General features: G+C 53.9%; 5 protein-coding genes across 19 annotated transcripts; 3 read left to right on the top strand and 2 right to left on the bottom strand.

Annotated features, from left to right (window-relative positions):
- The first annotated feature begins 13,444 nt into the window (after positions 1–13,444).
- PLXNB3 (plexin B3) lies at positions 13,445–28,388 on the top strand. 4 transcript variants are annotated; one of them, XM_007993082.3, is made up of 36 exons: positions 13,445–13,547; positions 14,722–14,830; positions 16,121–17,161; positions 17,503–17,682; positions 18,163–18,291; positions 18,377–18,477; positions 19,021–19,153; positions 19,318–19,474; positions 19,564–19,672; positions 19,754–19,868; positions 19,984–20,109; positions 20,191–20,307; positions 20,536–20,629; positions 20,712–20,881; positions 21,117–21,268; positions 21,462–21,567; positions 22,176–22,306; positions 22,561–22,737; positions 22,849–23,044; positions 23,181–23,420; positions 23,508–23,666; positions 23,745–23,890; positions 24,000–24,100; positions 24,174–24,397; positions 24,519–24,697; positions 24,888–24,954; positions 25,179–25,506; positions 25,648–25,751; positions 25,935–26,028; positions 26,264–26,436; positions 26,585–26,745; positions 27,005–27,152; positions 27,315–27,379; positions 27,451–27,526; positions 27,646–27,720; positions 27,981–28,388. In XM_007993082.3, exons 2-36 carry the CDS (start codon positions 14,786–14,788, stop codon positions 28,083–28,085), a joined length of 5,724 nt encoding a protein of 1,907 aa, XP_007991273.2. In that variant the 5' UTR covers positions 13,445–13,547; positions 14,722–14,785; the 3' UTR covers positions 28,086–28,388. The 4 variants fall into 4 exon arrangements, 3 of the variants coding, with proteins under 3 accessions (XP_007991273.2, XP_007991274.2, XP_007991272.2); XM_007993083.3 differs by having other exon boundaries at positions 23,739–23,890; positions 27,646–27,707; XM_007993081.3 differs by having other exon boundaries at positions 23,739–23,890.
- Positions 28,389–30,037: 1,649 nt separating this feature from the next.
- On the top strand, positions 30,038–34,727 carry SRPK3 (SRSF protein kinase 3). 3 transcript variants are annotated; one of them, XM_073013333.1, is made up of 15 exons: positions 30,038–30,153; positions 30,225–30,355; positions 30,516–30,624; positions 30,754–30,841; positions 31,131–31,218; positions 31,769–31,875; positions 31,950–32,115; positions 32,217–32,242; positions 32,745–32,874; positions 32,964–33,203; positions 33,284–33,384; positions 33,742–33,849; positions 33,926–33,995; positions 34,077–34,169; positions 34,332–34,727. In XM_073013333.1, exons 1-15 carry the CDS (start codon positions 30,092–30,094, stop codon positions 34,514–34,516), a joined length of 1,704 nt encoding a protein of 567 aa, XP_072869434.1. In that variant the 5' UTR covers positions 30,038–30,091; the 3' UTR covers positions 34,517–34,727. The 3 variants fall into 3 exon arrangements, with proteins under 3 accessions (XP_072869434.1, XP_007991270.1, XP_037844738.1); XM_007993079.3 differs by having other exon boundaries at positions 32,742–32,874; XM_037988810.2 differs by having other exon boundaries at positions 30,050–30,153; positions 32,742–32,874; positions 33,012–33,203; positions 34,332–34,516.
- Positions 34,728–34,757: 30 nt separating this feature from the next.
- Positions 34,758–43,612, bottom strand: IDH3G (isocitrate dehydrogenase (NAD(+)) 3 non-catalytic subunit gamma). Of its 3 annotated transcripts, XM_007993090.3 has the most exons (13): positions 43,469–43,612; positions 40,072–40,113; positions 39,825–39,836; positions 39,456–39,553; positions 38,972–39,084; positions 37,083–37,143; positions 36,831–36,963; positions 36,473–36,606; positions 36,057–36,159; positions 35,805–35,951; positions 35,366–35,460; positions 35,223–35,283; positions 34,758–34,958 (listed from the first exon to the last, which is right to left on the bottom strand). In XM_007993090.3, the coding sequence occupies exons 1-13, from the start codon at positions 43,547–43,549 to the stop codon at positions 34,857–34,859; spliced, it is 1,182 nt and encodes a 393-aa protein (XP_007991281.1). In that variant the 5' UTR covers positions 43,550–43,612; the 3' UTR covers positions 34,758–34,856. The 3 variants fall into 3 exon arrangements, with proteins under 3 accessions (XP_007991281.1, XP_072869436.1, XP_072869435.1); XM_073013335.1 differs by lacking the exon at positions 39,825–39,836; XM_073013334.1 differs by lacking the exons at positions 39,825–39,836; positions 43,469–43,612 and adding an exon at positions 42,915–43,130.
- An 84-nt stretch (positions 43,613–43,696) lies between these two features.
- On the top strand, positions 43,697–47,732 carry SSR4 (signal sequence receptor subunit 4). The gene is made up of 6 exons (XM_007993086.3): positions 43,697–43,978; positions 45,622–45,740; positions 46,705–46,779; positions 46,974–47,063; positions 47,313–47,378; positions 47,574–47,732. The coding sequence occupies exons 1-6, from the start codon at positions 43,912–43,914 to the stop codon at positions 47,676–47,678; spliced, it is 522 nt and encodes a 173-aa protein (XP_007991277.1). The 5' UTR covers positions 43,697–43,911; the 3' UTR covers positions 47,679–47,732.
- A 3,867-nt stretch (positions 47,733–51,599) lies between these two features.
- On the bottom strand, positions 51,600–77,722 carry PDZD4 (PDZ domain containing 4). Of its 8 annotated transcripts, XM_073013331.1 has the most exons (9): positions 77,214–77,718; positions 57,729–57,982; positions 57,284–57,526; positions 56,669–56,759; positions 56,148–56,246; positions 55,476–55,538; positions 54,909–55,010; positions 54,496–54,606; positions 51,600–54,303 (listed from the first exon to the last, which is right to left on the bottom strand). In XM_073013331.1, the coding sequence occupies exons 3-9, from the start codon at positions 57,289–57,291 to the stop codon at positions 52,756–52,758; spliced, it is 2,022 nt and encodes a 673-aa protein (XP_072869432.1). In that variant the 5' UTR covers positions 57,292–57,526; positions 57,729–57,982; positions 77,214–77,718; the 3' UTR covers positions 51,600–52,755. The 8 variants fall into 8 exon arrangements, with proteins under 8 accessions (XP_072869432.1, XP_072869431.1, XP_037844734.1 ...); XM_073013330.1 differs by lacking the exon at positions 57,284–57,526 and having other exon boundaries at positions 57,747–57,982; positions 77,214–77,719; XM_037988806.2 differs by lacking the exon at positions 57,284–57,526.
- Positions 77,723–108,506: the final 30,784 nt, after the last annotated feature.

The following is a 108,506-nucleotide window of genomic DNA, read 5'->3' as shown; positions in this document are numbered from 1 at the left end:
TGATTGGCAGAAATGTAAAGTCTGACAATACCAAGTGTTGGCAGTACTACAGAGCAGCAGGAACTCACACTTCCCTGGGGCAGGCAAACTGGGACAACTGCTTTGGAAAACAATGAGCATTATTTAGTATAGTTGAAGATGTGTGCATTTAGAACCTAACAATTTCACTCCTACACACCAGATTGCATGTACAAAATCGCTCACAGCAGCATTGTTTATAATGCTTAAAATAATGTTTAAATGTTTTTTAATAGGCAAAAGCCAGAAGCAACCCAAGTGTCCATTAGCAGAAGAACAGATGAAAGATCTATGTTAGAGTCATACAATGAAACTGTCCCAGTGTCCCAATAGAAATGTCCTGGAGTCAGACCATAGAGGTCTAAAAAAATAAAAAATTAAAAAATGAATAAACTACAGTTATGTGCATCAACTTGGATGTCTATCACAAATGTCATCTGGAGTGAAAACAGCAGGTTATAGAAAAATATATCCAGTATGATTCCATTTATAAGGAAGTTAAAAAAATAATAATGCTGCAGGACTTGAACAACACTCTAGACCAGGGGTCCCCAACCCCAGGCCACTGACCAGTACTGGTCTGTGGCCCATTAGGAACTGGGCTGCAGAGCAGGAGGTGACTGGTGGGCAAGCGAGCATTCCCACCTAAGCTCCATCTCCTGGCAGATCAGCAGCGGCATGAGATTCTCATAGGAGCATGAGCCGTATCATGAACTGAGAATGTGAGGGATCAAGGTTGTGCCTGATGATCTGAGGTGGAACAGTTTCATCCTGAAACCATACCCCCCAACCCTTCATCCATGGAAAAATTGTCTTCCATGAAACTGGTCCTTGGTGCCAAAAAGATTGGGGACCACTGCTCTAGAGCAAATGGACCTAGCAGACATACACAGAACATTCCATCCAGCAGCAGCAGAATTCACTTTCTTCTCAGCTGCGCATGGGGCAGTCTCCAGGATAGACCATATGTTAGGCCACAAAACAAGTCTTAACAAATTCAAGAAGATCAAATCACATTAAGCATCTTTCCCAACCACAAAAGAGAAATCACTAACAGAAAGCAAACTGGAAAACTCACAGATACATGGAAATATACAACACCCTCCTGAACAACCGATGGGTCAAAGAAGAAATCAAAAGGGAAACCAAAAAAAAAAATCTCTTGAGACAAATGAACGTGGAAACACAACACACAAAATGTAGTGTGCAGCAAAGCAATTCGAAGAGGGAAGTTTAGAGTCTTAAATGCCTCCATTAAGAAATAAGAAAGAAGCTGGGCATAGTGGCTCACACCTATAATCCCAGCACTTTGGAAGGCCAAGGTTGGTGGGTCACTTGAGGCCAGAAGTTCAAGACCAGCCTGAGCAACATGGTGAAAACCCGCTACTAAAAATACAAAAATTAGTGGGCTTGGTGGCACATGCCTGTAGTCTCAGCTACTTGGGAGGCTGAGGCACAAGAGTCACTGGAAAAAAAAAAAAAAAAAGAAAAGAAAATAGAAGTAAGAAAGATTTCAAACAACCTAACTTTACACATCAAGGAACTAGAAAAGGAAGAACAAAATAAGCCCAAAGTCAGCAGAAAGAAGGAAATAACAAAGATCAAAGCAGAAATACATGAAATAGAGACTAAAAAATAACAGAAAAGATCAATGAAACTAAGAGTTGGGATTTTTTTTTAAAGATAAAATCAATAAACCTCTAGCTAGACCAAGTAAGAAGAGATAAGACTCGAATAAATCAATCAGAAATGAGACATTATAACCGATACCACAGAAATACAAAGGATCATAAGAAACTATTATGAATAGGCCGGGCGCAGTGGTTCACGCCTGTAATCCCAGCACTTTGGGAGGCCAAGGTGGGTGGATCATGAGGTCAGGAGATCAAGACCAGCCTGGCTAACACGGTGAAACCCTGTCTCCACTAAAAATACAAAAAATTAGGTGGGCATGGTGGCACATGCCTGTAATCCCAGCTACTCGGGAGGCTGAGGCAGGAGAATGGAGTGAACCCAGGAGGCAGAGCTTGCAGTGAGCCGAGATTGTGCCACTGCACTCCAGCCTGGGCAACAGAGTGAGACTCCATCTCCAAAAAAAAAAAAAAAAAAAAGGAGAGAGAGAGAAAAGAAACTACTATGAATAATTATACACCAACAAATTGGGTATCCTAGAAGAAATGGATACACTCCTAGACACATCCAACCTACCAAGACTGACTTAAGAAGAAATAGAAAATCTGAACAGACCAATAATGAGTAAGGAGATTGGACAAGTAATAAAGAGTCTCTCATCAAAGAAAAGCCCAGGACCTGATGGCTTCATTGATAAATTCTACCAAACATCTAAAGAACTAATACCAATCCTTCGCAAACTTCCAAAAAACTAGAGGAGGGAACACTTCCAAACTCATTTTATGAGGTCAGAAAATTCCCTGATATCAAAGCCAGACAAGAACACCAACAGAAAAAAAGCTACAGGCCAATATCCCTGATTAACACAGGTGCAAAAATCTTCAACAAAATACTAGCAAACCAAATTCAATAGCACATTAAAAGGATCATTCACCGTGAGCAAGTAGAATTTATCCCTGGGATGCAAGGGTGGTTCAATATATGCAAACCAATAAATGTAATGCCCCACATTAACAGAATGGAGAATAAAATCATTTCTTGATTGATGCAGAAAAAGCATTTGACAAAATCCAACATTCTTTCGTGATTTAAAAAAACAAAATTAGCTCTTGGCCTGGTGCAGTGGCTCACACCTGTAATCTCAGCACTTTGGGATGCCGAGGCAGGAGGATCTCTTGAGCCCAGGAGTTCAGACCAGCCTGGGCAACATAGCAAGACACGTCTACAAAAAAAAAAAAAAATTAAAAATTAACCAGGCATGGTGATATGTGCCTGTAGTCCCAGCTACTCTGGAGCCTTGAGCCCTGGAGTTCGAGGCTGCTGTGAGCCAGGATCATATCAGTGCACTCCAGTTTGGGTGACAGAGCAAGACCCTGTCTCAAAAAACAAACAAATACAAATTAGCCAGCTACAATGGTGCATGCCTGTAGTTCTAGCACTCTGGGAGGCCAAGGCGGAGGATCACTTGGGCCCAGGAGTTTAAGACCAGCCTGGGCAACATAGAGAGGCCCTGTCTCTACAAAAAGAAAAAACAAAATTAAAAAGAAACTCTCAACAAATTAGGTATAGAAGGAATATACCTCAACATCATAAAGGCCATATATGACAAGGCCACAGCTAACATCATACTCAATGGTGAAAAGCTGAAAACTTTTCCTTTAAGATCAGGAGTAAGACAAGGATGCCCACTCTCACCACTTCTACTCAGCATAGTCCTGGAAGGCCTAGCCAGAGCAATGAGGCAAGAAAAAAAAAAAAAATTCAAATTAGGCCAGGCTCAGTGGCTCACACTTGTAATCCCAGCACTTTGGGAGGCCAAGGTGGGCAGATCACCTGAGGTCAGGAGTTCGAGACCAGCCTGGCTAACATAGTGAAACCCTATCTCTACTAAAAATACAATAATTAGCCGGGTGTGGTGGCGCATGCCTGTAATCCCAGCTACTCGAGAGGTTGAGGCAGGAGAATCACTTGAACTTGAGAGGCAGAGGTTGCAGTGAGCTGAGATCACGCTACTGCACTCCAGCCTGGACGACAGAGTGACGCTTCATCTAAAAAAAAAAAAGAGAGAGAGAGAAAGATTAAGTTGTCTCTGTTTGCAGATCACATAATCCTGTATGTAGAAAACCCTAAAGACTCCACCAAAAAACTATTAGAATTCAGTCAAGGTGCAGGATACAAAATCAGCATACAAAAATTAATAGCATTTCTTTCTTTCTTTTCTTTTTCTTTTTCTTTTTTCTTTTTTTTTTTTTTTTTTCTTGAGACACAATCTTGCTCTGTCACTCCACCTGGAGTACAGTGGCTAGATCACAGTTCACTGCAGGCTTGACCTCCTGGGCTCCTCCCACCTCAGCTTCCTGAGTAGCTGGGACTACAAATGTGCACCATCACGCCTGGCTAATTACTATTCTTCTTTTTATTATTATTATTACTATTATTGAGACAGGGTCTGGTTTGGTTGCCCGGGCTGGTCTTGAATTTCTGGGCTCAAGTGATCCTCCTGCCTTGGCCTCCCAAAGTGCTGGGATTACAGGTGTGAGCCATCATGCCCTACCTAGTAGCATTTCTACATGCTAACAATGCACTTTCTAAAAAAGAAATCATCAAAGAAGATTTATTTTGTTATCCAAAAAGGAAATCAACACAACAATCTCATTTATAATAGCTATAAAAAATAAAATACTTAGGAATAAGCTTAACCAAGGAGGTGAAAGACCTATACACTGAAAACTGTAAACCACTGATGAAAGAAACTGAAGAAAACACAAATAAATGGAAAGATATCCTGTGTTCATGGATTGGGATAATTAACATTGTTAAAATGTCTATACTACCCAAAGTGATCTACACATTCAATGTAATCCCTATCAACATTCCCATGAGATTTTTCACAAAAATAGAAAAAGCAATTCTAAAATGTATATGAAACCACAAGTGACCCCAAACAGCCAAAGCAATCTTGAACAAAAAGAACAAAACTGGAAGACTCATGCTATCTGATCTCAAAATATACTGCAAAGCTATAATAACCAAAACAGCATGGTGCTGGCATGAAAACAGACACATATACCAATGTAACAGAATAGAGAACCCAGAAATAAATCTATGCATTTACAATTGATTGATCTTTGACAAAGGTGCCAATAACACATGATAGACAAAAGACAGTCTTGTCAACAAATGGTATTGGGAAAACTGGATATTCACTTGCAGAATAATGAAATTGGACCCTTATCTCACACAATGCACAAAGATCAACTCAAAATGGACTAAAGATTCAAATGTGAGACCCGAAACTAGAAAACTACTAGAAGAAACTTAGGGGAAAAACTTCTTTTCACTGGTCTGGGCAATAAGTTTTTCAATATGACACCAAAAGCACAGGCAACAAAACAAAAACAGACAAATGAGTTTGCATCAAACTAAAAAGCTTCTGCACAGCAGAGGAAGCAATCAACAGAGTGAAGAGACAACCTACGGAATGGAAGAACATAGTTGTAAACCATCCATCTGATACAAGGTTAATACACAGAACACATAAGGAACTCAAACAACTCAATAGCAAGCAAACATATTTTCTAACCAAGTTAAAATAACCCAGTTACACCTACTATGTACTCCTAAAAATTAAAAATTGAAAATTGAAAAAATAAACACCAGAAATAAATAACCCAATTTAAAATGGGCAAAGGACCTGAACAGGCATTTCTCAAAAGAAGACATACAAATGGTGAATAGGTCTATTTTTAAAAATGCTCAACATCAGCTGGGTGCAGTGGCTCACGCCTATAATCCTAGCCCTTTGGGAGGCCAAGGTGGGTAGATCACCTGAGGTCAAGAGTTTGGGACCAGCCTGGCCAACATGGTGAAACCCTGTCTCTACTAAAAATACAAAAATTAGCCAGGTGTGGTGGCATGTGCCTGTAATCCCAGCTATTCCAGAGGCTGAGGCAGGAGAATTGCTTGAATCCAGGGGGCAGAGGTTGAGGTGAGCCGAGATCGCACCACTGCACTCCAGCCTGGGTGAAAGAGCAAAACTCCATCTCAAAAAAAAAAAAAAAAAAGAAAGAAAGAAAAAAAATGCTCGACATCACCAATCATCAGGGAAATGCAACTCAAAACCACAATGAGACACCACCTCGCTCAAATTAGAATGACCGTTTTAAAAAACACAAAAGAAGACAAACTTTGGCGAGGGTGTGGAGAAAAGGGAACATTTCCACACTGTTGGTGGGATTGGAAACTAGTACAGCCAGTATGGAAAATAGTATGCATAGTAGTTCCTCAAAATATTTAAAATGAGAATGACCATACAATCCAGCAATCCCATTTCTGGGTATGTATCCAAAGGAAATGAAATTGGTATGTTGAAGCAATATCTACACTTGCATGTCCATTGCAGCACTACTCACAATCGCCAAGATATGGAATCAAATGAAGTGCCCACCAACAGATGAATGGATAAAGAAAATGTGGTACAGATACACAATGGATCACTATTCAGCCCTTAAAAAGAAGGCAATCCTGGCTGGGCGTGGTGGCTCACGCCTGTAATCCCAGCACTTTGGGAGGCCAAGGTGGGTGGATCATGAGGTCAGGAGATCAAGACCATCTTGGCTAACACGGTGAAACCCCATCTCTACTAAAAATACAAAACATTAGTCGGGCGTGGTAGCAGGCACCTGTAGTCCCAGATACTCGGGAGGCTGAGGCAGGAGAAGGGTGTGAACTCGGGAGGCGGAGGTTACAGTGAGCCACTGCACTCCAGCCTGAGCAACAGAGCAAGACTCTGTCTCAAAAATAAATAAATAAATAATAAAAAGAAGGCAATCCTGCCATTTGCAACATGGAGGAACCCGGAGGACATTACATTAAGTGAAATAAGCCAGGCATAGAAAGACAAATACTGTATGACCTCGCTCATGCAGAATGTAAAAATGTCAGCCTCATGGAAACAGAGCGGAACAGTGGCCACCAGGACTGGGGTAGGGGAAATGGGGAAATGCTGGCCAAAGGGTACCAAGTTTCAGTTATGCGGGATGGAGACGTTCCAGAGATCTGATGTACAGCATGGTGATTCTAGTTAACACTTTTAAAAAAATAAAACAAAAAAAAAATTGCTGCAAAAGTAAATACTTTTGTTTAAGGCTAATTCATATTTGGGACAAATATAAAGAAAACCAAGGAAAGGCTAGGACTAACTGTGAAGGGAAAAAGAAGGGTCCATGATGGCTGTCAGTGGGGACAGATGTGCAATAGTTGATCATCATTCTTTATGATTCATCTAAGCAGCATATTCTCTTTCGTGTGTATTAGGTTCAACAAGATGAAGCTGCAATTTTTGTAGGTTAAAAATAAATGAACATTAAGCAACGTCATCTGGTTTTGACCCAAGAAGTTTCTTTTTTTTTTTTTTTTTTTTTTTTTTTGAGACGGAGTCTCGCTCTGTCGCCCAGGCTGGAGTGCAGTGGCACAATCTCAGCTCACTGCAAACTCTGCCTCCCGGGTTCACACCATTCTCCTGCCTCAGCCTCCCGAGTAGCTGGGACTACAGGCGCCCGCCACCACGCCCGGTTAATTTTTTGTATTTTTAGTAGAGACGGGGTTTCACCATGTTAGCCAGGATGGTCTCAATCTCCTGACCTTGTGATCCGCCCTCCTCGGCCTCCCAAAGTGCTGGGATTACAGGTGTGAGCCACCGTGCCTGGCCAACCCAAGAAGTTTCTTAATAATAAATCAACGAAAAAATAAAACCAAAACACTTTATGCTAATCAACTTGAAAACTTCAACAAAATGGGCATGTTCCGGCCGGGCGCGGTGGCTCACGCTTGTAATCCCAGCACTTTGGAAGGCCGAGGTGAGTGGATCACCTGAGGTCAGGAGTTCGAGACCAGCCTGGCCAACACAGTGAAACTCTGTCTCTACTAAAAGTACAAAAATTAGCTGGGCTTGGCAGCGGGTGCCTGTAATCCCAGGTACTCGAGAGGCTGAGGCAGGAGAATTGCTTGAACCCATAAGGCAGAGGTTGCAGTGAGCCAAGATCATGCCACTGCACTCCAGCCTGGGCAACAGAGCTAGACTCTTTTTTTTAAAAAAAAAAAAAAAAAAAAAAAGGCATGTTCCTAGAAAACTATTGTTTATCAAAACTTGACTCAAAATAGAATGATTCATCCTAAATTCAGGTAGAATCACAAGGGACTCCAAATAACCAAAACAATTCTGAAAAAGAAGAACAAAGTTCAAGGACTCACACTTCCTGATTTCCAAAATATATTACAAAATAAAACATATTTCAGTGTGGTCCTGGCAAAAAGGGACAGAATATAATCCAGAGCCCAGAAAGAAACTCTCAAGTATATGGTCAGATGATTTTTGGCAAGGGTATCAAGGCTACAAATTGGGAAAAGGGCAGTCTTTTTAACAAATGGTATAGGGGAAACTTGATATCCACATGCAAAAGAATAAAGCTGGAGGCTGGGCATGGTGGCTCACACCTGTGATCCCAGCGCTTTGGGAAGCCAAGGTAGGAGGACTGATTGAGGCTGGGAATTGGAGACCAGCCTGGGCAAAGTAACAAGATCCCATCTCTACCAAAAACATTAAAAATTTGAGGCTGAGGCACAAAAATTGCTTGAACCCGGGAGGCAGAGGTTGCAGTGAGCTGAGATCACACCACTGTACTCCAACCTGGGTGACAAAGTGAGATCTGTCTCAAAAAAAAAAAAAAAAATTAAAAATTAGCTGGGCATGGTGGTGAATACCTGTAGTCCCAGCTACTCAGGAGGCTGAGGCAGGAGAATTCCTTGAGACCAGGAGTTTGAGGTTACAATGATCATGCCACTGCACCCCAGCCTGGGGAATAGCGCAAGACCCTGTCTCACCCTGTCTCCAAAAAAAAAAAAAAAAAAATGGCAAATTTTGTGTTATGTATTTTTTCCCCACAATAAAAAAATTACTCAAGAAGAAACAGAAAACCTAAATGGTCCCATAATTATTACAGAAGTTGGATCCATTGTTTAAAATCTATAGAGGGACAGGCAGGAAGCTAAAAAAACAAGGAAGGCCAGGCCAGATGCTACAGGTGTGGCTCACACCTGTAATCCCAGCACTTTGTGGGGCCAAGGCAGGCACATCACCTGAGGTCGGGAGTTCAAGACCAGCCTGGCCAACATGGCGAAACACCGTCTCTACTAAAAATACAAAAATTAGCTGGACGTGGTGGTGCACGCTTGCAGTCCCAGCTACTCGGGAGGTTGAGGCAGGAGAATCGCTTGCACCCGGGAGGCAGAGGTTGCAGTGAGCCAAGACTGCACCACTGCACTTCAGCCTGGGCAACAGAGTGAGTCTCTGTCTCAAAACAACAACAACAAAAACAAAACAAAACAAAACAAAAAACAGAAAACAAAAACCAAAAAACAAAAACCAAAAAAACAAGGAAGGCCTAGCTGGTTTTACAGATGATCTCCAGCAAACATGGAAGTAACTGATCATCTCTATCTTAGACTAACTGTTCCAGTGAACAGCTGAAAAAGGAAATACTGCCTCAACTCACCTTACGATGTCTTGATACCAAAACCAGACGAGGATAATACAAGGCTAAAAAAAAAACAAAACAAAAAACCCCCCAATCCAGAATTGTATATGAAAATAATACATCATGCAAAGTTGAGTTTAGATCAGAAAATACAAGAGTGGTTTAACATTTAAAAATGAATTAAAGTAATTTGCCACATTAACAGATTAGAGGAGGAAAACCCTGTGATTATATTAATGCACTCAGAAAATGCATTTTATAAAAATTCAACATATGGCACACTAGGAATGGAAGGGAGCTTTCTAAATCTGATAAACATATCTACCAAACGCTCCTGCAAACATACTTAACAATGGAACATTGAGAATGCCCCCTATGCTTTCATGTAAAGGAAGTAAAAGCAAGATAAAGCAAGTCCAGGGAAGTAAAGCAGGAAAAAGAAATCAGCCGGGCACAGTGGCTCATGCCTGTAATCCTAACACTTTGGGAGGCCAAAGCAGGTGGATCAGGAGTTCCAGATCAGCCTGGCCAACATGGTGAAACCCTGTGTCTGGTGAAGATACGAAAATCAGGCCGGGCGTGGTGGCTCATGCCTGTAATCCCAGCACTTTGGGAGGCTGAGGCGGGCGGATCACGAGGTCAGGAGATCGAGACCATCCTGGCTAACACGGTGAAACTTCGTCTCTACTAAAAATGCAAAAAATTAGCCGGGCGTGGCGGCGGGTGCCTGTAGTCCCAGCTACTTGGGAGGCTCAGGCAGGAGAATGGCGTGAACCTGGGAGGTGGAGCTTGCAGTGAGCTGAGATCGTGCCACTGCACTCCAGCCTGGGCAACTGAGCGAGACTCCGTCTCAAAAAAAAAAAACAAAAAAAAAAACCCCACAAAACAAACAACAACAAAAAAGATACAAAAATTAGCCAGGTGTGGTGGTGGGCGCCTGTAGTCCCAGCTTCTTGGGAGGCTGAGGCAGGACAGTTGCTTGAACCAGGGAGGCAGAGGTTGCAGTGAGCCAAGATTGTGCCACTGCACTCCAGCCTGGGGGACAGAGCCACACTCCGCCTCAAAAAAAGAAATCAAAGCTAAAAGGACTGGAGTAGAAGAAACAAAACAATCATTACTTGCAGATGATAGGATTGTGTACGCAGAAAATCAAAAAGAATCCACAAAGAGAATCCAAAGATAATTATTAGACTCAAAAAGAATCCACAAAGAGAACCCAAAGATAGTTATTAGACTTAATATGAGAGTTTACAAGGTTATTTGATACAAGAATCAGTACATAGAAATTCATTGTTTTTCTATATACCAGCAACACACAGTCTGAATAGGAATTCGAAAGAAGGTAGCCAGGCGCGGTGGCTCACAGGCTCATGGGCCAGTACTTTGGGAGGCTGGGGCGGGAGGACCACTTGAGTCCAGGAGTTTGAGACCAGCCTGGGCAACATAGCGAAACCCTGTCTCTACAAAAAATTACAAAATTAGCCGGGCACTGCAGCGCCTGCCTTTCGTCCCGGGTGTTTGGGAGGCTAAGGTGGGAAGATCGCTTGAACCCAGGAAGCTTCAGTGAGCTGAGATCCAGCCACTGCACTCCAACCTGCACAACAGAGTGAGACCCCGTCTCAAAAAAAAAAAAAAATCAGATTGGTAAATGCTATGATATTAAAATTAAGACTTTCTGTTTATCACATGACATACAGCAAACTGAGAAGACAAGTAACAGGTAGGCCGAAGACATACACCCCAAGGATTGGTATGGAAAATACAGAACGCCTGCAAAATGTAAGGCCAAGACATGCAAGGGCATTTCACAGAAGAAATGAAAAGCGCTGCAATATGGCTGGTGGCCAGGGAATGCCGACTCAAAGCCCAGCAGGGCACCATTTCGCACCCACGGTATGCGCACAAACTATCAAATCTGCTCACTGGTGTACATGAAGACGTGGAGCAGCAGTGGCAGTGGGGGTGTCCGCTGGGATGCTAGCATGGAGAGCTATGTCTTCAGCCCAGCAAACGCGAAGCCCACGTCCCACTGACCCAACGAGTCCCCTTCCAGCATTGAGAAGCCTGGCACATGGAAAGGAGACGATGCTCCTTCCCATCCCTTGGTGAGGGGACCCAGCCATTGCAGGATACATCCAGCACAACTCCCCTGACGTAAGATGTTCCAGTTCCCCAAACCAGCCTCGATCCTTTCTGGTTACACCAGCTTCAGACCAAGGGCTGCCATAGCCACGCCTCTTATCTGCTCAGAAAGCTTAGAAGGTGCATTTGCCATCTACACACATATTTATGAAAATGGTGCTACCTGTGGATGGATTTATTTTCTCTTTCTTTCTTTCTCTTTCTTTCCCTTTCCCTTTCTTTCCCTTTCTTTCTTTCTTTTTCTTTCTTTTTCTTTCTTTCCCTTTCTTTCTTTTCCTTTCTTTCCCTCTCTCTCTCTCTCTTTCTCTCTTTCTCTTTTTCTTTCTTTCTTGACGGAGTCTTGCACTGTCACCCAGGCTGGAGTGCAATGGCACCATCATGGCTCACTGCAGCCTGCACCTCCCAGGCTCAGGCAATCCTCCCAACTCAGCCTCCCAAGTAGCTGGGACTACAGGCTCACACCACCATGCCTGGCTAATTTTTAAATTTGTGTGTAGAGATGGGGGTCTCACTATGTTGCCCATGCTGGTCTAGAACTTCTGGGCCCAAGCGATCCTCCTGCCTTGGGCTCCCAAAGTGCTGGGATTACAGGCGGGAGCCACGGTGCCCAGCCTGATTTATTTTCTTCTGTGGAAAGGAAGGAAAAACCCATCCCTCATGCCAGATTGCAGGCATCGCTGTTGTGCAGGGCCAGCAAGGACATGTGTGTGTGTTGGGGTAGGCATGGGGGGAAGGACAGGGAGAGGGAGAGAGGGCAGGTGGCTCCCCCAAGCCTGCCCTCCTGGAGGTTCTAGATCCCTCCGTGGCCCCGTCAAGGCCGCCCGGCCTTCCTGTTGGGGAGAGACCCCTTGCCAGCTGCTCACTCAATTTTTGGTGGTCCCTTCCCACGGGCCTGCCTGGTTTGCCTCCATGTCCTCAGCGGCCACAGGTGAGAGGCTGTGGATCTTGGGCCCAGTGGTCCAGAGTGTGGCCCATGCCAGAATGCCCGGTTCAAATCCCATCTCCGTGGAGTGCACTCTGAAGAAATGACGTCAGGCCATGGCAAGCCACCCGCCTCTGCGCCCCATTTCTCTCCATGCAGGTTGGAAAGAATGACACAGCTGCTCAGGGAAGCACCCATACACTGAGTCTGCTGGGCCTTTGAGCTCCAGGGCGAACACCTGGCCCCATACCCCAGCTGCCCCCAGGGCTCCAGTCACCTGAGCCAAGCTTCTCACCCCGCGGCCTCCCCAGCCCCATTGCCATTTCCTCCTCCCTCATGGGCCCCTCAATCTTACCATCCTCCCACTTCTGCCGGCACCTCCATGGACGGCCCTGACACAGGGGGAACAGTGCCCCAGCAGAAAAGCCCCAGGGTCGCCTGGATTCTCCTGCCTTCACCTCCTGCCCTGGGTCCAACACACAGTCTTCAGAATGCTGCCTCCTCAGAGCGCCTCTGGAATGCACCCGCCCCTCCCCATGCCCACAGCCACCACTGGACCAGGCCTCCCCACACTCTCTGCCCCAGCACCAGCAACTTGCAGTTGCCCATGGCGAGGCAAGTCCAAGTTCTCAAGCCTGACTACAGAGACCCTGCCTGACTTGCTGGCCTCTGCCACACCCTGGAAGCCAGCCATCGACCAACCTTGTGTTCCAGCTGGTGGGAAACACTGGTTTTTTCTCAACGCCACGTGGGCATGTCACGTGCAGGCCTGGCCTGGGGTAGGCCTCAGCTCTATCTCCTGCCAATGCCGGCCAATCTTCATGGTTCAAGGTCATGTAGCCTGATGGTGAAGAGAAGGGGCCCTGTTGTTGACTCAGTCTTGCTACATACTGTGTGACTTTATTCAAGTTTCCTAACCTCCTGTGCCTCAGTTTCCCAACCTGTGTTTGTTTCTGAATGGTGCCAGTGCCAAGCCCAAGCCTGGCATCCAGTAGGTGCTTCGTGCCAGGTTATGGAATGCCCGCCCGATAGGAGGGCGCTGCCTTCTCTCACCTGCTCCAGCCAAGTGCCCACAGTCAGTCCTCCATCATGCCCACTGCGGCCAGCAGAGGGCAGCAGCGCCCTGCCCTGCGCCACTGGGCAAAGGGGCGGGCAGAGAGAGGTTGGGCTGCCTGGCCAGGCTTGTTGGGATGAGTCGGGCTGGGCACGATTGCATTGTGAGGAGGGAGGCTGGGGCTCCGTGAGACGTGCTCCTGGCACTGCCAGCTACTACTTGGCCCTCGCTGGTGGCCCGCCAGGTAGGCAAGAGCTGGGGCAGGCTTGGGCTTGGGGTGCCGGGGCTACCAGGCTTCAGGCCAAGGCAACAGGGTGTGCTTAGGCCAGGGGGAAGCAAGGGTCTCAGGGCCAACTGGCTGGGGTCAGGCAAGAGTTCTCGGGCGCCGGCCCAGCCTGACGACCGCACTAGGTGCCTGAGAGCACAATGTCCCCCAAGGGGTAGCCCTGGGGTTAGGAGGTGGGGAACCGTGTTTCTTCTCCGAAATGGGAAAGCCAGCACCAGCCCCGGGCAGAGTACAGGGTAGAGAGGCTGCCTGCCTGGCTCCCCACCCCCACAGCCACCCAACTGGCCCAGCCAGGTGGCAGCAACCCGCTGCCACCTTGCCCTGGAGCCTACTGCTGCCGTGCTGTGAGGAAGAGACCCCATCCCCAGTGCACCTGCTCCTGTGCCACTGGCCAGGGTGGCCTGTGAGGGTGACGGGGGGCTAGCTGCTAGGTGCCCCTCCCTTCCCCACCCCCTGCACGGATGGCGTCTAGGCCAGCAGGATGGTGCTTCAGGGGGTGGGGTGGACAGCCCTGGCCTGTGGACCCTCTGCCTCAGCCCATCTCAACCAGCCTCCTCCTGTGGTCCTGCTTGCTGCCACCATGCTGTACCTGGCACCACTTCACCAGTCCCCAGGGGCAGGGCTGGGCCGGGGGTGTGGGGGAAGATCTTTTGGACAAAGGCAGGCATTGAGGGCCAGGACTGGCACTTCACCCAGGCCCCAAGGCTATCAGCCTTGGCTCTGAAGCCCACCCCGTGCCCTTCACAGGGACCCAGGGGAGTCAGGGAGGGGCATGCTTAGTGACATAGGGGTTGCAGGGCCAGAGGGGGAGGGCTGGCTGGAGGAAACCCCGGCCCTTTGTCCCCAGATCCCGGGGGTGGCTCCCTGAGGGTGGGAAGTGGCAAGGAGCCCCCTGTCCAGAACAGCCCAGTGGGGGTGGCAGCACCAGCGAGTGGGGCCCCGGCCTGGCCTCTGGACAGAGGGAACATTGTTGTGGTGGAGGCAGGGCTGCCTTGGCCTGGCCACTATTGACAAAGCTGCCAGCTGTGAGGGAGCCCGGTCGCCAGGCCCTGGGCGCCACCCCCACCACCGCCCCTCCTTCCCCAGGCCAGCTCGAATGGGGCTGAGCCTCAACTGTCTCCCTCCCACTCAGGACAATGCCCCCCACAGCCATCTCATGCCCATCACCACTGCCCTGGGGCAGCTGAACTGAGCGGATGTGCCACGCCACCCGGGAGACCCCTCTGCTGCACCACTTCATGGTAAGTGCCCAGGCCCAGTGTCCCCAAAAATGTTCCTGGGAGGGGCAGGGTAGGGCAGGATGGCTCTGGCCAGGGCCCAGGACATACAGGCTGCAGTCTTCCTCAAGGCAGACACTGCCACAGATAGCCCGGGGTCTGCAGGAAATGTCCCTGCTCTTCCTGCCTGTGTTCCTGAGATAAGGGGCCTCTGGGCCTTCCTCCAGGCGCTGCTCTGCCCTGAGTCCCAGCGGCCCCACTCTTGGTTGGCATGTGACCACACACCCAGGGCAACATCTCTCTGTGGGGGACAGCAGGGACCACAGCAGGGGCTGCTCTCACCTCTCACCCTCAGTGGCTCAGCCCCGGGGTCCCACCAGGCACACCCAGGAGCCATCTCCAGTCCGGCACCCCTCCCTGCCCCTCCCTGACCCCTCCCCCGGCCGAATCTCCTGGTCTGCTCTTCTCCCGGGACACTGCCACACTGAGCCCCCCTGTGCCAGGCCCTGAGAGACCCAAACTGCTGGGGCCCATGGGGCAGGAGCAGGCCTCCCCGCACCTCTGCAGCCTATGTTGTCTCTTGGCACCCCTGGCTTCTCCCAGCACCCCTACTGGCTTGCCCCAGTGCTTCCTCACCCCGGAGCCGGGCGCCAGCATGGAGCAGGCCAGCATGGAACTGACCCCTGCTCCTCGCTGACTTGCTCCTTGCTCAGCCCGCGGCTGCCTGGCTCTTTCCCCTAGCTGGGGAGGGTTCCTCCTTGCAGCCGGCCCTGGCTGTCCAGGGCAGATTTTCTCTCCCTGTCCAGTCCCTTGGGGCGCACGGTGGCCTCACTCCTCTCACTCCACTTCCATCTCTCTTGTCTGGGTGGTGGGCGCAGGGGCGCGTTGTGACACAGCTTCCGCCAGCCTTCCAGCTCCCGTGGCCTCCCTCCCTCCCCTGCCCGCTCTGTGACTCAGAGTCCCTCTGTTAGCGCTCTTGCGGCTTTCCAGGACCTGCCCCCCTTCAACAATCTACATGCATATAAAGTAGGAGATAAAAGAATTCTCCCCTTGTGTGCTTGTGCGTGCGTGCGTGCACCCCTCCCTGCCTCTTGCTCCAGCTCTTGGACGCTGTCTTTGTCCCTCCTTCTGTCCTCCTCTCTCTGTGCCCCCTCTGTCTCTTTGTCTCTGCCCACTCTCCCTCGCCCTCCATTTCTCTGCCTCCCCCGCTCCCTGGCCCTGAGCACCCTGGCCTCTCTCCACCCCGCCTTCCACCTTCCTCTGGTCTTCTATCTGCCTTGCGCTCCCACTGCCCTGACCTGTGCCCTCTCACAGGCCCCCGTGATGGCTCGCTGGCCTCCTTTCGGCCTCTGCCTCCTCCTGCTGCTGCTGTCCCCACCGCCACTGCCCTTGACAGGGGCCCATCGCTTCTCCGCACCTAACACCACTCTCAACCACTTGGCACTGGCGCCTGGCCGAGGCACACTCTATGTCGGCGCCGTGAACCGCCTCTTCCAGCTCAGCCCTGAGCTGCAGCTCGAGGCCATGGCTGTCACTGGCCCTGTCATCGACAGCCCCGACTGTGTGCCCTTCCGTGACCCGGCTGAGTGCCCACAGGCTCAGCTCACTGACAATGCCAACCAGCTGCTGCTGGTGAGCAGCCGTGCCCAGGAACTGGTGGCCTGTGGGCAGGTGCGGCAGGGTGTGTGTGAGACACGGCGCCTTGGGGATGTGGCCGAGGTGCTGTACCAGGCTGAGGACCCTGGTGACGGGCAGTTTGTGGCTGCCAATACCCCGGGAGTGGCCACGGTGGGGCTGGTTGTGCCCTTGCCCGGCCAGGACCTCCTGCTTGTGGCCAGAGGCCTGGCGGGCAAGCTGTCGGCAGGGGTACCACCCCTGGCCATCCGCCAGCTGGCAGGGCCTCAGCCCTTCTCCAGCGAGGGCCTGGGCCGCCTGGTGGTAGGCGACTTCTCCGACTACAACAACAGCTACGTGGGGGCCTTTGCCGACGCCCGCTCCGCCTACTTTGTGTTCCGCCGCCGTGGGGCCCGGGCCCAGGCTGAGTACCGCTCCTATGTGGCCCGCGTCTGCCTGGGGGACACCAACCTGTACTCCTATGTGGAGGTCCCCCTCAACTGCCAGGGCCAGGGCCTCATCCAGGCCGCCTTCCTTGCCCCGGGCACCTTGCTAGGGGCGTTTGCCGCGGGCCCAGGGGGCACCCAGGCGGCGCTCTGCGCCTTCCCCATGGCGGAGCTGGGTGCCAGCATGGAGCAGGCCCGGAGACTTTGCTACACAGCAGGCGGCCGGGGCCCCAGCGGCGCAGAAGAAGCCACCGTGGAGTACGGCGTCACGTCGCGCTGTGTCACGCTGCCCCTTGTGAGTGGCATGCCCTTCCACCCCCACTCCCTCTGTGATGGCTAGCATCTTTCAGCACTGGGCGGGGGTGCCTGCCCATGGGAAGTGCCAGCCAACCTCTCAGCCAGGGGTCGGCTGAGTCTCCAGGTCTCCTGCCTGCTCTCCACCCGTTTCTTTCCACCCTTCTCCCTCTGGATGCTATGAGCTTGCCAGGTGCCCTGGCCCTTCAGCCCTGATTGCTGGGCCTTGGGATCCTCCCAAGCCAGGGTGCCTGGCTGTCCTCCCACTGGCACCCTGGGCATGCCCCCTGACTGCCTCTTTGCCCTCTTCCGGGGGCTGATTCTCCACTCCCTGTCATGTAGGACTCCCCCGAGTCGTACCCCTGCGGCGACGAACACACCCCCAGCCCCATTGCCGGCCGCCAGCCCCTGGAGGCCCAGCCTCTGCTGAAGCTCGGGCAGCCAGTCAGCGCCGTGGCAGCCCTCCAGGCAGACGGGCACATGATAGCCTTCCTAGGGGACACCCAGGGCCAGCTGCACAAGGTGAGGGCCTGGCTTTGCTGTCTGGCTGGGTGTGCCCCTGGCCACAGAGGCTCAGGGAAGCCCCCAGAAACCTCCACCTCTTAGCCCACATCCCACAGTTGGGTTGGGGGGCTTTGCCACACAGTGACGGCTGGTGGTGGCTCACGGTGAAGGTAGCTGGGGTGGCTGGGTGAGGTGGGCAGGGTGTGGTGCCTCCTGGCGACCTTCCTGTCTCCCCATAGGTGCCCTCCCACCTGGCAGAACTGTCCCTGGTACGCAGGGCCTCACCCAGGGTGCCGCTGCTGCCCTGGTATCATGGTTCCCTGGAGAGTGTCCCAGACCTGAGGGTGCTGAGTGGGGGAAGCGATGTGTCCTCCCTCGATGGCCCAGCAGGAAGGGGAGCTGGCTCTAAAAAGGAGCCCCCACTGGGAGGAGGGCGTGTCCCTTGAACGGGCAACCTTTGGCCATCTGGCCCAGCCTTGTCCTTGTCCCCCCACTCAGGTCTTTCTCCACGGCTCCCAGGGCCAGGTTTACCACTCCCAGCAAGTGGGGCCTCCAGGCTCAGCCATCAGCCCAGACCTGCTGCTGGACAGCAGTGACAGTCACCTCTATGTCCTGACTGCTCACCAGGTGAGGGCCGTCCTTGGGCTGAAGGGGCCAGCACACGAGGCCCGAGTCTTGTGTCCATTGCCTCTCTGCTCTGCTGCCCCTCCAGGTGGATCGGATACCTGTGGCGGCCTGTCCCCAGTTCCCTGACTGTGCCAGCTGCCTCCAGGCCCAGGACCCGCTGTGTGGCTGGTGTGTCCTCCAGGGCAGGTGAGCACGGGGCCTGTGCCTAGGCTTGGGCCAATGGGTGGTGTGTGCCGGGAGGCTGCCCCTGGAAGCAGCCCTAGGTGTTTCGGGAGGCCAACCCTGCCTGTTGGAGAGACTTGGGACCACCACAGAGGTCACCCATCCTGCCCCATTTCACTGAGCCGTGAATCTGGTTGGCACCCCCCTTTTCCAGCACCACCCAGCCTGTGGGCTCCTCATCCCAGCAGCCCCAGCCAGGGTCCAGGACCCCCACACAGCTGCCCTCCAGCCCGTGCTGCACCCGGCATTCCCAGGAATCCTTTAAGGCAGCCCTGAGTCACTTTGCGTCCCTCAGCCCAGTCACAGCTCCTTTTTGGGGCTGGAGCCCATGCCTCGGCCATGAGGCCTGGCCTGCTTGGCCCCTTTCTCTCCGGGCACAATCCCCTTCACGCCTCCTGCTCATTGCACCCCACTGCACTCCAGCTGGGCCGGCCTCCCCAGCCCCGCTGTCGGTCATACTTGGAGTCTAGGACCCCCATGGTGACCTGATAGGCCCCTGCCTGGCAGGTGTACCCGGAAGGGCCAGTGCAGGCGGGCGGGCCAGCCGAACCAGTGGCTGTGGAGCTATGAGGAGGACAGCCACTGCCTGCACATCCAGAGCCTGCTGCCGAGCCACCACCCCCGCCAGGAGCAGGGCCAGGTAAGCTGCCCACCACCACTGGGCCCTCTGGGCAGCATGACCACTGCCTGGAGCATGAACCTGCCTCCCTTCGCCTCTCTCCCATGGTCTCTGCTGCCGCCCCCAGCAGTGGCCACCCCCTCTGCTCTGGCTCCATCTCCCTGTTTCTCCCCGCTGCGTCCCAGGTCACTTTGTCTGTCCCCCGGCTGCCCATCCTGGATGCAGATGAATACTTCCATTGTGCTTTCGGGGACTATGACAGCTTGGCTCATGTGGAAGGGCCCTACGTGGCCTGTGTCACCCCTCCCCAAGACCAGGTGCCACTTAACCCTCCAGGCACAGGTGAGTGGCTCATGGGGTAGGGGGCTGGGGTGGAAGCTGGAGGGGGAATGAACCACCTGACCTGTCCTGCCCCCACTGTCCCCTCCCAGAACATATCACTGTGCCCCTGGCCCTGATGTTCGAAGACGTAGCTGTGGCTGCCACCAACTTCTCCTTTTATGACTGCAGTGCCATCCAGGCCTTGGAGGCAGCTGCCCCGTGAGTCCCTGGGCCTGCCTCTTGGGGTAGAGGTGGCGACCCCAGAGGGCACTCAGCTGAGCAGCTGCCCTTCCCCTCCAGGTGTCGTGCTTGCGTGGGCAGCATCTGGCGGTGTCACTGGTGCCCCCAGAGTAGCCACTGTGTGTATGGAGAGCACTGCCCAGAGGGCGAGAGGACCGTCTACAGCACCCAGGAGGTGGGTGGGCCCGACCTTCGGGCAGAGACGGGGCTGTCCCTTCTCCACCTTTCCCAGGCCCGCCCGGTAGTAGGCCCTTTGAGTTCTAAAGGGTTGAAGGCTCTCGTTTTCCCAGGTGGACGTCCAGGTGCGTGGCCCAGGGGCTTGCCCACAGGTTGAAGGCCTGGCAGGTCCCCACCTGGTGCCTGTGGGCTGGGAGAGCCATTTGGCCCTACGCGTGCGGAACCTTCAGCATTTCCGAGTGAGCCGTCAGGAGGGAGGTGGGCAGGGCAGTGGGGTCTGCCAACAGCATGTCCACACTCCTGACAGCATCCTTCCCCAGGGCTTGCCTGCCTCCTTCCACTGCTGGCTGGAGCTGCCTGGAGAACTTCGGGGGCTGCCGGCCACCCTGGAGGAGACAGCAGGGGACTCGGGCCTCATCCACTGCCAGGCCCACCAGGTGAGAGGCTGCCCTCCAAACCCTCTTGCCCCCAAGCTTCCATAGACCCTCAGGAGTCTGCCATCTTTGTGGAGAGCCTGCTTGGGGCCCACTGCCTCTGTCCCTGGGCCCCAGTGTTGGAGGAGAGGCAGGGAACAATCACATTAATTCTAGGGGGTGGCCCAGAGAAGACAAGAGTCAGAGGTGCCCTGAGTGGGCACCCAGCCTGACCCCACATTCTGCCCACAGTTCTACCCCTCCATGTCCCAGCGGGAGCTCCCAGTGCCCATCTACGTCACCCAGGGCGAGGCCCAGAGGCTGGACAACGCCCATGCTCTTTATGGTGAGCCTGAGGGCAGCCAGGCAGGCGGGGCAGTGTGGGTGGCAGATAGGAGGCACTCAGCACACTGCCTGACCTTCCCTAGTGATCCTGTACGACTGTGCCATGGGCCACCCGGACTGCAGCCACTGCCAAGCGGCCAACAGGAGCCTGGGCTGCCTGTGGTGTGCTGATGGCCAGCCTGCCTGTCGCTATGGGCCCTTGTGCCCGCCGGGGGCTGTGGAGCTGCTGTGTCCTGCACCCAGCATTGATGTGGTGAGCCCCCGCCTCTAGGGTTGAGTGCGGGTCTCCTGCTGGGGCCCCTACAGCCCAGTGGCCCACTTCTCCTGCCCTGCACTGTCCTATCCTCCGTGGTCAGACCAGCCCTACCCCAGGCCCCCAAACCCCAGCAGCTCGGTCTGGCTGGGTTGGTTGGCCAGCTGGGCACCCGGCACTGTAGAGTGGGGTGTGGGTGCGGGGGATCCCATCTGCCATAATTTGCCTGCTGCAGGTGGAGCCCCTGACTGGTCCCCCTGAGGGAGGCTTGGCCCTCACCATCCTGGGCTCCAACCTGGGCCGGGCCTTCGCTGATGTGCAATATGCCGTGAGCGTGGCCAGCCGGCCCTGCAGCCCTGAGCCCTCTCTCTACCGCACCTCAGCCCGGTGAGGCATTTGGAGGGTGAGGATGGGTGGGGAGGCCCTCAGAGATGGCCACCCAGAGATAAGGCAGGCCTGTGGCCAAGAAACCTGGGGCACTGGGTCACGGGAGGGGTGGAGAAGGTGTACTCGGTAGCAGCTGGTGGGCTGTCCCCTGCGTCCCTGGGCCCTGAGCAGCTCCCAGGCCTCGGCTTTCCAGGATTGTGTGTGTGACATCTCCTGCCCCCAATGGCACCACTGGGCCCGTCCAGGTGGCCATTAAGAGCCAGCCACCAGGCATCTCAAGCCAGCACTTCACCTACCAGGTCAGTGGCCTCCCAGGTGCGCAGGGGAGGGTGGGAGGGAGGGCCAGGAAAGGCAGGCGCCTAATGAGGATGTCAAGCTGGGTCTGCGGGGAGCAGGAAGCGCCGCTGCAATGTCTAGGAGGGAAGCCACAGCATGTGAATGGAGGCGGGCAACCAGGCCAGTCTGGGGCACGAAGCTCTCGGGAAGTGTTGCCCTGGGCATTTGGTGGCACCGTTTCCCAGGCGGGAAGGCTGGGACAGGAGCGGTGGGGGCAGGGGCAGGTTCTGCTTGACCCATGCAGTGCCCCAAGGAGGCAACTGGATTTCAGAGTTCAGAGCTCCAGGTCTGGGGCTGCAAGCTGTGGTGTGGAGGAGGCTGTCCCAAGGGAGAGAGACTGGCAGTGAGGATAAAAGAGCCCCACTCCTACTCCCCATGTGGCAGGGGTGGGTGGGAGGAAGCTGCCCAGCGTGCAGTGGCCTCTGGAAGGAGGGTGTGGTCCACTTTGGCCCCAGGAGGTGAAGCCCAGAGATGACCTGCGCTTCAGAACCGGAGGACCTTGGGCATGGCCCAAGGGGGTGAAAGGGCCAAGCTGGGCTGCCTTGCCTACCCAGCCCACGCTGTTCCCCAGGACCCTGTCCTGCTGAGCCTGAGTCCTCGCTGGGGTCCCCAGGCAGGGGGCACCCAGCTCACCATCCGAGGTCAGCACCTCCAGACAGGTGGCAACACCAGTGCCTTCGTGGGTGGCCAACCCTGTCCCATGTGAGTCCCAGCCTGCTGCCTGCCGTCGAGTGGTGGGCACTCCCATAGGCCTCAGTGTCCTTTCTACATGGCGGGGGTGGGAGGTGGTTCATTCAGAGAAGTGCTTGCTGTGGCCAACCCCAGTGGTCCCTGCCCTTGTCAAGACAGGCTAAGTAGGGCTTCTCCTATGGGGGCTGGGCCAGGGCTGGGCCAGGGCTAGGGTAGAGGGGCGGTAGTTAGAGCCAAGATGAGAGATCCCGCTACCCATCCTGCAGCCTGGAGCCAGTGTGTCCGGAGGCCATTGTGTGCCGCACCAGGCCCCAGGCTGTCCCAGGAGAAGCAGCGGTCCTTGTAGTCTTTGGCCATGCCCAGCGCACACTGCTCGCCAGCCCCTTCCGCTACACTGACAACCCCCGGCTTGTAGCAGCGGAACCCAGTGCCAGCTTCCGGGGGTGAGGGTCAGCCCACAGGCCAGCCTGTGCACCAGGCAGGAGGGAAGGTGGGATGGGGGCTGGGCTGTGCTGCCCACCACTCGCCCACACCCAACTGCCATCCTGGCACAGGGGTGGGCGGCTGATCCGTGTCAGCGGCACCGGCCTGGATGTGGTGCAGCGGCCCCTACTGTCTGTGTGGCTGGAGGCTGACACAGAGGCGCAGGCTTCCAGGGCCCAGCCCCAGGACCCAGAGCCAAGGAGGAGCTGTGGAGCCCCTGCTGCGGATCCCCAGGCTTGTATCCAGCTTGGTGGGGGACTGCTGCAGGTGAGCCCCTCACCAGCAGGCAACAGGGCTGTCCCCGACCATACCCATGCCCGGTGGGGAGGGGGAGGGCAAGCTGCCATGCCCCTGGCAGTGCATAGCGGAGCCCAGCTCACTCCACCTGCGGCCGGCCCCACAGTGCTCCACCGTCTGCTCTGTCAACTCGTCCAGCCTCCTCCTGTGCTGGAGCCCTGCCGTGCCAGACAGGGCCCGCCCGCAGCGGGTCTTCTTCACCCTAGACAACATGCAAGTAGACTTCGCCAGCGCCAGCGGGGGCCAGGGCTTCCTGTACCAGCCCAACCCCCGCCTGGCACCCCTCAGCCGCGAGGGGTCTGCCCGCCCCTACCGCCTCAAGCCAGGCCACATCCTGGATGTGGAGGTGAGGGCCATCGCCAACCCCGCCCCGCCAGGCTGCTCAGGCCGCCTCTGTGGGGGCCAGTGGCTTAGGCTCCCATGTGTGTCCCAGGGTGAGGGCCTCAACCTGGGCATCAGCAAGGAAGAGGTGCGCGTGCACATCGGCCGCAGCGAGTGCCTGGTGAAGACGCTCACGCGCACCCACCTGTACTGCGAGCCGCCTGCGCACGCCCCGCAGCCTGCCAATGGCTCTGGCCTGCCGCAGTTCGTGGTGAGTCCGCACCCTGGGTGGGCAGGTGGGCCAGGTGCCGCCGGCATGCACTCAGGAGCCTTGCCCACCCAGGTGCAGATGGGCAATGTGCGGCTGGCCCTGGGCCCTGTGCAGTACGAGGCTGAGCCCCCGCTGTCTGCCTTTCCCGTGGAGGCCCAGGCAGGCCTGGGCATGGGTGCTGCCGTGCTGATCGCCGCCGTGCTCCTCCTCACCCTCATGTACAGGTGAGACCCGCCCACCCCCAGCACACTTCCCTCCTCGCCATTGGCAAGGGTACCCCAGCAGGCGGCCAGCCTGGCCCTGGCCCTGGCTGATGCTGGCCCTGGGCTGCAGGCACAAGAGCAAGCAGGCCCTGCGGGACTACCAGAAGGTGCTACTGCAGCTGGAGAGCCTGGAGACCGGCGTGGGGGACCAGTGCCGCAAGGAGTTCACAGGTGGGTGCGGAGGCAGCGGGGACAGGGTGCCCACAGGGCCTGAACTCACACCTCAGCTGCTCCTGGCCTGCAGACCTCATGACGGAGATGACCGACCTCAGCAGCGACCTGGAGGCCAGCGGGATCCCCTTCCTGGACTACCGCACCTACGCCGAGCGCGCCTTCTTCCCTGGCCATGGCGGTTGCCCACTGCAGCCCAAGCCCGAGGGGCCAGGGGAGGACGGCCACTGCACCACTGTGCACCAGGGCCTCACGCAGCTCTCCAACCTGCTCAACAGCAAGCTCTTCCTCCTCACGGTGAGGGCCTCGTGGCAGGAGTCCCCGGTGGGCAAGGAGGTGGGGCTGGGGAACTGCTGGCCTGAGACAAACGTGGGGGAAGAGTGGGGCTTCCCAGGATGAGCCTCCAACCCTTGCCCAGCTCATCCACACCCTGGAGGAGCAGCCCAGCTTTTCCCAGAGGGATCGCTGCCATGTGGCTTCGCTGCTGTCACTAGCACTACACGGCAAGCTGGAGTACCTGACTGACATCATGAGGACCCTGCTGGGTGACCTGGCAGCCCATTACGTGCACAGGAACCCCAAGCTCATGCTACGCAGGTTGGCCTTGACCTGGACCCAGTGGCGGGGGTGAGGGCTCACCACAGACCTGCCCCCATCGCACCCTGGGCGGGCTCTGTCCAGGGGTGCGGGGGGCCAGGAAGCCCCAGAAGGTTGCGGGAAAGAAAGTGAGATGTCCTCAGCAGGGACACAGGCACAAACGCCTGACCCTGTGGCCGGCTCTCTGCAGGACAGAGACCATGGTGGAAAAACTGCTCACCAACTGGCTGTCCATCTGCCTGTACGCCTTCCTGAGGGTGAGGGGCACTGTCCCGCTGCCCCCAGCCCTAAGTGGCAGACTCCTCCCCTCCCGCCATGTGGGGACTGCTGCCTGCGCCCTACCTGACCAAGGCCCAGCAAGGGGGGGCTTTGGAAAGGGAAGGACTTTGAACCCTCTCCCGGGCTGGAGGCGAGGCAGAGGCAAGAAGGGCTGCCATCGATCCCCTCACGTGGCTGATGCTGGCTCATCTTGGCAGTGCAGGAGGTGGCCGGTGAGCCACTGTACATGCTCTTCCGGGCCATCCAGTACCAAGTGGACAAAGGCCCCGTGGACGCCGTGACAGGCAAGGCCAAACGGACCCTGAATGATAGCCGCCTGCTGCGGGAGGACGTGGAGTTCCAGCCCCTGACACTGATGGTGCTGGTGGGGCCTGGGGCTGGCGGGGCCTCATGCAGCAGTGAGGTGCAGCGCGTGCCGGCCCGGGTGCTCGACACAGACACCATCACCCAGGTCAAGGAGAAGGTGTTGGACCAAGTCTACAAGGGCACCCCCTTCTCCCAGAGGCCCTCAGTGCATGCCCTAGACCTTGGTGAGAGAGCCAGCCCTGCCCACCCACCCCAGGGACCCTTCCCTACCCCTCCGGCACCTGGAGACCCTCATCTGTGCCTTACTATGAGCGTGGGGCATGGAGAGCAGGCTGTAGACTATCTGCATCCCTGACTCCCTCCAGAGTGGCGCTCGGGCCTGGCTGGTCACCTCACCCTGTCGGATGAAGACTTGACCTCCGTGACCCAAAACCATTGGAAGAGACTCAACACTTTGCAGCACTACAAGGTGTGAGCAGTGGCAGGGCAAGGCAGGGCAGGGCGGGGCTGGGGCGGGGAGGTCAAGGCAGGGCAGGGCGGGGCTGGGGGCAGGGCGGGGCTGGGGGCAGGGCAGGATGAGGCAGGGCAGGGTGGGAGCAGTGTAGGCGCCTCACTAGGGGTCAGCACAGCCTCTGCTCCCCATCTCTGCCAGGTCCCAGATGGAGCAACAGTGGGGCTCGTCCCTCAGCTGCACAGCGGCAGCAGCATCTCCCAGAGCCTGGCCCAGAGGTGCCCCTTGGGAGAGAGTGAGTCCCTCAGGGTCGGCCCCGACCTGGGGCCACTGGAGTCCAGGCTGGACAGGCAGAACTCCTGGCCACACATCTGCCTCAGCTTCATCCCCTACCCCACCGAGATCTTCTGCCCATCTCTCCTTCCTTTCTTCCAGTCCCCACCCTGCCCCACCTTGTCAGGGAAGTGGACTGGGCATCCCAGGCCAGGGGCAGGGGGCATAGTCCTGAAGCCAGGCTCCTGTGCCCTCAGACATCCCCACGCTGGAGGATGGCGAGGAGGGTGGGGTGTGCCTCTGGCACCTGGTGAAAGCCACCGAGGAGCCAGAAGGGGCCAAGGTGCGGTGCAGCAGCCTGCGAGAGCGGGAACCAGCGAGGGCCAAGGCCATTCCGGAAATCTACCTCACCCGTCTGCTGTCCATGAAGGTTGGTGCGGCCCGGGCGGCTAGGCCTGAGAGGAGGCTCAGCCACGGGTCCCCGACCGAACCAGGGAGTGGGAGGGGCAGAGGCAGCCTGGGCCGTGGATGGCCTCCACACCCTGCCCTCCACATGGCCCTTATCCCCTGCCTCGCAGGGCACGCTGCAGAAGTTTGTGGACGACACCTTCCAGGCCATTCTCAGTGTGAACCGGCCCATCCCCATTGCTGTCAAGTACCTGTTTGACCTTCTGGATGAACTCGCAGAGAAGCACGGCATCGAGGACCCAGGGACCCTGCACATCTGGAAGACTAACAGGTGCCTTTCCTGCTGCCCCACCCCTGCTGTGCACATGGTCCACTGAGTCCCAGAGGGACCAGGACATTCCCAGGGTGGATGCACCCACCTGCAGTTTCTGGAACTTACAGGAAGATCTGGGGCCCAGGTCACCTGGGCCACCAGGCCAGCTTCCAGTGGCCCCTGGCCCCAAGTGTGTTGCCAGTAGGCTGGAGCGCATGGGGCGGAGATCACGATGGCGGGCCAGGGCCTCACGCCCACGCCCACCCTGCGCCCCCAGTCTGCTGCTGCGGTTCTGGGTGAATGCCTTGAAGAACCCACAGCTCATCTTTGATGTGCGGGTGTCGGACAACGTGGACGCCATCCTTGCTGTCATCGCCCAGACCTTTATTGACTCCTGTACCACCTCGGAGCATAAAGTGGGCCGGGTAAGAGCAGTGCCAGCAGCAGCTGGCAGGGGCTTGAGGAGGAAAGTATTCTGGGGGAAGCCTGGAGGGCTCTGCGCAGAGCTCTGGGTGGGCAGTGGCAGCGTAATAGCGGCACCTTCACCTCCTAGCTCATGCCTAGCGCCTTCCCTCCCTCTGGAGCAGGATTCCCCAGTGAACAAACTGCTCTACGCCCGGGAGATCCCACGCTACAAGCAAATGGTGGAAAGGTGGGTATCAGAGGCATCGGGGCTGCGGGGAATGGGGGCTGCCCCACCCCTAAGTAAGTCTGTTCCTCCAGATACTATGCAGACATTCGCCAGAGCTCTCCGGCGAGCTTCCAGGAGATGAACTCTGCCCTGGCTGAGCTCTCCGGGGTGAGGCATGGCCCAGGGGGTGCGCCTGTCCACATGTGGGTGGAAAGACTAGCAGAGGGGGGACTGGGCTTGAGGACCAAGCTGGGACCTCACTGTCCCCCTCCACATGGTGCCCCCAGAGCTACACTTCTGCTCCCCACTGTCTGGAGGCTCTGCAAGAACTCTACAACCACATCCACAGGTACTACGATCAGGTGAGGCCCAGGGCACTCCAGAGGGGAGGCGCAGCGGAGCGGGAGGCCCGTGGACCCTCCCAGGGGAGCAACGGTGCCAGCCCATGCTGGCGGGGCCCAGGCTGGGGAAGGGACTCGGCTTTCATTCAGATTTCCCAGGAAGACCCCAGGCAGCCCCCACTGGATCCCCAGGCTCCTGCAGAGATGGAAGCAGGGTGGGTGGCCCTGGGCCAGCAGGCAGAGGGGCAGGCTCAGACAGGCACCCTCCTCTGCCTGGGCAGATTATCAGTGCCCTGGAGGAGGACCCTGTGGGCCAGAAGCTGCAGCTGGCCTGCCGCCTGCAGCAGGTTGCCGCCCTGGTGGAGAACAAAGTGACTGACCTGTGAGCTCTGGCTCAGACAGCAGCAAGCCGGATCCACCACCACCGCAGTGCCTTATGACCCCGGAACCGAGCCAGCCACTGAGGGGAGCTGGCAGAGCCTGGGGGCGCAGGGTGCACAGCCAGGCGCTGTGCCCAGCAGTGGGCTCCCTGCCTGCCACCTCCCCTGCCAGCCCACCCACCTTCCCCCCACCTGGGATTGTTTCTAATTTATAAGGACCCCCCCCTTCTTCCCCCTCTCCCCACTATATTTATTTGCCTGCTGGAAAATCACATCTGAAAATAAAATAGAAATATGTCTTTATTTTGAGATGGAGTCTTGCTCTCTCAGGCTGGAGTGCAGTGGCGTGATCTCGGCTTACTGCAACCTCTGTTTCCCGGGTTCAAGCAATTCTCCTGCCTCAGCCTCCCGAGTAGCTGAGATTACAGGCGTGTGCCACCACACCTGACTAATTTTGGTATTTTTAGTAGAGACGGGATTTCCCCATGTTGGTCAGGCTGGTCTCAAAACTCCTGACCTCAGGTGATCTGCCCGCCTCAGCCTCCCAAAATGCTGGGATCACAGGCATTAGCCACCACACCTGGACAGAAATGTCTTTTTACAAAGGGCCCAATTCCCAGCCCCTGCTTTTCCCTGCAGGAGCCGGCTCAATGCTCTCCTGACTGAGAGCCCCTCAGCCCCATGGCTATGACTCGCTACTCACAGACAAAGAGAGGCCATCAGGTACCCGGGCTTCACGTTCCCTCCACTCCCTGACCTCGCTGGCCCCTCCATCAATGCGTGGCCCACCCCTACCACTTCACGGACACTGGTACAGGAACACTGCACCAATATCTTACGGCAAGCACCCTCTCTGCCAAGCCCCCTCCCCTTCACTGGGACTCCTCTGTCGGGCCCCAGCTGGCCTCTCAGCTCCACTCTCACCCCTCCATTCCCTTGTCCTTGAAGTGGCCAGAGTAACCTTTTGCTGAGCAGAAGCTCAGTGACCACTCCCCAACCCCATATCACCCAAGCTCCACATTGAGCCAACAGACCCCAGGCCTCCAGTCCTTGCCCCCAAACCATGCAGCAGTCATGGCCAGCACGTGACGGGCTGGAACGCGTCTTGGCTGCAGGCCTTGCCCCACTGTGCCCTGGGTTGCCGTGGATGCTTCTGGGGACCCAATTTCTCCTGGTCTCTCAGTCACCACCACACTTATGGAGAAGTGGCTATGGGCTTGCTTGTCCCCAGCAACGAGCAGCTTCCTGCTGCCTCCCCCATGTCTGGCTATGGAGCAGCCCATGGCAGGCACCTTGCAAATGGTGGAGAGGAAGAGCAGGTGCTGGGAGCCAGAGTGCCAGGCAGGGTCGCAGGAGCAGGTTCTGGGATCGCAAGCTCCCAGGCCTTCCATCAGCAGGCCTGGTGCCTCTGGTAGGGGAAATGAGGGGTCCCCAGCGACGCCACATTCAGAGGGCACTGGAATCCTACTTGTCCTAGGGGCTGATGAAACGTAGAAGCAGGAAGCGGCTGGGAGCAGCCAGGGATGGGGTTCCCACGGGAGAGGAGCACCTCAAGGAGGATGCCCACGGGGGCACAGGTAGTCAGGGCTCGGCCTAAGGACCAGGTTGCCAAGCGGAGAACATCACCACAGTCGGCACTGGAGAACGGGAACCCAACCTAGGGTACGGGTTGCTTCACCCCCTCGTGGACCTCCCCCTCAGCTGGGGTGCGGAGGCTAAGCCTGGGGACCCAGTTGTCCCTGGTCCCCAAGCAGTAGCCCCCTCTGCCTCCAGGGTGGGCCTGGAGCAGGAGGGGGGCTCTGCCTGGGGGCCAGGCTCTCTGGGGCCGCCGCCGCGCCGCCCCCTCCTCGCACCGCATACCTTGCCCACAGCTGAGCAGCTGGGAGGCTATTTATAAAGGCGGGTGAGATCAGCGGCCGGCCGAGGCTATAAATTCACAGGCCTCGGCCAGGCCCCACAGGAGCAGCCGCCCGGGGCACGGGAGCACCGGAGCTGCGGGCTGCGCAGCCGGGATGAGCGCGAGCACGGGCGGTGTTGGGGACAGCGGCGGCGGCAGCAGCAGCAGCAGCAGCAGGTAGGGCTCGGCTCAGGCACCCGGGGCCCCTGGCGTCTCTCACGCTCACTACCCACCCACCCCACCCACAGCTCACAGGCCTCCTGCGGGCCCGAGTCCTCAGGCTCCGAACTAGCCCTGGCCATGCCGGCGCCTCAGATGCTGCAGGGGCTTCTGGGCTCTGACGATGAGGAACAGGAAGACCCCAAGGATTACTGCAAGGGTGAGGCTTGGCCTTGGGCACATGCGGCCTGACGGCCACTACAAGGGACCCAGGGCAGCCCTGGGCCCACATGGGCCAGATGGCCAATAGGGTCGAGGTGTTTGGGGGCCCAGGGGAGTGAGAACCCCCACCACCCCAATCTATCATCTCCCCTTGGCAGGCGGCTACTACCCTGTGAAGATTGGCGACCTGTTCAATGGGCGGTACCACGTGGTGCGCAAACTGGGCTGGGGCCACTTCTCCACTGTCTGGCTCTGCTGGGACATCCAGTGAGTGCCTCCTTCGCCTTCTGGGCCCAGCACTGGCTGGGATCCTGTCCCTGGGTTTGGTTGGGGCCACCCTGATCCCTGCCGTGGGTCCTGCCAGGGCCACAGCCTACAAGGGTCTCGGTATTACAGGCGCAAGCGCTTTGTGGCCCTGAAAGTGGTGAAGAGTGCAGGGCATTACACGGAGACAGCTGTGGATGAGATCAAGCTCCTGAAATGTGTGAGGCACCTCCCTACCCACTCCCAGCTCCCCTGGAGCTGCCTGGGGCCTGGCAATGCCGGTGCAGGGCCTGCTGGGGCTCTGTGGGGCAGGGCGGGGCTCCCCGAGGGGCAGCCTGCAGCTGGCTGTGCCAGAGGGGGAGGATCTGGAGGAACGGGTGAGGGACAGGAGGGGTTGGCGACCTTTCTTCCAGCAGGGCCAAGCTGGAGCAGAAGAGGAATATACTGAAGGGAGCTGTGGGCTTCAGGGCAGGGTGGAACCGTCTGTGGTCCCTTGGCTTTTACTCCAGGTCCGAGACAGCGACCCCAGTGACCCCAAAAGAGAGACCATTGTCCAGCTCATTGATGACTTCAGGATCTCAGGAGTCAATGGAGTCCGTATCCTTTGCAGGAAAAGCAAAGCAGTGTGGCAGCCAAGGGCCGGCAAACGGGGGCCCTCACTGCTAGAGCCTGTCTGCAGATCCACACAATGGGCTTGCATCCCTCCCAGTAACGCAAGCCTCTGGCATGACCCCACCCCCAGGTAATTGTGTTTATGTGGAAGCAGTAATAAGTTAGCGTTGATTGTCCATGGACGTTGCTGTCACCCCCAAACGGCAGGTGCTGCCTCTGTGGTGCTGCCTTCCCTTTGGGGGACTGCCAAGAGGCCCTATGGCATAACTGGCGTGGGAGTGGGCTGGCCTCTGTGCCTGCTTCTCCAGCGCCACCTCTAGGATAACCACAAAATGCACCATCCCAACCTGGTATACCTGTTGAGAGCGACAGGGACACTATCGACGACACCAGCATACTGGTGACCAGGACTGCCCCGGGGAGGCCCTGCCTCCCCACCTCCGCATGGCCCAAGCCTGGCTGCTCCCCCAGCTGAGGGTGGGTGGGGCCTGAGCCGCAGCTGGTGTCTACTGTCCGCCCTTCACTCCCGGCCTAGACGTGTGTATGGTGCTGGAGGTGCTGGGCCACCAGCTCCTCAAATGGATCATCAAGTCCAACTACCAGGGCCTGCCCGTGCCCTGCGTGAAGAGCATCGTGAGGCAGGTGAGTGCCACCCACTAGGCTGCCCAGCCTGGCCTGAGGGGGAGTTCGTGGAGGTCAGGTGCAACCCTCCGCAGGTGCTGCACGGCCTGGACTACCTCCATACTAAGTGCAAGATCATCCACACGGACATTAAGCCCGAGAACATCCTGCTATGTGTGGGGGACGCTTACATCAGGCGCCTGGCTGCCGAGGCCACGGAGTGGCAACAGGCAGGGGCACCGCCCCCTTCCCGCTCCATAGGTACCAAGGGTCCACATGGGGCTGGGTCAGGACCTCTGGGCCTGAACCCTTGCCTGAGTCTCTGTTCCTCCCTGTCTCCTGCTCCCCACCTACACTCCCAGTCAGTACTGCCCCCCAGGAGGTCTTGGTAAGTTGGGGGGCCCCTCTCTCCCATGCCTCCTCTCCCATCCGAGCCAACTGGAGGCCATCTCTGGAGCCACACTGGCTTCACTCCCCCCTTCATGCACTCCCACGGTGGTCATCCCGAAAGCCCGGGTGGCTGGGCGGAGGATGACTCCCGGGACGGCTCAAATGCCCCAAACGGCTCTTGGTGAAAGGATGCTGTCTTCCCCGAGTGGCCATTTCCGGCTGCCTTAGCTTGGGCTGAGAGGGAACAGAGAGCACCCAGAGGCGGGCCAGTCAGGTCCTCCCACTCCTAATGGAGCTGTGGGGAGTGGGGCCACAGGCGGGGAGGCAGGGACAGTGGTGAGGAGCTGGTGCCAAGGGGTGCTGGTGCCACATTCTGGAGTCCATGGGAGCCCTGGGGCCCGGAGAGGCCTCTTCCCTGGTGGCCATGCAGGGAAACCTCCACTTCATGCTGACTGGGGCGGGCGACAGGAACCCTGGGGTGACCCTGGCTCTGACAGCAGACCGGTAAGCTATCCAAAAACAAGAGGAAGAAGATGAGGCGCAAACGGAAACAGCAGAAGCGGCTGCTGGAGGAGCGGCTGCGGGACCTGCAGAGACTGGAGGCCATGGAGGCCACGACCCAGGCTGAGGGTGAGGGGCCACAGGGGGTGCTGGGTCGTGGAGCGCAGCAAAGGCTGCAGGGCATCTGCTCAGCAGCTGCCTCCACACCGTCTCCCTAGACTCTGGCTTGAGACTAGACGGGGGCAGCGGCTCCACCTCCTCTTCAGGTTGCCACCCCGAGGGCGCCAGAGCAGGTCCCTCCCCAGACTCTTCCTCCCCCGCCCTGGGGGATGGCCGTAGCCTCAGCCCCGGCTCACAGACCTCAGGTTTCTCTGGCTCCCTCTTCTCTCCTGCCTCCTGCTCCATCCTCTCCGGCTCATCCAATCAGCGAGAGACCGGGGGCCTCTTGTCACCTAGCAGTAAGTTGGGCGGCGGGCGGCGGGCAGGCAGGGCTGGCAGGAATCAGACCACTTCAGTCTCCCCGCTCTGCCTTCTCCAGCACCATTCGGTGCCTCGAACCTCCTGGTGAACCCCCTGGAGCCCCAAAATGCAGATAAGATCAAGATCAAGATCGCAGACCTGGGCAACGCCTGCTGGGTGGTACGCGCAAGCCTGGGAGAGCACAGTGGGGGGCCCTGGTCCAAGGGTGGAGGCACAGGGCCACTCTTGGGGAGCCCTGCCCCAGCCTGCAGTGCACATGAACCATCGGCTGGGTGGGAATCGGTCCTGCCCAGTCAACAGCACCGGGGCTGTGGCCAAGGGCAGGGGTCATTAGGAAAGGGTCAGCCTCAGCCTCAGATCACTGGGCCTGTCCCTCTTGGAAGATCTGGGGACCCCGAGGCTCAGAGCAAGCCCCACCGAGCTCCTCGGGTAGGTGGATCAGGGTGGGGTAGGAGTCCGTGGGGGCGGGCCAGCCTTGGCCCTGGCCCCTGTCCCCAGGGCTCCCCTTGCCTCCAGCACAAGCACTTCACAGAGGACATCCAGACTCGGCAGTACCGGGCCGTCGAGGTGCTGATTGGCGCCGAATATGGCCCCCCAGCAGACATCTGGAGCACAGCCTGCATGGTACGCCCACCCGGGCTGCCCTGTGCCCAGGGCCACCAGCCCATTGGCCAGCAGCCTCACTTCCTCCCCCTTCCAGGCCTTCGAGCTGGCCACTGGTGACTACCTGTTCGAGCCACATTCTGGAGAAGACTACAGTCGTGATGAGGGTAAGGGATGAGGGCCCTGGGGGATGCTCAGCCTCCCGGCAGCCCGGCCTGCCCGCCCCCAACCTCCTCTTTCTGCCACAGACCACATAGCTCACATCGTGGAGCTTCTGGGGGACATCCCCCCAGCCTTCGCCCTCTCAGGCCGCTATTCCCGGGAGTTCTTCAACCGGAGAGGTGAGGGCCCGGGCAGGCTCAGGCCATGTGGCTGCAGGGAGGGTGGGACAGGGACCTTGGACTCTGCAACAGAGGGAACACTGGGTCCCAGTAGCCAGGGCCAAAGCAGAAGGCAGGCCTGGAGACAGGGACAGAGCCTGACGCCCGCTGGCCTGCCCACAGGAGAGCTGCGGCACATTCACAATCTCAAGCACTGGGGCCTGTACGAGGTGCTCATGGAAAAGTACGAGTGGCCCCTAGAGCAGGCCACGCAGTTCAGTGCCTTCCTGCTGCCCATGATGGAGTACATCCCCGAAAAGCGGGCCAGTGCCGCTGACTGCCTCCAGCACCCCTGGCTCAACCCCTAGGCCCGGCCACGGCTCCGCCTCCAGCTCTCCGTGCCTTGAGGGAAAAGCGGCACAGGTCTCACCACCCTTCTGGGCGCCAGCTCCCCACAACCGCAGGGCAGAAGAGACGCTGGAGCCAGGCCCGGCTCTCAGAGCGTGTTCTGCCTGAGACCCCCAGGAGGGCCCTTGGAGAAAGTGTGTGTGTTCCTTTCTTAATAAAGCGTGGACTGAACATCGGTGCCTGGAGTGAGGGAGGCCCACGTCAAGTCTAGGCAGAAGCTGCTTTATTCTGGGCTCTGCCTACCAGGCTGGCTGGGGTGCTGGGGTGGGAAGGGGAATCCAAGGAGGTCCCAGGGCCAGCCTAGGCCTCCACGGCCCGGCCGTTGATGACGCGGATGTGGCGGATAATGTCCTGGATGGCTTCAGATGTTGTGCCCTGGCCCCCGATGTCAGGAGTGTGCATCTGTAGGACACAGGCAGGCTCGGCACACGCCAGGCCCTGCCACTCCCTGCTGTACAGGTGGCCCGGGGCTACCCACTGTCTCCCGTGGCGTGCAGGGCTGGGACTGCCACAGGAGGGACGTGGCACCAGCTAAGGGCCAGAAGCTGGTGCCGGATCCATTACCACCCTCCCCTGGGGACCGTGGTCAGCGCATGAGGTGGGCTACAGGAGGCTGCAGGGGGAGACTGCGTGGGGCAGCAGGGTAGGGTGCAAGGGGAACCTCACATTCTCATTGTCCATGGACGCCAAGACAGCCTTACGGATGGAAGTGGCATAGGAGTGCAGCCTAGAGGACGGGACAGCCAGGCTTCAGTCCCTGGGGCCCGCAGGGCTGGCCAGGGGCTCGCGGGGCACCGGGAGTCACTCACTTGAGGTGGTCCAGCATCATGCAGCCGGCCAGCAGCGTGGCCGTGGGGTTGGCAATGTTCTTATTGGCGATACTCTTGCCGGTGTTCCTCGTAGCCTGGGGAGGCAAGATGAAGGACAGTGGGTGGAGGGCAGAAGGATGGTGACTCTGCTCCTGTGACGTGTCCAGAAGAGACCACTCCACAGGGACAAAAGCCCACCAGTGGGTGCCAGGGGCTGGGGGAGGGTGTGGGAACAGACAGCTTATGGGGACAGGCTTTCCTCGTGGGGTGGTGAAAACGTTCTGGAATGACACGGTGGTGATGGCAGTACAACCCTGGATATCCAAAAAACTACTAAATCATGCACTTTGAACGGGTGGACCTGATGGGATGAGTGTGCCCCAGTAAGTCTGTGAACTGGAAAAAGGCAGCAGGCTACGGCCCTGCCCCCAGTACTCACCGTTTCAAACACTGCGTACACATGGCCATAGTTGGCCCCAGCCACAAGGCCTGGGCCCCCAACCAGTCCTGCGCAGACGTTGTTGACAATGTTGCCATAGAGATTGGGCATCACCATGACATCAAACTGCTGGGGTCGGGACACCAGCTGTGGGACAAAGAGGGGGCTGGCTGAGGGGCAGATTCGGGAGCATGGGTGACAGAAGCCCAGGGCACCCAGGGCAGGGGGGGATAGCACTGGGCAGGCTAATACCTGCATGGTAGTGTTGTCCACAATCATGTTCTCGAAGGTGATCTGGGGGTAGCGGGCTGCCACCTCCCTGCAGCACTGGAGGAAAAGCCCATCGCCCAGTTTCCTGGTGAGGGGTTAGGAACAGGACACCAGCTTGGCCATCGCAAGTCAGCCGGAGGGATGGGGCATGCAGAGGCCCCAGGAGGTTGGGGTCTGAATTCTAACCTGTCCCTCACCAGCAAAATGGACAGAATCCCACCCCACCTCCCCTAAGTGTGGGCTCTGGCAATGCCTCGAGGGCAACAGGGCACTCGCCTGGGGTGGCCCCTCGGTGGGTAGCTGGGCTTTTGGACCACAAATCCCTGAGAACAGGCCCAAGCAGGCCACTGCAGCTGCTTCTGGACTACTCTCAGAGGGGTCAGGGGACAGGGGCATACATGATGTTGGCCTTGTGCACAGCCGTCACTTTCTTGCGCCCGCTCTCCTGCGCCAGCTTGAAGGCGTACTCGGCAATGCGCAGAGACTTGGCCTTGGTGATGATCTTCAGGCTCTCCACCACTCCCGCCACGCTCTGAGGAGGGGATGGGGAGAAGAGACCCATGTGCTACTGAAGAGCGGCACTGGCCAAACGAGCTGGTGTGACGGGGCCACAGTGGGAAGCACCCCATCTGCGTATTTCTGACTTCTCCCTCGGGCACAGCCCCTGCCCTCTGAGGGTACGCCTGTCCCTGGTTCCTTAAGCTCTCCCCTTAATCTTGACCCTAGGGGGGCTCATCCCGGGCCGCCCATGCACACCTCATGCTCCAGGCTGCTATACTCGCCCTCTGTGTTCTCCCGGACAATGAGAATGTCTATGTCCTTGTGCCGGGTCACCACGCCTGGCAGGCTCTTACAGTGAATGACATTGGCATAGAGGTCCAGGCTGGTGCTGGGAGGGGACAGAGAAAGAGGCTGCTAGGCCTGACAGGTTGCTGACTGGAGCCAGACTCCGCTGGCTCACCCCACCTTAGCCCCACCGAGCCCCCAGCCCGCACACCCGGATCTCACCGAAGGATGTTGTTTCGAGATTTGTGTGACGGTGGCAGGTTATGGTTGGTTTCAATGTTGCCTGCAAAACACAACACAGGCTTAGCGGCACTGCCCATCCCCACCCCACCTCAGCAGGGCAGCTGAAGTCTGCCAGGGTCAGGAGAAGACTTGGGGAGCAAAAATGTTTCATGGAACACTAGAATGCAACTTCCAGCCTAAGCCCCACAAGGCCATGTGCTCAGGGATCTCCAAGGGTGCCTGGTGGAGCAGACGCTCCATGAATAGCCACTGGGCGGTGGAAGGAACAAGTCAATAAATGAATAAAGGCTGGCAACCGGCCAGGCGGCCATGCCATTCCCTGCCCAGGCTCTGGAGCAACAGAAAGTGACGACTCTTTATTAAACAGGCTGGCCGGCCAGGCTGGAGTCAGCAAGGTGGCCTTGGCGGTGTTACTGCCAGGACCCCGCATCAAGGCACCACACTCAGGGGCAGGCAGGGGCTGCCTGGAGAAGGCCACGGATTGGCCGGGCCCTGCCCTACGACCCGGGGCACCTGGAGTAAGGGAAGCAGAGGCTGGTGGCCGCTGGAGACAGCAGTCAGAGGGTGCCAAACAGAGGCCGCCTGCTGGTGAGCGCCACCCCGCCCAGATCACTCCACTCTGAGTGCAGGGGTCCCTTGTGGCTGGCACAAAGGCCCCTCCACTTGACTGCCAGGGCCTGGGGCTCCTCCTGGGTTCATTTTTGCTCACACGCTCCTCACACAGTGCAGGTAATGGGCTAAGTGTGCAAAATGAGCGATGGAAGCAGTTTAGGAACCTCAAGCGAAGCCCCGAGAATCCCTGCCTGGGCTGTGCCATCCACCCCCAGGCTGGCTGCAGCCGAAGAGCCAGGCAGAGGGTCAGAACTACATCTCTGTGATATCTGGTTTGTGAAGAAAGATGCTGAGGGTCAAAGCTGACCCCAGCAGAGATGACTGTCCCAAGAGGGAAGGAGGAGTGGGAGGGAGCCTGTCACTGGACAGGCACACACACAGCTGCTCCCACTCGAATCCCAGCATCGTAGCACAAACAGGCCCGAGGAGGCGTCCACCCAGTCTCCAAGCACAAGGGTCCTCTCTAGTCAGACAAGCCCTGAAATCAGAGCCATGGGACCCCACAAGAGTCAGTTCAGAGGGAGGTAAAAGAAATCATGCGGGCTGGGCATGATGGCTCACGCCTGTAATCCCAGCACTTTGGGAGGCTGAGGTGGGCGGATCACGAGGTCAGGAGTTCGAGACCAGCCTGGCCAATGTGGTGAAACCCTGTCTCTACTGAAAATACAAAAATCAGCTGGGCGTGGTGGCACACGCCTGTAATCTCAGCTACTCGGGAGGCTGAGGCAGGAGAATTGCTTGAAACTGGAAGGCAGAGGCTGCACTGAGCCAAGATCGCACCACTGCACTACATCCTGGGTGACAGAGCGAGACTCCATCTCAGAAAGAAAGCAAGAAAGAAAACAAGTAAGCGGCCGGGTGCAGTGGCTCACGCCTGTAATCCTAGCACTTTGGGAGGCTGAGGCGGGTGGATCACAAGGTCAGGAGATCGAGACCATCCTGGCTAACACAGTGAACCCGTCTCTACTGAAAACACACAAAAAATTAACCGGGTGTGGTGGCGGGCGCCTGTAGTCCCAGCCACTCGGGAGGCTGAGGCAGGAGAATGGTGCCAACCCAAGAGGTGGAGCTTACAGTGAGCCGAGATCGCGCCACTGCACTCCAGCCTGGGAGACAGAGCAAGACTCCGTCTCAAAAAAAAAAAAAAAAAGAAAAAAAAGAAAAGAAAACGAAGGAAGGAAGGGAGGGAGGGAGGAAGGAAGGAAGAAAGGAATCACACCTAGGGCCCCATCCTGGCCCCTGGCCCTGGAGCTCACCCTTCAGGGCCACACGGTTCCGGCGGATGGCCATGATGGCATTGCGAATGTCCTCTTCATCAGCGTTGGAACTCACATGCACCTCTTCAAAGTCCACTGGTACACATGCGTGCCTGAGGCAGAGCAGGGTCAGGGAGGCTGGCCCAGGCCCTCCCCGCACCTCCTCCAGGAAGCCTGCCCAGGCTACCACTCTCCTGTTGCTATCTGCCCTGACCTGGCTCTAACTGAGAAGGGACTGGGCCCACTTTCACCAACTGATGGGGACATGCTTGAACTCCACAATGCACACTGTGGCAGGACTGGTGCCACCTTCCCTAAGCCCAGGCCAGCCTGGAGGCATCACAGGCCATGCAACGCAAGGCCTGGGCTTACAGGTAGTCCTGCCATGGCCTCACCGAGTGCTTCTGGGCGCAATGCCCCTCTTGGCACAAAGTCCTCAGGGGCCCCTGGCTGAGGACAAGGCGGGGACCCAGGAGCTCCATACCTGAAGACGGACTTGACATGCAGCATGAGCTCCGGCCCAATGCCATCCCCTGGGATCATGGTCACTGTGTGCCGCCCGCCATACTTAGCCGACGGAGGCTGTGGGAGGCAGAGGGTGAAGGTGGGCCTTCTGGGATCCCACATGCCTCCAGCTCGGCCCCCATGGGCTCCAGCCAGTTCCCTTCTTCCCACTGGCGCTGACCCCACAGGCCACCCCGTCACAAGGTGCCAACTTGGGGCAGCCCCGTCCCAGACAGGGCTGCTCATCCAGGGCTCCTGGGTCAGCAGCAGCCCACCCCCACCTGGAATTTAGTCAACCCCAAAGCAACTAAGAGCCCCCTAAACCTAACAGGCAAAGAAGAATACTCACAATTGTTTGTTGCTAGAAAGGAGGAGAAAAGAAGAAGACATAATCAGCCAAGGTTCCAAGAGCAAAGCTGTGACCAGGAAAGTGGGGCCTTTTCCCGGGGGGATGCTGGCCAGTACAACTCCCAGAAGAGGGGTGGGTAACCCGTGGAGACTGCATCTCAGAGGACAGGACACAGGCCGTGCGCACACGCGTACAACTGCGGCCACGTGGAGACAAGACACATGCATGGGCACGGGCAGGTACTTACTGAAGAGATGCTCCTTGAGGGGACCTCGTGGGCGCCTAGAACCTGGCAGAGAGACCAAATGCCAGAGGTTGGTTTGATGTCCAGCCCAGAAAGCCAAGTTAGAAGGAAAAACAGACCGTCCCCACGGTGCCCTGGCAGGTCCCCTGTCTGTGCAGCATGGCCCACTGCCAGGGGCACAACAGACAATTAGCTCCGAAGCCTCTGTCCCCAGGGCCGACCCGCTAGAGCACCCAGAAAGCAGAAGGCACTCCAGCCTCCTGCCTCCTTCGGCTCTTCGGAAAATTTCTTAAAAGGCGTGTCCCTGCCCTCCCTCCTCTTTTTTGCTTCTGATTATTTTCTTGGCCAGTTATTCCTGCTCCGCGATGTTTGTAACTAACCCTGGTACAGCAGAGAAACCATTACAAAAAAGCACAGATCCATGACAACAGTCATGTTATCACTTCGCTGAGCACTTTTCCTTATTACAAAAGCAGCATGTGGTCGCTACAGAAAACGCAGAATAGGGAGATAAGAAGGTAGTACCCAGCCTCCAGCCTCTCTGAGACAAGTACTGTTGGCCCCCTGGGGAATGGCCCTTCGGCGTTAGAAATTGAAAACAAATGTGCAGGGACATCCAGCCATTTCCAGAAGGTTGATAACAGAAACCTAACTCTAGGAAGGCCTTCGGAAAAGACGGCTGGATGCCAAATGTCCCCAACGCCCCGCCTGGAAATGCCTAACAGCTTCAGAGCCAAAGCTGCCTAAGCCAAATGTGCCAGGCGCCAAGTGACCTGCTGTCCTGGAAGAAGCCCCACCTAGGAACACACCTGAGATGGTGGCAGAGCCAAGGTCTTCCCTGTCACTTGGGGATGTCCTACCACTTGACCACTAGACAGGAGCAAACTGTTCCAGCCAATGGCAGAAGCATCACAGCCATTGGCCAAAGAGCCATGCCTTCCTGCTAGAAGTCCAGAAGGCTCGGGTGGAGTCTGACCTCTCACTGTCTGTGTGTATCTGACCGGCATTCGCAAGGGGCCCACTTGCCCAAGCGTTGGCAGTGCAGATGTACCACTCATCAGTCCAAGCCAGGGGCTAGGAGAGTGTGACCACAAGGACCAGAGCCCTGAGTGGAGCTCAGCTGATCTGTGTGGCACCTAGATCTGCAACCACAGGCACAGCCGGGACTTTTCTGTCTTCTCTCTAGCGCTCGTCAGCATCTGAAATTACCTTATTTGGGGGCTCTTGTAAGCACGCAGAAGGTGGCTTCAATGGACCTTCCTCCAGGGAGCTCTCCCTGATGCCCTAAGGCTACTGAGCTGGGATCCTAAGGCCCTACTTACCCCCTTCCCTAGGTTGTCACTGCATTGTTCCCTCCTCAACCCCTGAGCCCGAGAGGAGGGGCCAAGTCAGTCTGGTCCAATACTGTCACCCTAGGACTCAGCACAGTACCTGGCCCAGAGTTAGGACATAAGGAACATTTCCTGAGTGAACAAGCACATCAGAAAATGAAGAAAGAACTGGAGACTAGGGAGGCCTCGGTCCAAATCCACCATCCACTCCTCTCGAGATGGCTTCACGGCCTCATTTGAAATTCACAGAATGGAGGTACCTACTTTCCGTGACTGCTGGAAAGATTAGGCGAGAGGAGGTGTGTGAGTTGCTCACAGTAGCTAGTGCTACATAGCACACCTGCCCCTTTACCCCACTGGCACCTCAAGTCAGAGTTCAAGGCTGGTGTCCCTGGGGGGTCACAGGTGGACCCCTGCAGCTCCCAGCAGTAGTTCCTCCTGGGCTTCAGCTGTGGCAGCGAGCCAATCTCCTGAGGGCATGGACCTCCCTCACAGATGGCAACATTACCACCAGGGCTGAACCTCTCCGCCACCCGGTCCCTGTGCCAGGTGTTCCTTTGGACTTTGGCAAAAGACCCAGAGAGCACTCCAGATGGACTTCCCTGACCGTACTGTACAGATGCAGGCACCTTCCTTCAGGAGGTCGCAAAGGCTCTGCCTTGTGCCCCAACTTCCCTGTGAAGCCACCAATCAAAGGAGCCAGGTGTGAGGCAGGATGCAATATACACACGCCTCCCGCTCTCCCATCAACCTTTCATAGCTCCACAGAAAGAAAGAACATCCACATCCCACATCTTATGCCTGCTGAGGCTTCTCTCTTTGACACATTTCTGTCGGACCATGTGCCAATGGTGGCTGCATGTTCTCCCATGGCATCCAAATCAGTGGGATCCAAGACCTGGGGTTCCTCTGTAAGGGTTCCCATACCCAGGACAATCAGTCTCAGGGCAAGGCACTGCCCAGCTACCCACCGTTCACTGTCCCCTACTCCCACCCCAACGCACACACAAGCACACACACAGGGGAGGTCAAGGAGGAGGCACATGTCTTCACCGAGAGCCTACAGGAGCCCAGTTGCTAGAGCCATCAGAGCCTCTGGAAAGCCACTATATGCTGCCATCCTTTCAGCAGCAAGGTGGAAGAAGTCGGCATCGTCAAGAGAATTTCATTAGGCACAAGCATCTCCCCCAGAGGCCAGAAGGAGAAAACACAGCAAGTAGAGGTGTCCCTGGAGAGTGGCAACAAAATCACGGAGTTCTGGAAGGTCAGAGTTGACAGGATCCTTTGAAAACATGAAGTCTCCCCTCTGGGTTCCAAAGGGGAAACTGTAATCCAGAGAGAGGAGAAACTGGCCTAAGGCCACGCACTGGGTCAGTGGGGGAGCATGGCCTAGAGGTCAAACCTCTTACCCATCAGGGCCAGGTGCTGGCTCACAGCTGCTTCAGATGGTTTCCAGCCCACCTAGGACCTAAATTAACCTCTTCTTAAATAAGTGTAAGGGAAAAGGACTCAGACCTGAATATGCAAGACCGCAGACCAAGAAAAGCAGAAGCAAAACCCCCGCAGCCTGAGAAACCCTAGCTCCTTCCCATTCCAGGTGCCTCGGGGGGAAGGCATCTGGGGCTCTAAGACTGTGGGAGGATGGGGTATGACTGGCAAAGTCCGGTTCTTTGCCACCGGGACAAGTGGCAAAGCGGTCAACGAGACGGGAACCCATGGAGAAATCTGAGTCCCGGAACTGGATTCCCGAAGCGGTTTGAGAAAGGCAGGCCGGGATACGTGAGTGATTGCGTCAGAAGGGCTCCTTCAAGGACAGTAAGGAGGTGACAGCCGCCGTGGCCCACTCTCCCGGCCCGTCCGGAACCCCCCCAGCCACCCGATGCAGACGCCCTGGGGGAGCCGGCCCAGGGCCAACTTCGGCCAATCCCCTCAGTGACAGCGGAGGCGGCCAATCAACCCCGGCGCGCAGCCCTCTCCTAGCCAATCGGACTCCAGACTGCTTCGGGAGCGGCTACCCCACCGCTCCCCTGCGAGCGCTGCCGCGGCCCTGTGGCCCTTTCCCTGCTCACCTCCCAGGGACGGCAGAGAAGGGGTGGCCTGAGCACTGCCTTCGCAGCGCCGCCGGCGACCGTCGCTACCTTCAGCGCCATGACGGAAAGTAAGAGCCTCCGCACGTCCCGACACGCAGACACCGCTCTCGCGAGAGTTCGACGGGGTGCGAAGTTTCGGGGACCGCCGCGGACCCGGTACTGCGCACGCGCGCGGTCTCACCGATTTCCACGCCCCCTTCCGGCGCCTAGAGCGCCGCTGCCGCCATGTTGAGGGGGGATCGCGACCAGCTGGGCCCCTGGCTCGGGGAGGGGCCACGTCAGTCGTGCCAGAGACGTCACAATGCCGGCTCGGCCCTTTGGTGCACGATTGGCTGCCGCTGTCACTTACGCGTCGCTCTTACTCGTTTGCCCCTCGTGTTCATGGGAGCTCGTTTTCTTTTCCTCTAGGCAGAGAAGAGGCGATGGCGGCGATGGCATATCTCGGCGCCCTGGCGCTGCTCCTGTTGTCCAGCCTCTCCCGCTGCTCAGGTAGCGGCCCAGTCGGGGCTTCTTTCTGGCGAGCCTCTGACCCACCCCACGTGGTGTTGAGGGGAGGAGGGATGCGGGTGTCTGGCCTTTCGGGGTCCGTCGCTGAGGGCCGGGCCTTCCTCCGAGAGGCAGGCGGCCTTGGGACGCGGGGACTAAAGCACCTCGGGCACGTTTACCGGCAACCAGGCTTCTCCTTGTCTGCCCATACGAAGAGGAGTCCCGGAGCCTCCACCGTGCGCCTGGCCCCCAGCTCCAGCACGGAACGTGACACATGTCCCCGCTCCCGCTCCCTGCGGGGTCGGACCAGAACGAAGCTCTGTAGTGCTGAGCGATCGCGGTCAAAAACGGGGCTGGAGGGGCCACATAAGCTAGGAAGGGACCTCAGTGAGGAGAGGGAGCAAGAACGGGGCGAGTTAGATGGGGAGCCAAAGGTGCGCAGGACCTTGAGTGCCAGGCCGAAGACTGGCTTTTCCGGAGGGCCCTGCCTTACCCTTACCAGAGTTTTCGGCAGAGCCGACCAGGGGTCCCGTCGATTTGCGTTCATGAGGGTCTGAGGCTCCAGAGTGTGTTTAGGAGGTGGCTGCGCAGCCAGTCCCTGGCCCGGGGTCCAGGACTGGACAGGAGTGGCTTTCTGCGCATTCCCTTTTCTGCCGTCCTTCAGGCTTAACTGGCCTCCCTGCCCGCACCCTCTTGTCTGCCCCTCAGGAATTCCCTGAGTTATAGCCAGGGACTTATCCAGAGGACAAGCCTGGCCATAAAACCCTTTCGGGGGCTCCCCTGCGCCACAGGAAGCAGGCCCAACTTAGGCAGGACACAGAAGGGCTGGTAGGATCTGGCCCCTGAGAATGTCCTCCACGCTGTTCCTAGGGATCTGCCTCCTCTGGTCCAGACCCAGAGCCTTCTCTGACGTGCTCTGCTGAAGCCGTCATTCTGCCGGGGCATCACATTTGGACAGCTGGTGACTGAGAACGTTCCCATTTTGGGGAGCCTTTGTTTCACACCCTCTGATGTAGGCGGCAGCCTATCTTTCCTGTGGGCCTCTGTGGTTACGGAGAAGGCTAAGGCAGAGTCCTTTCTCTCACAGCTAACAAGTTGTGCTTCTGGAACCAGAGCCTCTCCCGTTTACTTCCTCAGGAAACGCTGGGGCCAGTCTTGGCCTTCTGTCAACTGGCCGGGAGCAGAGACCCTTTCTCATCTTGAAAGCCCCAGTGCATTGCCTGCCTGCAGCCCCTACCCCGGATGTCTCTGCTGAGGATGCCTTCAGTAACTCGTCCAGGCCATTTGTGGTTCTGAATTGAGGCTGGCCTGGCCCCCTGGCCTCCGTGTCATAGGTCCAAGCGTTGGCATGTGTTGTCCAGTGAATCCAGTGCCCACCTGTCCCCAGCACACGCGTTCGCTCTTCCTGCACACCTCCAGAAAGCCGGCCTTGCCCCTCTCTAGTCTGCTTTCACAGCCATCCCACCTACTTTGCCACTGCATTTGTGACCGAGCACTTGGATCTGTCTGGATCCCACCTGGAAGGGACAGGAGGATCCCGTGCGTCCCCAGCTGATCCGTGCTGTGAGGCAGGGCCCGGCCACCCTGCCCTCAGACTGGGATACTTGAGCTGGCCTTACCCAAGCATCTCTCCCTCTTCCCTGCAGCTGAGGCCTGCCTAGAGCCCCAGATCACCCCTTCCTACTACACCACTTCTGACGCTGTCATTTCCACCGAGACTGTCTTTATTGTGGAGATCTCCCTGACATGCAAGAACAGGGTCCAGGTGAGACAGTGGGGTTTCAGACAGGAGGGCGGGTGGGGGTGCTCCTCACTGCCAGTTGATGGGGGACCCGTGTCGACAGAGATTCCAACTCTTGGGGTGCTGGAGAGATCAGGGCACGGCGATGCCAGATCCTAGCCAGTGTTGACAGGTCACCTTCCTCACCTGCTTTGTGTGCTGTGCCTACACGAGGTAACACTGGGCTCACAAGCTGTGTCCCGAATGAGTATCTGAACCGGGAGAAAGGGCAGCCCACCCTCGTTGCCATTGGCCAGTTTGTCTGTGTGGGTGTTTTGTCTTTGTTTTTGTTTTTTGTTTGTTTTGAGACAGGGTCTCACTCTGTTGCCCCGGCTGGAGTGCATTGGCACGATCTTGGCTCATTGCAGCCTCCGTCTCCCGGGTTCAAGAGATTCTCCCCTCAGTCTCCCGAGTAGCTGGGATGACAGGTGCTCACCACCATGCCCAGCTAAGTTTTGTATTTTTTGGTAGAGACAGGGTTTCGGGTGTTTTAACTTCAAGATTGAGGAGCTTTGGCCTTGGCCCCTGACCTATGTTCCCAAAAGTCCAAAGAAGGAAATGGGGCCTTTTTTTTGGGTATGGCCATCTTAGGGTAAAGCACCCCTTGGGCAGCCCACTGGGCATCCCTGACCCCAGCACCTCCCTTGTAGACTCAGGAAAATCACTCGGCCCTTTTGATCATCCCGCCCCTGCTCACAGTCAACAGGGTTCCTATGCGTCCAGTTAGGTCCGACCATGGGGATCTAGCCCTGTGCCTCCGTAGGGAAGACCGATGCAGAGGGCCAGTCACAGGATTGGTGAGTGTTACCTGGAACCTCCTGCCAGGGACACTGCAGCCCCCAACTGGGCCTAGCCTACCCATCTGCAGGCCGTGTGAGCAGTGCACAGGGTTCCTCTGCCCACACCCAGAGAGGGCAGAAGGTGACCCTGCCTTTGTCTCCTCACCCAGAACATGGCTCTCTATGCTGACGTCGGTGGAAAACAATTCCCTGTCACCCGAGGCCAGGACGTGGGGCGTTATCAGGTGAGGGGCCAAGGGTTCCCTTGCTAGGGGGCTCCCTGCTCCCGGGTGTGACCTGAAGCCCCAGGGGTGGCCGGTCAACCAGGGCCAGGGGCTGTGGGCTCTGGCTGCTGGAGTGCTGCGGTGTGGGCACTGGTGGGCAGGGTGGCCCTTCCATGTCCACTCTGCCCACACCCTGCTCAACACACCCAACCCAGGTGTCCTGGAGCCTAGACCACAAGAGCGCCCATGCAGGCACCTATGAAGTCAGATTCTTCGACGAGGAGTCCTACAGCCTCCTCAGGAAGGTGAGGGCTCCCGCAGCCCACTGGGCTCCCCTGTCCCTGGGGAGCAGGATGGGCCGGGTTGGGAGGCGCTGGCAGTGAGTCCTGAGCTGGGTGGCCTTTCTGTAATCCTGTCCCCTTCTACTGAGAAGAGTCTCTCGCCCATTTCTCTCCTTTCCTTTTCTGGGGCTCTGGCCAGCGTTCCTATCTCTTTCCTCTCCCCTTCCCACCCCCGCACGCTGGGCACCCCTGACCCTGACACCTCCCTTGCAGGCTCAGAGGAATAATGAGGACATTTCCATCATCCCGCCCCTGTTCACAGTCAGCGTGGACCATCGGGTGAGTGGCCTGGTCCGTCCTCCTTTTTGGGGTTGTCGGGCTGAGTGAAGGTTCTCATCCTCTCCACAGCCCCAGCTCCGCTGCTGGGCCGTGATTGGCCAGCATGTCTTGGTTCCCCTGGTGGAGGGTGACCAGCGCTGGCTGGTCTGCTTGCCTATACCCACCTGAGCTGGCTTGTGATCTCCTTTCTTTCAGGGCACTTGGAACGGGCCCTGGGTGTCCACTGAGGTGCTGGCTGCGGCGATTGGTCTTGTGATCTACTACCTGGCCTTCAGCGCAAAGAGCCACATCCAGGCCTGAGGGCGGCACCCCAGCCCTGCCCTTGCTTCCTTCAATAAACATCACAGGACCTGAGGCTGTTGACTTGCGTTATTGTGCCTTCCCCTGACTGGGAGAGCTGGGGGCCCAGCGTCCCCTTGTCTGCCTGGCCAGCAGAGGCACCAGGCGGGAAAGGGGTAGGCTTTGGTCCAGAACTCCCTTCCCTCCTCCCAGTGAAGCCGTCTGTCTGGTCCCCACAGAGCCCTGTGTCCACCTTCCCATGTCTCTCTCCTGGTTCTGGTGAGGGCAGCGGGCTCGGCCGCCTCATCCCCAGGTGGCCCCACAGGCTCCATGGGGAGACAGCCAGCCTGGTCTCCATCACGGCTCCTGTGTTGGAAGCCCCGGGCCCAATCTGCACGCAGAGGGGTTTCCCTGCACTGCTCTCAGGCACAGCAAGTTCCCCCACTCTGCCCATGTGGTGTGCAACTGTCTGGGCTCAGCCCCTCCACACTCCACACCCTGACCACACCACCTTGCTTCCAGTGTGCTGTGCCTTCATGGGATATTGGAAAAATACATACCCATGGCCAGGTGTGGTGGCACATACCTGTAATCCCCACACTTTGTGAGGCCGAGGTGGGAGGATCACCTGATGTCAGGAGTCTGAGACCGACCTGGGCAACGTGGTGAGACCCTGTCTCTACAGAAAAATTAGCTGCGTGTGGTGGCATGTGCCTGTAGTGCCAGCTACTCGACCTGGAGAGGTCAAGGATGCAGTGAGCCATGATCGCACCACTGTGCTCCAGCCCAGGTGACAGAATGAGACCTTGTCTCAACAAAACAACAAAAAACCCCACCTGTGAGGGGCACATCAACTTCCTCCTGGAGACCCCTCGCCCAAGAGCACCCGTGCCCTCAGGATACCAGGCAGGCATCCCGGTCTGACACCACACCTGCAGTTCATCCTGCACCTCTCCCATCAGCCTGTTTTTCAGCTTGGCACATGCTGGCTCCTGACTAGCTAATGGCATTCCTTAGTGGCACTGAGGGCCCGTGAGGTAGTGGGGGTCTTGGGGACCAAAGGGACTGGGTGCAAATCCCAGGTGAGCCCTTCCCAGCTATGGGACCCAAGTCAGTTTGCTCAGCTGCGAGGCAGTGACAGTGCCTACTCCAAGGTGTCAGGGAGTCCACTGGTACCAGCCACCAAACTCCTGATGTCTGGGTCACCCATTGGCTGTTACTGGAGAGAAATGGAAACCCGCCTCCCGGGTTCACGCCATTCTCCTGCCTCAGCCTCCGGAGTAGCTGGGACTACGGGCGCCCGCCACCTTGCCCGGCTAGTTTTTTGTATTTTTTAGTAGAGACGGGGTTTCACCATGTTAGCCAGGATGGTCTCGATCTCCGGACCTCGTGATCCACCCGTCTCGGCCTCCCAAAGTGCTGGGATTACAGGCTTGAGCCACCGCGCCCGGCCTGTTTTTTTTTCTTTTTGAGACAGTTTCGCTCTTGTTGCCCAGGCTGGAGTGCAGTGGCGCAATCTCAGCTCACTGCAACCTCCACCTCCCGGGTTCAAGTGATTCTCCTGCCCCAGCCTCCTGAGTAGCTGGGAGTACAGGCGCCGCCACCGCGCCCAGCTAATGTTTTGTATTGTTGGTAGAGATGGGGTTTCACCATGTTGGCCAGGCTGGTCTCGAACTCCTGGCCTCAGGTGATCCATCCATCTCGGCCTCCCAAAGTTCTGGGGTTACAGTCATGAGCCACCGTGCCCAGCCAAGGCTGCTCTGGAAAAGGAGGGAAGGCCCAAAACCTGCCTGGGAGGTAGGGGCTCCTCAGTACTTCAGCTCAGTTGCCAGAGAGAGCGGCACTGTGAGGGGCCGGGGGTGTCAGGAGCAGGTGTAGGCTGCCTGTGACCTGGGTCTGTCTGCCAAGCAGAGTCTCGGGTAGGGGGGTCATCTGTACAAGCAGGGAACCCTCTTCCCACCCCCAGGCCTTGGGAAGGCGGTTGGGTGGGGCCAGCTGCCAAGAATGGGCAGGCTCCTAGGAAGAGCTGGGCGCTCACCCCAGGACAATGCAGCAGGAGCGCTGGGGCTGAGGGGCCACACCAACTTTGCCAGCAGATGCAGTTTCCAGATTCCAGAGGAGGCCCAGCAGCCTGTGCAGGGCAGGTGGCTGGGGCAGGCCGGGTGCGGCAGGCACTGGTGCGGCTGTTGGGCACCCAGTTGCTCTTTTTAGTTTTGGCTCTGCCACGAAGCCTGATGGCAGTGGGACCCGGATGTGAAGTTGCTATTCCAGGGCATCGGTAGCCAAGTGCTGCCAGCCTTTCTGGCGCCACCTCTCCCTGAACCAGCCAAGGGACTCCAGCCTCCAGGCCCATCTGGGCCCACATCCCGTGAACACTGGAGGGCACCCCACCAGAGGAAGAAGGAAGATGCCTTTAGGACCATCCAAGTGAGGCCCCCAGCAGCTAGAGGGAGGCCAAGGGAACAGTTTGACTTCCATCTCCAATCAACTCCGGCCAATGCTCTGTGGCAGTGGCTGGGCCCTTGGAGCCTTATTCCCCCCGAGGGGCAGGGTTAGGGAGTTGGTCAAGGGTTGGATGTGCCAAGCCCTCATGGGGGTGAGGCCCTGAGGGGTGGGGGAAGCCATTATCTCTAGCCCCTGCCCTCTGCTCCCCTTCCTGCCACCTAGCCAGCAAGCCTCTTCCCCTCTTCCCTGCTGGCGGGGTGTGATATGCCAGGCCTTCCCTCCCAGCGCTGCTATGCAGCAGAGAGGCAGCCGGCACCCTTGTGATCCAGCCTTCCCTGCAGCGGGACTCCAGGCTTCTGGGAACAGGCACTGGGACTTTTCCTTCACAACCTTCTTAGCATCTAATCTGTCACTGACTTGCTGCCCAGATCTCAGTACTTAGAAAAGTTTAAACGACAAAAAAATTTTTTGAGACAGGGGTCTCACTCTGTCGCCCAGGCTGGAGTGCAGTGGCACGATCTCGGCTCACTGCAGCCTGCACCTCTCGGGTTCAAGCGATTCTCCTGCCTCAGCCTCCTGAGTAGCTGGGATTACAGGCACCTGCCACCATGCCCGGCTAATTTTTGTATTTTTAGTAGAGACAGGGTTTCTCCATGTTGGCCTGGCTGGTCTTGAACGCCTGACCTCATGTGATCCACCCACCTTGGCCTCCCAAAGTGCTGGGATTACAGGCGTGAGCCACCGCACCTGGCCTATATTGCCTTCTTTCTGGAGAATCTGAATGCCTCCTTGACCACTTCCGCTCCTTCACAGCAGCACTGCCCACTCCAGGGGGTACCACTCCCATGGCAGGCTGTGCCCATGTTGTCTGCGGAGTTGTCTTTGAGGCCCTGACCCTGCCCAGCATTGAGCATGGCTCCTGGCACTTGACAGAGCCCAAAGGTTTGCTGAGAGCTCCCAGGATGGAAGGGCCCTGGCAACAACGTGGGTATTCATCTATCTGGCCAAGACATCAACTGAGTGCCTTCTGCAAACTGAGCACCTTGCTAGGCACTGTGGGATCACCAAATGGGGAGGGCAGCTTCCGCCTTCCAGAGTGGATGGCACCAGGCCCTGCTGGGCAGGATAGGACTGGAACCCACTTCTCTGTGGCATGTGCCAGCAGTGGGCCCCACCTACGGTTTGGTCCATGGAGATGACCATGGCCCTTACCTGGAGGCTAGTCTGAAGTCAGGCTTCTGCCAGCCTTCTGCATCTGGTCACCACCCTGTGACTGTGACACCTCTGAAATGACTCAGGTGACTCTGGTATATCTCCTCCTGGGGTGCCACACAATTGCCCATGGGAGGTCACAGTCACTGCTCCTGACATCCGAGATAAACCGAGGGCTGCAGCATGGCTTTCAGTTGACTCTAACCCTGCCCCCTCTTCCTTCTCCCACCCCAAACTGACAACTCTTTCCCCAGCCCAATAAGAATGAACACAGGGAGGCCACGATTCAACCAAGTACAAAGGCAGCTTGCTTTATTCTCGAGATGCAGGGGGAAGGGGTGGTGCAGCCTGTCTGCCTCCAATCTGGGGCTCTCCAAGCCTGAGGGGCACCCCCAGGCAGCCTAGTTCACACGTGCAAATCCTGAGGAGGCTGGGGGCCTCTCCTTCCCAGTCAGCCCACCACCTCACTGGGGTCCAGGTTGCGGATCGCCACCAAGTCCTCTCCAGGCCGCATGGCCCAAGGTCTTCCACTGCTGCTCACGGGGCTTGGTTTCTAGACCCCTTCTAAGCACCTTCTTCAGTTCATTCAGAAGAGAAGCCCCTGCTCCAGATGGTGTGGGGTGCAGAACGGGCGCTGTGACTTCTTGGTGGACACCCTGCAAGACCCCTCCGTTCCTGCAGTCTTGCTCTCTCTCTCAGTCACTGGGGAAACAGGTGCCCCCCAAAAGCTCCCCGTTCCCACACCTCAGAGTGGAAGCCACCAGAACAGCGGCTTCCCATTCCTCCCACCTTTCCCTCCCCTTCCCTCCCATCCATCCCCAGCCCTCCCTCCTGATCTTCCTCCCCAACTCCCTTCCCAGCCATCAGTGGAGGGGGGAGTTCCACCTCTGCCAGGCTGCCTGAAGGAGCTGCCAGCCCCCAGGTCAGGTCCACAAAACAAAACAACTATTGGCAAGCACAGAAAGGGAGAAAAACCACAAAAATCGGGGTGCCTTTGTCTACAAATAACTGCAGCGGGGAGAGGCCGAGCTCAGCAGCGAAGCCAGACACTCTCTTGTGCTCCTTTCAGCTCAACTTCCCTGTCTGCAAGTACACGGGTCGGGTGGAGAGATCACTGGGGGTGTGTGCGTGCACGTGCGAGCACACGCAAGAGCATGGGGAATGGGAAATGCACACGCACAGCCGAAGGGGTGCCCATTACAGGTGTGCCCCCAATACTGGCCACTAGCATGGTCACTTTACTTGGGCAGAAAGAAGAAAAGCGTCCCTTCTCCTCAGGGGCTTCTCTCTGCTAACAAAGCCCTGTGCGCACACCTAGACGGGGAGGTGTGTGCATGCGCACAGCGAGCACGTGCGCACACACACACAATCTCTATAGGAGAGTGAGGGCCGGGGCCCCAGGGGGCTCCTTGGGCCTGGGCCGTGCACCCGCCCGGGCAGCTCACACAGTAGTGACCGAGAGGAGAGGGTTGTAGACCCGCTTGCCATCAGCCGAGCGTGCGCCATGGGCCAGCATCTCCTGGATGGTGATCCAGTTGTCCAGGATCTTCTTGTTCCGCTTCTTCATGGTTTTGCGGTGGCTCAGGGCAATGATGTTGAGCTCGGGCTTGCTGTCGCCATTCTGCTGCTCCCGCAGGCACTCCAGCCGGCTCTGCATCATGAACTCGCGCCGCTTCCGCTGTTCGCGGGCTCGGATCAGGTGCTGCTTCCGCTCCTCCTTGCTCCAGTAGCGGCCCATCTTCATCTCGCTCACTGCGTCGTCGTCGGTAGTCATACCGCTGCGCTCCTCCCGGATCTTCAGGGCACGGGCTTTCAGCAGCCGATCTCGCACGGGCCGCTTGGCCACGTAGCGGGTTCCATCGCTGCGCACCTTCACCTTCCACTCCATGCGCGGTGCTTCAGTGGCCGCGGTCGCCACCCCACCCACCCGAGGGCCACCGGCCAAGCTCAGGGGACCCTGGCCCAGCTCCTCCAGGCCTCGCGTCGGGGCCAGCTGCACGCAGCTGTGGTAGTGCTCGCCCTCCTGGCCCTGGCCGCGGTGGCGCCGCGAGAGGTAAGGGCTGCCTTCGGGGCCCACGCGCTCCAGGGTCAACCCGGTCTTGGGATTGCGGCGGCCGCGCTCCTCCGCATGCTGCCTCCGGCCGGCCTCAGAATCCCGGGAGAGGGACCGGAACTTCGTGGGGCTCCCTGGTGGAGGAGCTGCCTTGGCGGGGGTGGCAACAGGGGGGCCGGGAGGGGTCCGGTTCAAGTTGGAGTTGCCAGCCGCAGCCCGCCGCAGGGGACTCTCGGGCAGGGGTTCCACGAGCAGCGGGGTGCTACGGCAGCTCTCCCCAGTGTTGTAGGCGCTCGTGCTGTCCTTGTCCGACTTCTCAGGCAGCTCGGAGATGTCAGACAGCTCGTGCTTCTTGGGCTCGCTGGCCGCCAGGTCGTAGAGGCTCTCCTCCTCCAGCAGCCAGGCCTTCATGCAGCGCTCACGCAGCTGCTGCATCTTTTGCGCCCGCAGGATGTTGCGGCACTTGAATTCCAGGTGCCGTAGCTCCTCCTCCAGCATGGCCATCTCGTGGCCCAGGCTCTCGTTGCGGTTGACGTCCAGGGCACTGTTGCCTCCGGAGGCCCGGGGGAAGAGGAGGCCCAGCTGGTTGCCGTTCTCTAGGTGGCACTTGATCTCCAGGAGCTCGCGGTAGCGCTCATACTCCTCATCCGTGAGGCCCGGGACGTCGCCAGCTCCCAGCCCCGCCCCCTCGGCCAGCAGAGAGTCCATGCTGAAATGGAAGTCCCGGCTCTGCAAGGCGTCCCCTTGCAAGCCAAACTTGCGCAGGCTTCCCGGGGTGTTGGTGGAGCTCGGGGGTTCGTCCCCCAGCAGGTCGTGCTCAGAGCTCTCTTCGTTCCGGGTGCTCTCGTCAGTCCGGCCCACCCCGCTGTCCAGCTCCTGGCTGTTGCTCAGACCTGGGCCTGCGTCGGGAGCCCCCTTCTCCTCTTCGTTTCGGAGCTACAGCAGAAAGGTAAGTACCGCTCAGTTAGGTCCCATGGACAGGGATGTCACGGGATGTCACAGGATTGCAAGGGCTTCAGACCTGGTTCATTTTCCTGCCAAGCATTGGGAGACCCTGCACAGCCTCAGCGCCTTCCACCCAGTTCTTTCCTTCTTGCCCTCCCCACCAGCGCCCTTCTCCTTCCTCACCTGCTGGGCAGGGGGTGATTTCAGTTTATGAGCACGCAGCTCCCCCTCATTCTCAGAGCCAAAGTCATCCAGGAAGTCATCCCGGTCGCTGTCCTTCCACCGTTTCGCCAGCTGTGGAGACAGGCCCTGGTGTCCCCACAGCTTCAAGGACCTCCCCATATACCCTTCTTGTCTGCTCTGGGCCCCACACTTGGTTTCTTTGTTTCAGTGAAGTTCAACAACCTGGGGGGCAGGGTCCCAGGCAACTCAGCCTTCAGAGGCCAGGAGGGGAAATGGGCCCTGAGAGACCCCTGCCCACCCGCCCTCCATCAACTCCAGGTTGTTGGCACATCTGTGCCCTAGTCATGGCCAGCAGCTTCCAAGACAGAAAGCCTGATGTCGTGGCCCTGGGTCGCCCTGCCAGGCACACACACCTGGCTCTCAGGTCGGGCCACCAGCAGGGAGATGTTGGTGTTCTCTTCCTGGCTCAGGATGGCCACCGCCTCTTCCCGGTTCTGGACGTCCACACCGTTAATCTGAGGCAGGCCAGGGTACAATCAACAAGGATGCTAGGGCTGGCCCTAGGGCGGACCCTGGGCGAGTGCAGGGAGCCCAAGCACTCTGGGCTCCGCTGGGCTAGGCTGGGGCTTGAACTCCGGGAGGATGTAACTAAGTGGAGGGTACTAGGGAGAGGGTGGCCTGGCTCTTGCAAGAACCAATGTGTGCTCAGGACAGCATGGAGTGGAGCAGAGGGAGAGGGGTCTGGAGGTTTCAGAGCAGCAGGGGCCCTGGATGCCAGCAAATCCCATAGGCACACGGGAGCCACTGGGGTGAGTGGGCAGGAGAGAGATGAGACTCAGCTTGGGTTTGGGACATGGCAGGCTGCTGGGCCTCAGGCTTGGCTCTTAGTGGGAGAGAGCTAGGGACTGGCTAAAGAGAGGTGGCTGGGCCGACAGGTGCAGCGGGGCCTTGGGCCAGGCCTGCAGCCTGCAGGTGCTCACCTGGATGATGCGGTCTCCCTCACGGATCCGGCCGTCTTTGGCTGCAATGCTGTTGGGATTTACCTGCAGGACACACACATCTTGGGGACTTGGTGCCTAACATGCCCTTTCAGTAGAAGGGAGCAGGCTCACCTCAGGGGCCTCCAAAGCAAGCTGAAGACTCTCTGGCTCCCGTTCCAGCCCCAAGTCCCAGAAAGCAGGGGCAGAGGCTGTGGAGTAGTCGCCTCTCCCTGCCCCTGCCCCTGGCACTCCTAGGTTCCTCTGCATGGAAGCCTGTGCTTTTGGTCAGCCCTGGGCATTGGTGGGAAGTAGGACATTGTCCATCTGGAAGGGTGGCTTTAGTGGGCAGCTGCTAGTAGGGAGGGGAGCGAGGGGCCATCCCCCTCCTGGGGATACACAGACATCTGCCCAAGATGGGTTCAGGAGAAGACTAGAAAGCAACCCTGTTGCTCGTTCTCAGGCCCATCTGCTGTCCCACCCGGACACAGGCCTCTTTCTGCAGATGACTGCCTCGGTGGACAGTGGCTGAAGCCGTCGACCATCCTCACCTCACCACGCAGTACCCTAGCTGTGATGCCCTGTCTCTGCTAGCTGGGACCTCACGGGCAGCCTCTGAGCCATGGGCAGGCCACATGGAGGGGCCTCGGGGCTGGGGCATACCCGTCTGCATACCTCTCCGACATAAATGCCCAGGTCCTCCTCGTCGTCCGTGCGGTAGCAAACCATCAGGCCCAGCTTGTCCCGGTGGCTACTTTTATACAGCTCCACTTCCTGCCACGAGGGGTCCGGGAGGAAGCAGAGGTAGAAAGCCCCAGAAATGCGTGAGTGAGGGAGCAGGCAGCACAGCGCAGCCCCTCAACCCGCAGCCCCTCAGCTTCCTCTGGGACCCCTGAGCTATTTCCAGTCCCCGCTTTGAGGGTCTCTCTTACCATCCCACGTGGCGCATGTACTCAGTGGTCTCCCTCCCAGGAAATGCGCGAGGCACACACACAGGCACAGGACACAGAAGACAGACGTGCATGGGACGTGGACTCACCAACATGGACGGAACATGTAACCTCACCCGCACCCTCCCTGACTCAGCCAGACACGTGCCAGGAGGGCCACAGGGTCAGGCCTGGGCAGGAAGGCACGCAGGCGTCGGGGCGGCTGCCACAGCTGGCTGCGGGCCCTAGCCTGGCCACCCGGCTCACCTCATACTCCAGCTCGTCCAAGCGGTCTGCCTCCTGCGGGCCGCCCTCCATAAATTCCGCCGGGTCATAATACTCATGGCTGATGGGGGGGCTGCCCAGGAGAAGGTGGGGGTCAGACCAGCTGGCTGTCCTCTCACACCTCAGCCCCAGCTCCCAGGCAGGCCAATCCCAGCGTGCCTGGCACGGAGACCTGCTCTGCTTGTGCTCTCAAGGGTGGGTGGCCCAGCTGCCTCCTGCAGAGCTCCTTCCTGGGCAACATGCAGCCATGCAAAGACCGGGGACACTTCTCGCACCTGAGTGTGCGGCATCCACACGGAGGACCTGCACATGCCTAGCTCGCCCGTCCCGCAGACCAGACTCCTCCAACCACACCAGCTGGCAGGGACCGACTTCTCCAATCTCTAGGTGCCCACCCACCCGCCCAGTACTGGCCCCACTCATGCAACGCCCCCAGGAGTTATCCAGGCCCTGGAGGACTTCTGCAGAGCAGAGGGAGGCCCACCCTACCTCCAGGGGCTGCCTTCCTGGCCCCAAAACTCAGATTGGCTGCTCATGGCCCTGTGGCCTACCTCCCCACAGCCCGAGCTAAGATTAGCAGAATGAGGCAGCGCTCACGCGGTCATGAGCCACCAGGCCTGGATGAAAGGCCCTTCTTCCAGTCAGGCCAAAGAAAGAAGCCGAAGAGATGGAGGAAATTCAGAGCAGGTAGAGGAATGAGACAGACAAGGGATGCAAGAAGATTCAGGGAGTGATGCTTGTGAGGCAGCAGAGGAGAGAGGATGGAGGAGTAGGAGCTGAGGCCCTCAACCCTGGCACTTCCGGCAGCGTCGTCCCGGACAGGAGGGTCCTCCCTCGGCCCTGGGGGTAGATACAACGGGGCACCTTCTGGAGCCCGGCCCAAGGCTAGAGGCCTGGAGGTTTTGGAGCCCTCGGATACCACGGTCAGCTCTGGAGGCCAAGGGGCCTGCTTCCTGCCCAAGAGGGTGGTGTGCAGATGGCCACCCCAGGTGGCCTGCCCTCTCTGGAGGCAGGGCCCGGGGCCCTCCTGAGGGCGACTCACAGCTCAGAGAGGACGTACGGCTCCAGGATGACCATGGGCGGGGTGGGCGGACGCAGCTTGCCCAGCGCCATGATATGCTCGAAGGTGATGTCGGTCTGAGTGCCACTGTCCACCAGCTGCAGGTCGTGACAGGAGCTGTCCCCCCGGAGGCGGGGGCTGCGTCTCAGCACCTGGATCACCAGGGGCTCCTTGGAGGAGCGCAGGGCCTGCAGAGTTTGCTCCTGAGACAGCTTGGAGAGCTCCTTCCCGTTCACCTACGGCAGAGACACGCCTCTGTAAGAACCCTCAAGGGCCCACTCCTCCCCTGTGAGGTCAAGGCAGAGGCCCTAGCTGGCAGGACCTGGGCTGACAACCAGCACCCTAATCCACTCAAGCAAGGAATCTGCTCTCTGTCTGCAGCCCTGGCTACCTTTGGTACCCCCGTTCCCAGGCAAGCCCCACTGCTCAGCCTTCATCCCACTGAAGGCCAGCTGGGGATCGCCAAGTCACACCAAGGGCTGGGGAACCCAGCCTCTGTGCACTGGGTCTGGAGGCTGTGATGCCACCCTACAACGTCCTCCAGACTCTGCTTGAGCTCTCCTGGTCTCTCCCCATCCGGACCCGCTTCTTTCTAGGGCAGCACTAAGGCCAGAGCTAGCATGAAGAAGATCCCATTGAGTTCCTTAGCACTGACTGGACCATAACAGCCAACACTCAGTGAGCATCTGTGTTGTGCTCATTCAACATCAAGCAAGAGGATGACCTTGACTCTTCAGATGAGCTGAGTCTCTCAACAAATGTCTACTCACTAGGGAGGGCCAGGGTCAGGTTGGGGGACAAGTAGGAAGATGCCTAAAGATATGGTGTTGTATCCTCACAGTGGCAACTGACTTGCCCAAGAGAAAAGGCTTTGACATACAAGAAACCCCCTGGAACTGCAAAGTAGCCTAAAATAGGTGCCAGGAAAGTGGTCCTTATAAAGCCACCACTGGGCCGGGCACGATGGCTCACACCTGTAATCCCAGCACTTTGGGAGGCTGATCACAAGGTCAGGAGATTGAGATCATCCTGACTAAAACGGTGAAACCCCGTCTCTGCTAAAAATACAAAAAAATTAGCCGGGCGTGGTGGTGGACGCCTGTAGTCCCAGCTACTCGGGAGGCTGAGGCAGGAGAATGGCATGAACCCAGGAGGCGGAGCTTGCAGTGAGCGGAGATTGTACCACTGCACCCCAGCTTTCGTGACAGAGTGAGACTCTGTCGCAAAAAAAAAAAAAAAAAAAAAAAGCCACCACTGTTTTTTGGGCACGTGCCATGTGCTACATTCTGGGAAAGACCCCTGATGTGGGTCCCCACAAAATCCTAACCCCCAACAACCTTGAGGGAGATGCCATTATTGCAGATGAGGAAACCGCGTCAGCAAGCTCAGCAAGGTGGTGGCACTGAGTCAAGGTCATGAGCCAGGACAGGCTGCCCGGTGGCCAGAAGGAGGGGTCAGGGAGGAGGCGGCCATCGAGGGCCAGGGCCCAAGGTGGAAGCGGGACCTGAGCAGCTATGTGGGATGCTATGGGGGTGAAGGAAGGACGATGGAGGGGAGCAGAAGGAAGCCCATTATGTACAGCGCAGCTGGTGAGGCAAGGAGTGCCCACAAGGTTTAAGGCTGCTTTCGCAGCACCCTGGGACAGTATGCTGCAACCTTCAAGTCCTCCTTGGGGAAGGGAGGCAAGTAGAGAAGGGATGAATGACTAAGGACCAAGAAGGACTGAACAGACTCCACCAGAATTCAGGGCACAGGGCCAGCAAGGGTCAGCAGGAAGCACTTCCAGGAGGAGGCAGCTCTCGAGGCAGGTGTGCAGGGTCTCCTCATGGGCCCAGTGGCTTGTGGAAGGGTTGTTCTGGGCCCGGGGAGGCTACACAGTAGCATTGTGCCCAAATGGCTATGCCCCGCAGGTGAGTGTGGGGACAGGTAAGGGAGCACACACGGCTGGCCATGTACGCCTCGGCGGGAGGCAGAGAAGGCTTCTGGAGCGGGGCAGCTGGCCTCCATCAGGCAAAGGGAGCAGGGCCAAGAAAAGACACGGGGAGGTTGGTTGCAGTTGGAAGCGAAGCCCCCAGTCAGCACGGAGAGGACCCAGAGTCCACCCAGGGATGGAGCAGGCTGGGAGCTTGTGCCAGATGAGAGGGCAGAAGGGCCCTGGGCGTGGGCGCAGGTGGCTGCGGCTGCACAGAGTCCTCTGCTTTTCCGAGTTGTGCGAATCTTAGCAAGTTTACAAGAACTCTCTGTCCTGCATTCTCAGGGCAGCACCTCCCTCCCCGGGTTTCTCACAGAGATATCAATTCCGACGGCAAAATCTTGTCTTAGTGCCTGCAACACAGTAGAACCACCACTGTAGGAGTCTTTTCGGGAAGACAGATATCACAGGAGAGCCCAGCTTGTCCTCGGAACCCCTGTGGCCTCAGCAGTGGCTCCTGCGTTACCTTTTTTCGACTTATGTCCTTGTAGATAATCATTGAAGTTTTCTTTTTTTTTTTTTTTTTTTGAGACGAAGTCTCGCTCTGTCGCCCGGGCTGGAGTGCAGTGGCCGGATCTCAGCTCACTGCAAGCTCCGCCTCCCGGGTTCACGCCATTCTCCTGCCTCAGCCTCCCGAGTAGCTGGGACTACAGGCGCCGCCACCTCGCCCGGCTAGTTTTTGTATTTTTTAGTAGAGACGGGGTTTCACTGTGTTAGCCAGGATGGTCTCGATCTCCTGACCTCATGATCCACCCGTCTTGGCCTCCCAAAGTGCTGGGATTACAGGCTTGAGCCACCGCGCCCGGCCTGAAGTTTTCTATGTCTCCCTTCTCCCCCAAATTTTTCATATTCTGAAAAGAGCTTGTTGTCAAAATCAGTTTTGTCTGATTGTAAAAGAAACACATGTTCATTTTTTGTTTTGGGGGGCTTTTTTGAGATGGAGTCTTGCTGTGTTGCCCAGGCTGAGGTGCAGTGGCACGATCTTGGCTCACTGCAACCTCCACCTCCTGGGCTCAAGCAATTATCCTGTCTCAGCCTCCCAAGTAGCTGGGACTACAGGTGTGTGCCACCACGCCCAGCTATTTTTTTTTTTTTTTTAGACAGTCTTGCTCTGTCATCCAGGCTGCAGTGCAGTGGCACAATCTTGACTCACTGCAACCTGTCTCCTGGGTTCAGGCGATTCTCCTGCCTCAGCCTCCCCAGTAGCTAGGATTACAGGCACCCACCACCACACCTGGATAATTTTTGTATTTTTAGTAGAGATGGGGTTTCACTATGTTGGCCAGGATGGTCTCGAACTCCTGACCTCAAGTAATCCTCCTGCCTCAGCCTCCCAAAGTGCTGGGATTACAGGCATGAGCCACCGCACCCGGCCATGCGGCCTATTTCCTTCCAGTCTGTTTTCTATGTGTGCCGTTTTGCAGCTGCAGGCCCCTTAAGGTCCATCCACACCAGTGGACCATCATGTTCATCATCACATCACTAAGGCTGGCTTTGATTTTTTATTATAAAGAATGTGGCGGCCGGGCGCGGTGGCTCAAGCCTGTAATCCCAGCACTTTGGGAGGCCCAGACGGGCGGATCACAAGGTCAGGAGATCGAGACCATCCTGGCTAACCCGGTGAAACCCCATCTCTACTGAAAAATACAAAAAACTAGCCGGGCGAGGTGGCGGCGCCTGTAGTCCCAGCTACTCCGGAGGCTGAGGCAGGAGAATGGCGCGAACCCAGGAGGCAGAGCTTGCAGTGAGCTGAGATCCGGCCACTGCACTCCAGCCTGGGCGGCAGAGCAAGACTCCGTCTCAAAAAAAAAAAAAAAAAAAGAATGTGGCAAAGACACATTTCGGGGTGGATTTTGCACATTTTTCATACTTAAATCTTTGTGTAACCAGTGGTTGTCAAAGTGGATAAAGTATCTTGAGGTGCAATTTCTGGATCAAAGACTATAAAGGAAACAGCTTTCAGCTAAGAAGGTATTTGTTGGAAGACCATAAGAATGTCAGTCGGGACAGGGTGCGCTGTGCTTGGTGGAGAGGCTGCAGTGAGAAAGGCAGGATGGAAGAGGGTGGGTGGCAGCAGAGTGTGGGTTCAGGAAGGCTGTAGACAAAGGGACACGACGGAATGGCCTCAACACTCTCAGCAGCAGTGACTAGAGCCAACTGAAGCTGGGAAATTTGGGAGCCAGTTGTCAAACACAGTCATTATTGCTATTGTAACTGTAGAAATGTACAGGTAACTGAATGATATTAACAACAAAGTCAATAAATCCTCGGAACACATCACTGTCTAATTATCTTACTACACTTTTCTGTCATCTGTGCTCTTGGGGTTATTCACATCTGGTGTGGGAGGTGGGAATACTCTGATGGTGTGTGCATTCCCCCCAACTCCAAGCTCAGTGACATCGCAGTGGTGGCTTGAAATCGGCTATAGTGGCAGCATTTACACCAAGGATCTCGGAAAAATGCTCCAAATCAGGGCTTTTTGTCTGGGAACATTTACCAGCTTACCACTGCCCTTGAGGAGAAGCCAAAACACAAGCAGAAGGGCTCCGAGCTGTCCTCAGGGTTTCTTCCTGAACTCCCGGGGCAGGACAGCAAGCAGGCAGTGGGATGCTCAGGTGACAGAGATGACATAGAACGCAGGAATGCCTTTCTCCCTGGAATCATTACCCAGCAGCAGTGTTGCTATGGAAACTGAGGAGAGCTTGCTGGGCGGGGTGGTGGAGGCTGGGATGTCAAGAGGGGGATGGGCGCATGCACAGCCTCAGCACCTCAGATCAACAGCAATCAGAGTGATCGCCTGTGACAGCCAGGCAAGTCTTTGGGGGGAAGCCACTGGCTCTTGAAGCCTTCTCTCTCTCTCTCTCTTCCTCATCAGGTCATGCTGGACCCCCAAGGAAGAAATGAGCTCCTCTCTGGGGAGGGGCTAAGGGCTGCCAACAAGGTGGGACAATATGGGGCCATGAGCATAGAGGTACAGGGCCAGGCACATGGTAAGGAGCCACATTGTGGCCCTTCTGATGACAGCAGCTCTTCCAGTTCTGCTCAGAGCCCTGCCCCCACCACCCCCAACCATCCTGACGTAGCACACTGGTAAAGCCACCCCTGTAATGCCCCAACTTTCAGATTGCCTACTCCACCACTCCAGTCTCTAAAAGGCACAAACATTCAACATGGCCAACCCCAGGCTTGCTTCCCGCCAGACTCTCCCTCCTGCCCCACCTGCAAACATTTGCATACCCTGGGAGCTCGCCCCACCAAGACAGAAGACCTAGTCCAAGCCCTGGTCAAGCAATTCCAATTGGATCAAAGACCTACAGGGACAAAGCAAAACAAGAGAACAATATCTTTACGGTGTGGGATAGAGACGAAATTCTCAATATTTCAAATGGGCAAGCAATAATGGAAGAGATGTAAAACTTCTAGATGACAAAAGACACCCTAAATGTAGTATAAAGGCGGGCTCAGAGAGCCTTACAATGCACGGACCTCATAATGGGTTTTCCAGAATATGCAAAGAATTCCTACAAAACAAGAAGAAAACACAGACACAAACAACTCAAGAAGAACATGGGCAAAGGATATCAACAGGTGCTCAGGGCAAAGGGGACCCACCAGCAAGCACCTGGAGCCATGAGATAGGAGGAGACGCCCTTCAGAACCGCCACCAGGAGGACGTGGGCATGAAGGCCACAGCGGTCAAACACTGGGGACAGCCCAAAGGTCTGACAGCGGTCAAACAAACAATTCCTGGCATTCTGTATGTGCGGTTAATGGAGGCGCACATGCTTATTCATAGTATGTACTTGGAAAACACGGCAGAGAGGCAAGCAGAGGAAGGGCGTCGGGGACGAGTGGGCACAGTCGGCTTCAATCTGCCTTTAACACCTTCTTCAAGGAAAAACGCTCAGGCCAACAGGGCCCACATCAAGGCTGGGTGCCAGTGCTGGTGGTAACGCGAGATGATGCCCCATACTTCTCCAGATGCTACGGCAAGTCCAGGAGGCCTCAAGGTACCCAGGCCGGAGCTCAGCCTTTTATGTGTGATTGCCTAATTACCTCCCTTTCGTTAGACTACAAACCCCAAGAGGGCTTCACCCTGAGTTCTACTTCCATCCCAACTCCTGGCAGTTTGCTAAAGACAAAAGGTTAATGTTTCTTGGCTGAATTAAAATTTTATATATTTCCATAATTTGTTGAATATATATTAATGACCTATAATTTATCTGATCTATCTTTTAAAAAACAATAATAAGAAATGGGAGGCCGGGCGCGGTGGCTCAAGCCGGTAATCCCAGCACTTTGGGAGGCCGAGACGGTCAGATCACGAGGTCAGGAGATCGAGACCATCCTGGCTAACATGGTGAAACCTCGTCTCTACTAAAAAATACAAAAAACAAAAAACAAAAAAAAAACTAGCTGGGCGAGGTGGCGGGCGCCTGTAGTCCCAGCTACTTGGGAGGCTGAGGCAGGAGAATGGCGTAAACCCAGGAGGCGGAGCTTGCAGTGAGCTGAGATCTGGCCACTGCACTCCAGCCTGGGCGACACAGCAAGACTCGGTCTCAAAAAAAAAAAAAAAAAAAAGAAGAAACAAGGTTTCACCATGTTGCCCAGGCTAGTCTCTAACTCCTAGGCTCAAGCCATCTGCTTAGTCCTCCCAAAGTGTTGGGATTATAGGCATGACCCAGCCCCTGGGTCTGATGTACCCAGACTCTACTAAAAATACAAAAATTGCCCGGTGCGGAGGCTCACACATGTAATCCCAGCACTTTGGGAGGCCAAGGCAGGCAGATCACCTGAGGTCAGGAGTTCGAGACCAGTCTGGCCAACAGAGTGAAACCCCGTCTCAACTGAAAATACAAAAATTAGCCAGGCATGGTGGTGCACGCCTGTAACCTCAGCTACTTGAGAGACTGACGCAGGAGAATCACTTGAACCTGGGAGGTGGAGGCTGCAGTGAGCTGAGATTGCACCACTGAACTCCAGCCTGGGCAACAGAGTGAGACTCCATCCACCCCCCATCCCCCCCCCCAAAAAAGTCTCCTTCATCAAGTGCAAGCCTCCCTCCTTTGGAACAATCCAGAAGAAATCCACTTTGCTTCTAGTATGTGGAGAGTGGGGATTGTTGACTGAGCTCATTATCACAAAACTCTCACTATTGAATGTTTCCTTCATTGAGAGCAACCTCCCTCCTTTGGAACAATCCAGAAGAAACCCACTTTATCTTGCAACACTTCGCGTACCTGAAGCCCACTCAAATGCCCCTTGTCCCCCCTCGTCCGGGTTCCCAGTGCCTCTCATTTTCTCCAGTGCTCCTGTGCCATCCTGACCACATGCTGGGCATCATGCTTCCCCTAAGCGAGGCCACCCTGTGGCAGTCAACCCTGTTGATTGGGTAGTGAGCTGGCAGCCAAGCAAACCCTCAACGCCTGTTCACAAAGACCCCTCCTCCATCCCATGCTAGCGCCATAGATTTTGTCGCATTTCCTTTCAAATAACACTGAGGAGGCAGAGGAGCACAAAGATGAAAATACAAGTCCCTGGTACTCCGCTGCCCCAGGGAGTGCAGCAGCCTGTGAGCACAACACGGCTCAGCCAGGAGCTTGATGTGCCCTATGGCGACCCTTCAGCATACAGATCTATTTCCTTCCTGATTTGCTGGAGGAGCTCACCTGGGGAGTGAATGTAGACAAGAACAGGAGAGGCCCAAGGAGAGTCCTGGGGCACCCTGACATTGAGCTGGCTGGGGAGAGAGACTAGGAAGTCCCGGGAGGGAAGCTGAGGAGCAGCTCAACGCACTGGGTCGGAGCCCGGGAGAGGAGGGCGAAAGTGTGACCTCTGGATTTGCTAAAAGGTGGGAGGGGGCCGGGTGGGGAAGCTCGACCTGCATCGACACAGCCTTCTGGAGCTTTTTGCAGAGAAGGAGCAGGGGCAGCTCGGGTAGAGGAGCTCTCGTTTGGGTTTTCAGGGACATCAGAGCGGCGGCTGAGTACCAATGAAAGAGCAATTGGCAAGGCCAGGGAAAGTGCTGGCACCACTTTCCCCGCATGAGGGGGACATGCGGGCAGGGGAGGGGGACACAGGGACAGGGGAGGGGGCAACACGGGGCAGGCGAGGCAGGCATGACGCGAAGTCGGCCCCACGGGCAGTCGCTGTGGGGTGACGATCTCCCGCAAGGCAAGGGACTGGCGGGCCTTAGGGGAGGCGCGAAGCGGGGCGCCCAGGGTGGAGAGGGCGGGGCCCCAGGCGCGCTCGCCCCACCCCCTGAGCCCGGAGCCGCAGACAAAGAGCGCGCTGCAACGGCGGGGTGGCTGCGGCCGCGGGAGCAGGGCGGACCACACTCGTCCCTGCGCCGCCACGCTGGTGGCTGGACTAGCAGGACTCCTGCCCGCCAGCCCCGCCACCTCCGTCGGAGGCTGAGCTCTGTTTCCGGGCCCTGCCCCAGGCACCCTGCCGCATCCAGCGGTGGCAGGCCCACAGCCGGGTGGGGCGCGACGCCGTCTTGCTGATCAGGAATCTCTGGGAAGCGGAGAAGAGAGACCAGAGAGACTAAGAAAACAGTTGTGGCCTGGGAGACTCGCAATCGCGAGTGCTTGTCTGTCACACAGCGCCTGAGACCCCTTTCACTCTCACTGGTAACGCGCGGGATGGGAGGTGAAGCCACATCACTTCCAGGGGCCCCCGTGGCTGCCACGTTCGGACTCCCCTTACCCTACAGATGTAGAGTAGGAAACAGGCTGGGGAAGGACAGAGACAGGAAGTTATCCTCTGCCCCGGGCTGAGCTCTGACCTACCTGCTGGCTCTCAGCTCTGCCGTCTGGACTATCCAGGACACCTTGGAAGCAGTTGTGACTGTAGCTTCCAGGCCAAGTCAGGCATCAGGGGGCTCTTCCAACGGGGAGAGCATCGGAGGAGAAAGGAGGAGCCTCAAGCTCACTACATTCACCCACTCAGTGGCCCAGCAAAGTCCCCATTCATGTTTCCCCAGCTCGGGATTTTGAAAATTGCCCGCCCACAAGCATGTGGGAACATCTGCAGATTCCCCACACCTGCTCTCCGGGTTTCTACACACACATTTGCAGAAGCATTTGAAAGCAAGATGCCACCAGTCCCATTCTCCGTGGAACCACAACACCCTTGGCACGGAATTCCGCACTCATACAATGGGCCAGCCTCACATCTCCCCAGCTGTCCCACTAACACCTTTACAGCTTTTTTAAAAAATCTAAGATTTGAGGTTGGGCACAATGGCTCATGCCTGTACATCCCAGCACTTTGGGAGGCCGAGGCGGGCAGATCACAAGGTCAGGAGTTCGAGACCAGCCTGGCAAATGTGGTGAAACCCTGTCTCTACTAAAAATACAAAAATTAGCCAGGTGTGGTGGCTTGCACCTGTAGTCCCAGCTACTCAGGAGGCTGAGGCAGGAGAACCACTTGAATCCTGGAGGCGGAGGAGGTTGCAGTGAGCCGAGATTGTGCCACTGCACTCCTCCATCTCAGAGAAAAAAAAAAAAAAAAAAAGGCGGGGCGTGGTGGTGCGGTGCTGCCTGTAGTCCCAGCTACTTGGGAGGCTGAGGCAGGAAAATCAACTGAACCCGCGAAGCAGAGGTAGAAGTGAGCTGAGATCACACCATCACACTCCAGCCTGAGCGACACAGAGAGACTCCATCTCAAAAACAAAACAAACAAACAAAAAATCTAGGATTCAATCAAGAAGCACACATACTACATTCGGTTGTTAGGTCTCTAGTTATTATGTCTCCTCTCTAATCTAGAAAAATATATATATATGTATATTTACTTTAATGAGAATGACTTCTTGGAAGAGACCAATCCTTATAGAATGTGCCAGAGTGTGAATTTGCCTGATTCATTCCCGCGGTGAGATTCAGGATGAGCATTTTGAAAAGAGCACCTTGCAGGAGAAGCTGTATGTCTCCTCCCCAGCCCCGCATCTGGCGGCTGGCAGGGTCAGGCTGCCCCACTGTTGAGGAGGCTGTTTGATCACATGGCCCAGGTGGCGGCTGCCAGATCTCTCGCCTGTAAAGATGCAGTTTCCCTTCCTGATTCACAGGTAATTTGGGGTAATATTTGGAGACTTTGTGAATATTCTGTCCCCAACAACCTTACATCTAATGGTTTTGGCATCCAGTGATGATCTTTGCCTGAATTAATTACTGCATTGGTGGCTGCAAAATGTCTCCACCGATGTGTAAGAATTCTAAAAGGGACAAAGAGGTGACAGGCCCGACAAGTAGCATGGCTGCCCACACCCCCAACTGTGGCCGCCTGGGCAAGCCATACCACCCCCCTCCATAACTCTGTGTCCACCCTTTCTGCCTGGGGACAGGAGAGAGAGAAACATGGGAGGGCTTCATCTCAAAGGCCTTTGAGCAGTTAGTAGGGGGAAGGGGCGTCTGGGTGTCCATGAGAGACATGTATACTGGTAGGGGTGCCGGTGAAAGGGAAGGAGGGTTAGTTAGCTGCACATGGCAGGGAAGAACAAGTTATGTCCTGTAAAGACCCCACGTAGGCAACAACCCTTGGAAGTTCTGATTTAATAGCTGTGGGGTGAGGCCTCACCCTCTTATTTGTTAAAAAACAAAACAAAACAAAACAAAAACAGCTCACTTCTCCATCCATGTTAGTGTGGTTTGGGGCTACCACGGATGTACTCCTGGTCCCTACCCAAGGCCCTAGCTACCCACAGCCAGTGGGCTCCACATCACCTGGGAGCTTGTGAGAAGTGCAGAATCCCAGGCCCCATGCTGGTGGCTCAGTCAGAAAGTGCACTTTAACAAGGACTTCCGGTGGAGGGTGGCGCCGTACTGACTCAGAGCGCACCCTGGAGGAACCAGGACAGACCTCAGAGAAGGCCTTCTGCATGAGGCAAGCATCTTTCCTTCCTCTCACTTCCCCTTCTCTCCCCGAATCCCAGGGTCTGTTGAAGTCTCATCAGTCCACCTGGCCCCCACCTGTCTGGGAGAGCGATGGCCTCTCAGACACCTCTGTAGTCCTGGCTCAGAAGCAGAAAGGAGGCCGGGCACGGTGGCTCACGCCTGGAATCCCAGCACTTTGGGAGGCCAAGGCAGGCAGATCACTAGAGGTCAGGAGTTTGAGACCAGCCTGGCCAACATGGTGAAACCTTGTCTCTACTAAAACACAAAAAGTAGCCAGGCGTGGTGGCAGGTGCCTGTAATCCCAGCTACTCGGGAAGCTGAGGCGAAATTGCTTGAACCCAGGAGGCGGAGGCTGCAATGAGCCGAGATCACAACACTGCACTCTAGCCTGGGTGACAGAGCCAGACTCTGTCTCAAAAAAAAAAAAAAAAAAAAAAAAAAAATAGGAAAGAGGAGTGTCCCACACCTTGCACAGGAAAAGCCAAGCACTTCCGGAAGCCATTATCAAGATCAACCTTCAGGTACATGTTCACAGCTTACCAGGCACGTGGCCCGGCAACTAAACTCATCCTCCCACCCACCTCAGGCTAACCTGACTGGCTAAGGGCACAGTTCACATCTAGCAACAATCAAAGCAATGTTCCCTCTGCAGCGTTTCTCATTTCCAATGCTCCAAGCAGCCATGAGGACAGGCAGAATGCACTGAAAGGGAGGACATCTTGTCCAGTCCCAGGCTGCTCAGCCTCGCCTAACTCCTGTGCAAAATGACCATATATGCCTCCGCTTTGTTCCCTGTCCATCTGTTTTCTTTCTTTCTCTCTCTCTCTCTCTCTCCCTCTCTTTCTTTCTTTCTTTTTTTTTTTCCAGACACAGTGTGGCTCCATTGCCCAGGCTGGAGTGCAGTGATGCAATCATGGCTCACAGCAGCCTCCAACTCCTGGGTTCAGGCAGTCCTCCTGCCTGACACTCCCCAGTAGCTGGGATTAGAGGTGCAAGCTACTACGCCTGAGCGATTTTTTATTTTTGTAGAGACGAGGTCTCAATATGTTGCCCAGGCTGTCCTAACTAATATTATACTATGTCACACTTCTTCAAAACTTGGAGGTCCCTTTCCTGAGAGAAATTCTCAGAATAATACTGGACATTCTTCTGTCACTGGGCATTAACTGTGACATACCCAGATGTAAGGCCTTCTCCATGTAACTTCCTTTTTCATTATTTTTATTTTATTTATTTATTTATTTATTTATTTATTTATTTATTTGAGACAGGGTCTCACTGTGTCACCCAGGCTGGAGTGCAGTGGCTTGATCTTGGCTCATGCAACCTCCACCTGCTGGGTTCAAGCAATTCTCCTGCCTCAGCCTCCCGAGTAGCTGGGACTACAGGTGCATGCCACCACGCCCGGCTAATTTTTGTATTTTGGTTTTTTTTTTTTTTTTTTTTTTTGAGATGGAGTTTCGAGCCCAGGCTGGAGTGCAATGGCATGATCTCAGCTCACTGCAACCTCTACCTCCTCCCAGGTTCAAGCAATTCTCCTGCCTCAGCCTCCCGAGTAGCTGGGATCACAGGCATGCGCCATCATGCCCGGCTAATTTTGTATTTTTAGTAGAGACGGGGTTTCTCTATGTTAGTCAGGCTGGTCTCGAACTGCTGACCTGAGGTGATCCACCTGCCTCAGCCTCCCAAAGTGCTGGGATTACAGGCATGAGCCACTATGCCCGGTCAATTTTTTGTATTTTTAGTAGAGATGGGGTTTCACCATGCTGGCCAGGCTGGTCTCAAACTCCTGACCTCATGATCCACCCACCTCGGCCTCCCAAAGTGTTGGGATTACATGTGAGCCACCGCGCCCGGCCAATTTGCACTTCTTAATGACCAGCTGAATGGCCTGTGGGCAGCAACTCCCCCTCCGCCCAGCGAGATCCCGTGGGACACATCATCTGTGTCACTCTTTTCACTGCCATTTCACAGGTGACGAAACCGAGTCACTGAGCCAGTGGACCATGCAGCGACTTGCCCCTGGCCACACAACTGGCAGTTGGTGACTGCCTCCATTCCTATCTCCACGCTGCACTGCCTTCTCCCCCGGGATGCGTGCATGTGGCCATGGAGTTCCTGTTCTAAAGCTTTGGTGAGGTTTGTCGCTGGGTGGCAACCTGCACATCTTCAGTGTGCAGAGGGCAGGTGTTCATATGTCATACATGAACCTGGGGAACCGTCACCACCGTCAGGGCAGTGGCCATTTCTATCTTCCCCAAAAGTGTCCTCGTGCCCCCTGCCCATCCCTGCAACCACAAATCTGCTCTCTGGCACTATCGAATTTCATTTCAGCGGACTGGACAGTCCTCAGGAACCCCGAGGTGAGAGGGGAAAGGGCATTCTACAATCTTGGAACAATGATACAGAGCAGGATGACCTGGTCCGGAAGGTGGCAGTCAGAATTCAGTGTCCGGCCCTCTGTTCTTCCACTCCACAAGGACTTTATCAGAGCCTGCTGCTTCCCCAGGCAGCTTCTGTGGCAGAACCACTAAGCTGACTGAGAGACCAGCTTTCCCTGGAAGGATGGAGGCCAGCGTGGGTATGCTGGCACCATCTGGTGCTGGTGGGGTGGGTAGGCAGACTGCCCGTGTCAGACCCAAATCCCTGCTCACGGGAAGCCCCTGTGCAAGCGGGAGGGAGCCAGAGAAGCCACCTTGCTCGGTGGGTGGGAGAGCAGCTTGGAGGAAGACGTCGCTGAAGAGGGGACACTGGCTGCCACCCTTGCTCCTGCACTCAAGCAGTACTTTCTCCCCCCCACAGTTGCCTACGTGTTGGTGATGGTCTCCCTCTTATTAAAAGGGGAGCCTAGGGCCAGGTGTGGTGGCTGACTCCTATAATCCCAGCACTTTGGGAGGCCGGTACGGGTGGATCACCTGGGGTCGAGAGTTCAAGACCAGCCTGACCAACATGGAGAAACCCTGTCTCTACTAAAAATACAAAATTAGCCAGGCATGGTGGCGCATGCTTGTAATTCCAGCTACTCGGGAGGCTGAAGCAGGAGAATCGCTTGAACCCTGGAGGTGGAGGTTTCAGTGAGCCCAGAACATGCCATTGCACTCCAGCCTGGGCAATAAGAGTGAAACTCTGTCTCAAAAAAAAACAGTGGGGGGGAGACTGGGGGAGGGGGCAAGGCCCTGTCTGCAGTGTCTCTCTGCTGAATGCCCTCCACCCAGGATGGCTGCCAGCACCATGGGGGCTCACATGTAGGTGCTTTAGGCAAGAATGCCCAGGAGACCACCAGAAGGGCTGGCCAGGTGTCCTTTGGCCTCCCCCGACGTGGACGGAGGGAAGACAACAGGTGGTACTGACCCACTCTCCTTGTAAAGCCTGAGTAGGATGGGCAGGAGGCCAGTCCCAAGCACCAGGGATTTATCCCCTGACCATCTCTGGCGTGCCCAGATGCTAGCAAGCACATCATGGTGTCAGAGAGGGAGTGCCAAGGCCGAGAGACAAGTTCAGCAGAGTGTAGACCATGATGAGATATACGACAAGGGGGCCTGGTGGCAGTGGAGGGACATGGGCTGCAGAAAAGGCTCGGGAGCTGGGGACATGTTGCTTCCTGCCTTCCATTCTGGGCAACCGGCCTGCTTCCTTTTCGTAGCTCAACACGCAGTAATCCCCCATTTTCAGGGGAGGTCCCAGATTTTCTGAACTAGGAGGACATGATTGGAATATAGGAATGGGGCTGAGGTTCCGACATGACACACAAAAGTGCCTGTGACGGCCCACATCCGTGGAATAAAGGAACCATGTGGTCATCTCACTAGCCACAGAAGCAGCACTGCACAATCCAACGTCTCTCATGATAGAAACAAATTAGGAATAGAATGGGAACTTCCTTACACTGATAAAGGACAGCTATGAAAAAGCCACAGCTAACTTTATACTCCCTAGTGAAAGACTGGAGGCTTCTTTACCTCTAAGATAAGGAACAAGGAAAAGACACTTCACCGGCACTTCTATTCAACATTGTACTAGAGATTCTAGCCACAGCAAATTAACAAGAAAAAGAAATCGAAGGGTCAGGCACGGTGGCTTACACTGGCAATCCCAGCACTTTGGGAGGCCGAGGCGGGCAGCATTACTCGAGGCCAGGAATTCGAGACTGGCCTGGCCAACATGGCAAAATCTCATCTCTACTAAAAATACAAAAATTAGCTGGGCGTGGTAGTGAGTGCCTGTAATCCCAGCTACATGGGAAGCTGAGGCAGGAGAATCACTTGAACCCAGGAGGCAGAGGTTGCAGTGAGCCGAGATCACACCACTGCACTCCAGTCTGGGCGGCAGAGTGAGACTGTCTCAAAAAAAAAAAAGAGAAATTGAAGGCATCCAGATTGGGAAGGAAGAAGAAAAACGATTTCTATTTGCCAATGACATGATCCTAATATGCAGATAATCCTGAGGACTCTGCTAAACAAATGATACTTAATAAACAATTTTAGTAAGGTTGCAAGATATAGGATCAACGTATAAAAATCAATTTTTTTTTTGAGACAGAGTCCTGCCCCTGTCACCCAGGCTGGAGTGCAGTGGTGCAATCTCAGCTCACTGCAACCTCTGCCTCTGGGGTTCACACGATTCTCTTGGCTCAGTCTCCTAAGTAGCTGGGATTACAGGCACACACCACCATGCCCTGTTAAAATTTTTTTGTATTTTTAGTAGAGACGGGGTTCCACTATGTTGGCCAGGCTGGTCTTGAACTCCTGACGTCAGGTGAGCCACCCGCCTTGGTCTCCCAAAGTGCTGGGATTACAGGCGTGAGCCAACACGCTCGGTCAATCAATTGTATTTCTATACAGCAGCAATGAGAAGGCTGAAAGTGAAATTAAGAAAACAATTCCATTTACGATAGCATCATAAAGAAAATACTCATGAATAAACTTAACAAAAGTGCAAAACATCATTTAAAGAAATTAAAGACCTAAATAAATGGAAAACATACCACATGCTCATGAACAATAATCCCCAATTGATCCACAAATTTGATGCAATCTGTATCAAAATGCCAGCTGGCTTCTTTCCAGAAATTAACAACCTGATCCTGAAATTAATATGGAAATTTGAGGGACTTAGAATAGACAAAACAGTCTTGAAAAAGACATACAAAGTTGGAGGACTCTCATTTCTTTATTTCAAAACTTGCTACAAAACTGCAGTAATGAAAGCAGTGTGGCGCTGGCTTAAGGACAGACATTTTTCTAAAGAAGATACACAAATGGCCAACAAGCACAAGAAAAGATGCTCAACATCATTTAGCTAACAGGAAGTGCAAATCAAAATCACAATGAGATACCACTTCACACCCAGCAGGACAGCCATAACAAAAACCCAGAAAATAACAACTGTTGGCAAGGATACAGAGAAATTGGAACCCTTATATGTTGCTGGTGGGAATGTAAACTTGTTCCAGCCACTGTGGAAAGCAGTTCAATGGCTACAGGCAAATACTCCAAAGAAATAAAGGCAAGGATTCAAACAGATACAAGTAGACCAGGGTGCCGGGCGCGGTGGCTCAACCCTGTAATCCCAGCACTTTGGGAGGCCGAGACGGGCGGATCACGAGGTCAGTAGATGGAGACCATCCTGGCTAACACGGTGAAACCCCGTCTCTACTAAAAAATACAAAAAAACTAGCCGGGCAGGCGCTCGGGCGCCTGTAGTCCCAGCTACTCCGGAGGCTGAGACAGGAGAATGGCGTAAACCCGGGAGGCGGAGCCTGCAGTGAGCTGAGATTCCACACAGCCCAAGGGGGTTGGAAGCACCCCAAATGCCCATCAACTGACGAATGGATAAATATTATGTTGTATATCACAAAATGAAATATTATTTGGCAATAAAAAGAAATTGACTACTGATACATGGATGAACCTTGAAAACATTATGATTAATGAAAGCCAGACACAAAAGGTCAGTTTCTATGAAACGTTTAGAAGAAACAAATCCATAGAGACAGGAAGTAGACTGGTGGGTGCCAGGGGCTAGGAAGTTTGTAGGAGAAATGGAGGTGTGACCGCTAATGAGTGCAGGGTTTCTTCTGGGGTGATGAAAATGTTCTGGAATTACTGGTGTGGGTTGCACAACTTTGTGAATATACTAAAAACCAGTGAGTTGTACACTTCGAAAGGGTAAGTTGTATGGTAGGAGAATTATAGCTCAATACAGCTGTAATTTTGGAAGTGCTGTGAGTCATTGGCAGAAAATGGCTTGGAACACAACGCTAGGCTAGAGACTTGGGGGTTCCTAGCCTGGGGGTCCCAGGCCTCTGTGGATTGTATATGGAAGGCGCTGCAGATGCACTTGTGCTTTTTTCTGAAAATCAGACCCATGAAGTGTCTCACCCTGATAAGGTGCAGAGGCCCAAGGGGGTGCAGATGAGGTTATTCAGGGGAGACAGGGAGAAGTGTCGCCTGAAGATGGGGGAGCACCCGTGTTTAAGCTGGCCGGGAGGCAGGCACGGGGTCCCAGAAGCTGACCAGTCTGTTGGAACAAAAGCGCCTTCTCCTCTGAAGAGGCTGGGACCTGGTGATGCGTCCACCTCCAGAAGTGCAGTCCCCTGAGACAGCTCATGGCCTGCACTGCTTTCCGTATCCACTTTTTTCAGTCCTCTTGTTTTCTCTTAGCTGTAAAGGATAGTTCTCCTCCTAAAATCCCGGCTCTGATTGGGCCAAGGAGGAATGTAGAAAGTGAAAGTTTGCAGCCAAACTTCCACGGGAGTTTTCAAAGGGAGCCCAGCAGGAAAGCGCACAGAGGGTGCATGCGGTAGTGGCCCTCCTCCTGGCGGGTCTCCTTGGAGAGGGCAAGTCCATTCTATGAAGGAGAGCTTAGGGCGCAGAGCAGGGAGGGCCCAGCCAGGTTCACCTCCCTGAAGGCAGGCCCAGACCGACCTGCTGAGGCCTTCCCGGAGGGCTGTGGGGAGCCCCAAGGGCTACCGGTGTCTTCCCATGGCTCATTTCAGGCCTGGGGTGCAGCTCGGGTCGCTCTCCCCTATCCACGCGTCCCCACGAGGTTGGCCTTAAATGAAGAGCGGCACCAATCCTTCTCCAGGAAAGTCAAGACGGCCCCGGATGAATCGTTTGGAGAAATCGCTTGCCGTTTGATGGAATAACTCCCGAAAAGGAAGCAGTAGGATGGGATCCAGAGTCCCCGTCAACTAACCATCCCAGCCCCGGAATCCAACACGGATTCCACAGGACGCCCTCTTGGTCGCATTCCTATCCCGCTAGGGGGCTGGCAATGGCCACACAAGGTTTCCAAACAGCGGGAACAAGAGACGAGGAGTGGCAGCCAGGAACTGAGAGGGAAGAAGGCGGAGGACAGCGAACGGGAGAAGCCGAGGACCCCGCGCACCCCCGAAGAAGGGCCGGGGAGAGGGGACCCGGAGTTCCGCCAGGCTGAGGCAAGATTTGCGTCCCCGCCCTGCCCCTCCGCTCCCGCACAAGGTGGCCAGAAAAGCTCGGCTCACAGCGTGAAGTCAGTCCCCGGATTCCTAGGAATTCTTCCCCGCGCCCCGCCCCGCCTCCCCTCACCCCCAGAGTCCTCGCCGATCCCTGCACGGGTTCCCCCACGTTCTCCCAAGCCAACACCCTTCCTTGCAAAGCACTTGATTCCTTCCCAGTCCAGACCAATAAACCCGGGAGATGAATCCAGGCCACTAAACGCATACCTGTCTGAGCCCTGTCTGCTCCTGGGTGCCTTGACCTTGACCTCCCGCCACTTAGCCCTAGGGGGTCTCAGCCCACAGCATCCGGGACATTTCTCTAGACAGTTTGCAGGGTGCACACAGAAAGTACACAAATGCGGGGCCGGGGGAGCCTCCGCGCACACAGAGACGGGGCACAGGAACGCACTCACGTAGTCACGCCACGCACAGGCAAGAAGCCCCATTTCGGGCCGCGGGGCTGGGCTCCAGGTCCGAGCTCAGGGCCCCGCGTCTCCTTCCCTCCCTGCGGGGCTTTCCTGGTCCACGCCCCCCAAAGCCCGGTCAAGCACTGCCACCCGCAGAGAGCCCAACCCGCTGATCCCGGCGGTGCCCACTCACCCGAGACGCCCAAGGCCCGGGAGCCCAACGTTCGGGCAGGGCCAGGCGGGAGTGGGTGTCGGGGTGGGCACGCAGCCCCCGGCCGGACTTGGACCACGCCCGGGGACGCCCACACACTCCTACGCTCCAGGCCCGCCGGGATCGAGATTCGGCGCCCCCCCGCACGGCGGGAGCCTGGCTCCCTCCCCCGCCCTGGGTCCTGCTGGGAGAGCGTGTGCGGGGAACTGCGCTCGTTGCTATGCAACCTCCATCCCGCGCCCGCCGCACCGCGCCTCCCGGGACGGAAGCGCGCCCCACCCGGGCCAACCCTAACTTCCCACCCCACCCGTGGCTGGTTTCCACGGAGCGACAACACTCAACAGCCCCAGGATGGGAGGGTGCGGACGGCACACTACCTTTTCCTCCTCAAGCCCTCCCGCTCTCCCACGCCCGCCGCTCCGCCGCTCCGGGCCTCCCCACTGGCCCGCTCCTTCCCGCGGAGGGCCGCGCCCCCGCCGCAGCGCTGGCAGCCTTACCTGCAGCATCACTTTGTACTGCTCCTCCGGTTTCTGGACCACGCACATATTACATCCCATGGTGCTGGCCGGCGAGAGGAGGCGGAGGGTGGGAACCGGAAGACGCCTTTCACTGGCCCGGGCGCGGGACCTCGGGTCCCGGGTCGGGGCCCGGGGCCATACCCTGGCGCGGGGGGCGGGCCGCCTAGCGGGGGAGGGGGGCACGCCCCCGAGGTGGGGGCAGCGGCTCGCCCCTCAGGTTAACTCTTCGCTGGCCGAGGCCAGGCGCGGGCATGCTCCCTCGCACCCGGCCAGGAGAAAAAGGGCAGCGGGGGATGGGCGGGCGCGCCGGGCGTTGCCAGGCTACGGCCCCCCAGGAAGCGCGGGGTCGCGCCGGGCCGCCAGGGGCAGTCAGGGCCCGTCAGGGGCCGTGGGCCGCGCGCCTCCCCGCCCGCGGGGCCCGCCGCTGCCGCTGCCGCCTCCGGCTCCTGCCCATGGCCGCCAGCCCTGAGAGCCCGGCCCTCGCGCTCGGCGCCGCGGCCCGGCCCGCGACAGGGGGGCAGCGGCGCGGCGGCGGCGGCCCCCGCCCGCGGCCAGGCCAGCGCCCGCGCTCCCGCCTCGCCCGGCCGCGCTCTCGGCGCTCCCGGCGCCCGCTCTTCGTCCAGCAGCCGCCGGCCGTCTCCAGCTCCCGCCTGGGACGACGGGCACGCGCGCGCGCCCACGGCGGCGGGGGAGGGGCGCGGGCACGGGGCGCACGCGCGCCGGGAGGGGCGGGGAGGGGAGCGGGGCCTGCTGCGGGAGGGAGCGGCGGGGACGCAGGAGCCGGCGCGGGAAGCCGGGGGCGGGCTCTCGACGGAAGCAGGCGGGAGTCCTAGGCACTCCACGACACCCGGCGTCCGGTCCTGAGGGGCAAGCACCCGGCGCGTTGTCTGCGCGATGCCGCTCTGGGAGAGAGGGGTCCTGCCAAGAGGAGCAGTCTCCTGGGTCCCCCAGAGTCCGCGATTCCAGCCCCTCTCCCCCGTCCTGGACGCGGCAGCCCTCACGCCTCTGCTCCTTCCTGGGGCTTCTTAAATGACTGCATCCCTCCTTCAACTCAGCCATTCCTTGCTGTCTTTGAAACGGACACCTTTGTTTAAAACAAGAAAGAAAGAGAGAAAGGGAGGAAAGAAAGGAAAGAAAAGAGAGAAAGAGAGAGAAAGGATGAGCGAAGCGTGGGGAGGGGGTAGGTCGTGGGGAGAGTGGCCGGAGCAGCCTCGGAGGCCTTGGGACCCGGACCTGCACACAGCACTGGCCACGTGGGTCCGCCGCCTACCTGTTCCTCAGCCCCAGCCCTCACCCGGCCCCCGCTTTCACAGCCCTTCCATCTCTTCCTCTTCTCTCCCACCACCTGCCCCCTCTTCTTGGACAAGCCTGGAGGGAGAAGGCCTTTGCCTGGAAAGCAGCAGCGGGTGGAAGGCTACGTTCCCAGGGGCTGCCCCGGCTGCAGGAGACCACTTGGAGAAATTGGTACATGCTTCATTTCCAGGTTTGGGCAAGTGAGGGAACCCCCAGCCACACGGGACTGTTTAATTAGAGCCCTTCCTTTCCTCCCTGACTCCTTAGAGGACAAATCAGGAATGGCGGGCCTGCCCAGAATGTGGAGAAGGAAGGCAAGTTTCTTATCCGGGGCTTCTCCCGGAAAGCAGAACTTGAGACAAGGGTTGGTGTGCAGGTTGCAACCTGCCCCCCAATGGCTGGCTAGTCTTGAGGAATGGCGTCATATTGAGGGCTCAGCATCGATCGCTGCTGCTGGTGGGGGAACATTGACTAGCGGCAGTGACTAGATGAGCCGTGGTAAGAGGAAGCCCTTGCCGTTGGGCTTATACAGAGCCTCCAGCCTGCCCACCATGGCCACTGACATCGTGTGTCCATCGCATCCTGGGGAGAAGCTGGCTGACCTCTACCAGATGGTCCCCTCGGTTCGCCAGCTTCCGGCGCGCCCCCTCCACACTGCATGCTCCCCAGCGGCATGGGCGCAAGTACGGGGCTCCACACGCTCCCCGAGCACTCCTGTAGGTACCTCTTCGCCAAACCTGTCTCTTCTTCCAATCTTTCTCCACCCGGGTCCCTGACCAGTCAGCCCAGCCATTTTCCACCGCCCAGGGGTCACAGACCCCTTCGTCTCATGCCATTTCTCCCTCTACAAAGTAGGCAACCTAGTGTCTTGCTCCCCGAGAGGATGTCCCCTCACTACTGTCCCTCAGGGCCACCCTGCATAGGGCCTCAGTGTGGCAGCAGGTGTTTTTCCTAGTGGTGACATGAGATGACCAGTCGAGGACCTGGGTCTGAGTCAGTCATGGGAACATCCCACCACCACTACCCATGAGGCCATAGGTGTGAGCTGAGGGGGCATGCCAGTGTGAAAGAGCTGGGTGACCGGGGTCTGGACTGCCTGGGCCTGAATGTGCTATCTCCACCTCAATACTCAGTTCACAGTGGGTGGCTTGGGTCACACAGGCCCTGGATGCCCCATGGTCAGGCTCTAAGTCTCTCCTAGGTCCCGGTAGCATGGTCACAGCTATGTTTTATTCAGTGGTGAGTAGCCCTGCCACTGAAGGTGTGGCCCTGCCACAGCGCCTATGGTCCCTGCTGGGATCCTTTCTTTGAGGCTTCCTGATGGCTCCGCACAGCATCCTGGCCTACCATGGACAGATCCCTCCAGCACCTTTAGGTTGGCGGGCTCTCACTGCTGGTGGCAGAGCAGTTGCTCTGCAGCCCAGTCCTTCTGCAGGGCCCTTTCTTACTCTGGATCCCACTCAAAACAGGTCTCAGCCGGGCGTGGTAGCACGCACCTGTAGTCCCAGCTACTCAGGAGGCTGAGGTGGGAGGATGGCTGGCCCCAGGAATTCAATGTTACAAGGAGCTGTGGTTGCACCACTGCACTCCAGCTGGGGCACAACAAAACAAAAAAAGAACTGGTTTTGCCTGTGCGTCCGAAAGCCCACTCCATTAGACATTCCACCAATTTGGTGATCTACACAGCATCATGCGAGATAAATCCCTTTTCTGGCACCACCATGCTCCCTGGGGCACTTCAGCATTCTTTAACCTGAAGATGGGTACCCAGGTGAGTCTGGCCCAGATTCCTATCTGGATGGGTCCTATCTTACTCTGTGCTGATGAAGTAAGTCCCTGCTCTCCCTCCATATCCCAGAGCTTGGACCCACTGGGGATGCCAGGACACCCCACAGAAGGGCTCCACTCTGACCCACCATAGAGAGCTGCAAAAAGGCCGTGGTGCTCTTAGAAGCAGGACACACAGAGGAGCCCACCCTTCTGACTACAGTTGTCCTTCAGTGTCCACGGGGCATGGGTTCCAACCTTCCCCCTACTGGGGATAGCAAAATCCATGGATGCCCAAATCCCTGATCTAAAATGGCATACTATTTGCATAGAACCTTTGCTCATCCTCCCTAATGCTTTAAATCTTCTCTAGATTACTCATATTACCGGATGCAATGTCAATGTTACATAAACAGCTACAGTGTATTGATTTTTTTTTTTTTTTTTTTTTTTTTGAGATGGAGTCTCACTCTGTCGCCCAGGCTGGAGTGCAGTGGCGCGATCTCGGCTCACTGCAAGCTCCGCCTCCCAGGTTCACACCATTCGCCCACCTCAGCCTCCCTAGTAGCTAGGACCACAGGCACCCGCCACCACGCCCGGCTGGTTTTTTGTATTTTTAGTAGAGACGGGGTTTCACTGTGTTAGCCAGGATGGTATCGATCTCCTGACCTCGTGATCCGCCCGCCTTGGCCTCCCAAAGTGCTGGGATTACAGGCATGAGCCACCGCACCTGGCCTGATTTGTTTTTTAATTTGTATTATCTTTATTGTTGTATTGTTATTTTTTATTTTTCATGTGTTTTCCATCCGTGGCCAGTTGAATCCTCAGATGTGAAACCCACAGATATGAAGGCCAACTCTATTTTTTCCACTGGATGCATGCAATCCCCAGTACTCTCAGCTCAGCCCTGTCAGATATGTGAGTGGGGACCCCTGTTTCCCAGGAGTCTCTAACGACCTTGCCCACTGGCTTTTCCAGAAGAGACTGTTAGGTAGGCTGAAGCCAGACCATGACCCAGAAACTCTGTCCAGCTCCCTTCTCCTGGGAGCCTTGGCCTAGAGGGACCAGGTTGCCCTTTCCTTACTTGGCCATAAGCTGAGTTTGCTGCTTTGTTTTCTCTCCATGGGTCGTGCTGTTGGCCCTGTATCTAAAGAAGTCATCACCAAACCCAGTGTCACCTAGATGTTCCCATGTTATTCTCTAGGACTCGATAGTTTTGTGTTACATTTGAGTCCATGATCTGTTTTGAGCTAACGTTTGTGAAGGATGGAAGGTCTGTCTCAAATCATTTTTCTCACCGTTTTGGAGGCTGGGAAGCCCAAGATCACAGTGCCAACTGGTTCCATGCCTGGTGAAGGTCTCTTCCATCAATGATGTCTTTTCATGATGTCCTTACATGTTAGAAAAGGGGAGAAAAGCAAGACCGCTCCATGAAGCCTCTTTTGTCAGGGCACTAATCCTGTTCATGAGAGTGGAGCCCTCATGATCGAATCACCTCTTAAAGGCCCTGCCCTGTGATACCATCATCTTGGTAATTAGGTTTCAGCATATGAATTTTGGAAGGCTACATACCTTTAAGCCACAACAGTCTGTGCCTGGGTTCATTTTTCCATGTAGATGTTCAGTTGTTCCAGCACCATTTGCTGGGAAGGCTACCCTTTCTCCATGGAATTGCCTTTGCTCTTTGGTCTATTTCTGCTTTTCTTTCTCTCTTTCTCTTTCTTTCTTTCTTTCTTTCTTTCTTTCTTTCTTTCTTTCTTTCTTTCTTTCTTTCTTTCTTTCTTTCTTTCTTTTCCTTCCTTCCTTCCTTCCTTCCTTCCTTCCTTTCTTCCTTTCCTTCTTTCCTCCTTTCTTCCTTTCTTCCTTTCTTCCTTTCTTTTTTTGAGACGGAGTCTGGCTCTGTGGCCCAGGCTGGAGTGCAATGGCACGATCTTGGCTCACTACAACCTCCACCTCCTGGGTTCATGCCATTCTCCTGCCTCAGCCTCCCTAGTTGCTGGGATTATAGGCACCTGCCACCAGAGCCAGCTAATTTTTGTATTTTTAGTAGAGATGGGGTTTCACCATGTTGGCCAGGCTGGTCTCAAACTCCAGACCTCAGGTGATCCGCCCACCTCAGCCTCTCAAAGTGCTGGGATTACAGGTGTGAGCCACCTGCACCTGGCCTGCTACATCATTTTTTCAGATGGGCAGGGCCCCGCGGGGCTTCTCATGTTCTCGTATGAACGTGGTATTTTCCTTCTGTCTTTCGTTGTTGTTGTTGCTTCAAATTCACAGAGCCAGATTATCATTATCCATCAACACTTATCCACCCAAGACCCTCTTTCATTTTATTTTCTGTTTAGAAAATAAGCTAAGGCCAGGTGTGGTGGCCAGCACTTTGGGAGGCCAAGGTGGGCGGATCTCCTAAGGTCAGAAGATGGAGACCAGCCTGGTCAACATGGTGAAACCCAGTCTGTAACAAAAATACAAAAAAAAAAATAGCCAGATGTGGTGGTGTGTGCCTGTGATCCCAGCCACTCGGAAGGCTGAGGCAGGAGAATCACTTGAACCTGGGAGGTGGAGGTTGCAGTGAGCTGAGATTGTGCCACTGCACTCCAGCCTGGGTGGCAGAGACTCCATTTCAAAAAAGTAAATCAATAAGGCTGGGCGCAGTGGCTCAAGCCTGTAATCCCAGCACTTTGGGAGGCCGAGGTGGGCAGATCATGAAGTCAGGAGTTCAAGACCAGCCTGGCTAACATGGTGAAACCCCTTCTCCATTAAAAATTCAAAAAATGAGCCGGGTGCAGTGGCAGGCACCTGTAATCCCAGCTACTCGGGAGGCTGAGGCAGGAGAATAACTTGAACCCAGGAGGCAGAGGTTGCAGTGAGCCAAGATTATGCCACTGCACTCCAGCCTGGGTGGCAGAAACTCCATCTCAAGAAAATAAATAAATAAGGCCAGGCGCAGTGGCTCATGCCTGTAATCCCAACACTTTGGGAGGCCGAGGCGAGTGGATCACGAGGTCAGCAGTTCAAGATCAGCCTGGCCAACATGATGAAACCCCATCTCCACTAAAAATACAAAATAATTAGCCCAGGCACAGTGGCAGGCACCTGTAATCCCAGCTACTCGGGAGGCTGAGGCAGGAGAATTGCTTGAACCCAGGAGGCAGAGGTTGCAGTGAGCTGGGATCGCTCCACTGCACTGCAGACTGGGTGACAGAGCAAGACTCCATCTCAGAAAATAAATACAATAAAATAAATACAAATAAAAAGTAAACTAATGAATGTCTATAAGTCCACTGGCCAGCCCAGGAATGGGCCCCACACCAATGCCCTACTGAAATACACCCAGGTGCTCTACTGTCTCCCCAAATCCACCTCCCCACTCCAAGATAACCAGTATCTTGCATTTTGTATTTATTATTCTTCTGCTTTTGAAAATTTTGATAGCAGCTGGGGCAACATAGTGACACCCCGTCTCTACAAAAAATTAGAAAATCAGCCAGGCATGGTGGTGTATTACTGTGGTCCCAGCTACTCGGGAGGCTGAGATGGGAGGATCGCTTAAGCCCAGAAGGTCAAGGCTGCCGTGAGCTATGATCACACCACTGTACTCTAGCCTGGGTGACAAAATGAGACCCTGTCTGGAAAAAATATATCAAAAAATAAAAAATAACAAAATAGAATTGTGACCGAACATGTATATAACACAACACTTGCCATTTTAACCATTTTTCAGTACAAGTCAGTGGTACAACTGACTAGTGTTGTGTAAGTAGAGCATTCACACCGTTCAGCCATCACCACTGTTTCTCAAACACTCCCATCACCCCAAACAGAAACTTTGCACCCGTTGAGCAATAGCTTCCCAGTTCCTGCTCCCCCAGCCCCTGGTAACCTGTAGCCACTTTCTGTCTCTATGAATTTGCCCATTCTAGATATTTTATGTAAGTGGAATCACTGTATTTGTGCTTTTGTGACTGGCTTATGTGGCTTAGCATGTTGTTTTCAGGTTGATGTATCTTGTAACATACATCAGAACTACGTTCCTTTTGATGGCGCAATAGTAATCTGTTGTGCGAGTACACCACATTTTCTTTATCCATTCATTTGTCGATGGGCACTTGGATTGCTTCCCGCTTAGGTTTTTTTTTTGGCAGAGGGCAGGGTCTGGCTCTGTTGCTCAGAATGGAATATAGTTGCACCATCTCAGCTCACTGCATCTTCCGCCTTCTGGGCTCAAGCGATCCTCCCTCTGATCCTCCCACCTCAGCCTCCCAAGTGGCTGGGACTACAGCACATGCCACCACACTCAGCTAATAATTTAAAATTTTTTTTGTAGAGACAGGGTCTCACTATATTGCCCAGACTGGTCTCAGACTACTGGGCTCAAACGATCCCTCCACCTCAGCCTCCCAAAGTGCTGGGATTGCCAGTGTGAGCCACCACCCCGGGGCCTAGTTTTTTGCATTTTTTTTCCTAGTTTTTTTTTTTAATATAGCTGTATCATATATGCCTAAAATTATATGTTCTTTAGTTGAGCTTATTTTTTCCCCTATTCCCCCAGATTTCTTTGTCATAGTTTAGCTTATTTTTGAACTTTATGCAAAAGTGTCCTATGTATAGTTTTCTGGGACTTGCTTTTTTTCTCTTCAACATTATGTAACTAAGATTTTTTTCCATGATGCTGTCTATAGCCATAGTTCATTCATTTATACTGATATATAATATTCCGTAATTTATTTACCCATTTTCTTGTTGGAGGGCACTTGGGTTGGATCCAGTTTTCTTGCTACTAAACAGCATTGCAGCCGGGCGCAGTGGCTCACGCCTGTAATCTCAGCAGTTTGGGAGGCTGAAGCGGGCAGATCATCTGAGGTCAGGAGTTCGAGACCACCCTGGTCAACATGGTGAACTCCCATCTCTACTAAAAATACAAAATTAGACGGGCATAGTGGTACGCGCCTGTAATCCCAGCTACTCAGGGGACTGAGACAGGAGAATCGCTTGAACTGGAGAGGCAGAGGTTGCAGTGAGGTGAGATTGTGCCATTGCACTCCAGCCTGGGCAACAAGAGCAAAACTCCATCTCCAAAAATAAAAATAAACAAACAGCACTGCTGTGAACATTTGTGTACCTGTCTCCTAGTGCAAGGTGGAGAAGTTGCTCTTGTTATGTATGCCCAGGAGTTACTGTAAGATAAGCATGCAACTTTGCATAAGCCCTAATTGTTTTCCAAAGTGCTCCTATCAATTTATACTTCCACTGACAATGTGTACAAGATCCTTTTTGATCTACATCTTTCTCAACTATTTTTTTTTTTTTTAAACAGTCTTGCTCTGTAACCCAGGCTGGAGTGCAGTGGCACGATCTCGGCTCACTGCAAGCTCCACCTCCCGGGGGCAGCATATATCTTCTTCAATTCTTGCTATCTGGGGGGATTCCTTCGTTTTTGCCAGACTGATGGGTGCAAAACAGTATCCCACCATAATCTTGCATTTCCCTGATTACCAGCAAGGCTGCTCTTTTCTTCTGTGGTTTTGGGCCATATGTGTTTTCTCTTCTGTTTTGCCTGGAGTTGTCTTTTGCCCGTTTTTATATTTTCTTCTTCCTTTTGCTTATTGATTTGTAGGAATTTTTTACATATTCTAGACACTAGTCCTTTGCCAGCTATGTGTATTCTCTCATTTGTGGCTTGCCTTTTGACTTTCTTTAAGGAGTCTTTCATAAAAGGAAGTATCTAATTCTAGTGTAATTAAATCCATCTTATCTTACCTTTTTTTTTTTTTGACAAGGTTTCATTGCCCAGGCTGGAGTGCAGTGGCACAAACATGGTTCACTGCAGCTTCGAACTCCTGGGCTAATGTGATCATCCCACCTCAGCTGCCCATGTAGCTGAGACTACAGGCGCCCACCACCACACCCAGATAATTTTTTAATTTTTTGTACAGATGAAGTCACATCATGTTGTCCAGACTGGTCTCAAACTCCTGGGCTCAAGCAATCTTCCCACCTCCACTTCCCAAAGTGCTGGGATAACAGGCATGAGCCACCGTGCCGGCTACCTTATTTTTTTCTTAAGGATTAATGCTTCTTATATCTGGTTTAAGAAATCCTTTTCTAATCCAAGGTCAGAAAGATACTCTTTCACATTTTCTTTAAAGAATTTTAAAGTTTCCTTTTTAACATTTAAATCCTTAATCCATGTGGAAATTATTTTTGTGTAAGATGTGGAGGGCCTAATTTCATTTTTCCCCATTATAAATCACCTCTATTTCCTTCTCCTTTTGTTAAATAATCCCTCTTTCCTCGCTGATCTGCCTTGCCACCTTGTCATATTATATATGTATTATTCTCTCTTTTTTTTTGAGACAGGTTCTCACTCTGTCACCCAGGCTAGAGCAGTGGCACGATCACAGCTCACTGCAACCTCAATCTCCCAGGTTCAAGTGATTATCCCACCTCAGCCTCCAGAGTAGCCGGGACCACAGACGCATGCCACCACGTCCGGCTTATTTATTTATTTATTTATTTACTTACTTATTTATTTATTTATTGCAGAGACATGTTGCCCAGGGTATTGTCATATATTAAAGATTCATCTTTCTGGGATCTCTTTAGGGCTCTCTATTTTGTCCCACTGGCTACTTTGTCTACCCTTGAACTAAGGTCAGGCTTTGTTAATTATGATAGTTTTATAATAAGCCTTATTGTTTGCCAGGCAAGCCCTCCTCATTCCTCTTCAGGGTTGTCTCAGCTAGTCTTGACCTTTGCTCCACCATATACATTTTAGAATGAACTTTAGTTTCTCAAAACATCCTGTGGGGATTTGGATTAGAGTGGCATTGAATCTATTCACTCAATTTGGGGAGATTTGACACTATCTTAACAATCACCATTGAATATCGCTCCATTTATTTAGGTCTTTTAAAATGTGTTTAGAATTTCCTGTACATCTTTCTTTTTTCTTTTTACGATTATTTATTATTTCAGAGATAGGGTCTTGCTCTGTCACCCAGGCTGGAGTGCAGTGGTGTGATCCTAGCTCACTGCAGCCTCAAACTCCTGGGCTCAAGTGATCCTCCTGCATCTACCTCCCAAAATACTGGCATTACAGCCATGAGCCACCATGCCCTGCCCACACCTTTTATTTTACTTATTTCTGAGTATTTTAAATTTTTTATTGCTATCATAAATGAGGTCTTTTTACAGAATACATTTTCTCAATAGTATGGGTTGTGCATAGACATACACTTGGCTTGTGTATATTCATCATTATGTCCAGTCAGTTTGCTAAACTCTCTTTTCTTTCCAATAATTTGTCTTTATATCTTCTTTGGATTTTTTTTTTTTTTTTTTTTTGGCAGAAGATCACTTCATCTGAAATAATGACAGATGTATTTCCACAGTTCTAATCTTTATGCCTTCCATTTCTTTTCTTACTATACTACCCTGGCTAGAGCCTCTGGAACAAAGCTCAATAGAGGTGGTACAAGTGGACTGGCATGCTTTGTTACTGATTGTTAAGAAAAAGCTTCTAGGCCAGGCATGGTGGCTCACACCTATAATTCCAGCACTTTGGGAGGCCGAGGTGGGCGGATCACCAGAGGTCAGGGGTTTGAGACCAGCCTGGCCAACATGGTGAAACCCCGTCTCTACTAAAAATACAAAAATTAGCCGGGCTTGGTGGCGGGTGCCTGTAATACCAGGTACTTGGGAGGCTGAGGCAGGAGAATTGCTTGAACCTGGGAGGCAGAGGTTGCAGTGAGCCGAGATCACGCCACTGCACTCCAGGCTAGGCAACAGAGACTCCATCTCAAAATTAAATAAATAAATAAATAAATAAATAAAAGAGGCCAGGCATGGTGGCTCACGCCTGTAATCCCAGCACTTTGGGAGGCCAAGGCGGGCGGATCATGAGGTCAGGAGATCCAGACCATTCTGGCTAACACGGTGAAACCCCGTCTCTACTGAAAATACAAAAAGCTGGGCGTGGTGGCGGGTGCCTGTAGTCCCAGATACTCGGGAGGCTGAGGCAGGAGAATGGCATGAACCCGGGAGGCGGAGCTTGCAGTGAGGGGAGATCGTGCCACTGCACTCCAGCCTGGGCAACAGAGTGAGACTCTGTCTCAAAAAATAAATAAATAAATAAATAAAAGAAAATATTTCTAACATTTCCCTATTAATACAATTATATATGTATTTTATCAAGTCTAGGAAGTTCCTTTTTATTCCCAGCTTATTAAGAGTTTTTGTTATGAATAAGTGTTGAATTTTATCAAATGCTTTTTCTGCACTTAATGAGATGACCAGCGTGTTTCTCCTTTATCTTGCTCCTGTGTTAAAAGACATTTATGGGCCGGGCACAGTGGCTCACATCTGTAATCCCAGCACTTTGGGAAGCCAAGGCGGGCGGATCACAAGGTCAGGAGATCGAGACTATCCTGGCTGACACAGTGAAACCCTGTCTCTACTTAAAATACAAAAAAATTAGCCGGGCCAACGTGTTGGCTGGTGCCTGTAGTCCCAGTTGCTCGGGAGGCTGAGGCAGGAGAATGGCGTGAACCCGGGAGGCAGAGCTTGCAGTGAGCGGAGATCGCGCCACTGCACTCCAGCCTGGGTGACAGAGTAAGACTCTGTTAAAAAAAAAGAAAAAAAGAAAAAAAAGTCATTTATGGACATTCTAATATTAAATCACCTTGCTTTACTGACATTCACTGAACTTGGTCATTAATGGCTATTTTCCTTTATACACATTTGGATTTGGTTTGGAAAAATTTTTGTTTAGGACTTTTGTCTCTGTGTTCCAGACCAAAATGGACCTACAGTCTTCCTATCTTGTTCTGTCTTTGCCTAGTTACTATTAAGGTTTTGTTGGCCTTATAGAATAAATTGGGTAATGGTCCTTCCTTTTCAATTCTCTAGCAGAGTCTGTAGGGCTGCTAGAACTTGTCTGTAAAACCATGTGGGCCGGGTGTTTTATTTGTGGGAAGATTTTTAAATTGCTGCTTCAATCTGTCTTATACTTTTAGGGTTACTAGGGCTTGCTTGCTTTTTTTTTTTTTTTTTTTTTTAAGACAGAGTCTTGCTCTTGTCGCCCAGGCTGGAGTGCAGTGGCATGATCTCGGCTCACTGCAATCTCCACCTCCTGGGTTCAAGCAATTCTCCCACCTCAGCCTACCAAGGATCTGGGATTACAGGTACCTGCCACCATGCCTGGCTATTTTTTGTATTTTTAGTAGAGACTGGGTTTTGCCATGTTGCCCAGGCTGGTCTCAAACTCCTGACCTCAAGTGATCCACCTGCCTTGGCCTCCCAAAGTGCTGGGATTACAGGTGTGAGCCACCGTGCCCAGCCTGCTTTCTTTTTTGTCTGTTTTAGTAAATTTAGTATATTTCTACTTTGTTTCAGGTTTATTATCATTCATAGTTGATGGTTTATTTTTAGTCATTAAACTGTATATATACATTTTCTGTATTTTCATATAATTCACAATTTTAAAGGCAAAATTAAAAAAAAAATAGGTTGGGCGCGGTGGCTCACGCCTGTAATCCTAGCACTTTGGGAGGCTGAGGCGGGCAGATCACCTGAGGTCAGGAGTTTCAGACCAACCTGGCCAACATGGAGAAACCCCGTCTCTACTAAAAGTACAAAAATTAGCCGGGTGTGGTGGTGCTCATCTGTGGTCCCAGCTACTCGGGTGGCTAAAGCACGAGAATCCTTTGAATCGGGAGGTGGAGGCTGCAGAGAGCCGAGATTACACCACTGCACTCCAGCCTTGGTGACAGAGAGAAACTCTGTTTCAAAAAAAAAGTAATCACATTACCCGCTTTAAAGCATACATACAATTCAGTGGTTGTTAGTATACTCACAATGTTGTGACAACATCACTAATAATTCCAGAACATTTTCATCATCCCAAAAAGAAACCCCTTACTTGTTAGCAATCTCCGTTCCCCCCTCCTCTAGCCCCTGGCAACCGTTCATCTCCTTGCTGTCTCTATGGATTTGCCTATTCTGATCTTTTATGTGAATGGAATCATACGCTATGTGGCCTTTTGTGTGTAGCTTCTTTCACTCAGCACGACGTTTCCAAGGCTCATCCGTGTTGTAGCATGGATCAGTATTTTATTTTTTTTTTATGCCTGAATAGTATTTCAAATGATGAGACCAAATCATTGTACTGTTCTTGCAACTTTTCTGTAGGTTTTTAAATTTTCAAAGTAAGAAGTTGAAAAGAAAAAACTTACCTTAAGCAATCGTTGGATGAAAGAGGAGAACATACAGAAATGACAAGCTTCAAGAGCATCGTGAAAAGAGGAACACATCTTACTCCAACCTCTACACATAACTCAAGCTTTCCATGAGGGGCAGTTAGAATAGTCAAGATATGCGTGATTAAGGAGGATAGATCAAAAGTCAACGACAACCAGAAAAATAACGAGAGAAGCCAAAGGGGAAACAAAGGAAGGGAGAAAAGGAGAATAAAGATTAAAACTGGGATGAATAAAATAAAAAACATAAAATAGTAAAAATTGTAAATAAATACAAGAGCTGATCCTTTAACAACAGAAAAAAATTGATAATTTCCTAACAAAATACAACTTTCTGAAAACCCAACAAGAACTAGAAAATTTGAGTCTACAAATTACCATTTTAAAGTGGAGAGGGAAGCCAGGCTCAGTAGCTCACGCCTGTAATCCCAACACTTTGGGAGGCCAAGGTGGGAGGATCACTTGAGTCTAGGAGTTTGAGGCCAGCCTGAGCAACATAGTGAGACTCCCATCCCTACAAAAATAAAAATTAAAAAATTAGCTGAACGTGGTGGCACACACCTGTAGTCCTAGCTGCTCTGGAGGCTGAGGTGAGAGGATTGCTTGAGCCCAGGAATTTGAGGCTGCACTGAGCTACGATCATGCCACCGCACTCCAGCTTTGGCAATGGAGGGAGACCCTGTGTCAAATAAAATAAAATAGAGAGGGGATTCTCCATAAAAACAGTACCAACCCTAAGTAGTTTCAAAGCCAAATCCTATATAATCTTTCAAGAGAAAATAATTCTGATATCATTTAAACTATTCCAGTCCACACAAAAACATTTCATAAAGCCAACAATACCTAAACCTAGGTTGATACCCAAACCTCCTAAACAGGGCACAAAAAGAAACGTATGAACAACTGTCACTTCTGACTACAAATGCAAAAATTCTGAATAAAAGTTAAGTACATGGATTCCAGTGATATAGCAAAATAATAAGATATTATGTCTGACCAAGACATAATATTCTATTATTATGAATAGCATAGAATTTTGAGTGTACTACAGAAATACAGAGGTGATTCAACATCAGGAAATCTTTCCACAGAATTCATTACTCAGCAAATTAAAGGAGGAAACTCACAGGATCACTAGTTGCTGACCAGGCATTTGATACATTTCGACAGGCGTTCCTTGAAAAAGAAAGAACATCTCTTCTAAAAGGAGACTTTGGATAGAAACACGTGAAGGTGATAGTGAGAGACAGCATTTCCACTCTTCTGCATAGCAACACGAAAGCAACGGGGTGCATGGAAACCCCCTGCCAACTCCATTGTTGGCAAAAGGAGGAGTCAGACAGCCTCCTAGCAAGCAAAGCAGAAATCTTTCCCAAGCCCCAGGTTCTGAAGATATTCTCCTGTTGTCATCTACAAGCTTTACTGTTTTCCCTTTTGTTCTTAGATCTACAACACACCTGGAATTGATTTTTTTTTTTTTTTTGTATGATGTCAGGCAGTGGTCATGATTTGTTTTTTCTTTAAAAACACAGAAAGACTTCCAGACTGAAGATCCTCAAGAAGGATTCCGTAGGGTCTTATTACAAGGTCCATTTTGGGTCTTGTTTTTAAGCAATGCCAGGAAGCTGACCAAAGTACTCTCTTCCTTTCAAAGCAACAGTGCATTGAGATGCATCTCCCTTTGAGGGCAGAGGCATTTGCTTACACATATTGGAACTTGGGCGCTTTTACATTGCAAGGGAACCATTGGCAATTCTCCGGTCCCATCACAATTGCTTGCTGGAGAAAATGCACAGTGTGAACCCCTGGGGAGGGGATATTGCCAATTCTATGACTTGCACAACTCGCAAATCGAGTCCTTCCTCTCCTTTCACGCCCTCACTGTCTCAGTGCCAGCCATCTGCATCCTTAGGATGAGGCCATGACCCAAAGGGACTGCTAGGGCGCTAGCCTTCTTCCTTTCTGTCTTTGCAATCCCTCCAATGGGTTGCCTGTGATGCACACCACATTCTGGTTTAATGCTTATTCAGTTATAAATTGTTTTCTTTCTCTTCTACTTTTGTGGAGAGGTTTTCTGGGTTGGGAGAAGATTTTGTTTTTAATTACATTTCCCCAACATACTCCATAACAATGGGGAAAGGAGTTGTCCCCTTTCCCCATTGCTATGGAGTATGTTGGGGAAATGTAACTCATCCGACCAGGCACTTTCTCAGGCATCAGTCCCAATCAAGTCATGTTATTATAGCAAGTGTTGTCCTTTCCCCATTGCTATAGAGTATGTTGGGGAAATTTAATTAAAAACAAAAGACAGAAAGGGCCTCACTCTTCTATACAGCTAAGTGGGTCTGTATCCACTACAGTAGGCAAGTTTCACAATTCGGAGCCAGGCGGCAGCTGAAACTGAGAGATGAGGAGAGTTATCTTCCCGGATGATTAATTACATTTCAAAAAGCTGGCTCCCGGATCCCAGAGGAGAGGAAACATTCCTGAGTTGTGAAACTGGCCAGAGCTTCTTTAGCCATTTAAAAGATCTACATACATTTGAAAAGGACTGAGAAAGAAATTCCAAAAGATAAAGGAAAAAGGTGCAGGGAGTCTCTTGCCTTATTTTCAACAGAGAGAATGAAGCCTCTTGTTTTTAATCTGTATTTGCCCTTACAATCTTCTTCCTGTGTTACTATGAAATAATAACATTGCGATATTTAATTAACACCATTGTTGCTTTTACCTTTTTCTGGGCAGGATGCAGATGCCTAAATATCCAGCTAGTCCATAGTAAAATGCAAAACAATGACCACAATTGAAATAGCATCAGTTTTTGAATTCAGTACAATATTTGCTTTGGAGGACAACGTTCAAATATATCACACCAATGGTGCAGGGTTCAATCAGATTCTTCATAAGCAATGTGTAAACATTTCCCTCCATCACACATTAATTGTACTAGCTGTCATGACATCTTCATTGCTTGAGCTTTCAAATAGCTAACCATTTATTGTTTCGTGGCTCCTTACAAAATATTATCCAATCCAAGCTTAAGGAGTAGTTTAACTCTGGAGTCTTATAATTTAAATTTTTAATGAAGAGTTTTCCTTGTAAGACCCCCCAGAATTTCTTGAGTTTTCATCATATATATATATATATATATATATATATGTGTGTGTGTAACTTTTTTTTTTTTTTTTTTTGAGAAGGAGTCTTGCTCTGTTGCCCAGGCTGGAGTGCAGTGGCGTGATCTCTGCTCACTGCAACCTCTACCTCCTGGGTTCAAGCGATTCTCCTGCCTCAGCCTCCTGAGTAGCTGGAATGACAGGTGCCTACCACTAGGCCAGGCTGGTCTCAAACTCCTGGCCTCAAGTGATCCACCCACTTCGGCCTCCCAAAGTGCTAGGATTACAAGCGTGAGCCACCACGCCCGGCCCTGTAACATATTGACAATAATAACGTAGGCCCTTTGGTAATTGTTCTGTCTTCCTGAATAGTATTTCTCAATGTGAACTACAAAGATACCTATGGCCATATCTAGGATCGAAGTCTTATTATGAACTTCCAGGGTGTAATGTACACAGCCCTATCTGTTTTTTGTTTGTTTGGTTGGTTGGTTTTGAGACGGAGTTTTGCTCTTGTTGCCCAGGCTGGAGTGCAATGACATGATCTCAGCTCACAGCAACCTCCGCCTCCTGAGTTCAAGTGATTCTCCTGCCTCAGCCTCCCGAGTAGCTGGGATTATAGGCATGCACCACCACGTCTGGCTAATTTTTGTATTTTTAGTAGAGATGGGGTTTCTCCATGTTGGTCAGGCTGGTTTCGAACTCCCGACCTCAGGTGATCTGCCCACCTCGGCCTCCCAAAGTGCTGGGATTACAGGCATGAGCCACCACACCCGGCCTGCCCTATCTGTTTTCAGTTGAGGATAAACTCATCCTACCGGCACTTTCTCAGGCATCAGTCCCAATCAAGTTATGTTATTATAACAGCCTATTAAGTCTCCCTGGATAACAGACAACCTTTGTTTATCTATCCATACTGGGACTGGAGAGAACTTGCTTTGTACAATTAATGAAGTGACATTACACCTGTCTTCTCAGCCTCTGTCTGTAAATGCCAGCTTTCTATTTGTCTATTGATTAGATGGTATTCTTTTCATCCGTTCCATAGTCATAGTCTCAATACCTAATTGTTTCCTTAAATATGAATAGACCTGCTAATGATGATATTGTAGAACTGTTTTGTAGCTAATTGCTGCTGGGCTATGAGTGAGGGCCTCCTACAGCTTGATGAGATTATGTCTTCCCAGCATTAAATTATTCCAAACAGATCAATTTCAAATGTTAACAAATAACATGTTTGTTAGTAAAAATGTGAGTCTTACAGTAATTCAAATAACCACTACTGTGGATAGAGCAGCCAATACCAGTTACAGGAAAAGTCCTTTGTGGGAACGACAGTGCAATCCTCCCAAGGGTCCAGCTGCGTTTTTCTTTCCCTCTGATGGCCCTATAGGTGATCAGTAGCATTTGAAAGGGTTCCTCTCAGCACAGTGGCAGCCCAGGCCTTTCCCCTGGAAAAGCTTTGATGCAGAGGAAACCTCCCAGTCAATTGGGATGGTGGACTTCTTTGGAGGGATACCTCCAGATCCTTCTGACTTTTTAAGTCTCATGGTTTCTAAAGAAGAGAAAAGCCCTATTAAGTATTGAGTATGATTATGGGAGGATTCAGTTAAATCAGGCGTAGGAAGGACAGGCACAGTGGCTCATGCCTGTATCCCAGCACTTTGGGAGGCTGAGGCAGGTGGATCACCTGAGGCCAGGAGTTCAAGACCAGCCTAGCCAACATAGCAAAACCCCATCTTTACAAAAAATATAAAAGAAACTATCCAGGCATGGTGACACATGCCTGTCATCGCAGCTACTTGGGAAGCTGAGGCAGGAGAATCACTTGAATCTGGGAGGCAGAGGTTGCAGTGAGTCGAGATTGTGCCACTGCACTACAGCCTGGGCAACAGAGCAAGATTCTTTCTCAAAAAACAAAAATAAATAAAAACATTTTTAAAAAGTCAGGCACAGGACTTGGTCTTGAACCCAAATTAGAGCTAGGTCACGCTTGCTTAAAGGAGTCACTGTAATTTTAAACAAGGCTAGTGGTAAAGTTCCAGTCCATCTTAACATTGTAGGTTGCGGAATCTTAGCCAATGAGTCTTTCAGAGCTGGATTCATTAATTTGTTAATTCATTAATTTTTTTATTCTACTGGATGACAGTAGGAATAAAATGACTTTTTCTGTCTTATTAAAATGCTCTGATATTCCAAAAGGGAGATTCATATTTATTAAGAGAGCCTTTTCCATTGTTTATACTCCCTGCCTAAGCATCAGCTCCTTTTTTTCTTTCTTCACAGCTGACAACAAATGCCCTAAATGTTTCACCTCAGGTTAGCACTATTGCAATTTGTCTAGCAAGACCTTATGGCCCTGCCAGATGAGAAATTGCAGTAAAGCCAAAGCATCAGTTTTGCATTGCTCTTTAGTTTCTGAGGCTACTAGTAGCAAGTCATCTACATAGCAAATAATCATAGATCCCCCTGGTGGGAGAAATTCCTCTAAGTGTTTCTGTAAATGACCAGAGAAAATAATGGAAGCATTCAAAACCCTTGAGGAATTCTTTGCCATAAATATCAGACTTTCTCATAAGCAAAAGCAAACAAGAATTTAGATTCATCCGCTAGAGGAATGGAAAGAAAGAAAATGCAGAAAATTGATCAATTACAGAGAAAAACTTTGCAGACAATGGTACCAAAGTCAGAATAGTTGCTGGGGTAAAGAGAACACCACACATATTTACTTCTTTAAGTTTTTTTTTTTTTTTTTTTTTTGAGATGGAGTCTTGCTCTGCTGCCCAGATTGGAGGTCAGTGGTACGATCTCGGCTCACTGCAACCTCTGCCCCCCAGGTTTAAGCGATTCTCCTGCCTTAGTATCTCAAGTAGCTGGGATTACAGGCACGTGCCACCACACCCAGCTAATTTTTTGTATGTTTCTTAGAGACAGGGTTTCACCATGTTGGCCAGGCTGGTCTCAAACTCCTGACCTCAGGTGATCTGCCTGCCTTGGCCTCCCAAAGTGCTGGGATTACAGGTGAGCCACCACATGCGGCCGCCTTTAAGATCTTATACAAATAAATTCAGCGGTTGACCATCTTCATCACTTTTACCTCTCTTCTCTTTCAGAAGTGTGAGACTATTTCAAAGTTGGTGGCTTTTTCAATTTATCCCTTGTTTCTCTATTTTCTTTTTTGAGACAGAGTCTTGCTCTGTCACCCAAGCTGGAGTGTAGTGGCACAATCTCAGCTCACAGCAGCCTCGACCTCCCAGGCTCAAGAGATCCTCTGACCTCTGCCTCCTGAGTAGCTGGGGCTGGAGGCACGCACTACCATGCCTGGCTAATTTTTCTTTTTTCTTTTTTTTTTAATTTTTAATTTTTTATTTTTGTGGAGACAGGGTCTTGCTATGTTGCCCAGGCTGGTCTCAAACTCCTGGGCTCAAGTGATCCTTCTGCCTTGACCTCCCAAACTGCTAGGATTACAGGTTAGCCCCCACATCTGGCCTCTAATTCTTTTTTTTTTTTTTTTTTTTTTTTGAGACGGAGTCTCACTCTGTCGCCCAGACTGGAGTACAGTGGTGCAATCTCAGCTCACTGCAAGCTCCACCTCCCAGACTCACGCCATTCTCCCGCCTCAGCCTCCTGAGTAGCTGGGACCACAGGCACCGCCACCATGCCCGGTCAATTTTTTGTATTTTTAGTAGAGACGGGGTTTCATGGTGTGAGCCAGGATGGTCTCGATCTCCTGACCTCGTAATCCACCCGCCTTGGCCTCCCAAAGTGCTGGGATTACAGGCGTGAGCCACCGCGCCTGACTCTCTAATTCTTTTATAACTTATTTCATTCCTTCTAATTGAGCTCCCAACAAAGGAGATCGTTTTACACATAGCTATGGCTTATCCCTTTGGTAAATTGATTTTATGGGTTCTATAGCTCAAATTAAACCAGCATCTTGATTCTCTAGGGCTCAAAAGATGCCTTGATTTGTGTCAGCTCAGGAAGGGGGCTTTTCCAGCACTGAATATGGTAGGCTTGAAGGTGCATGGCAGGTCTCTCGCCAATAGGTTTACAGAAGAGTCAGGAGAAAGGGGGAATACTTGCTCCTTAGGCAAAGGCAGAGGGCCCACCTGATGGGAATTGGAGGGAAGGGAACATGTAGAAGGCTGAGCCAAGACACCAACAACCTGTACTGATGGAAAGCAAGAGCTTTCCCAGGCAAATGCAGAATAAGTAGCACCAGTCTCTAGGAGAAAAGGCAAGGACAGATCAGCCTAACAAACAATGATCGACACACACACACTTAACCCTAATCCCTTCCCACCACTGCCATTTCCTCAATCTATCTATTTTGAGCCATTTGCAAAGCATCCCCTAGCTGAAGGTTTTGTCCTCTTAGGTCCCCACCCCTGATTCTCTTGTTCCTGCCATCCTTCATGCCCCAGTCTCTTTGGACAATCCCTCTTCCAATGTCCTTGCTTCTTGCAATGATGACACGTGTCTTGCTTCCTTTCCTTTCTAGGTTGTCCAAAGCAGGAGTTACTCCCTTTTAGTAAACAGACCTGAGCAACTAACACAGAAGTTTTTCAGTTTCTTTTCTTCTTTGACTTTCTCTAGATTCCCAAATACTGAATAGCTGCTCCTAAGCTTACATGATAGTCAGTCAGCCATCCTACCACCTTTTCCCTTATTTGAGTTTTTGTTGTTATTTGTTTTGTTTTTTGTTTTGAGACAGAATTTTGCTCTTGTTGCCCAGGGTGGAGTGCAATGGCACCATCTCTGCTCACTGCAACCTCCACCTCCTGGCTTCAAGCAGTTCCCCTGCCTCAGCCTCCCGAGTAGCTGGGATTACAGGCCTGCGCCACCATGCCTGGTTAATTTTGTATTTTTAGTAGGGATAGGCTTTCACCATGTTGTTCAAGCTGGTCTCGAACTCCTGACCTCAGGTGATCCACCCGCCTCAGCCTCCCAAAGTGCTGGGGTTACAGGCGTGAGCCACTGCGCCCGGCCATATTGGCACTTTTTAAGCCTCGTGTTTTTTAATGTCCCATTAACCAAAGCAAATCACATGACCAAGCACAGATCTGAGAGTGTGGAAAAATGGACTCTACCTCTTGCAGGGAGGAGCTGAAAGTTCCATCACAAAAGGGTATGCATCCAGGGATGGCAAGAATTTGAGGCCATTTTTGTGATCTCTTGCAGAGATTGTCCTTGGACATAAAATTCAAGGCTGGCAGTTATTTTTTTTGTTGGCACATCAAATATACCATTGTCTTGTTTTCTGGCTTCTGTAGTTTGTGTTGAGAAGTCGGCTGTCAGTCAAACTGCATAACTATAAAAGTAATCAACCCACCCACCAGCTGCTTTGAATATTTTCTCTTTGTCTTTGCTTTCCCTCAGTTTTACTATGATGTGCCTGGGTGTGGTTTTTTGTTTGTTTGTTTTATCCCGCAATTGGTTCACGTGACTTCTAGAAACTGACTTGATATCTTTTACCAGTTTGGAAATATTTCATCCATTAACTCTTCAAATGTTATCTGTGTCCCATTCTTTCTCACCTTGTTTTTCTGAACTCCAATTAAGCGTATATTAGGTCAAGCATGGCCACTCACGCCTGTAATCCCAGCACTTTGGGAGGCTGAGGCAGGAGGATTCCTTGATCCTAGGAGCTCAAGACCAACCTGGGCAACATAGTGAGACCTCATCTCTACAAAAAAAAAAAAGATGATCAAAATTAGCTGGGCATGATTGCATGCGCCTGTGGTGCTAGCTACTCAGGAGGCTGAGGCAGGAGGATTGCTTGAGCCCAGGAAGTTGAGGCTGCAGTGAGCAGAGATTGTGCCACTGCCCTCCAGCCTGGGTAACACAGCAAGACCTTGTCTTACACACACACACACACACGCGCGCACACACACACACACACATATATATATTAGACCTTCTTTCTGTATGCCCTATGTCTCTTACCTCCTTTGCCTTGTCTTTTACCATCTTTTTACCTCTCCAAGCTTTAGTCTGGTTATTTTCTTCTGACTTATCTTTCAGGTCACTAATTCTGTCTTCAACTCTTGTGTATCCCACCCATTGAGCTCCTAATTTTAACTTGTATATTTTATATTTCTAAATTTTTCATTAGATTCTTTTTGTAGTTTCAAATTATCTGCTAAATTTCTCAATTCTGTCTTTTGTTTCCTTGAATTATTAAATATAATTATTTTAAATTCTGTATCTGATAATGCCATTATTTGGAGTCCTTGTGGCTCTGTTTTTATTATATTACTTTTCCAATTTCATTTTTATTACATTTCCTTTTCTCCTTATGACATTTTTCATTTGTTTTTAAGACAAGGTCTCACACTGTCACCTAGGCTGGAGTGCAATCATAGCTCACTATAACCTTGAACTACTGGGCTCAAGCAATCCACCTGCCTAGGCCTCCCAAGTGCTGGGATTGCAGGCATGAGCCACCATGCCGGGCCTTGTCCTGGTTATTTTTTATTGAGTGCTGGACATTGTGAATGGAAAACTATAAATCATTTGAGGCCGAGGACAATGTTATCTTCCTCCAGAGAAAATTTACATTTGTTTCTGGCAGGCAACTGGGGCACTGGAAATCCTGGTCACCTTAATTCAATTTTCAGGGATTGAAAGAGCTCAAATCTTGACTACAGTCCCTTAGGGGACGGAGATGCAGTCCTTTAGAGGGCTATTCTATTTCCCGTTTACACTTATTCCTAGACCTTTGGGTTTCCAACCCAAAGCATGAGGGGCTTACTAGGGCCCTCCTCCTTGGTGAGCCCTGAACTCTGATTTTTGACCCCTTACCTCATAAGTCTACTAACAGTTCTGCTCAGCTTCTTGGGCCCTCAGCTGTCTGCTGGAATTAGCGGATGGCCATAGGGGATAAGCAGCCTTAAATGCTGAGCTCATCTCTCAGCTCATTTCCTTTCTCCCATATCTTGGTCCCATATGCTTCACCACCTATTATCACTTGGATATTTTCAAGCAAATATTTTCCCTATTTTATTGAGTCTGTTTAGTTGTTCTCAGTGGAGGTCGTGGTTCAAATTACTTATTTTGTCATTGCCAGACACAGAAGTCATTCAGCACTAGGTTTTAGGCTCTATTTATATTGTTGGGTCTACATATAATTTTGCTTCCAAGTACTGCATAGCACTCCCTAATATTTTATCTGCTTCTTCAGTCACTGCAAATAATGCTGCCATGACCTTTGTCATGCAGGCCATTGCTCTGTCACCCAGATTGGAGTGCAGTAGCATGAACATGGCTCACTGCAGCCTCAACCTTCTGGACTCAATGGATCCTCCTGCCTAAGCCTCTCACGTAGCTGGGACCACAGGCATGAGCTACCACACGTGGCAAATTTTTGTATTTTTTGTAGAGAAAGAGTCTCACCATGCTGCCCAGGCTGGTCTCAAACTCCTAGCTTCAAGTAGTTCTCCCACCTCAGCCTCCCAAAGTGCCATGATTACAGGCATGAGCCACCACGCCCAGCCAAGAATTTTTGTGATGTATACCCAAGAGCAGAATTACCAGAATTACCCAACCTAGTGTACACTTTATTTGACAAGATACTGACATATTGTTCTCCAGAATGGTTGTGTTGGTCTGTATCTCCACCAGCAGTACATGAGCGCTCTCTAGCCACACATCCCTGCCAGCATTTGCTATTGCCTACATTTCTAGGTGTGTGCATATTTGTCAATCTAATGGGTATGCAGTGATACTGTTGTTTTGATTTGCATTCCTCTGATAATCAATGGGCTTGCACATCTTGGGTGTGGAATGTCTGCTGCTGGTGCTGCCAACACTTGGTGGGGCATGTAGAGCTGGGCTTCCGACCTCTGAGGAAGGGGTGTCATCTGGCAGGTTCTGAGAAGGCTGAAATGAGCTGGAACCTGAAACCACTGCTGCTGCTAAGGGCCGATCGAGACTGGCTCTACAGCAACACGAATAGAAAGCAAACAGGAAGGAGCAAGACCCTTCTCTCCTTCCCAGCCTTCCAGTCTCCCTCTAGTGTCCCAGTTGGTGGAAACTGACAGCCAGCCAGAAGACAAAGAAGGAATGTAGGTTCAGAGTCCCAGCGTCAGCCTCACAAAGCAGAGTATGGCACCTTCCCCACCCCCGTCCCTTTGGCTTCGCAACATGAGTTCGAAGCCTTACATACGTTTGAACTTCCCTCAGCAGTAATGACAACTTTATGTTTCTGCCTAACAAGATGCCAGTATCTTTCATACAAATATGCTCCTACTCTCTTCGCAAGAGGGGAGACGTAAAGTCCCAACAGTCTTTGCAATCATCTCCAAATTAGTCACGCTATTGATGATATTAATTTCTCCTTTAAATAAGTCATAGTACCACTTAACTATACTGTGACCTAGAGGCTAAGTTGTAAAACTTACCATCAAAACAACTGTTATTGACCAGGTGCGGTGGCGCATGCTTGTAGTCCCAGCTACTCAGGAGGCTGAGGCAGGAGAACCGCTTGAGCCCAGGAGGTGGGGGTTGCAATGAGCCAAGATTGCACCACTGCACTCCAGCCTGGGCAACAGAGCGAGATTGTCTCAAATTAAAAGAGAGAGAGAGGCTGGGCGCAGTGGCTCACGCCTATAATCCCAGCACTTTGGGAGGCCGAGGCGGGTGGATCACGAGGTCAGGAGATCAAGACCATCCTGGCTAGCATGGTGAAACCCTGTCTCTATAAAAATACAAAAAACTAGCCGGGCGAGGTGGTGGGCGCCTGTAGTCCCAGCTACTCGGGAGGCTGAGGCAGGAGAATGGTGGGAACCCGGGAGGCGGAGCTTACAGTGAGCCGAGATCCGGCCATTGCACTCCAGCCTGGGCGGCAGAGCGAGACTCCATCTCAAAAAAAGCAAAATAAAATAAAAATAAAAATAAAAGAGAGAGAGAGAGAATCAAAGTCTGTAAGTACTGTTTCGTGTCAGAGAGGAGGAGAGATGGCAGAGCCTTTAGGGAAGACTGTGAAGATGTACTGTTGGCCCTGCCAGGTTAAAAGAAATGTGATCTTTGAAGTGCAAATATGTGAGCTTTTCAACCCTGAGCAATAAAAAAAGTGCTCTGGTGGTCTTTGCAAATTGCTATGGAGTAACACTATTTGACAGGGCAGTAGCAAACTAGATGCAGGGGCTATGATGCTTTGCTTCAGTAAAGTGACTGCATCTGAAACAGCAGCTGCAATCAATTCACCTGCGGTCATTCTTGAAGAGCCATCCACCTTCTGCCAAGTGTCAAATAGACAAATAGCACATGAGAGACATCACGACTGCAACCTTCAAGTTCAAGGCACTAATCTCTGCAATTTCCCCCAGAATCGTGACTTTGGGTTCCTTTCTCTCCATTAGGCAAGGGTTGTTCTGACATCTCAATATCATTGAATTTAGGCCACAGTTGAGTTCCAGTTTAAGTCAACCAACCACATAGGCTGTTAGAGTCACTTTCAGCTGCATGGACCAACATTAAATATAGGCCCTCTGGTAAATGTCCCCAGCTCAAGAAATTGTGCCCAATCCAATGTTATATCCATCCCTTTTGGTAGAACTTCCTTAGAATTCACTTCTACACATATTCACCCAGGTTTTTGCCAATATTTCTTAACAAAAATCATGTTATTGTTTTGGTGTATAGGTTTTCTTCTTGTGTTTTAGTGTGTACCTGTCCACCTGTGGTGGATTGCACCCTCATTATGGAACAGGCGGTGGTGGTTGTGGTGGGTCCTGAGAGGAGAATGGGTATCCTCTTGCAAGGCACCAGAGGGCTACCAGGTCAGCCCTAAAAATTGTCTTACTCCTTGTACCTGCAGGGCTAACAGTGCTAAATCAAACACAAACTTTAATTGCTTGGGTTACAGAACTGTAACATCAGTTGAATTCCCAGCCTAGTCATGTGTCTCACATGAAATGTCAGGCAGTGGTCGGGAGGAGTGAGACCCTGAAACTTACCACTGCTTTCGAGCACAAGGATGCAAACAAACCAATCTCCAAACCCCATCTTCCAGGATATGATTCTTGACACCACTCCAGCTGCCAATTTTGCTATCACCCAGGATCTGATCAGGAAGTAGAAAGGATGACAGCTCCTCCCCTGGTACATGCAGTTGAGATTTCAAGTGATCTTCCTGCCTTGGCTTCCTAAGTATCTGGGACTACAGGCACCTGCCACCACACCAGGCTACGTTTTGTATTTTTTGTAGACGGATCTCTTGAATTCCTGGGCTCAAGTGATCCTCCCAGCTCAGCCTCCCAAAGTGCAGGGGCTGCAAGTGTGAGTCACAGCGCCCAGCCTCCTCTGTTTGAAGAGTTCTAACTCCCTTCATTCCCCAGCCTTAGAGGCTCTGTTAATTTCCTGGAGCTGCCATAGAAAAGCGCCACAAACCCAGTGGCTTCGACAGCAGAAATGGATTCTCTCACAGTTCTGCAGGGAAGAAGCCCTAGATCAAGGCTGTGAGAGAGCAGGAGGATCGCTTGAGCCTGGGAGTTTGAGGTTGCAGTGAGCCATGACTGTCCCACTGCACTCCATTCTGGGCAACAGAGGGAGATTATGTGGAAAGAAAGAAAGAGAGAGAGAGAGAGAGAGAGAGAGAGAGAGAGGAAGGAAAGAACGAAGGAAGGAAGGAAGGACAGGACAAGACGGAGGAGAAGGAAATAAGAAAAGGAGAGAGAGAGAAAGAGAAAGGAAGAAAGGAGAGAGAGAAAGGAAGGAAGGAGAGAGAGAAAGAAAAGATAGAGAAAGAAAGAAAAGAAAGGAAAAGAAAGGAAGGAAATAAGGAAAGAACAAAGAAAGAAAGAGAAAGAAAGAATGAGAAAAGGAAGTAAGGAGAGAGAAAAGAAGGAAGAAAAGAGAAAGGAAGAAAAAAGAAAGAAGAAAGGAAAAAGAAAGAAAGAAGAAAGAAAGAGAAAAGAAAGAGTATGAGAAAAGGAAGTAAGGACAGAGAGAAAGGAAGGAAGAAAAGAGAAAGAAAAAAGAAAGAAGAAGAAAGAAAAAAAGAAGAAAGAAAGGAAGAAGGAAAGGAAGGAAAGAAAAAGAAAGAAAGAAAGAAAGAAAGAAAGAAAGAAAGAAAGAAAGAAAGAAAGAAAGAAAGAAAGAAAGAAAGAAAGAAAGAAAGAAAAAGAAGGAAGGAAGGAAGGTTAGAGAGAGGCCCACAGAGCTGAAGCTGGGTCTCTGAGGTCTGAGGTGGGGGCATGGCCTAGCTAGTTGTGTAGGAGTGAGCTCAGTAGAGGGACTTGTGGGGCTGGGATCCAGACCTCTAAGGAGCAGGGGTCTGGCTGATGCTGGGGTTTCTGAGCTCTGGGGATGGCCTAGTACTCAGATTTTTGAGCATAGGGCACTGGGTGTCTGGTGGTGGTGTCTCAGAGGTGGGATGCAATGAAGCTCGTCTTGCAAGTGGTGAGAGATCTGAAAATTGGCTTCAGGCGGTGCCACGGAAATGAAGCGCTTGCTGCAAGGATGAAGAAGCCTTGCTAGATGGTGTGCACAGGGAGAGCAGGTCCCTTCTTCCTCCTTCAGTCTTGTGGTCTCCCTCAAACACCCCCGGCTAGCAGAGCCTAGGAGGGAGGCTCTGGCAAAGCAGGAACATCACCAAGCAGAGGACAGCAAAGGGGGTGGCACGCCCACTCCACAAGCCAGCACTGCTCCTTCTAGGGCACAGATCTCAGAGAAAGGACTGCATATGCCCACTTTATCCATGATGGCTACAACTGGAAACAACCCACACGTCTATCAACGGGGAAATGGGTAAGTAAGTTGCAATGCATACATACAATGGCTACTAGTCAGCATCACAGAGGGAAGAAGTGACACAGACAGCAACCTGGATGAGTCTCATAGAAATAATGCCAGAAAGAAGCCGGCACAAAGCATATGGTCCCATTTCCATACCCATCAGGAGCAGGTGAGACCATCTACAGCCATAGATGACAGGACAGGGCTTAGCTCTGCAGCCAGGGATTGGCTGCCTGGAGGCACAAATGCACTCTGTGTGGTGATGCAGATGCTCTTTAGTTTGGACCAAGTTGTGGTTGCATGTGTGAATAGGCAGGTGAAAAAAGCAGGCGTGCACTTGATTTTCTGCACAGTAACCCTCAATAAGGATATGTTTCATAGATTTTTAGGGCAGTGGAGTTACTCTGTATGATACTGTAATGGTGGATCCATGTCATTATACATTTGTCCAAACCCATAAATGGACAACACCAGAGTGAACCCCTATGTCAGCTATGGGCTTTAGTTTATGGAGCTTCTCACTCGTCGCTCATCAATTGTAACAAATGTACTACACTGATGCGAAATGTTCACCATGGGGAGGTGTGGGGGGAGTGATGGGGTCCGCAGGAACTCCTTACTTTCCGCTCAATTTTTCTGCAAACCTAAAATTTCTCTAAAAAACAAAATGCCGGCCGGGCGCCATGGCTCAAGCCTATAATCCCAGCACTTTGGGAGGCCGAGACAGGCAGATCACGAGGTCAGGAGATCGAGACCATCCTGGCTAACATGGCGAAATCCCGTCTCTACTGAAAAAATACAAAAAACTAGCCGGGCGTGATGGTGGGTGCCTGTAGTCCCAGCTACTCGGGAGGCTGAGGCAGGAGAATGGCGTAAACCCGGGAGGTGGAGCTTGCAGTGAGCTGAGATCTGGCCACTGCACTCCAACCTGGGCAACAGAGCCAGACTCCATCTCAAAAAAAAAAAAGCCTTAATTTTTAAAAAACCCAGGGAAGCAGCTCAGGGCCGATGTGGCAGCTCCAGGTCCTCAGGCCCTCAGGCTGCAATTCTTGCTGTTCTGCCATCCTCAACGTGCGATTTCCCTTTGGTGTGACAAGGTAGCTCTCCCCACCATCACAGATCACGTTTGCCTTTCAGCTGTAAGGAGACAGAAAGTGGCTGGCACAAGGCCGGGCACGATGGCTCATGCCTGTAATCCCAGCAGTTTGGGATGCCGAGGCGAGTGGATTGCCTGAGGTCAGTAGTTCGAGACCAGCCTGGCCAATGTGGCAAAACCCCGTCTGTACTAAAAATACAAAAATAAGCTGGGCGTGGTGGCGGGTGCCTGTGATCCCAGCTACTCTGGAGGCTGAGGCAGGAGAATCACTTGAACCCAGGAGGCAGAGGTTGCAGTGAGTGGACATCATGCCACCGCACTCCAGCCTGGGTGACACAGCAAGACTCCATCTCAAAACAGAAAAAAAAGAAAGAAGAAAGAAGAAAGAAGAAAAAAGGAAGAAAGGAAGAAAGAAAGAAAGAGGCTATCACAGGTTTGCCCTGCAGGTATAGGCACACTCATGCCCCACCATCCTACTGGGTGCATAGAGGCTGGGAAATGGGTCTTCAGCTGAGCTGCCACGTCCCGAAGCCACAGATCTACTGTTGTGGAAGAACAGAAAAACAGATATTGGAGGGCAATAAGCAGACGCCGTTACAGGTGGGGATCAAGGGGGCCAATGAGTGTAGAGGAGTCTTGTGGGGTTTTGCTGTAAACAGGAGCAGTGAAATGGGGTAAGAGCCAGGGGGTGTGCACAGGCAGGAGCGGGCGCTTCTGGTGATAGAAGCTCCGAGGGCATGTTGGTATGCTGCTGGGCCTGACCCATAGGGAGGAGAGAAAAATTACAGATGCAGAAAACAGGAGGAGAGACAGGGTCCCAGGGGTGGCAGAGACCACTGCACATGGGAGGAGGGGTTCACCTGAGGGGGCTAGGGCTGGGGAGGGGACAGATTTGATGATGGAAACTCAAGGAAAGAAATTCTCGTCAGATGCTCTCAACTTTCTCAGTGAAACATGAAACAAAGTTCTCACCTTGAGAGTGCAGGGCCTGGGGGTTGAGGGGAAGGTGTGAGGCCTTGGAGAACCAGGGAGGAAACTCCAGAATTCCCAAGGAAGGCTGGCTCTGCCTGGGTCCACTCGAGGCTTGTGGTCATAAATCTAAGGTGCTTTGTCCTGGGCTGGGTGTGGTGGCTCACACCTGTAATCCCAGCACTATTGGGAGGCCGAGGTGGGAGAATTGCTTGAGCCCAGGGGTTTGAAACCAGCCTGAGCAACATAGGGAGACACCATCTCTACAACAAAAATTTAAAGATTAGCCAGGCGTGGTGGCGTGCTCCAGTGGTCCTAGCTACTTGAGAGGCTGAAGCCAAAGGATTTCTTGAGCCTGGGAAGTTGAGGGCTCACCTGTACCAGCTTGCTTGCTTGCTTGCTTGCTTGCTTTTCTTTCTTTCTTTCTTCTTTCTTTTTCTTTCTTTCTCTTTCTTTCTTTCTTTTTTTTTTTTTTTTTTTTTTTTTTTTCCAGAGTCTTGCTCTGTCACCCAGGCTGGAGTGCAGCAGCACAATCTCTGGTCACTACAACCTGATTTTTTTTACCTGCCTATCTACACATGCAACCACGACTCGGACCAAACTAAAGAACATTTGCATCACCACAGAGAATGCCTTTGTGCTTCCAGGCTGCCAATCCCCAGCTACAGAGGTAAGTCCAGTCCTGCCATCTACGGCTGTAGATGGTCTCACCTGCTCCTGATTGCGCCACTGCACTCCAGCCTGGGAGACAGAGTGAGACCCTGTCTCAAAAAATGAATAAATAAGGTGCTTTGTACTGGTTTAGAGGGCTGGGTACCCCAGAGAGAACGATGCCACTGGGACACATCATGCATCTTCCACTGAGCCATGGAGCTGTGTCCCTTGAGACAGGGGAAGAGGCTCCTGCTGCTGGCCACACTCCACTCCCATGTTTGAGCAGTGAAGGGCCCGGCCATGGTGACAGCTAAGATTGGTCTCAGGAGGCCAGCAGAGGCGAGGATCCTGAGTCCTAGCAACAATGTGACAGCAACACCCA

Source organism: Chlorocebus sabaeus, chromosome X, assembly GCF_047675955.1.
Source record: "Chlorocebus sabaeus isolate Y175 chromosome X, mChlSab1.0.hap1, whole genome shotgun sequence".
Lineage (NCBI taxonomy): Eukaryota > Metazoa > Chordata > Mammalia > Primates > Cercopithecidae > Chlorocebus > Chlorocebus sabaeus.
The sequence above is the reverse complement of the archived record's forward strand: the minus strand, read 5'-3'. Positions and strand labels throughout refer to the sequence as shown.

Excerpts from the sequence above, each read along its gene's own strand:
- SSR4 (XM_007993086.3), top strand. The coding sequence starts at position 43,912 with ATGGCGGCGATGGCATATCTCGGCGCCCTGGCGCTGCTCCTGTTGTCC. Across the intron at positions 43,979-45,621 it reads CAGCCTCTCCCGCTGCTCAG|CTGAGGCCTGCCTAGAGCCC; the intron begins GTAGCGGCCCAG and ends TCTTCCCTGCAG. Across the intron at positions 46,780-46,973 it reads AGGACGTGGGGCGTTATCAG|GTGTCCTGGAGCCTAGACCA; the intron begins GTGAGGGGCCAA and ends CACCCAACCCAG.
- PLXNB3 (XM_007993081.3), top strand. The coding sequence starts at position 14,786 with ATGTGCCACGCCACCCGGGAGACCCCTCTGCTGCACCACTTCATG. Across the intron at positions 19,475-19,563 it reads ACTTAACCCTCCAGGCACAG|AACATATCACTGTGCCCCTG; the intron begins GTGAGTGGCTCA and ends GTCCCCTCCCAG. Across the intron at positions 23,421-23,507 it reads GCCACATCCTGGATGTGGAG|GGTGAGGGCCTCAACCTGGG; the intron begins GTGAGGGCCATC and ends TGTGTGTCCCAG.
- IDH3G (XM_073013334.1), bottom strand. The coding sequence starts at position 43,016 with ATGCCTTCCCCCCGAGGCACCTGGAATGGGAAGGAGCTAGGGTTTCTC. Across the intron at positions 40,114-42,914 it reads CTGCGGTCTTGCATATTCAG|GTTCTAGGCGCCCACGAGGT; the intron begins GTCTGAGTCCTT and ends TCTCTCTGCCAG. Across the intron at positions 36,607-36,830 it reads ATAGCAGCCTGGAGCATGAG|AGCGTGGCGGGAGTGGTGGA; the intron begins GTGTGCATGGGC and ends TCCCCTCCTCAG.
- PDZD4 (XM_037988806.2), bottom strand. The coding sequence starts at position 77,273 with ATGGGATGTAATATGTGCGTGGTCCAGAAACCGGAGGAGCAGTACAAA. Across the intron at positions 55,539-56,147 it reads TGGGCATTTATGTCGGAGAG|GTAAATCCCAACAGCATTGC; the intron begins GTATGCAGACGG and ends TGTGTCCTGCAG. Across the intron at positions 54,607-54,908 it reads TGGCCCGACCTGAGAGCCAG|CTGGCGAAACGGTGGAAGGA; the intron begins GTGTGTGTGCCT and ends CTGTCTCCACAG.
- SRPK3 (XM_007993079.3), top strand. The coding sequence starts at position 30,092 with ATGAGCGCGAGCACGGGCGGTGTTGGGGACAGCGGCGGCGGCAGCAGC. Across the intron at positions 32,243-32,741 it reads CTGCCCCCCAGGAGGTCTTG|CAGACCGGTAAGCTATCCAA; the intron begins GTAAGTTGGGGG and ends TGGCTCTGACAG. Across the intron at positions 34,170-34,331 it reads GGAGTTCTTCAACCGGAGAG|GAGAGCTGCGGCACATTCAC; the intron begins GTGAGGGCCCGG and ends GCCTGCCCACAG.